General features: G+C 40.8%; 1 protein-coding gene, 1 long non-coding RNA gene and 1 pseudogene across 2 annotated transcripts; 2 read left to right on the top strand and 1 right to left on the bottom strand.

Annotated features, from left to right (window-relative positions):
• Positions 1-3,810: 3,810 nt before the first annotated feature.
• Positions 3,811-78,536, top strand: Barx2 (BARX homeobox 2). Its single transcript, XM_004665483.2, has 4 exons — positions 3,811-3,997; positions 61,965-62,265; positions 66,739-66,823; positions 77,816-78,536. Exons 1-4 carry the CDS (start codon positions 3,811-3,813, stop codon positions 78,080-78,082), a joined length of 840 nt encoding a protein of 279 aa, XP_004665540.2. The 3' UTR covers positions 78,083-78,536.
• Positions 20,335-35,033, top strand: LOC123459391. Its single transcript, XR_006636287.1, has 3 exons — positions 20,335-20,344; positions 26,052-26,054; positions 34,995-35,033. It is a non-coding gene; the product is annotated as an uncharacterized LOC123459391 (long non-coding RNA).
• On the bottom strand, positions 51,995-53,329 carry LOC105944560 (annotated as a pseudogene).
• Positions 78,537-121,896: the final 43,360 nt, after the last annotated feature.

The following is a 121,896-nucleotide window of genomic DNA, read 5'->3' as shown; positions in this document are numbered from 1 at the left end:
CTATCATGCCCAATTTTCACACTTAGCATTAAAATTTCCTTTTGATTCAACTTCAATATTTCTTGAGGAGTGGAGATGGAGGAGTGTATCTTGATGGACATAGTGAGTGTGAGACAAAAAGCAAAGAGATTCATTGAGTTTCAGTTGTCAGAGCTTCCAGCCCTAACTCCAAACGCATCCTTGTCACCTTCTCCAAGGCAGGGATCTGTCCTTAGGAGTCAGGTGCCAAACTGGGGGACGTGTGATTCCCCTGAAGCCCTCCCAAGTGAATGGTGAATGGGTTGTGCACTTCTTGCTTGCTCGCATGCACACTGCAAACTGTTTCCAGCGTGTGTTCTCCCAAGGCGCAAGGGCAGACACTGTCTGGGTACAGTCACACAGGAGGCTGGGGAGTGGAGAGTGTCTGCCCGTCTCCAGCAGCTGGAAAGGGTTTGAGCCCCTTTGGCAGATGTTTGCCATTCCAGCCACTTCATTAACATTGGAAACAAAAACCCTAACTATTCTGACCACAGACCCACTGTGTGATTGACAGCTGGGGGTGTGCTTTACAGCCTAAGAGTGGCAGACAGAGAGTGAAAAGAGGACGATGGGGGGAGGGCGGGTGGTAGGAGAGAGAATTGGCTACTTGCCATTGCTAAAAGCCCAAAATTATCAAGGAAAGAGGAGAGACTCATTTAAAGAAAAAGACAAATTTAGTACAACTAATTAAGATTTGATGTCCCATCAAACACATTATATAATTTAGTTTCCCCAGCTTCCATACATTCATTTATTCATGACACATTCGCCCAGAATGGACCATGTGCCAGGTGCTGTGTGGGTATTGGTTATTGGAAAGGAACGTGACGCACGGACCCTGGGCACCAGTTCTTGCACCCGTGCGCATTGTCCAGTTCGGGAAATAAACGTGAAAAGACAATGCGGAGTGGGAAATGCTAAGATGGAGGCAGGAACAGCAATGGACAGGGGTGGGAGAGGCTTCTTGGAGACGGGCAAAGGAGAGGAGGGATGGAATAGTAGCATATTCCAATGAAATGGAGCAGATAGTATGAAGGTGTGTGTGGATTGGGAAGTAAGAATTAATATAATCATTTACAAATTTTTAAAAAGCTGAGGCTAGGCTTTGGTTATGAGCAATACATAGCTCCAGACTCCAAAATCTGGCCACACTCACTCTGGCGGGGGGATTTCTTGCCCATAGACCCCTTCTGCAATTTCTTGCTTCTGCGGCAGAAAATAAAAATAATGAAAAAAAAAAATCCAAGGAGCTGGCCGGAAAGCTCTCCTCTTTGGTGATGAAAACTCCGCAAATTGCAAATCAAATCTGCAGGAAAATCCGGGCCAGTTTTGTGCGTTGGGCCAAGTGGAAGTGGAGTGAAGAGGCCTGGGGTTCGCTGCCCTGGAGTGGAGGCTGGTCAGAGGGCAAAGTCGGTGGGAGCCCCGTTCCTGAGGGCCTGGGGATGGGTCTTGGGCACTGTCTCTGGCCCTGATGGTGATCCGGTGATCTCCCCAAGCAGGCACAGGAGCACAGCTTCTGGAGTTTGTAGAGAGAGCGATGAAGACGAAGCAGAGAAAGGAGGAAAGAAAAGGAAACACGAGTGGGCTGTGGGGAAGGGTAGAGGAGAGAATGGAGAAGCGGAATATTCAGAGTGAGGGTAATGATGGGGAAAAGAAGTTGTGGGAGGAAAAAGAAGCAGTAGAGACAGTAGAAGGAATGAAAAGAGCCCAGAAGATGAAAAGGTGGGCAATACGAGACAGGGTCTGGGGAGAGTGACCCAGAGCGAAATCCTTCATGCGCCCACGCAGGCCTGATAGCCTGCAGCGGGAGCGGTGGCCTCTCCGGCGCGGGGCTCCCGGCGCTTTGAGCCGCTTCCTCACCGGCTCTGCTTCTTCCAGACCCAGCCGGACACTAGGTCTCTTCCCGGCTGCCTACAGGGCCGCACTGTCCGAGGGCCAGCCAACTAGGGCTCGCGTCCGAGCTGGCCCACCCAACGAAATTGGTGCTCCAGGATCGATCGGATCCGATCTTCGCTCTGCGGTTTCCTGCTCCATTCTTGGGCTCTGGCGGAGCCGCAGCGCCAGGACCGACCGACCGGGACCGGTCGACCCCGACAGCCAGTAGGCTTGGGGGGTGGTGGTGAGGGGCGTCCCGCTGCCCAGACACCCGGAGGCAGGTCCCGTGGGTCCTGGAGCTGCTTCTGCGAGAAGAAATAAAACCAATCGTAAATGAAGAGGGAAGAGGAATCAGGGGACATGGACACTTGGAAAATAAAAGTTCTCAAATGCAGGCTGCGGGGCATGACAAACGCTAGGTTATGAATCGAACACCGATTTCCTCTAAGGGCCTAACTCCTAGTTCAACAAGCGTGTCCCCTCTTCCGAGTTTAGCTTCTGGCTCAGGTGCTTAAACTTGCTTTTCAAGGTTAGGCAAGCTCGGAGTGAGCAGTTTTGAAGTACTCCCCTGAACCCCATGGTCACCCCTAGGGGCGAGGAAGCCAGGTCCATCGGCGCCCGTCATTCCGTACCCCTATTTTGCATTGTCTTTCCAGCCTCAGTACCAATTCGGAGACAAAGTCGTGGAGGCGGGAATGTTCCCAGCTGTCCTGGGAGCGCAGGCACAGCGAGGGTCCTTCGCGCCGCGCCTCAGGATGGGGATGGAAAACAAAAGCTTCCAAGATCCCGCTGAGGCCCCACTCGGCGAACATCAGGGAAGGAAGAAGGCAGACCACCCCAGGCTCCCCCCCACCCCACGAATCCTGGGACTTAGCCCGTCCGTCGCGTCGCTGGGAATTTGGAGCGCTAGGAAAGACAGAATTGGGGTGATTGCCTGAAGAACTGGGGACACGCTGCAAGCGCGTTGTTCCGGACTTTCCGAGTGAGGACAACCGTTTTGCAGATAGAATTGAAACATGAAAAACCATTATTTATTACTTTACTGCAGTTGATTACTGGGGTAACCGGCTGTGCCGCGGTCACTTGTGCGGTTGGTGGGGTGGTCATGTTCACAAGCAGAGCGCGCGAGCCCCGGGCGGGCTTCGAGGCCGCGGGCCTCAGCGACGGCCCACGCGGGAACAAGTCAACCACGGGGGTCCTCGCGAGGCGCGTGCGCTGCAGCCCGCAGCCCCGGGGGGTCTCCGCGATGACTTGACCGTTTGGTACCAAGGGACGGGAGGCGTGAGTCCGCAGGGTCCCGGAGCTGGAGGCTGCGCCTTGGGTTGGCAGCCCTGGCTCCGAGATGCCCGCGGGGGACACTGCTCTGCGGAGCTGCGGCCGGGGCCTGGGCCGTGGGAGGGAGCGGCGCGCTGGCCGAACTGTGCGCGCGCACACGGGCGTGCGCGAGCCTCGGCACACACACCTGGACCTGGTGGAGGGGGAGGAGAGCCACAGCAAGTGTCTTAAAATAGAGTCATAGTGAGAGCCCGAAGCACCCACGGGCGGGCCGGTGCGAGGGAGCTCGGCGGGGCACCGGGCCGCACGGGAGCGCAGGGGCGGGGGTGGGGGCCGACGCCCCTCGGCTGGCGCTCCGCACCTGGCCCTGCAGGAAGTGCTCGCTGATTGACAGCTGTGTCGTCCCAAAAAGGCTACAGCCAAAGATGCTGATCCGCGGGTGGGTGTAGACGCAGCAGGCGCACCCGAGCTGCTCCCGGCCCGCGCCGCCCGGGCCCCCGCCGCTCCGGCCCGCGCCGCCCCTCTGACTGCGGAGGAGCGGGGCTCAGGCCCCAGCGACCGCACCGCTACCCACAGCCCTCGGCTCCCGGCGGCCCGGCGCTCGCGGCAGCGCTGGGGGGCAGGAGCCCGTCCCGGCTCACCATGCACTGCCACGCGGAACTCAGGCTCAGCTCGCCGGGCCAGCTCAAAGCAGCCAGGCGGCGCTACAAGACTTTCATGATCGACGAGATCCTCTCCAAGGAGACCTGCGACTACTTTGAGAAACTTTCCCTCTACTCCGTGTGCCCATCGCTGATCGTGCGACCCAAGCCCCTGCATTCCTGTACGGGTAAGGCGTCCCGCTGGGAGACGAGTGGGCTGTGCTTACCCATGCTTTCCAGCTGGAGGGCGACGGGAAGGGACTCAGGGATTCTTTGCCAGCGCTCTTGCAAGGAGGGTAAAGTCAGCGGTGGACACTCAAAGGCGTCTGACAGCCAGCGGGGCCGGCGGGGTGTCTGTCGCTCAAGGGGTTGGAGTGTGGGCCGCACCTGCAACACCCGCTGCCCAGCTCCTGGGAGAAGGCTTCTCCTTAACTCTGGGGTTTCCAGAAAACTTAAACCCTTGACCTGATTCAGCACCTAAGTTGTTTCGGGAAGTGGGTTTGTTGGTTTCACCCTTGAACTTGGTGGTCTGCTTTTTTACCTTGAGTTAGCTTGTCCGCCCAGCTAGCTGCTTAAGTCACTTTTGTAATTTTAAAAGTACATCAGCTTCCTAGGGGTTCATAACAAATTTTGAATCTACTTTCACGTAAAATGATCTCCCTCTAGGGAAATAGTTTTGGAATATAGTGTGTTTTCTGGCACAAGCTGTGAAAAAAAAAAAGCAACTAAAGCCAACACTAGTAACAGGAACATCCCTCAAACCCGGTTTCCTCTCTCCACAAAATCTAAGTCCACTAGGAGTTTAGTAAGTATATTGAAAAAGTCAAATTATGTGGAAAACAAATCTAAAGGTGTTAAAAAAAAACTTCAAGTGTTGTCAGAGAATCTCTAAGTTAAAATGTGGTGTAATCAAAAAAAAAATGTTGAAGCAATTTTTTTTATCAAAGAATTGACTGATTTTGCTTTGCATTAAAGGTAAACATTTAGTGCTTCCAAAAAACAACAAAAAATCTTTGTAGTTGTGTTTGTTGTGTGGCTGGCATAAAAATTAATTAAATGATACATACATTGAAGAATGATGTGGTATGCCAGTGATTTTGAAAGACTTAAAAAAATTCCAGAGAAAAGCTGCTAGAACATATGCTGGGAGTTTTATATTCTAACTTGATTCTTTTGACAGTCCCACTAGGTCAGTCAGTAAATAAGTAAATATATAATAAATACATCCAGTGATTTTCTTTCAACATCAAGCTGTCTCTGTATGGACGTGGTTATAACATGGAAGCACACAATTTGTCCACAGCATAGAATTAGGCCTTATATCTGTAACAAGTCTGTGAAACTGAATTTTACAACATAAGCATAAGGTACAAAACAGGGATTTTAGAAACAATATACATATCCTGCATGCAGGTATTTTACCTTTTGGGTGTCTGCTCTGTGTGGCGCCTTAGACAGTTTGCAAATCCACTGGGCTAGGAGAAGTAGAGTAGGTCTTCTGTGCGCTGCCCTAACTCAGACCCTGTTGAGGACTTCTTTCCTCAGTGCGATGTCAGACACTGACCAAGAGAGAGGTTCCTGGGAGGAAGCATGATTCTGTGGACCTAGTGGGGTTAGCCTAGCGCTGTGGCCAGATTTCAGTGGCTTTGCTTTCATTTGGAGGCAGCTTTTTCTGGCTTATAGGGTCGTAGAAGAAAATACGCCAGAAAAAAGCACAAAATCTAGGCTCTGAGTTGTTACCTACCTAGTCAGTTCAGGCTGAGTAAGTTGATTTATGGAACTTTGTGTGAGAAATAAAACAGAGGAAAATACAGTGATTCATAAGGAGTTTTGTGAGTGTTAAAAGTGATTTGACATATATCACAGCCAGTCTTGTGTTTCCTGAAGTTCGTTGATGGCTTGTGTCAGAAGAGGTTGCTGCAATGGTTTTCTTATCCTGCTTTTCAGCACTTTCTTCCTTTAGATTGTTGCTTTCCAGAGTGTTTTGATTTTGCTGCAATAGAGACTTAAAATATAGAAAGTAGGATTTGCTAGTGGAATTAAGCTCATAAAAACTAGCTACAATAGTTCATACTTTCAGATCATAAGCTTTCAGTGGGTTTACAATTACAGTAAAAGCCTTACATGTATTATTAGATCATGAGAACCCCATTAGTGACTTCTCAGAGGTTCATACTTTGAAAATATTTGTGTCCTTAATAGTAAAATGCAGGGTCAAAAGTCTTAGGTTGGATGAGTATAGTCTTTTAAAAGTTATTATTAATAACAATAAGTTTATAATATCTATAATGAAACAGCAACTTATTTTTCTGAATAGAGACAAATGTTCAGCACTTTTGGTAGAATCAAATGCATCAGAAGTTCAAATCAAGTGAGTGAAAAGATTTTTTTGAATTAACATTACTAAATTTTCTCACCTTTTAGTTTGCTTACCTATGGCTTAAATAACTGCCACAGAAGTGAACTCTGCAGGGAAAATAAAGAAAACTAAGATTGAAAATTTTCTCAAATTGAATTACCAGCACATATAATAAGTACATATAACTGGGATGGAATCAAAGCCACAGCATTTAGAAAACTTGTACCTAATTAAGCAGCCCATACTCTCAGATTTAGTAATCAGAATGTCAGTTTACGATCCTGAACTCTCAAACAGAATAGTCTGTATGCAAGATGTCAGTTTATGATCCTGAACTCTCAAACAGAAGAGTCTGTATGCAAGTAAATGGAGAATAGGAAGCTTTTTCATTAGGCAGATAATCACCCAACAGTAATTTATTAGAAAACATTTTAACCTGGATGGGATACCACCTTCAAAAAGTATTGTTTATTTTAACAGGCCCTTATTACAAACACACTAATTTGGTCTTAGAAAGTGGTCTGTAAGTGTCTTTGTTTCCCAGTAGTTCACCTTAATCACTTAATGGACATTGAGACAGAGAATCCTTTTCTTATAAGCCAGACAGATGTAAACTGATCATTAAATTAAATAAAATAAACCTAAAGAAAGTGTATATTTTAGAGCTGATTATTCAGACCATTGGTGAGTAGAATTTTTAGAATTAATTTAGTATATGACACATTGGTCTTCACTTTAAATCTGATAACAGTAATCCCCATTCTAAGTAGAAATATATTGCCAGTTAGTAATTAGTAATCATTGAGACAGTGATTGAACAGTCCCCAAATAAGGTATACTTTATAACATAAATTCTATTCAATTTTGTGGTATGTTGTTGTCTTTTTCAGGTTGGAATGAATTTTTTTTTTTTTAATGTAGAAATTCACTTGAATAACGCTGGCTCCTCAGGCTGAAGCAGACTGCAGAGGCAGAGGCACGGTTGTGTTTGAAAGCTCTACTTTAAGTTTAAATCTTTAAGACTGGGCAAAGTTCTAAGTCTGAAGAGTGTTTGGGAAAAATAAGTAACTTTCTCCATAAACACAAGGATGCAACAATATGCCCCCAAACTTTGCTTATGAAGCCCCAGATAAATAGACCTATAGTGCTTCTTACTTACAATTTATCATTGCTGCACTTGCTTATGGGAGGAGGTGAGTATAGATATTTGGATAGTTTACAGCTTTTGACTTTTAATTATTCTACTAAAATATTGGCATAATTCATTTTCCCTTTCCTTTCTCTGGCAGAATGTTTCTATTGAATATGCCCATGACCTTCACTATCAGTTCTTTATGGCTGGCCATGGGCTTTAGAATCTCCCTAAGTAGATTGACTTCTATTACATACTAGAGCCGCATCAGTGTTTGGACAATTTCAGCCCACTTTTTACATTCTTATATCTGTCAAGATTCTCAGAGATCAGGAACATAGTTGTTTCTTGGTTACACACCCTGGATAACTTGTGCAGTCACACCCAGGGGACAGTCAACCAATTAAAAGGGGCATTTGGGGCAGGACAATTATTTCAGGAGGTGGCATTGAGAACATTTTATCCCCTGGTGGGTCCATGAGAAACAAGTTTTCTGGGGTGGTGTCTTGGTCCATTTATCACAAAGATTGTGTGTCATATGAGTGAAAAGTTAAATTAGGCGCAGACATGAGTAGTGACTTCATGGACAGTGTTAGAGAGCCAGCGAGTGTTTCATGAAGTTGTTTCCAGCAATTCCCAAAATTTCAGCGGTATGAGTTGGAGACAAAACCCCATGGGACATTGGGAACCCGAGAGTTGGGCCCTGGAATGTTAATGGAGAAACATAAACTGGGGTCTGGGAAAAAGGTTATTATCAATGCTGCCAGAGGCAAGCAGACTTTTACTAACAATTACTTATAACTGCCTTTTCTACCACCAGTCTAAGCGAGTGTCATCGAGGGCAAGTAGAATCCAGGCTTGTCCAGGGTCACAATATATTTGGAGCTGAGGAGTTGTCTCATCATCTGTTTGTTTTGTAACTTTTTTGTTTAATCGAGGCTCACAGGAGATCCTTAGGAATTGGCTTTGTCCCATGAATGGCTCTTGAGCAGAATCTTCCTGGTACTGATTTTTCTAATAGTAGATGGAAAATGATTGGAAATTTTGGTCAGAGTTGAAATGCCTCTCAAAATGTCTGCAATCCTTGACACTATTTAATCCAGTAATTTAAATCAACAAATTTTTATGTATGTTTAGTGAGGGTACTGAGTCCTTTATTATTTGTTTTATTTATTTACATATATGTATTTGTATATATATATATATAAATATATATACAAATACACACACACACACATTTTACATAGGTTTATAGTTTTGTATCCCTTCTTCCCTGTCCCCACTTCCCTGAGGGTCCTCCTGAGTAGGGTCCTTGATATTAACTGTTGGATAATTAAGGCCTCTTTCGTCTCCGGTGGGGGGAGCCATTTATTTTAAGCTTATGTTGCATCCTGTCTAGCATAGCAAAGTCCCCCTTTAAACAAAATATTGACAACAACCTCCATAGAGATACACAATATGCCCTAATCATAATCTCATTCCTCTTCTGTTCTTCTTGAGAGTTGTAGACAGTGTGGAATTGGAGAAGGAAAACATTATGACAGTCTAATCGTGTTGGTTTTCAAATGAATTTTTCTCTTTGAACTTTAACAGTGAACCTGTCATTTTGCCTTACTAAATGCAACTCAGATGGTACTGTGTATATAAAAAGAGTTCTATGAGGCCATCTTACACACAAGTTGGGTATTTTTTAGATGAAAGAATAAATTTGAATGCACTGTGGATAGTATAAAGTTGTTGGTTTTAATGTGCTCCAAGAATTGAAGTGAAATGACTGTAAAATTTATTCTAGCCATCTACATGAGAAGCAGTAAGGATTGAAAAACATTGCTTAAATACAAATAGAAATTAAAAGGAAACAAAGGACAGAATAGGGGAAATAAGAAAGAATGAGGTTCTTTAAAATTCTTAGAGACCATTCAGATTCAAATTTATAGCAGTGTCCCTCAGCGTGGCTGTATAGTCTGTCTGACAAAGGTGGCTACCAAAATTACTGTCCACAGACAATAAATAGTGAACATTTATTTTACTTAGACACATGTTGGGGTTCCTTAAGGGGAGACATCCAGAGCCATTTAGCATTGACTGGCAGAGGACTGATGAACTGTTATACCAAAACCATATTGAGGAGCTATTTTCCCCTTGCTTGGGGGCCAACAGGAGGAAGAAGAGAGATGAACAGTGAGGTAGATCAAATGGTCAAATCCTCCTTAATCTGTCTTCAGTTTGTGGCCTTGTATAGGTGTGGTGGAGCCTCATCTCCCATTTATACCACTCATCCTGTCCTGGAGTGAAATTGTGGACCTGTTGCTATGCCCACTGACTAACTCTTTACTGGAATATAGTTGGAGGGCTACAAGGTTTTATGGTGACATGTGTGGACGTGTGTCTTCTTTTGGAGAATTCTGCTGGGCAGTGCCTTGAAAGATGGATTCACAGTTGGAGAAGCCAGCTCCTTCTACCCATGAACTTGCTACATCCCTCAGGGATTCACAAAACTGTTATAGAGCACTCGGCTGAAGGGCCACATGTCTGTTGTGAGCAGAACCGCAGGAGAAAAAGCTGGCTGGGGGCTGAGGGAATTTCCATGGAAACAAACATAGGTACCTGCACTTGATTAACTGCCAGAAATTTGAAATGCTCTTTTCTCTCTCCCTGTTATGGGCAGCAGATCAGCATTAGAATTAATGTTAGTATTAATGATGAATTTCAGATTAGTACCTTCCACAGACTCGATGGCATTAGTAAAACAAATACCTTCAAGAAGAGAGGCAATGTTCATTTGTTGCCTTTTTTATTTTTATTTTTTTAACAAAAAAACCTTTGTAAACCCTCGGGATTTAATTTATTTTTATTGCAGTTTAATAACAGAAAAAAGTCTTGTTAAAATAAATGCTCTAAATAAAAACACAGTTAATTTTCCATTACAGTGTCTAATTACTCATCATTGCTAGGGCATTTTTATATGGCAGTTTAACTTCTTGAAAGTGGAAACTTGGCACACAGGCAAGGAAGCAAACCATGCACATAGATAGTTTCAGAAGACAGTCTAATTATGTTTGGGCTGCAGTTGAGTCTTTCATCCAATAGCTCTGGATAGAGAGGCTCTCTGTCTGTTGTTGCTGAGGAGCCTATGGTGTGTGAGTGCCAGTTGAAATCGGTCATAGAGAATGGTTGTTATGAACTTTAGGTGATTACAAGTACATCTGAGAGGGCTCCTGCTAGTCACCAGTCATGCTGATATCAGGACTACTTGATAGGCCTGGAGTGCTTCCTGACTCCACTGGCTGAGGCAGCAAAGGCGAGCACAGCCTTCTTCAATGGAAAGGTCAGATGTGAGGAAAGAGAGGCCGGGCTGGAGGATCTCAAAGAACATTAGTGTGTCGTGAGCCCAGCCAGAAGCATGTACTCTTTAACTTCTTTTTTGAGGCAGGGTTTCACTTTATATTCCACTCTGGCCTGGAATTCTCTATATGTCCTAGGCTGACTTCCAATTTTAGAACCTCCTTTCTCAGTCTTCTGAGTGGTGGGAACAGAGGTGTATACCACCACACCCACCCAATGTATGCTTGAGTATCATTTTTAGACACAACTTTGATAAATGCTGGCCTTTCACTTCTTATACTCAAGGATTACAGAGCCCAGGTATGCAGATGGAGTGGTCTTGGGCCTAGCAGAAGTTATGAGCAACTGCTTGGCTTTCCAACCCTGGAAAAACTTGGACATGGCTGGTCCATGCCAGCCTCTACCACCTTCCTTTTCTAAGTTTCTTGCACTGCTAAGAGTCACAGTAATGATTCTGTCACAAACAAGGTCACAGTCACATGTAGCAATCTACATGTTTGTTTTACATAATACCTTAGGTTACCGACTGTACTTTTCTGTAATAGAAACTTATAAACAGTAGTGTACTGGGAGTATATCTTTTTTGTCTTGGTAATTATCTTCAGCAGGAGGAATTACTGAGGGTCTTCTTTTTGAGGGCTATGGTATTTGCCCAAAACGAGGCTACAAAACCTAGGAAAAATGGCAGAAATACTTCAAATTCCAAAACTTCTTATTCATATGCATAACAATAATAGTACAACTAGTCTTTGATTGCCTAACATGTAATAGGTGCTGGACTAAGTGCTTTTAAATCAGTTCCGAAACATCCCTAAGAGAGAGCTGTTATTAACTTTTCTTTGCTAATGGGGATCCTGAGAAGTTAAGTAACTACCAAAGGAACAAAACATGTAAAAACCTCTTACAAAGGAATAAGAAAAATGCCAAAGGGAAAAATGGTCAAAGGGTACAATCAGTCCATTCATAGAAGTGAAGAACTGTAATAGGATATTCAGTCTCACTGTGACCAAGGAACATAAATGAAAATGAGAAACCACTTCATATCCATTAGGTAGGCAAAAATTAAGAAAATCCCAGTTGATGACCAAGATGAGAGCAATAGTCTTTATCAAACACTGGTAGTGAGAGTGTCATTTGATCTGATTACCTTGGGAGGTTGTGTGTGTGTGTGTGTGTGTGTGTTGGGATCAAACCTAGGGCTTTGTCCAGCATTCTACCATTAAGCTATACCCTAGTTTTGCTATTATTACTTTGGACAACAGTTGGCAATTCTTGGTAAAGCTGCATATGTGCCTACCCTATAGCTCAACAGTTCCACTTTTGTAGTTGTGCCTTGAGAAAACATGGTGGGCACAAAAGGATGCAGGTAAGAATGTTCACTTTTGTGTTATTTAGGGAAAATCAAAAACAACCTTACTGGCCTCTTGTTCAAGAGCTAAAATAAAATGCCTAATTGTGTAATCAATGTAATATAAATGAACTAAACCTATATGTGTTAATATTGACAGCTTTTAGAAATGCAAATGCTGGTGATTAAACAAGTTCATATTGGCATGTTCAGTAAGATGCCATTTATATAATGACTGAAAACATGCAGTCATATTGAATATGAGTGAGCAAGGCAGGGCATAGAAATGAGGAGTGCTTCATACAGCTTTTAACTTTCCTGAGCAATTATTTGGTAAGGAAAAAACAAGTGCAAATATGGTTAAGCTTTATCATGTGACAAAACTTGGTTATACAGATATTCATGGTATAATTCTTTGCACTGTTCTGTATAATCAAAACTTTTTATAACATAAACATTGAAAAGTGATAGGACAAGAAGTCACACACATCCATGAAACTCTTAATCTTGTGTAACTTTTGATGGCTTTCTTAATAGCTTTTTCACCCTGAAAAAGTATTCTTTTAAGTACAAAGCTGGCTGTCCACAGTTTCACAGTGATGACATAAGATCACTTTATAATTAAACACAGGTACAGCTCATATTAAATAAGCACTGTGGCTCCTGAAGTTGTTTGGGGGTCTAACTAATCTTCTCAGGCTGGTTAGTGGTATCATTTGTGTTAGGGATAAGTGCTATGGCCCTAGTATTGTTTTGGCACATGAGTAAACAAACTGTGAGCTCAAAAGCTTTATTTATTGTCAATTAAATTATTTATTTAGTGTTTGTAGGGATATGTGTGTATGCACATGTCATGGCATGTGTGTGGAGGTCAGAGGACAACTTTCTAGTTAATCTTCTCCTTCTACCTTTGAGGCAGAGTTTCCTGCCTCCTGTCAGTTCACCAGCTTCTAGCAAAATCTTCCAGTCTCTGCCTCCCTTCTCACAGTAGGCAAGCTGGGTTTACAACTTCTGAGTCTGGGGCTTCTGGAGAAAGTCAGAGTTGTGAAGCAAGAGCTTTATCTACTGAGCCATTTCCCCAACCAAACTCTGAGCTCTGAAGGAATCACTGTCCTCCCTCAATATGCAACAATTATCATATGAGAGTTATTGGGACTTTTTCCTTCTTACACATGCTTAACATCATAATAAGCTGCATTTCATTGCATTACCTATTTTTATAAGTAGTTGCTGGTATGTGCTTTTGGCCAGTGGTCCTGTGGTACTGACAATTTACTTTACAAAAATTGTCCGGGGATGGCTGTGCTTAAATGCTAAAGGATGTAATATTAAACTGTAGCTCCTTTGCAAGGAGAATAGTGTTATTATCTGTGAATTATCTTCCTGACTTCTCTTTGAGGTCTGTAACTATGTGATGATTTTAAAACTTTGTTCAGTGTGTGATGCCAGTGATTGTTGGAAGGGATGAGTGTTACCATGGTGATCCCCATGGACATGTCTATTACCAGTAATAAGTGGTCATCTTGTTTAGAGGGGATAATCTAGACCACATTATTCCATAATTAAAGTGTGCTGGCAGATGCTTTATTCAACTATCTTGACAGCTTAGACATTTTTATTATCTTAGCCAAATAGTATCAATTTGGAGATGTTACTTTTAGAATTTTGGAAATTCTGTTCTTTCCAAGGGTCACCATCTTCCTTCATGTGAAACAGTTGGTACAGTTGAGTTTGTCAAAGCAGCTTTCCTCACCAGTCTACTCCTGTCTGCCCAAATAAGCATGTATGTAGAGGGATACCTATTATTCCAAGTCATAGCAAGCAGAAGGATGAAGACAGTACAATAAGATATTGGGTGGGGGAAATCACATAACAGTTATAGTTTGTTGTTACAATTTTATTACAATATCTTATTATTACTTATTATTAACCACCTACTACAGGTAATTAATAAATTCATCCTTCTCCACACATGCATATGTGTGGAAAACAGCCAGAGTACCATAGAGGGTTTTGTAGTATCTGCAGTTGTCCACGAAGGGTCCAGGAACACATCGCCCCTGGATAAAGAGGACTACAGTATTCCAAAGAGCTGCTCATGAAGCATGCATGTATATGTGAGAGAAAGGCAGGGGATGTTGTCTTACAATTGATGGACATATGGAAAAGTCTTCTGGCTGGCAACAAAGCTAACATATCTGCATTTTAACCTTGTCTTTGAAATTCCCTGGGCATGGTGTGGTGTTGCAGGCCTTTAATCCCAGCACTCTGGAGGCTGAGGTAGGAGGTTCACCAATGAGTTTAAGGCCAACCTGGGACTACAGAGTGAGTTCCAGGTCATACAAGGCTAGAGTGAGACCCTACCTTGGAAAAACAAAACAGAAAAAGGAAGAATGAAATTACTTGGGACAAGATGAGTGATGATACAGGGTACTTGGGGTAATTTTAAGCACATTTCACTGATGGGGAAAGAAATCATTTAAAATGGTACCAATCTTAGCCTTTTCTTTTTCATGACTAAAATAATTACTGAAAGAACTGGAACTTTTGGGGGGGGATGATATTGTTAGTTTTGTTATCCCTGGCGATTATGGTAACTCATGGTTGCTCTTAGCACGTTCAGCTGCTATGCCTACTGGAAGTGTGTTTTCTGTCACCTATTCAGCATACAATATGAAGGGTCATCTGTTCGCGTGCTAGCTTGGTTTTTATTTTACTGGGATGGTCTGCCTTCAATGCTTAGAAAAATTAGCTGCCTAAACAGAATGTGTTTGCTGTTTAGAATGCTGTGAAGTAGAAATAATAATGATAATACTTGGCATCAGTGTATCCAGCCCCCTACAAGATATGTGAAAAATTGGTGCCTTTAAACTAAATGGAGACCCTGTATGAAACAGTTCCTATTACCACTGCTTTCCAGGAGAAGTGGCAGAGTTGGGACTGGAACTTAGGTCTGTCAATATAAATTTCCATAGTGCATGGGATTATCTAGTATGTAAATTAGAATGCAAATATGTCCCTTTATATATGAGTCCATGTGTGTGTATGTATGTGTTTGTTAAAATGCTCAATTGGCCTCATATTTCTGGAATAAGTCCATATTTTCTGAATGATTACCTAAAAATTCTGTGAAGCAATGGGATTTTGGGTAGAAATGAAGTAGTTCATAGTCAAGAGATTGTAGAGCTGTTCTTATCCCATTGTGAATCATATCTTTTTACTGGGGGACAATCTCTGAGACTTTTGGATATTGTGCTTTCATCGAATAAAGCTTTTAAAGGGGAAACAAGGGTGAAATTTCCATTATTAAATTTCTTCATTATTATGACCTGAGAAAAAAATGCTTAAAACTTGACACATATATGTGGGGCATGGCATAATGATTCAATGAGTCACACAATGTATAATGTTTAAATCATATAAATATCATGCTCTTGTCTCCATTTCAATTTGTTTCCAGCCTTTGAGCTCCTTTAAGTTATGACTAAAATGTGTACTATGTTGTAAGCAACTATATGCCCACATTGTGCTGTGAAATATATATTAGGTTGTTGTAAGCGGCTGTGTGCCCACTCTGCTGTGGAATACTAGTCTTTACTTCTTTCATCTCGGCATATTTGAATCCCACTGTCCAACCTCCTTGTGTCTTCTTTCCCATCTTAGTCTCTTAGAGATGAAGTTTTTAACTTTCTACTCATTATGCTAGATTTGTCTTTCTGTTCCTGGCCCATTTTCCTTAACATACTGTTATCCAGTTTTATCCAATATGCATCAAATTATAGGATTTATTTCTTCTTCTTTTTTTGGTAGGAATTTCTATTTTTAAAAAGTTTTCTCTGTGATTACAATAGAAACTCAAGTTTATAAACCACTATAGGGTGGATAATACCTTAATGATAAACCTTCTCTAATTTGTGTTCATAAAATGTATGAAACTATCTTGTGGAAGGATCCTATGTATGGGTTTTGAGTCACATTCCTGGGGTTGTCAATAATTTAGTCTATATGACCTTAGGAAAGGCACTTAGCCTCTCTGACACTCGGTTTCCTCATCTGTAAAATGAAGATAATAATGACTATAAGGCTAGTAGTGTGGATTAAGTGAGATAATGCATATTAAGCTCTTAGTGTAGTTCTTGGCAACAAAGTGTTCAGTAATTGATAGTTTCTATTAAAAATAATTATCTTAACAGTAACACCAACTTAGTGGATGAAGAACAGCCCTTTAGGGAAAGATTACTACTATTGGTGAGTTAAATTCCAGCAAAATTAAATATCTTTAAAAAAAAAAAAACACTTAACTGAGTCTGGAGCATCCTTCTGGATTATGTCAGTGTGCCAGCTGCCTTTTAAGGCAAGGTAGGTGGTCTGTGATGTGTTCAAGTCTTCCTGAGCTAGAATGCTTCATCCCTCCCACCTTTCTGTTTTACAGTGTGAACTCAGAGTTTTGTCAATCATAAGCAGGTGGCACAAACAGGTCAACACTGCAGCCTCACAGAATGTGCTTTGTTGCTTTCATTTTTTACAAGAGTTGCTCAGAATTAATTACGCATAGGAAATGTTTCATCATGCAGCTGTGTGGATCTCAAGAACGGTCTTATAAAATGCTAGAATTTCTCAGAAAGAAGAGTGGTTCTTTTTCTTTGAAGAGCAATGTTAGGCATAGCTGGTTCTTCTAGAGGAGAATAAAAATATTTGTATTTGCTGATTTCAGAGCACCAGGAGGTTCTTTTTGTAATGAGGTCTGATGGAAGAGGGCTAATCCCTTTCCTGGGGTGATCCTGGGCCTGTGACACAGAGAGCATTCTACATGAAGCACCCTGATTTAGACTTTTGAGTTGCTGGTGAGGGGCTTTGTGGACATTCTAAGTGGTAATGATAGATTGTTCAAATAAGAGTTCTACATAGATCTTTTTAGAATTGTGTTTTTCAGCTGATATGAAGTCCAGTATCTGCTGCTGAAATACTTTAACTGGTGATTCTCCCAAAGTATGAAAGAGTTTTCTGACAAGCAGCTCTTACATCTATGGTATAAAGTCAGTCTAAGCTAGGAGGGCAGTATCTCATCCCAAGTGCTTAGGAGGGTGATTTCTTCAAACAATCTCAAGTGACCTCATCCAGGTTTGTGGTGGAAGGCCCCAGGGGGGTGGCAGCAGGTGTGTAAGGTCCATGGGTATGTCAACTCAGCACATGGGAGAGCAAGATTTAGTTGTGAGAAGAAGACTGACCTATGCTCGTCAGGTCATTAGAATCATAGGACTTAGTTGAACAGATTGGACTTGGGCAGCTTGTTAGGACTCTTGTAGATTTATGGATTCAGATGAAATGTGTGTTTTTATGTCTCCATCACAGAGAAGAGGGAGGAATTGGGTAGACAGCAGAAAAGGAATGCTGGAAAGTAGGGAACTGAGAGTCAGGTGTGAGGAAATGTCAGTCACTTCAGCAGGATCATTAGATGCTTGCTGAGCACTTGCTGTTCCCAGGAGAAAAACAAATGCAGAAAATGAGAATGGAAGACTGCACTTGGAAGTGGCCCTGTGAATACGTGCTTCTTTCACAGGCGTTCCTGCTAACTCCCAGAAGCTAGTGATTTCAGATGAGGCAATACTGCCCAGCCACACATGTAGCCTAATCATCATATGCATTAATGATACATTAGAGTATGTCATCATCCTGGCTCACAAAAGATCATTATAATTGCATTTTAATACAGCCATGGTATTCATGTAGTTCCACACAGGAAATTATGTGTTCTTGATGTAAAGAGGCAGTGTGCACATAGAGATCAAGGTGGAAATCCCGTCAAAGAACCCTCTTCCTGAACTGGGGAATGTAAGTTCAATGTGAGAACTCTTGCCTAGCATAAGTGAGGCCCCAGGTTCCATCTGCAGGCCTGCAAACAAACTGAACTGAACTAAACCAATCCACAAAAGGTCTTCCTTTCTGAGGCCCTTCCAGGATTGGGGTGCTTGAGTGCCTTTGTTTCTTCTAGTGATAAAACAAGTCCTACCTCCAATTGTGTGAGAGGAGTGACTGATTAAGGAGTATTAAGTTATTGCTTTGAAAATATAAAAAATATGATAAGCACATAAAGAGTTTGTGTTTGGGAAGCTGAACAATCTCTAGGGTTATGTGTATTACTACTATGTTTTGTAGACAAATGGATGGAGGGGTTAGCCGAATTTGGCCTTCCTTTGATTTTTCTGCTGTTGTGAGCTAAGATTAGTTTCGCATTTGTAAAAAGCTGCAAAGATATCAGCAGACTACTATTTCATGACCTGTGACAATTGTGTGAAATTAAATTGGTATCCATCCTTGAGAGTTTTATTAGAACATGGCCATGCACACTCGCTCACGTCTTGTCTGTGGCGCATTTGTGTCATGTCAGCAATGGAAGTAGATGTGACAGAGACAGTACAGTAACAGTACCCAAAGTATTTCCTCTCCAGCCGTTTCCAGGAAAATTTTGCCAGTTCTTGAAATAGGCTGTTAGAAACAGGGTTCCTCAATTATGAAGTAAAGCTGTTACTGATCCTCCACATATGATGTCATTTCAAGCCACACAATTACTTCCTTTGATCTGTCACGACCATGGAGCTGCTGTTGTTCTTGATGCATAAAAGACCTGGAGGTGGGAGTTTAGTAGGGACAATTGCAAAAACTCTCTAAACTGAAATTAGGCATTTGGCTCTAAGGATGACTTACCAAGCTTTTCTAGAAATAACTCAATATTTCCCTGAACTGAGAGGGGTCAAAAATATTCACAATAAGGTAGTTGGGTTTCAACCACAATAATATGGTTGGAATTTAATAAGGTGGTTTTAGGACTTTCTCTCTTTTTTTGTTAACCCACACTGGCTTCCCAGAGAAGATCTGGTGGGAACAACTGAGGACACTGAGGAATATCAGCAGGAATGATGGATTCAGTTAGACACTTGGTGATATTTTATCATTTTATAAGGTTCTTCATTGACTCACTTGCCAATGAAGAATATTCCCTGGAAACAATATAAATAAAAGTTAGTAGTCATGTTACCACAGCCCTGGCTGGAAAGAATGTGTGGAGCAGGAGAAAGCAGCTGACTGACTATCCATCTTGCTGTGGAAACACGCATCCCCTCACGCCTGTGCATTCTCAGGAGCTCACATACCTATTCTCTAGTTCCTCCATGGTGCTCTTGCTTCCATTTAGGATGTTGGCTCACGTTGAGGCCACCTTTTAGGAAAGTCCTTTGAGCCATGGGGCATGTGGAATTAATCTTATTTTCTGTAACTTCCTCTGTTATGTTGGGTTAACTCAGTCAGTAGGCTAAGAAGCTTCTAAATTTAGTTCTTGGCACTAAAAGGGAGTTGGAGAGAGGTAAGAAAAATTAAAGGGCAATTAATTTCAGTGGAAGGAATTGATGTTAGTGGGTACACTTCAAAGAGAAGTAAACATTTTCTTACTCCAAATCTAAGGTGAAGTGTGTCATATAATAATAGCAATAATTACCAAATATCACAGAAAGAACTTGTATAAGGTTTACTCTGTGACAGGCATTTCCTGAATGCCTTACATGTATCAATATAACTCCTACAACAATTGTGGAGGATATTTGCTTTTTGGTTTTTTTGCTTTTGGGTTTTGCTTATGGCTTTTCTCTCTCTGCTTGGACCTGTGAAAGTGGGCCAGCTTCATCTGCCATTAACTGACTTCTCCTCTATCTTTAATAAATCCCTTCCTCCATAACTATGCCTGGTTTAGAATTCATCTCAGCAACCTGAAGCTGTCTACTACAGAATTGGTACCAGGAGTGTGGTGAGATGAATCTGACCATGTGGATTTTGATGTTTTGAAACTTTTGTTTTGGAGGAACAGGTATAGACTTGGTAATTGCAACTAAAGATGCCTTCTGGAGTGGTAAGCCAAGTATTGTGGACTATTCTGATGAGAGTTTAAAGATGCTAAGTACAGAAAAATATTGAATTTGGAGGCTTGGCTTAAAAACTTTCTAAGGGAAAGAAAAGATGACAGAAAACCTTGTTGCAACTGGACTACTGACATAAGGGCTGGCTGCCTTCTGCTGCCCAGGCCCAGAAATTTTAATTTTAATTGACTGATACACTTGGCTAAAAATATTGAACTGAGAGATTTAAGATTTTAAGTTAGAAAACATAAAATTACAAACACTAAGACTGGTTTTAGATTACTGAAACTGCTATTGTCAAATACATTAACAATCTTAAGGAAATGGCCCAACAGCTTTATATTAAAGGAATAGAGAGTATGCCTGAGGAAAGACTGATAGAAATACAAATTCTTTTTAAAAGAGTTGACTGAAAAAAAAAACCCAACAACTCTGTTCTTCAAGGTTATGATTTATTTCATCCCTAAATTAAGAATATGGATGTGGGGCCAGAGAGATGGGTTAGAGGCTAATTTGCTTGTCTGAAAAGCCCAAGGACCCAGGTTGAATTTCCCAGGACCCACATAAGCCAGATGCATAAGAGGGCACATGCATCTCGAGTTTGTTTGTAGTGGCTGGATACACTGGCATGCCTATTCTCTCTCTCTCTCTCTCTCTCTACCTGCCTCTCTCTCACATACTTTCTCTCTAAAAATGGACAAAAAAAAATATAGCTGTGTCCTACACACCTGATATTGGTTTCTAAAACATTAAAAACAAATGTAAATGTGGTCATAAAGCACACACAATCCCAGAAGCTGCTGCTGAGATGTAGCATACAGACAGGCTGTGATGACCCTGAGGTTGACAAAGCCATTAAAAGATGGACTGTGGTTTCCATGGAGACCAAAAGATGTTTTGGAAATACCAGATCTGTGCAAGGACTACCATAGAGGCTGTTGGCTAAGAACAGAAATTTTCCCTGGCTACTCAGCCCAGCTGGAGGGTCAACATTGGAAAATCTAGATACTGTCAGACTCTGGTTATATTGGACTTAAACTATAGAAGTTTGATGTATGCTTGATGGTTATTGAGTTTGTATTGTCCTAGCCTCTCCTTACTATGCCTTATAATGTTTACTCTGTGTTTTGTATGTTAAAAGTGTATAATTTGTTTTTACAGGACTCACAGCTAAGAGACCATCTTAAATCTCAGATAAGACTTAAGATTTTAGAATTATCTTAAGTTGGTAAAGATTGTGGAGACCTTTAAATTTGGACTAAACACAATATATGATGTGAAATGGTATTAAATCTTTTAGGGGCCTGGGGCAGAATGTGGTAGTTTAAATAAATGGCCCCCCAAATATTTAGGATTTTATTAAAGTTTGTAATTTCGATCTTCCACCTGGCGAGAGGAAGTGTCACTAGGTGGATCTTAGGGACTAGCCCTAAGGTGTGGCAGTGGATTTGGAATTCCAGTCTAAAGATATGTAAAGTGTTTCAGTTCTGCCTGAAGTTCTGTAGTGTGCTTATTTGCTTTTTGGTGTGGCTTTTGGGTTTTTGGCTGTGGCTTTTCTGTCTTTGCTTGGATCTGTGAAAGTGGGCCAGCTTCATTTGCCATTATGGAACTTCCCCTCCATCTTCAATAAATCTCTTCCTCCATAACTGTGGCTGGTTTAGAAGTTCATCTCAATACCCAAAGAGAAGGAAGCACATATGTATGTATACACACATTTCTGATCTGATTTGAATTTTATTATTTAATTTTTAATCTCTAAGATATATCAAACCATCCCTAAAATGATTAGGACATCTTTCTTTTTTACTTTAGAGCACTGAAATTCTCACATAGTTGAAGTCATAGGGTATGTGTTTCAGTCCACATTTTCAAATTGAATAAAAGATGGGACATTGTTCCATGTCCTCTCTGGTAGAACTTGGGCTTAGTGTACACACAACCCTGGATTCATCTGCACACACATAAATACTCAGTAGATAAAAATACTGATAAAATACAAGTAGAATGTGCAGAGTAACAGTCAACTAAACACAAATTGGCCCCTACCCAGCTTAGAAAAAAAGAATATTTCTTCTAAGGTTGCCTGATGCTGTCCCCATTAGAGGTCACCAGTGTCCCCTCTCTCTGTTCTGCCTTCCTCTGTCATCCTGATGCTTATCTCCCTTAGCCATGCATTGTTCTGCTCTCCTTTCAAACATCATAGCATTATGGTCATGCATCTTAGATACTTGCTTTCTCACACAGCATTGTGTTTCTACGGTTCTCATTGGCTGTGGTGTGTGGCTGTACCATTCACTTTTGCAACCACACAACACAGAGTGTAAATATACCAGTCTACTTCTCCAGCCTGTTGATGGGCTTTGAGATTGTTTCCAGTTTTTCTTATTATAGATATTGTTGATTTAAACCTTCTTGTTAAAAAAAATTCCAACTAATAATTGGAAGACATTTAAATGAAATAGCTTTTCCTATATTTTAGCTATTATGATTTCTGTTCTTTTTATGAATATATGCAGTTTTACTTTTGGACACAATTTTCCTGTAAAAAATTTAAAAGTTGTGTTATGGGTTAAATTTTTCCATAATTAAACAATTTTCTAAATTGAATCAAAGAAGTTATTGTAAAACATCACTGAAAAGTAAGTCTTTAATGATAAGGATGTTTATAAATCATTTCAAAAACAAATAAATTTAAAAATATTAAATAATTTTGGCAGAATATAAGGACCTTCTTCAAAAACCAAACAATAAATAAGTTTTATCATGCAGAAAATCTTTATTGCATTGATAAAAATCATTTCTGTCCCACTCATTTATTTATAAACTGGAAAAGAAATTTTCTTTTTTTCCATACATTTCAGTTTTAAAACTATGCTCTAAGAGCACTTAAAAATAATTTACAGTTAGGCAAAAGCACTGAGATATCCATTTTACTTTTTCTTTTTTTGTAGACTGTGAAGAAAAGCAAAACTCAGACTAATAAAAATCACTTAATCAACATCCCAGAGTCCTGCTATACCCTTTAAATAGAGAGCCTTTAAACTAGTACTATGAGTCTGCTATTACCCACAAGTTATTCTTTATTATAATTGTTTTTGCTTCATTACAATTTAATATCATTTGAAAAACAAAGTCATACTAGAGCAGTCTCTGACAGTTTAAGGTATGAAATTAAAATGGCTTTTCTCCACTGTTGTCTGTCAGGAGCCTGGTGTGGTCATGCTTAGCTCCCATGGTCAGCTTTCTGGTATTTATTGTATTCCCAGTGCCTTCAAACTTTCCTGTTACTGCTCAAGGCCAGTGCTGAGCTTGAAGGAGCCTGTTGTTATGTCAACAAATACTGGCACAGGTGTCTCTAGCCAGTTTGTCACCCACTGTCCTAGGCTTTTCCTCTTAAGGAAGTGGGTGGCTTTGCAAAAACGAACTTCATGAGGCCACTTGGATGAGACAGGGTTACTGTAAAGCGAGGGCTGCACGTTTAGGGCTGGGTGTGTGGCTTTTCATGTTCTGGCAGTCCCCTGCATCTCACTGTCACACCCCTTAGGGCCACATCGGTCCTCTGCCTATGCCCCATCCTGAAATAGCCCCATGGTTCAGCATGGAAGATATTCACTCCTCTAATCCCTGGGAGGTGGTGTGCTTTGCTCTTGCCAGGGAGTGGGCTTTTCCTTTCTTCTCTTAAGGAGGAATTTCCATGTGTCTCAACATCTGTTTAGATAAAAACATAATAAGAACACAGAGGATTGGAACCTGCCCTGCCAACTCAGTTTCCAGCTCCGCCACACACTTGGTAAACCAGGCAAGCTTCCCAAAGCTCTAGGCCAGTTCCTTTCCTTCCTCAGCTTGGACATAGGTGCATGTGAGGGCTTGCTGTTGACACAGCTAATCGCTGCTCTTCTATGGACAGAACATTACCGTTTTGGCATAAACTCTTTAAAATGCCATGCATCTTCTTTTCTTTTGGTTTTCATTTTCACATAGGAAAGCCAGAGAACATGTCCTACAAATCGCTAGATTCCTACACATTGAGGACACCCTCTGCGTCCTCAGTGCACCATATTAATGGCCTTGTTTGCCTCTACAGGACTCTGAGCTTCCTGCAAGCAAAGGCTGTGCCGTTTCCTTCAGCTGTATCTAGCACGTATTGTGTGTTTTGGCATGCAGATGTTAAAGCATTTTTTTAAATCTTAAAATATTTTTATTTATTTATTTATTTGAGGGAGAAGAGAGAGAGAGAGAGAGAGAGAGAGAGAGAGAGAGAGAAAATGGGCATGCCAGGGCCTGGTAGCCACTGCAAACACGAACTCCAGACACATGTGCATCTGACTTATGTGTTTTTGTTTTGTTTTGTTTTGTTTTTCAAGGGAGAATTTCACTCTAATCCAGGCGGACCTGGAATTTACTATGTAGTCTCAGGGTGGACTTGAACTCACTGCAATCCCCAATTCCCTTACCTCTGCCCCCTGAGTCCCAAGTGCTGGGATTAAAGGTGTGTGTGACTTTTTTTTTTTTTTTTTTTTTGATTTTTTGAGGTAAGGTCTTACTCTAGCTCACACTGACCTGGATGTCACTATGTAGTCGTAGGCTGGCCTCGAACTCATGGTGATCCTCCTACCTCTGCCTCCCAAGTGCTGGGATTAAAGGTGTGCACCACCATGACTGGCTTTTATGCAACTGTTTCTGAGGAGTCCAACCTGGGTCCTCAGGGTTCACAGGCAAGTGCTTTAACCACTAAGCCATCTCTCCAGCCTAAGGAAATTTTGTTGTTGTTGTTGACAGGCTCAGTCCCCAGTCCTGAAGGCGTGGTTTGAATCCTTACTAACCTGTTCGCAATTATCTCTGCCTGCCCATCTTTGACCTTACTTTTCTTACTGTACACAACTTGTTTTTACGATGCTTTAGCCTTCCCCTGCTTCTTCTGTACAAGTGACTTCTCTCCTGCCTCGGGGACCACCTGACTTACACATGCAGCTTTGATTTGCTGCTATTCTCAACTTTTTTTTTTTTGTCTAAATACTTATAATATGCAGCTAGTCAGAAATACATATTATCCAGAATGATCTGTGTCAGCTTGAAGACTCAGAATTTAAGGCCTTATTTTTAGATAGCAAACTGTTGGTTATGTTTAGAGAAGAATCTTATTTAAGTTCATTTTGATTATATTTCATTGTGAGGAATAATAGTTCATTTCAATTTAATCCACAAGACTAAAGTGTAACCTATTTGGCGGGGGCTGGGGCAAAACGGCAGCTGTTAACTAGCACATAGCAACTCTTCACAACAGCTTAAACATGACAAAGGCATTGGAGCAACGGGATATACTGGGATTTGATGAGGATACTGAGAGCTGTGGGACTTGGGATTTGAATTTACAGTTGTAGATGATGCCTATGCCTTCGAAGACTGAAACCCTTGAGCATTTACCTAGAGATTGCCTGGAAGAAAGGCCTGTGCACATGTGGGACTATGTTCTGTTCTTGTTCTTCATCTGTGCCTTTAAGTTATGCATCCATAAGGAGGGCCCAGGAGTTTCTAACACCTTAATGTCTCATAAACTTAATAAGAGACTTGCAAAGCCTTTTAAAACTTTCAGAGAGAAAATCCCAAGAAGCTGAAAATAGTCACCTAATATGCATAACTTCTATTAAGCACTTTTTTTTTTTCAAGATAGGGTCTCACTCCAGCCTATTCTGACCTGGAATTCACTAGGTAGTCTCAGGGTGGCCTCAAAATCATGGTGATCCTCCGACTTCTGCCTCCCAAGTGCTGGGATTAAAGGCATGTGCCACCATGCATGGCTTAAACACAGTTTTTTTTTTTTTTTTTTTAAAGAGAAAACCTGGTCTATGCTAACATAATGGAAAATTCCCTGAGTATGCTCTTCATATTATTTAAGAGTACTGACCCATTTGGACATAAAACTATTGGTGAACTCACTTGCCTCTTTTAGTGCATTGGAAATTGTATAAGTGTTGCAGGATTTCTAAAATGAAGTCATATTTTAAACAAGTTTATAATGCATGTTTTCAAACCTGTGTAAACTCAGCTTAGCAGTTGTAGAGATAGGCTCAGTTTACACTCTCTTAGTAAATGGTGTGTGTTTCTGTGACTTCATAAATTTATGTTTTTCTTTTTGACCTAGATGCTTCAGTGTGTCAGGATATTTTCTATATCTATTGATGAACTAAGAGCTTGCATTGTACCAGGAATAGACAGGATGACCACACTGAGCTTAATTCTACTTTGTAGTGAGCCCCGAGAGTGACATGGATAGATAGGTTGTTCCTCTTTTAATTTGTTTCTGTCTTGAATACACATAGCAGTCTGCTGGTTGACATGTTTGAGATTCTTTAGCATTAGATGAAAAACTCAGGAAAATGCAAAATATAATTCTGTACAAAATTTTATATGTCCTAAGCATGGTCGATAAACATTTGTGGATTTTGGGGGAGGGGGGTTAAATGCACCATCTATAGGAAAGTATTAGTATTCCAATTGTAGCAGAGGAATAAACAACACTGCATCATTGTTGTTCACATTGGAAATTTTAGAGCTTCCCAATTGGATATTTTTGACTCTGATTCATACATCAGTTGATTAGTCAAGTCCATCAGAATTCTGCATGGAGGACAGAAGATGTGTTAGTTCTCTTCCATAGAGCACAGCTTAACACAACTGGGCAAAGCTGAGTGTGTGTTTAGTTCCTGTGCCATCACTGCAGCATAATGACTTTTGTCACACAATGGTAGTCCCACAAGATTATATTTCCTAGTGGCACTGTAGCCATCTTAGTTTGCGTAAGTATACTGTATGCTGTTTGCATAGCAAGGAACCAACTGTTTGCAATGTAGTAATGAGAGAAAAGACCTGTTAAACTGTATACCTGCTTGTACTCAAAAGATTGGTGAAAACTTGTTCTTCTGTAATACTGTTGTGCAAAGAAAACTTTTCTGGGCTGATTTATCTCTTTAAGCTACCACTGTGGACTGCAGTTCTGCTGTAGAGATACTTCAAAGAGAGGAGAAGCATGACCATTCTTCTCAGTATTGCATCTGTATCTCACCTCAGCTCTGTAGGCTCTCCAGGGGTGTAGTTAGTAGCTCATTATTTGGACAACTGTCCTAATGTGAAGATTTTCGTGTTGACCAGAGGGCAAAGTGGGATGGCAAGTGGCTTGGAGAGCCAACAAGTTTGACTAAGCCAGCTGCTTTTCCTCCTGCACATAGAGAAGTATCTCTAATTAGAGCCATGTACTTTGAAAGCTGGAAGGTGCTTTGGACTTACCTTATAAGCATTTTCATTTGGTAGAAGAGAATAAGAAATTTAGGTAAGTTTCAAAAGCATGCATCCAAAGCTAGCACTCTGCAAGGTTTGGGAAGCAGCTAAAAGATAAATTTTGCATGCAGCATTTCCTGAATAGTAGAGGAATACAGGCACACTAGAATCAGTTCAAATGCTCTACAGAGCACTGTCAAAGCTCTGTGGGAGCCTAGAGGAAGGGATTCACCTATCTGTGCAGGAAGAGGCCACTAAATGTTTACTGGATGAGAAAACCTGAGCTTAATCTTAAAGGATGAATGAAAATTAGCCAAAGGAATGAGATTTCTAGGGTTAGGCTGGAGACATACCGAGGAGAGTTAAAAAAATGTGACCATTGGTGGAGTGGCTTGAAATAGCATATGCATTTGGGAACCATGGACAAGTCAATGCCAATAGAATGTAAAGTGTAATGAACAAGTGCCCAGGGTATGGTAAGGTTAGAAAGAAGGGGCCATTCTTCAGAGACTTTATTCTGTAAGCTCTGGGAAACCACAAAATGGGTTTAAAGAAGGGGAAAACAAAGCTAGATTTGCATTTGGGGAGAACCATTGTGGAAGATGACCTTGACAAGGACAAGTCAGATGGTGAGAGAACCCATTAGGGGGCACTTTTTTCATGCAGGCAAGAGATGAGGAGCTAGAGTAGTGGTAGAAGTGGGTCAAAGACAAAACCCTGAAGAATCCCAGCATTTATAGGCAGGGGAAAATTAGGAGCCTGAGCAAAACCCTAGCTAGAGAGGCAAGAGAGAAATCAGAAGTGTCAAGAAGACAATTTTAAAAGGAATGAAGTATTGATGGCATTAGATACACCTGAGGGATGTAGTGGGTAAAGACTGAAATGTCCAGAGAAGCAGTACTTAGAACTGTGGTCCATGCCACTGCACTAGCAGCTCTGGGAGCTTGGAAACAATGCAAACTCATACCCTGCACTTGAAGACATCAACTGGATCTAGAACTGGCTGTTGATGATCTTGACATATCATTTTCATTAGAATGGTTGGGGCAGAATCAGCATTATTGAAAATTTAGGAGTTGGTAGAAATTGAGAAGGTTGAAATAATATAGTCTTTAGAAACTAAGGCAGAGAAAAAAAATTGATAGAGATGGATATAAGTTAATAGCACCTGATATTTTAAAGGCTTTCTCCAGCCTTCTTTTTATATATTTATTTATTTATGAGAGGGAAAGATAGATAGAGAGAGAGAGAGAGAGAGAGAGGGAGAATGGGCACACCAGGGCCTCTGGCCACTGCAAACAAACTCTAGATGCCCCCTTGTATATCTGGCTTATGTGGGTCCTGGAGAATCGAACTAGGATCCTTTGGGTTTTCAGGCAAATGCCTTAACCACTAAGCTATCTCTCCAGCCCTGATTTTGGTTTTAAGGAAACTAGAGACATTGAAGTTCATGAAAAAGTTGAATATTGTATAGAAGTGTGCTCAGATGGGTTGAAATCAAGATTATAATAAGATGTCTTTATTTATTTAGATTTAAAAAATATTTCAGGCTTCAATGATTTGATCTTGTAGTTTCTATATTTAAGAAGAAGTTAGGGCTGGAGAGATGATTTAGTGGTTAAGACGCTTGTATGTGAAGTCTAAGGACCCAGGTTTGATTCCCCAGTACTCACATAAACCAGATGTACAAGGTGGAGCATGCTTCTGAAGTTCCTTTGCAGTGGCTGGAGGCTCTGGCATGCCCTTTCTCTCTCTCAAATAAATAAATATAATATGAGAAAGAAGAATTTTATTGGTTACAGATTGACATATGCTATGTAAAGACAACAAAAGAAAGAGAAACTAAGTCTAACCAGGAGTATATACACAGTAGTTAACCCAAGTTTAATCCATTTGACCAAAATTATCCAGGACCCTTTGTATGTCAAGGTTTGCTGTAAGTATAATGAGCCTTTAAAAAAAATAAAGGACCATTTCTGGCAGTATGGTTTTTTTTTTTTTTTTTTAAAGACAAGGCAGATAGGCAGAAGATGTAAATACCTTTACACAGAAGTGTAAGAACACAGGCTGGAGAGATGGCTTAGTGGTTCAGTTGCTTGCCTGCAAAGCCAGAGGACCTCAATTTGATTCCCCAGAATCCACATAAACTGGATTACAAGGTGGCACATGTATCTGGAGTTTGTTTGCATTGGCTGGAGGCACTGGTGCTCTTATTCTCTCTCTCTTTCTTTCTTTCTCTCTGCCTCTTTCCCCCTCTCAAATAAATAAATAAATAAAAAAGAAGCATAGGAACACATGTGAATCATTACAGTGGGGTCAGCATGAAGGGACTGCTGCTGTGCAGTGACAAAGCTCTTCTTGGAGGTCTGGCTCTGTCTGGAGGTTGCTTTGAGAGACATCGGTGTATGCTGGTTACAGCTCTAGCACAGACCTTGCTTGCAGTCTTAGTCTTAGTGTGCTGGCTTGGACAAATTGCTTAGACACTCTGAGTGTTTGCTTCTTCATTTCTAAAACAGGCATGTTAATGCCTATTGCTTAGGATTGCTATGGTGATAAATCAGCAAGTGTGTATAGAGACTGTCAAATGTGCCACACTAGTACCTAAACATGGTGGTGCCCAGCAGCTGTCTGAATGAGTGAAAGTAAGGATTAGTACATGACTAGGCAGTCATTTAATACTGGAATGTTACAACTTCCCCAGTTCTGAAGAAGGGCTAATAATAGTGTTATTTATAGCATTTTGAAAAGAGAAAAGTGAGTTATTTATAAAGAACTCTTCTTTTATGAAATGAAATGTTTTAGTAATTGAAGGGATAAGTTCACTGTGTTTAAAGGGCTGGTTGACTTCCTTTTCCTTTTCCCAGTTGGTTCCTACAGGAGAAAGTAGTCTTCAGTCAACATCTGCAGATTAAATGCCTAAAGTATGTAAATCACCATGGTATGAGTGTAGGGGACTCTAGACAGCCACCACAAGAGACCTATGTAGTCAAGTCCTTGTCCTCAAAGAGCTGAAGGTCTAGGAGAATGACATTCCAGGGAGAAGGGTTAGGCCAGGTGAGAGCCAGGCACTAGCAGTAAATGTCTTGCAGGGAATGCTGCACAGCCCCTCTCTAAGCAAATGCGTCTTTGGAAGGAGGTGCTCAGTCCTTCCTTGCTCACAGTTCAGTGCTGTGTAGAGATACCAGTGCAAATGGCTTACACAGTTTCTAGGTTTCCTGGTCAGAAGTTGTATTCATAGCAGTTATTTACTTAGAAGTGCTAGCTTCCTCTCTACTATCTCTTGCCTACAAAATAGATGGTGGATAAAGCGGAAGTGAGGACAATGTGGCAAGCTTTCTTTTTATCTTGGAAAATGGGGATCCTTATGTTGGATCACAGCAGAAAGTTGATGTGAAATGTGGAAGCTACTCTAGATGGACTCCCAGCTTATCCGTGGAGTTGCTCCAATTTCTTAGCCTCCGTTCTGGGACCATCATCTCAACATGTCCTACCCTCTTTACCACAGTCCTCACTCAGCACTCTGAGAGAGTTTCTATACCAGTAGAATGGCACCAGGCATGTTCTGCTTCCTCACCTCATGGTTGTTTTATGATTAGCATTTAACTGACTAGCATTTCCCATGGTAGATGGCAGGTGGAATTTCCAAAGAGTGGATGAGAATACAGTGACTTAGTTGTCACTTTGCTTTTTGCTGAAATAGCCCTTGGTCACTTCAGTGGCAATCAAGTTTGCATCAAATAGCAGTGCATCCTTCTCTGAGCCCCAGAAAGGCCAGCAGGTGTAAGGGCAGCACTAGAACAAAGTTCAGGGTCCTGAATCAGAAACCCACTCTCTGTCATGATTGGATTAAAGACTCTAGAGCTAATTCAGTATCCATTTCACCCTGAAATTTCCCTAAGGGAGAACTTTAGGACACAAAGTTACACAGGCTGCCACATAGCCTTTTGTTGTTACAACGTTGATTGCTATGGCAGTTGTTATAGTCTGAAACAAACCCCCGACAGCTTGGAAAGGGCAGTGAGGGCTGCCACAGACTGGCATGGTGAAAAAGACACCATTCATAGCTCATAAGGAAGGGCATGCCTGTGTCCTGTGCCAACCAAAATGGTGCTCAAAATAAATGTCAACCTAGAGTCTTGCTTCAGGTGATTAGAGTCAATTAAAAGGGTGACATGGTAGAGATGAGAAAGAAAACACAGAGGGTATCACTTTATTCCTCTTGGCCCAAGAGAAAAATAAAGCAAGTGTTTGCCATTTGTCTATTATCCAGGTCCACTTCCAAATGGCTGGATAACCTTTTGCTTGCCAATTGACCTTTCCAAGCCCTTTTACATGTTTCACCTCATTCCCTTTGGTTCATAAAGTAGTGTGTTGCTACATGCTCTGACATAGTCATATTATCTTAACAAGCCTGGTGAGAAATGCTTTTCCTCCTTTGAGTGCTTCGATGTTGTTCTGTGGCTCACTCCCAAGACGACACAAAGCCTGTCCATTTGGTATGAGCTGTGAAAGGAGGACCCCAACAGGTGCCATACAAACCTGCTGGGAGCTGAGCTGAGGGCCGCAGTGTCGTTTTGATCTTTGCTCACTTGGAAGGCTGGAGTAGAACACTCTCACAGGCTAGTTAGGGGACTCTTTGATCTCACAGTGCCTAATAGGCAGAACTCTCTCCTCTGTTTCTTCTAAGGACGAAAATAAACAGACAAGCTGAGTTTGTGAACAGCTGCATAAACAATGCAACCTGGAAGTATGCAAACAATATATGGGTTATATATACATTCACGCATGTATCCTCTTGATCTGTCTTTTGCATCCTTGGAACCCTTGCTTGATGTGAGAGAGATTTCCACCTAAAGCAGTGAAATCAGTCTCTTCATGATCTGAGGAGTTGAGGGCCTCACAGCATTTGGGCAGCACCATTTTTTTTTCCACCTGGGCATGGATATTTCTGAGACATTCTAGCTACAGAGGGCTGGTGACTTTCAGTGGTTTCACTTAAGATTTTTGTTTTTTGCCTTTATAGTAGAGCAGAAGTGTACCCGTAAAGTCAGTCTGTTCTTCACTTTTGATAATAGTATTCAATAAATAACAGATATTCAACACTTTATTACAAAATGGCTTTGTGACAGATGGTTTTGCTCAAGCATAAGCTTTGTGTATTAAATGCATCTTTGATTTGTAGTATTTTCAACTCCCAGTGATTTCATTGGGGCACAATCCCACTGTAAGTTAATGAACATCTTAGTCAGCTCTCCTTAAAGTGCCAAAAGCAGGCCACCCATACTCGAGGTAGCTCACTTGAGTTGCTTTTCTCCCATTCACATACTAACCAGGCCTGACTGAGAGGGGGAGAGATGAGATCAGGTGCATTCAGTCTCCTCAGCAGAAAGCCATAGACTTTTGTGTCGCTTTTGTGGCAGAGGTGAGGAAGTTATACTTGGATGATAGAAGCTTCAAGGCCAAACCTAAACATCTTTCACCTTCCATCCAAGGGACTCTTCTTTTTGACATCTTCATTTATTTGATGGTGCCACCATTTGCTTCCTCATACAGACAAGAGGCTGTGGAGTATTCTTTGTTTTCTCCTTCACTCCTCACTGCTCCTTAGTCTCCATAAGCCATGCAGGTTTTCTTTGTTATTTATCTCATCAGTGATACTTTTAGTTCAGGCCATTCTTTCCAGGGCTAGGATAACCATTTCCTAATGGATTATCTACCTTGACAATGAATGATGATAGATAAAATTTGATTGTTTGGAGGAACACATGATAGGATGGCTCAGGAATATCCTTTAGGTTCTCAGGAAAACATAGAAGAAACTGTGACTTTCAAAATGAGCTCAAACATTCATTTAGAAATTGGATGTCTGGATTTAAACACTGGTCTCCATGCAACTCCCACAATTCCCCCCCACAACCTATTTGGTATGTGTTTGTATTTGAACCTAAAATATGATGTCTCCTTTGCCTGGAATGCATGTATGCCTTGTTGGCCAGTCAAAATCATCTGTTTTTTCAGAGTCCAGTGCAGTTGGCATCTTCTTATCAGGACAGTGCAGGCAGAAGTTTTCATTTCCTTTACTGGACATCTCTGGAACATTTGCCATCCTTTATTTTGCATTTAACCAGCTGCCTTGCTTTATAAGTCCCTACATACATTGTGTTTCCATTTTCTTAATAGATTGTGAATTCCTAGACAAGAGCTATTTTGCTCAACACCATTTCTTACCTGAAGAGCATAGAATAGTGACTTTCATGTAAGAACTCTATAAATAAATATTTAATGAAAGCAAATGGGTGTGATGCCTGTAATTTTATCACTCAGGAGGCCGAGGCAGGAGGATTGCTGTGAGCTCAAAGCCAGTCTTCATTAATAAGGACTACATAAATCTCATTCTCATAATAATCCTATGGCATAGTGTTTAGTTTTGTCTTCATTTTAGTTTAGAAAAGCAGAGTATAAAGTGGTTAATTTCTTCAGGGCTACACAGAGAGTGGCAGAGAGTGAACTCAAATTCAGGTCTGCTTGACTTCAGAACTGTGTTTGTACAGGTGAGGTGCACTGTCCTCATGTGACCTATGTGATATCACACAGGTGATAAAGCACAGTTGCTGCTCTGGGAAGCCCTCAGGTTAGTGAGGGATTGGGACCTGCAAACACCAGCTTTCATTGAGCTGCAGGTTGTGTAGGAGAGGGACAGCTGTAAAGGACTTGAGGACGTTTGGGGGTAAGGACACTGCATGACACCCTGCCAGGATCAGTGAACTGATCTGAGAAGTGACCTTGAATAGTGGGCGCACAGCTTTTCTGTGTGCCGGGCTATCGAGGCTCAACACCAACCCATACGTAAACTTCCCTTCTTATGGTCTTAGCTTAGGGAAACCTGCTTTTCTTAGCGACAATGACCTTCAGTTTTGGTCACATAACATGCAGACCAGTAGTGGTGTTGATGATGATAGTCTGAAAGACCATAGGAGAGGTTAAAGAAGTAGAGTCTGCAGAATTTCTTTTTTTAAAATTTATTTTATTTTATTTTATTTTAATTTTTAATTAATTAATTAATTTTTAAAATTTTAAAATTTTTATTAACATTTTCCATGATTATAAAAATATCCCATGGTAATTCCCTCCCTCCCCACCCCCACACTTTCCCCTTTGAAATTCCATTCTCCATCATATTACCTCCCCATTACAATCATTGAGTATTGTATATATGTAAGTTCAGAATTTCTTTTAAAATCAGGTTTAGCAGGGCATGGTAGCTTACACCTTTAATCCCAGCATATGAGAGGTAAGAACATTATTGCAAGTTCAAGGCCAGTTTGAGACTATATAGTGAATTCCAGGTTAGCCTGGGCTGGAGCAAGATCTTACTTTGAACAAACAAACAAACAAACAAAACAATAATGATCATGATCAGGTTTAAAAGAATGCAATAATGAGTTTCCTATGTTTTTAAGTCATAGCCTGTGGACTAAAACCAAGGAAGTACTAAGTGGAAATCTCATGACAAAACCCAATTTTGGTCTACAAAAAGCATATTCTTGGCTTTTCTCTGTACAATCTGGGCTTTTCCCTATGTCCCAGTTGTAGACGCCCTGAGTCCTAGAGCTTATAGGTTGAGGCATGAGAAATCACTTAGTGCAACCATCCACATGCTGTATGAAGTCACTGCCTCTGCTTGTATACAGTTGGTGGGAAGGAGGACCCCAGCTTATCCTCCTGTGCAGTCATATTAAACAAAACTTCAGCTATCTTCACAGAACATATCTGATAAAGCTAATCCAAGTGTCTATTTTGTAGATAATCTATTTCTTAGGAGCGAAAGTTGTCTTTCTTTACTCTCAATAAAACTGAGCTATTGGTTCTCCGGAGAGAGTGGCATCTTGGGCTTTTTCTGTCTTTTGTAAAGTGATTTCTGCCTGGTTTATTATCCAGTTAACTTCAGTGAACTTTTTAGAGTTGCCATTATAAAGAAAACAACTTATGAGAGGGGTTTTGTAATAGAAAAACTAGGATCTTTATTCAAAACTTGGAAACTGGAAGCAGGCAACTTGAAGTTAATGCTCTGCCTGGAGTTGTTAGGATGTCTCCAGCCTCCTGAGCCAAGCAGCACACTGCTCTTGATTAGCTCATGTGTAGTTGGGTTCTCTTCATTGAACCTGAGGACTGGGGTTTGTTTTTTCTTTCCTTATTATTTTTTGGGGGTGGATTTTTTTAAATTTTTAGTCACAGCTTTGAATATGTTGCCTAGAGACTTAGTTATTACCCTGTCTGTGGCTTTGTGGGAAAATGTAACTAGACAATTTGTTAGGTTTCAATTAAAAAAAAAAAAAAAACACTTAGAAAAAAGAAAGAGTTGATGGAAATACTTTTTCTCTTTCTAGAAAAATTTTAGGTAAAAATATATTTTAAAAGGAATAATAAGACAAGGGTGAGGCCCATAATGTTCCCTGGAAGTTAATTCATCTAACTATGGGAGAGGGGTCACTGAGCACATTGTAGGTCTTATAATACTTGACTCAGCCTGTGTGACCTGACTCCTGCCTCTCTCAACTCCCGTGTGTTCATCCACTTTCTCTTTGCATGTGTGTATATATGTATGTGTATGCATGTTTGTGTATGAGGAGGAGCATGTGCATGCATATGTGCGTGTGTGTGTTTAAGCCAGAAGGACAACTTTGTTATTTCTTAGACACTTCCCACCTTTTCTGAGACAGGGTCTCTTTACTTCCTTGTTGATGTTCCTACTGTATACTATGCTAGTCTGTGCTTGAAATTCTTTACAAATACTGTTCCCCTATCTAGACAGTCTTTCTCTAGTTAGGTCTTTTAAATCATCAATTTTTATTTCTAAAAAATGTTATATTTTTTTCTCTTTAGAGACTCTATCTTAGCCTCTCCATCCACCTTACCTTATCATATAGTCTCTATTACTTAGCACTGATTATCTGTTAGTCAGCTTCTGTCACTATAACAAAACACAGAAATAATAATTAGCTTATAAAGAGAAACTGTTTATTTTGGCTCACAGTTTGGGAGGTTTCAAACCATGACTTTATTATTTTGGGCTGTGGTGGGGCAGCACATCATGGCAGGGGTACAGACTCAGTGAAACAAAGTACTTTATGTCCAGGAAGCAAAAGCTAGAGAGGACTGGGATCCTACAGTCCACTTTGAGGTCAAGCCTGACCACTTGAACACATCCTGCAAGGCCTTACCTCCTACAGACTCCACTTCTTCTGAACAGGGCCGCCCCGGAGAGCCAGCTTTGAACACATGGACCTGTGCATTCTCCGAGAGGAGGGACAGGTTTGGACCAATCTCTGCCTCTCTTTAATAATCAGCTTAAGCAATGTCCAGTAGAATACTGTCCTTGCTTCTGAAAGGAAAGCCTACAATGCATTTTAATGCTCTTTCTGGGGAGAAATTTATCTTTTTCCCTTTTGCCCATTTTTTTTCTGTGTTTTGCTGATGTGGGAGTCTATGTATTATATCAAGCAGCCTAGGCATGCCACTAAAGAGCATCGGAACTAAGCATGTGCTTTTGTGAATTCTTCAATTTACTAAAGGTTATTTTTGTATTTTAGGGTTCAGCATAAGTTTTTGGTAATTTGTTTCAAAATCCCACCAGTACTGTACTGCATACACATGTCAGGGACTTATTTTTCATATTTCAAAACAAGCAGGACTATCTCTGGATTTGGTAGCACAGGCCTGTAATTTCATCTCTTCAGGAGGATAAGGCAAGAGCATTACTAATTCAAGGCCTACCTGGGCTACAGAGTTCATTCAAGGCCAGCCTGAGTAGCTTAGCAAGACCCTGTCTCAAAATAAAAAACAAAAAAAGGTATCTGGTTCAGTGGTTGCATAGCATGTGCAGGGTCCTAAGTTCCCTCAATAACACACACAACAACAACATTCCAGGAACATCTTTTAGTTGTAATAACAAGTGAATAATGGGGCACTTTCTTTCCATTCACCAGTTTTCAGAAGTGATAACTTTGGAAGAGTTGTTTTAAGAGAAAGTTACTGGTTAACTGCATTTTTTGTGTCAAGTTGGTCAAATGCAGTGTACATGTACTGTGTTAGTCAGTGTCTGTCATTGTGACAAAGCACCTGGAATAAACAGCTTATAAGGAGGAAAGGTTTATTTTGGTTTACATCTTCTAGTCAGTGGTTGACTGGCCCATTGTTTCTGGGCATGTGACAGCATGGCACCTCATGGTGGGATGGCATGACAGAGACTATTCACTTCTTGGTAGCTGGGAAGGAATATGAGAAAGAGTAGAGTCCCGAGTCCTAATGTACCCCTCAAGGGCACAACGCCTCTGACATCATTTCCTTCTATTAGGTTCCCACTTCTCAATAGCACCTCAGACTAGTGACCAAACCTTGAACACATGGGCCTTTTGTGGAACATTTGGGTTTTCAAACCATAGCCAGTACATTTAAAAATAAGTGTAAATGTTTAAAATGATACCTGACACTGTGGTTAATATTTTCTACATATATGGGTTTTTTTTGTTTACTCTTATTAGCATAATATTTTCTATCCTTGTACTTTTAGGCTACTTTTTATTTATTTATTTATTTTTATTTATTTATTTATTTATTTATGTATGTATGTTTGAGGCAGGATCTTATTGTGTAGCCCAGACTGGTCTTGAACTGAGTACATAGCTCAGGCTGACCTTTATCTTGGGGTTATTCTGCCTCCTCCTGAGTGCTTGGGTTACAGGTATGCACCAGCATGCCCAGCTTACTTTATTTTGCCTTTTTTTTTTTTTGCCAACTCTATTTTCCAGTTCTTTTTCTCTGTTTTCAAAATTCAGCTATTAAAGTTTTATTCCCATAAGTTAATTCTTGTCTTCTAATTGTTCTTTCTGTAAAATTGCATCCTATTTCATGAATATAACATTTTTCTCATCTTTTGGAGGATGTTAATGGTAGTTTTTCAAATTTTTTTTCTTCTACTCCCTGAATTGCTCTGTAATTGCACCAATTTCCCATTTTATCCCTATTTTATTTTTGTCTGTCATATTCAAGACTTTCTTCAAAACAAGGTTTTTGCCCTCAAACATGGGCTGCATCATTACATGCCAGAATGGAACTCCAAGCCACTGAGTGGGAAGGATGTGTGAGAATGAATGTGTGCACACCAGTTCACAGGAACATCTCACTGTGAGGTGTCCAGCCTAGGAGAAGGCTATTCAGATGGAGGATGCAAAAATACCAGCACCAGTAGATCTTTTCTATGGTGATTTGTTTCTCTGGGAAAGAGTTTTTTGCATTTCTCCTAGGAGGTGGGGTTGAGAAGGCTGAGCTTCAGGTGCATCGTCCTCAAGGCTTTGCACACAGACATCCAGTGAACCTGTCCACTCTCTGCTCCACCTCCCTGTGCATGCTGTATAGTCCCTATGGATCCTGGCTGTTGAAATCGTGTTCTCTTCATAGTATAAGCTGTGCGGACACATTAAAGACCTGCCTGAATTATCACAAATTCTTTCCAGGTTCATTCTTGGACAGGCTTTAAATAGGTCTGTACTACACAGCTCCCATAGCTTCTCAGCCCTGCAGTGATATGCCAAATGGAACAGACTATCAAAGAATGTCAGAGTGGAAGCCGCAAGATAATATCCACGTGAAATTATGTCCAGCAGGGAGAATTTAAGTTTTGGGGGAACTGTGCTTACATAAAAATTCTATAATTGGGCTGGAGAGATGGCTTAGCAGTTAAGCGCTTGCCTGTGAAGCCTAAGGACCCCGGTTCAAGGCTTGATTCTCCAGGACCCACGTTAGCCAGATGCACAAGGGGGCGCACGCGTCTGGAGTTCGTTTGCAGCGGCTAGAAGCCCTGGCATGCCCACTCTCCTCTCTCTCTGCCTCTTTCTCTGTCACTGTCAAATAAATAAATAAATTAAATTAAATAAATAAAAATTCTATAATTGAGTTTTGGGCTCATGTTGGGCAGAATCAGGAAGAACACAGTAAGAGCTGGGATGAAGCCCACATATGGGAAAGGATGGAGAGCATGACATGCTAACACGGAGCTAGGAAGAGCAAGAGGCTTTGCTGTAGCTCAGAAACTTGCCATCGGACACAGTGAAGAATTAGTTGACCTACAATTTGTGTTTGACAGTGAGTTACTACTCAGCTCTGGTGATACAATAAAATTATCAGACCTACCACAGGCAAGCTAATCTGAACTTGGGTGTGGGGCCTGGGAGCTACTATGTCTTTTTTTCCTTCAAAACTTCCAAAGGCTGTTTTGATTTACAAATAGGATTGAGGCCCCTAGAAAGGCAGAGAAATTTTTTGGAAGTGAATCAGATCTGAAATAAGGCTCCTGCACTTTGAAAGTGCTCAATTGGCATCTATAATTCAAAACTCAAATTAAAAATTATAACATGAGGTTTTATAAACACAGTACATTACATTTAGAAAATGTAATGCAGAGAAGCTTGAAGGAGGGACACATACTTGGGGTAGTTAGGACCTCCTCACGGAGTACCAGTTTTGAGCTTGGTCCTGAAGTCTGTTCTAAAGGGGTACAAAGGAGAATCACACAGTTCTTAGTCACAAAAAACTTCTATTTTAGGCTGAGCAAAATAAGGATGGCAAGCTTGTAGAAGCAGAGTTACTTGATGCTAAATTACTTTTGGAAATTTAAATGTGGCATGAGATTAAAGAACAGTTTTGGGTATATTTGGAAAAGTTTCTAGTTACAGATATTATTTGAGTTTTAGTTTAAAGAACTATAGAGAACAGTTTACACGTGACCAGTGGACATTTGCACCTTCCTAGGCACCATGTTAAGCATTTACACTGGTCACCTATTCGAATTCATGAGGTATCCTTAGAAGATTTGTGCCATTATTATCTCTGCTTTGCAGGTGAAAAAGACCAAGGCTTATTGAGGTCAAAGCAATGTGTCAAAAGTCACATGAGTGATTAAGTGATGCAGCTAAACTCCAAAGCCAGGTCATGTCCTCTTGGACTTAGCTTATGACCACCACCAAGGTAAACAGAGGCCAGAGCTGACCATGTATGTTTCTTGGATGCCAAGTAAGTGGCCTGTTAGCTTGAGTAGACACTTCACTAGAAAGGTGGTTGTGGCCCAGTTCAAATTGTCAGGGGTTTTGACTGCCATTTCCTGGGATTTAACTTTATTATTTGTACACCGTGGCATAATTGAAGGTGTTTGAAGCAGAGGGCACAAAGATGGAAATTATTATTAGTTTTTTTCTGCTTGAAAGACAACAAGGTTAAACTGATTGGAGACATGGAGGCCAGTTAAGAAGACATACCATCTGTGGTTATCTGTACAAAACAGAGCACATTAGCATTCTGTCAAGGATGTAAAGGGCTCACAAGACCCTGCTCCTCCCTTTGGCAGTTAATGGTGGTGGTGGTGGGGGGTCATGTCCTTCAGAGATGTAGCCATTGGTAAATTGCCTATTTTCTTTTAAGTAATCCTTTACCCGTGCTCATGCAGGCAACCCTAATGTAACTCAGTGGGTCACAAAGAGAATAAGAAAAGAAAGAAATGCAAGTGGGAAGGGGATTAGAAGAGAAGGGGCTTAATGGGAAAAGAAAGGCAATGGGAGCTAATAGGGGTAAATATGATCAAAATACATTATTTGCATGAAATTATCAAAGTAAAATAAAGAATACTATTATGGACAAAATGTGTACAGTGTTTTGAATTGTATCTCACATATAATAAACACTAGATATTGGTTACAAGTAAAAACATGTCTCAGTAGTACAAGTATGAAAGTCCAGGGCCCTGAGCACGTAGCAGGGGTGCAATGGTGGGATGGGGAAGGACAGGAAGAGTGTCAGACAGTCTGGGAAAGAACTTCTGTAGGCACAGAGGCTGGGACATGACGTTGAGTGACAGGGTGCACTTCCTTACATTACAGTAAGGAAGGGGGCTTTTAGAGTTGAGAAGGTATTTTCTTCAGACACAGAGGACTTATTTAAAATGGTTTACATTGTATCTAGCTTAGTTCTAGGCTTATACAAATGATGTGACCTTTGATTCAGCTAGGTTCTGGATATAATTAATTTAGGCCTTGTGACTAAGCTATTTTATAGGGCCTACCTAAGAGCTTCTGAGATAAAGGGATTACATAAATTACATAAAATCTGATTCGAATATAGGACTTTGGTAATATTTCTCAGCATGCCAACACATCGCTTCCTTCTTCCCTATGTTGTTTTGTCATAATTACAGCTGCTAGGCTCAGGACAGAGCTTTCTTTAAGAACTCCATCTTCTCTGAGGCTTGAATGACACCTGTTCTTTCCTAGGCTTCTGTAATACTGTATTTATATACCTGACCTGTGCCTTTAAGTCATGTTAGCATGATGAGCAAATGACAGCAGTGAGGAGAAGCAGGGTGTGAATCAGAGTCTGTTTATAGCTCTGCTGTGATTGTAGTCATGTGTTGGCTTCAAAAAGACCCTGGGCCTTGATTACTCCTCTAGAAGGTGTGTGGAGATACTACCTGGGCTAGGTGTGAGAAATTCAGATACATTCTTACTAATGATTTTCATAAGGGCTAAAGAGTTTAGTCCAAAAGTAATTAAAGTGAACAATAGCGCTGTCAACAACACTCCCCAATAATGAGATAGCAATTAATGAATGAGTGAGCTCATGGTTCCTCTTGCCTCCTGGCATCAGGCATCTCATGATAAGCAATGTACTATTACTCATGATAAGCAGTGTACTATTACTCACTAAATCCTTTATTTTATACTGCTCTTTTAATTTATTTAACTTTCATTTGTTATTTAACAATTCAATCTTTCCATTTAAATGGGAGATGACATCTACTCTCCCCCCCCCCCAAATATAAGCATTATGAACAACTGTGGCTTAACTACTCTGGAACTTCCTTGGTTCACTCCCTGTGATAGGCCCCATAATTAGTCTCTTAATAGTGGCTTGATGGTGCTATTGATGATAATGAAGAACTTTAAGTATGCTCCTATTGCCTAATGAGACAGCCTCTTTGATGTGTTATCTGACGCCCTCATTGTGTGGCTCAGCCTGGCTGCTTCCTCCCCCAGAAGCATCAGGATGCCTTGGCACATGCTCCTTCTGAAATATCTCAGGCAGCTAGCTTGCTTTCTTCTACAGTTCTCCAGAGATTTCAGATAGGCAGCAGTGGCTGTTCTGATGGTCCACAGATGGTAATATTTACTAAATGTATTTCCCATTACCTTCAGTGACTTCATTTACTAAGATGTCTTCAAACCATTCCCAGATCACAGAACAGTGGGTTCTGAAAACATGTGGCTCCTTAGGCCTAAATTGTTCAGAGTTAGAGGCTGAGACATGAGTACACATCTTTCACTCTATATGGTATGTGTAGACATGACAGGCATCAAGAGTTGGTTTTTATTTTGTAGTGCAGAGGATCAAACCCAGGGCCTCAATCATGTTAGGCTGGCACTCCACCACTGAGATATATCCCTAGATCCTCTGATGTTTTTCAATAGCAGAATAGCCTTCTATTGTGCATGTACTATAGATTGTATATATATGTGTATATATAGATTATATAGAGAGAGTTGTGTATATATATATATATATAATTTATAGTACACGTACAATAGAATAATAAATGTGATATACATACATATCACATTTTCTTTATCCTATCATCAGCTGTTTTTCCACTTCTTGGCTGTTGTGAGTAGTGCTGCAATTGACATGAGAGTGCAGATGTCCCTAAGACATACTGACTTCAGTTCCTTTGGGATAAAAAAGTTAATCTGATAAAAGTTGGGAATAAATGGTGGTTAGCAGAGGCTAGGAAAAGTAGGAAAGAGAGGGATGGCACTAAGATATAGAGAGGAATAAATGGTGTGCAATTACACAGAAGGGTGATCATAGATAATGATAGTGAATATTTTTAAAAAGCTAAAAAAAGGATTTTGACTATTTTAACCATAACTAAATAATGAAAATTCTACAATGTATAGTGAATATTAGATGATATACCACAAATATATATAATGCTTATGCTTTTATGCATGAGTTTAATTAATCTTAAAAGAGACTTTGTTTTGTGAAGATCTCTCATCAGCCCTCATTTTTTCTTTGTGTCCCTATTATAAAGGGCATTAACATGCCATGTCTTCTCTGAAGCCATAGATGTCCCTTGATGTTTTTGAAGCAACCTGTAGCTTATATCCCAATAATGACAGTTTCCTGAGACTTTTTTTTTCTTGGGTCTAATATGACCTGGGCTTTCAGGGCCTTATGTAGGCTTCTGTGTTTAGTCCCATAAAGACTCACCCAGCTTCAGAGATGGAGATTTCTTTTGAAGTCTTCTGTCTATGTTTTGCTTCACCCTATCTTACAAAGAAAGGAATGATTGGATAAACTGACTGTTTTCTATGTGAGCACCAGAAATGCCAAGTCTGATCTTCAGGGAATAAAGCCAGTGCTAGAAAGTAGAGTATGCATGAATGCACTTTTTCAGTTTTCATACTCTGACCATGGAGATGTGACACAATCTTAAAGTGTTTGGGAACCATGCCTGAGTATGGGTCCTTTATTATTTACCCATGGAGATACTCTGTGGCTGCTGTGGAGAGGGAAGGGTAGAAGGGTGTGTTTATGGATGGAGGTGGGTAGGTTAAGAAAGACCTGTGGTGAAAGGTAGGAGGAACAAGTGTTTGTGTATGGAGAAGTTTGGGAAAGCAGCCCCTTTCCTACAGAAACTTCCTTAGAAGTTCTTCAGAAATGACTTACCTTTGTGTTTGGATTGCTTATCTTAAACTATGATTCCCAAGGAATTTCAAAACTAAGGCTAGTTCCTTACTAGTTCAGAATACTAAGATAGTTCATTTAACAGACTGCCTGCTCATATGCACAAATCCCTGGATTCATTTCCTAGCACCACATAAACTAGTCATGGGTGGTTCACATCTGCAGTCACAGCATTCTAGAGGTGAAGGCAGGAAGGTAACAATCTCAAGGTCATGCTTGGCTACACAGGGAGTTTGAAGCCAGCCTGGGATACATGAGACCCTGTCACAACCTCTTTTCCCCTTACAAAAAAAATAATTGTGGAGTCTGTCAAAAACACTTGAGTTGATATGTGCAAACCCCTCTTTCCCCCTTGAACTCTGACCAGCTAGAAACCCTGACCAGTAAGTGAGTGGGTGACAAGTTGACATTTCTAGTTTCTATTTAAAAACTACCTGGCTACTTGACAATCTGAACTTGACTGGAGTAACTTCATTATAGGCTGAAAAACATAAAAGACCATCTGCATCTGTGATGAATTTTGGTGAGAGCACCAGAAATCCTCTTTTCTGTACTGGAAGTGAATAGCAGAAATGAAACGCACTGCAGTTGTTGGATGGAAGTGGGTCTGGTGCTGCATCAGGGAGCCTGTGCTGTCATTAGTCCTGATGTGTGTGTGTGTGTGTGGGGGGGTTCTCAAATTTTGACAGGAAGAGAGAAGATGCTCTGCGAAGGGTATGCTCATGCACAGGTCTGCTGTCAGAGAATCCAAGCGTACGTTTGTGTTGCTCTTTTCCCTTTGTGTTTCCCCTGATCAATCAAATTTACTTCCTTAACTGTTGACATAGCTATGCCTATGAAGTAAATTTGCTGAATTGATATTTCCATAATTTTCCACTTTATAATAGAATTTCAAAACTTATTCTGATATCCATCTTACTTTAGTCATAAGAGGTCCTAAATTTGAAATACACACTTGCTGTGTACATTTCACAGAGTCTTGCTGTGTAGCCTAGGCTGGGTTTTAATTCATGATCCTCCTTGGTCTTGTTCCAGAGTACTAGAATTGTAATTGTGCACTGCCCATGCCTGGCTTAAACAGATGCTTTGAAATAGCCTGGGCAAAATTTTTAACTTCAGCTTATTGAAGTTATCTCTCTTCTTTTGGGAGAGAAAGTTTTGAACCTAGAATCCTGAGCTAATCTAGGGAGACTGCAGCACTTTCCTTAACTTTTGTATTTGTACTTGATTTTCTATACCAATTGTTAGATTGGTATCAGTTTAGGAAATAAATTTGGCAGCTTAAAGGAAACCCAAAGCTATCAGAGCATCTATCTATCTATCTATCTATCTATCTATCTATCTATCTATCTATCTATCTATCTATCATCTATCTATCAATCACCTAGCTATCCATCCATTCACCCATATATGTATGTATGTATGTATGTATGTATGTATGTATGTATGTATGTATCCATCCATCCATCCATCCATCCATCTATCTATCTATCTTATCTATCTATCTATGTAATCTACCTGTTCAAGAAATAATGGTTGCAATATTTATAAAGAAACCTTTCTGCCACACATTGAAATGGTTCATACAGGATAAAGAAATATCTGAATATGTGTATGTCTTGACTCAATTCTTTGGATTGGGTAATGGGGGTCATTATTTCTATGTTAGATGAATTTTAGAATGTCTTGTTATTCCAACCCAAGTTTTCCTGCCCAGGAAACACCATTATCTGCGTTATACTTAACCTGGACTGGAACCCCAGTGCCATCGTTCTCCTGGATAGGACAGAATCTCTCCAATTGTATTCTACTTTATCTTTCAGAAATCTATAGATTTAGGTAGTTTTTCTGTGTGTGGGAATATATATATTAGTTGAGTGGTTTATTGAGTCTTCTCCTGAAAAGACTGACCCTTCCTGCCCTTACCACAGAGTATACTATTACTGCCATTATTGCTTTTTAGTGAACAAGTCAATGCTAGTGCTGCAGGGCATCAAATTTTCATGTAATAAGTTTACCCTTTCTTTCCTTATTTCCTCCAAAATATGTTTAAGTTTTCTTAAGGATAATATTCCAAGCAGAACCTTATGCATTGGCTGGTAATATATGGGTTTATTAGCTGTGAATCTGTGACTTAACTAAGCTTCTCCCAGCTTCAATCAAATTAAGAAAAACATTGTCTACAGCCAAATAGCACTCAAGATTTGGTACCCTTGCTTACAAAGCCAATACAGTAGTGTGAACAGACATTCATCCTCTCATCTAGAGGACTAAGACTTAGCCTTATTCAGATATTGACTTTGATTAATGCTTTTTGCCTCATCCTTTCAAAAGCTAGGTTAGAAAAATGAAGCTTATGTTTTGTTTTCAATGTGTCATTTGCCATAAATGACAGAGCCTCAAAGCCTCAATTTTGTAAGGTGAAAATTATGCAGGTGGAATAATTTGCTTCCAGTAGACAATCTGGATCACTCATGGGTATATTAGGTAAGTATATCCCCACTTCTTGTGGACCAAGAAGAGTTAATCAAGCTGGAGTTTATATGCACGTATTGATATTCTTTCTCTTTTCACACTTGTTTAATTCAGCTAATGTTTATTCAGTTTCTAAGCACAAGAAGTATCAATAGGTAGATGCATAAGACAAAAACTTCAAATCAGATTCAGAACTATAAAGACATTTCATTTCTTAGTGTAATATCACTAATAAAATCCTTGAATTCCTGGCATCAAAAAAGATTTTAAAAACCATTAAATCTCTTCATTTATAGTTGAGGAAAAAGACCTCATTGTGGATTGAAGGCTGAGCAGTCTTAATGGAGTTGCTACAGATGGAGATGGGTATTGATAGACAGGATTTGGCTCAGGCAATGGTAAGCACCAAGGTTTGTAGCTGTAGGAAGCAGTTATATTTGCTCTGGCTGGCCAGTTGGGTACTATGGTGTACATAACTGCTGTTAATTGCTGTTATCTCTCAACATGATGAGCTCCTTTAAGAACAGGTACATGAGTGGGGCAGACTTGTTTGAGTAAGAGAGAAAGGAAGAGAAACTCATTCTGTCCATCAGGATCCTGCCATTTGGGCAGTGGAAATAGCTCAAATGGCAACTTACTTCTACTAGATTCTTGAATTCCTACGGCTCCTATGCCATTGAGCATTTGTCACACACTTCATGTTTTCCTACAGACCTTTTAGTATAACATCTAATTTCCCCAGTTAGATAGTTAGCTTACTGAAGGTAGAAAGTAGGAATGTCCTCTCTTCCTGTCTCTGCCTTAGCATGGAGCTTGGAAGCTGTTTGGTCAAGTTCTTTGATAGTGGTGACAGTGAGCCAGGCGATTCCTTCTGCTAACGTTGTGTAGACACTGCCACCAGGAAGACCAGCAAAACAGAAACCACTGAACAGGAAGCATGAGACAGTGGGAGGGCTAGTACAAGAAAGCAGGGATAGTTAAAAAAAATCAGGGTTAACAAGACAGCAGGGCTGGCACAGGAAAGAAAGCTGGGACAAGAAAGCAGGGTGGTAATTCCTTAGTGAATGGAGGCAATCCATGCCTGCTAAGTGGATATTTAGAAAAGTTTGAGCCTTTCTTGGAATAGTTCTTTACTGACTTTCCTATTTATTAATCAGTGTTGGCTACAATAAGCTTTCAGAGAAGTTTTGTTGTTTTTTTTTTTTGCCACTTTATAGAAGAGAAAATAGGAACTGTGAAGTGTGATTTGGCCATGGCCCCAGAGCCCAATGGGATCAGAACTATTTTCCTCAACCTTAATCTCTTGATTCCATAGAATCAGTTCAGTGGAGGGGTGGGCCCAAGGGATAGGGAGATAGGCCTTTTGATTTTGCTTTGTGCTGAAGAACAATACAATTTGGTGAGAAACAGATGAGTAAACAAATTATCTTGTAATTTAAGGTTAGAATTGAGTAAGTGTGAATCAGATCACAAACAAAATATGTGGGTTCACAAAGGTAGGAGTGATTAATTCTCTTTGTGTAATAAAAACAGCTGCTTCAGGCAGCTTTTCATTAGTGAGGGCTTGTGAGGAGTAGAGGGATGCAGGTGTGGGTGTGCCTCGACTACAGAATGACCCAGAGAGAAGGAAGACCATTTCCAGTTTGTCCTCAGCTAAGGGAGCTAAGGGCTGGTGGAGATTCAGGGACATGAAGATGTGAGGAGATATGGCACATTAGGAGCTTGGAAAAGTCCAGGAATTATCTGCCAGGCTAGCTTCATTGATCTTGGCTCCCAGCATGGCCCAGTATTTTTGTGGGCGCCCACAGCTCTGATAACATTGCAGGTGGAAAGTAATAAGACCGAGCTTGTCTCTCTACCATCTGACTCTACAAGGATGATGTAATCAGTGCACCAGGGTTGCTCTGAGTCCTCTGTCTCTGAGCCTTTCTTCACCCTACCCCCCCATCTCCCCATTGTTTCCTCTCCACTGCACTTGCTATCCTTTGTTTTTGACTTCGTGAATTTTCTTGGTTTTTTGTTGTTTGATTGTTTTTTTTTTTAATCTGAATAATAATTATTCTGGAGTCTGTATCATGACAATCTCATGTAGATTTTCAAAGAAATTTGTTCCATAGTTCTAATTCATTTACACTTACCTCATCAAATGCTATCACTCCCTTTTAATGGTGAAAGTACTTTGTCAGTCTTTGAGTTGGCTTCTCAAAACACTTTTCTTTAGCCACACAATGGCATAACCTGTAGTAGCACACCCACTGCACTCACTCTGCTGGGCTGGGAACTGAGGACATCAAAAGTTAATGGACTCCTCAGAGGTTCATTGTGTTTCCTTTCCTTGTGGTGTCTCTTCTTTCTCTGCTTGCAATCATGGAACTTCAAGGCATTTTACTACCTTTAGCTGACTCCAGACATAAGACAGGGCAAAGGCGTTAAGTACCCAGTAATTATTATCCTGGCACTTTTTAGTAATTTACTTTTGTGTTTTTTTTTTGGGGGGGGGGGTCTCTCAAGTATATCTTTCCTTGTCCATTACTCACCTTGACAAGGACCATGCCATAGAGGCTGTTCTGTGAATTGTGTGCTTGGTTGAAACAGTGCTTGGGTAAGGAGATGAAACCTAGTGCCCCTTACATGCTAATTAAGCTATATCCCCATCCCTTTTTGTTTATGTAGGTCTGTACAAAGAACTATTTCTGAAGTCTTTGGGGTTGGCAGTTTTAGGAGGGTGTTGAGTCAGCCTTGTCTTTGCACTCATTTTCATTGCTTCCTGGTTCCTGTTAATTCTAGTACATAGCTGCTAGAGTCTTTGAGGACTTCCACTAGGTAAAGAAAGCTGGCTTTTTATTTTTATTCACTTATTTTTTATTTTTTTGCTTTTTTTATTGGCAACTTCCATAATTGTAAACAATAGCCCATGGTAATTCCATTCCTCCCCCCACTTTCCCCTTTGAAACTCCACTCTCCATCATAACCCTTCCACCTCTTAATCAGTCTCCCTTTTATTTTGATGTCCTGATCTTTTCCTCTTAGTATGATGGTCTTATGTATGTAGTGTCAGGCACTGTGAAGTCATGGATATCTAGGCCATATTTTCTTATCTGGAGGAGCATGTTGTAAGGAGTCCTACCCTTCCTTTGGCTCTTATATTCCTTCTGCCACCTCTTCCACAATGGACCTTGAGCCATGGAAGGTGTGGTAGAGATATTTTAGGACTTCCACTGGGTAGAAAACTGTTTCTTTTTAATTTTTAAAAAGAGTATTACTAAATTATCCAGACTGTCCTTGAACTCACTCTAGCCCAATGCAGCCTTGAGCCTGCAATCCTCCTGGTCTAGGTTCCCAAGATGTAGCTGGGATTCCAGCAGCAGCACCACTAGGACCAGCTTAAGTCTGATTTCCTTTTTTTTGGGGGGGGGGTTTAACTCTAGGCCAGGCTGACCTGAAATTCACTATGTAGTCTCCAGGTTGTCTCAAACTCATGGCGATCTTCCTACCTCTGTTTCCCAAGTGCTGGGATTAAAGGCAAGCACCACCATGCCCAGCTCTTTTTTTTTTTATATAGTATGTAAAATTTAATTACAAAATTCATGGCTTACATAAGCACATACATCATGTTGACAGCTTAAGAATGTCATCAATCAAAAGACAGAAGAAACTTCAGCCAGTCTTGATTGGCAGGACCACAGACTGTCCACACAGAGCCACTGACACTTTCATTAAGGTGCATTTGAAGCAGCAGCTCTGATGCCCATGAGTCAGTATCTACTGTAGAACCAAGTCTGCTGGCTTTACAGTATGTCAGCAATCAGTTATCTCCCCAATAATTTAAAAGACAGAGACCAGTGGAAACACCACTGACATTGATATACCGCCGACATTGATACACCCCTCTAGGATCATTAGAGTAGCAAATGCTAGTAGCTTTCCTCTCCATTTTCATGGATTAAGATAAATCTGTACTGTACAGTTAAAATTTGTATAAAAGTTAAGACCTGAAGTGTTTTTCCCCAAGACAAAAGTTCTATGTTAAAACTATGTTAAAAAAAGAGGTAGTGTGTGAAAGTACTTTTACTTACTAACATACTGAGCTCCTGCACCATTTCTCATAGAAATGAATGAGACCTTCTACCCCTAGCATTATCTTGCCTTTCAAGAGTCAAATATTGAAGACTCTTCAGTGTTGAACATGGAATGCCATTACCAAGTATTGGTGGATGAGGAAGAATGTGGAGAATGCAACAGGAAGTACTGTGTCATGTGACATGCCCTCAGCTAATGGTTTCTGGATAGTGTGCTCAGTGACAAGGTGGACAACACAGCAGAGGGCTGAGTCCAGTGGTCTTCACTTAACTAACACTTCAATTCTGTGCCCTACCACGTACAGAGAACATCCTTCATAATGGATTCACTGGATTCTTCATAGTTTTAATAGCACACGATTGTTATAAAAGGTATCCATGCCAGCCCTACCATAAGATTAATAAATAACTCTCTGAAAGCTCCTGGAGCTCAGGTCTTGGGGCAAACTGCAGTTCTGTGCCCTCAGTATGACAGGGAAAGCACTGTCCTTCCCTGGCCCTCAGTGATGTGCTGGACAGTAGTAAACAGCCTCATAAAGTGGCCCTCCCAGCCAGAGGTAAGTAGCTAAGTGTCAGCTGCACTCTTAGAAATCATGAAGGAAAACCAAATTGTTTTAGTAAAAAGTGCACAAATATGTCCCATGTGTGCCTCTCTCATTCTAGGCATCTTTCTAGTCCCCACAGCCCACACAAGCAAGACAGGAATGATTTCCACTGCACTGGACAAGAGCAGATTACAGGATTCCGTGGGCTTATGGCAGCCTGCAGATGTGAAGCTACAGGGTAGGGACACCAATGGGAGCTACTGTCACCACTCAGGAATGGGCAACAGGAAGCACAGACAACAGGTTTGGTTCTAAGAATTGAGAAAGGAAAAAACACTAAACTAAAAACAGTGCGTTTGGCCAAACAGTCTATCCCCATTAACAACAGAGGCACATTTAAAAAAGTTAAAACAGCTATCTTGGGAAGGCAGAGCTGAGATCCCATATGCCAAAAGAATCAATTTCCTCCCATCAAAAATTAAAAATATAGGACTGGAGAGATTGGTCAGTAGTTAAGGTGCTTTCCTGGGAAGCCTAAGGACCCACGTTCTACTGTCCAGATCCCCCGTGAGCTGGATGCACAAGGTGACACAAGTCACGCATGTGCACAACGTGGCACACACATCTGGAGTTTGACTGCACTGGCTGGAGGCCCTGTTGTGCCAATCTCAATCTCTCTCTCTTTCTCTCATAATTTTTTAAAAAATATAGTGAAAAGCCAAGTGAACCAGGTTCTGCACAGCGGTGAATATGCAACCACTTCCAAAGAAATGACAATATGGGGCCTGACAGCCAGCTTTCCACAGAAAAAGTTGCACAGGCCCTTCTGCACACACACATGCACTCTGAGCTGCTCCATACTTTTTAGCAATGTGTCAGCACGAGGATCTGCCTGCTCCCAGCTTTGGTACAGAGGTATACAGCTTTCATTAAGAGCCCAACGTCCAGGTAGGTCTCCATGGCACCCTCATTCGGGAAACAGCCACACATGGTTCATAGAGTGATGATGGTCCAGCTTCCTCTAAGAGCTGTTGCTCTAGAGCATGCCTTTCAGACTCTGTACTGGCGCTGCTGCCGCCAGAGCACAGCTCACCACAGCCGAGGAGAGAAAACCGTTCTCCACACACTCGAAGCTGAGTGCCATCTGTGTCAGAGGCTCCAGGCTTTGGGCATTGGGCACAGCTCTGGGGATCTGCTGCAGTAGCCCACTGTCCTCAATAATGACGTCATCTTCATCACTGTCTTGGTCACCTGGCTCAGAGCTTGGTTCTGCCTGCTGCGGGTGGGTAGCTCACAAGGATGTTGTCAGTAGTCCGACTGTTTCTAACAACGTAGTTCTCTGGTTGGCTGGTCTCACTGCCATGATCAGCTCACGGCTACTGGAAGTCATCATGTCTGTCACTTAATCTAGACTCTTTCCAGAAACTTTGCCATTCACTTCTAAAACCTCATCATTAACAGGTAGCAGCTCTATGTCTTGAGCCAGACCTCCTGGGATGAGTTTGGATATAAAGATCCCTGGGATTTTCTTCCAGCTGTGTGGAGTCACCCTGACACTGGAGCCACCCAGGATATAGAACCCCAGAGGCTTCTCGGTGCCTTGCTTGTACAGACAGACTCTGCGGTGGGTTTCAGGCAGAGCATCCATGTCTTCAATGGGCCTGAAGTCTTGGGGCATGCTGATGACAATGTGAGGCTTCTTCCTATGGTTGGCTGTAACACATTGCCCAGTAGTTGTCTTCATTATGAGCATGTCTCTTCCAAAGGCACTTTAGTCTGCCTCTTCCTTCATTTGTCTAAAAATCCTAAGCAAGCCAGGCATGGTGGCACACCTTTTAATCCCAGCACTCAGGAGGCAGAGGTAGGAGGATCGCTGTGAGTTCAAGACCATCCTGAGACTACATAGTGAATTCCAGGTCAGCCTGGACCAGAGTGAGACCCTATCTTGAAAAACAAAAACAACAACAAAAAATCCTAAGCAGTGGTTGACCATGAAAACTGCCATGTAATAATAGTCATCATTGTTTATGGGCAGTAGGTCTCCGTGGGTGTCTGCATAGCCCACCAGAACCTCAACATTGAGACTCTTGTGGACATGCTGCAGTAAGCCATAAAAACTCAAATTTTCCAGGTTTTGATCTTTCCAGCGAAAACCAATGAAACTTAATTCCAAACTTGCTCCTCACCTCCATGGTGCCCAGGTAGCTGCGGCTTGCCTGGTGCCTATGATTGCTGAGTGGTGGTGGCCTCTTCCCTGCAGGCATCGAGGATGGGCTGGGGTCACAGGCACCTGCAGCAGTGCCAGGCGGGCGGGCAGGGACCTGGTTTCCTCCATGAGGCCTGGGGCAGCTGGCCAAGGCTTGACCTGTGCTCTAGGTCACTCTGACAGTAAGTGTTAGAGGTATTTTTCTTTCCATCTCCAAAAGTACCAGCCAGTTGGTTGACTGGGGAGCACGAGGAATTATTTGGGGTACAGATGATTGTTGATTTTATTTTATTTTTTTCTCATGGAACTCAGTACTGCTACTCAGTTGTTCCACCAAGTCTCTTTTAGGCTGTCTGAATACATCTGTCTCCAAATCCTTGTGTGTACTGCTCGCGTCTTTCTAAAGCTTTTTGCATGTATCTAGGTCATAAATTCCTGGAACATAAATCAATCAAGCAGGCATCTTAGAGATTTTTATCCACTCTGACCTCTGGCCCTTGCTTGTGTCAGTCAGAAATGTGGGTGTTGTTAAGTCATTTGAGAGACTGGTATGTTGAAGAAATGGAAGAGAAGCCTACAGGAGATTATAGGAGCAGATACTGTGACTTGAAGCTTCTGCTGTGGTTCATGTGCAGCCCAGGCAGAGGACTCCCGGTCAAGGAGATGTGCAAGAGTCAGCAGCTGTGGATGGCGTCCATGCCTGAGCCCAGCACCGTCATGCGCAAGAGCTTACACAGTGTACAATCTGGAAATACAGTCATTCATTAGTATCCATGGGAATTGATTCCAGGACATCCTGACCCTATGAATACTTAATTCATGACTGCTCAAATCCCTTATATGAACTGGTGCATTTCCTCCTAAATACTTACAATCATCTCTAGGTTATTTATAATATTCAATACAATGCAAGTGCTATGCAAATGTTGTTATACTTCATTGATCAGGAAAGAATGAAAAAGTGTACATGTTCAGTATAGACCCAACATAAGGTTGGTTATATTCATGGCTGCAGAATCCAGGGATCCACAGGAATGAGTCCTTTGTTAAGGGCAACAAATGTTCTGGTGTCTTTCCAGATTTCCTGGCATGGGTCAAACACCAATGTGTTCAGGCTTTAACATTCAAAAACAGCTGGGCGTGGTAGCATAGCCTTTTAATATAGTACTTGGGAGGCAGAGGTAGGAGAATCACTATGAGTTCAAGGCCACCCTCACACAACTTAGTGAATTCCAGGCCATCCTGGGCTAGAATGAAACTCTACCTTGAAAAACCAAAAAAAAAAAAAAAAAAAAAAAAAGAATACAACATATGTTTGGCAGGGATGTACTTATAGATACATAATACACACATAGATAATGTGATATTTGTCTTGTTGCAAAACATTGCTTAAAGTTGAAGAAAAACAACTATTAGAAAATGCATAGGTTGCAGCCATGTTTACACTCCACTGGTGCTTGTTTCAGCAGTGTGTCTGGATCGTTACAGTCATCACTCCCTCTCAGCAGCAGATAATGTGCTTGCATTTCACAAGGTTATGTAAGTGATCCAGGGTAGCCAGCAGCTGTCTTCTATCAACATTTTCACATAGTGATAATTTATAAGAATGATGCATTAATTTGCAAATTCTCCCCTACTTTTGGATTTGATTTTTAGGTAAACTATAGGCAATCACTGAGCTCTGCCAGTCTTTTTTGTGGGAATATGAAATATTGGTGTGCAAGGACATTGTGAAATTAAAACTCTGAGCCAAAGCTATTTTGATGAAAATCAGGTCATATAAGAAAAGACAGAAAACAGCTGCCCTAAGTATACTTTTTGTCTCACTTTTCTGTGCCCATGGATTTGCCCTCCATGAGATGCAGTGCTTTGGTACACACATTACCCACTGGCCCTTCGCCTGCTATGTTTGTTCATTTTTAACCTGAGACACACATCCAATGCCAAGACTTTTAAAAAAGAGACTGAGAAGTTGATTCTAAGGTCCAACAGGACAAATAAGAGTGACAACAGTCAAGGAAATTTTGTAAAAGGAATAAAGAGGCTGCTGGTGGTACTCTAGTGACCACACAGCTTGCTAATATACTCGATGAATCATTTAAATTTCTAAAAATGAGGGGCAGGAGAGATGGCTTCATGGTTAAGGTATATGCCTGTGAAGCCAAAGGATCCAGGTTCAATTCCCCAGGACCCATGTAAGCCAGATGCACAAGGTGGCACACACATCTGGAGTTCATTCACAGTGGCTCAAGGCCCTGGCACACACATATTCATATTCTCTCTTTCTCTCTCTCTCGATCTCTCTCTCTCTGCCTCTATCTGTCTCTCAAATAAATAAAATAAGCCAGGTGTGCTAGTGAACACCTTTAATCCCAGCACTCGGGAGGCAGAGGTAGGAGGATTGCCATGAGTTTGAGGTCACTCTGAGACTCCATAGTGAATTCCAGGTCAGCCTGGGCTAGAGAGAGACCCTATCTTGAAGAACCAAAATAAAAATAAAATAAAATAAAAAATTAAAAATATTTTAAAAAAGAAACAAAAAGGGGTCTTGTTCTACACGGGGCCAAAATTCCCTAAAGAATGTATGATAATTAAAGTAGAGTGGTATTATAATAGGGCCACGTATTCGATCAATAGAATAGAAAAGAGTTAAGGAGCATACCTGTGTACACAAAATATAAATATAGGGTCCCTAGGACTCTATATGGACCAGTGCATAACAGAATTATATTCAAAGACAATGGAAATTTACTTTTAAAAGCCTTTGACATAATTACTGTTCTTAGAGGGTTGAGATAGGAAGGTCATGAGTTTGAGGTCGGCCAGGACTATATAACCAGACACTATTTTGGAAGAAAATAAAAAGCCACAATTGGCTTCGAGGATCTTTATTCTATTTTTTTTTTCATGGATTTTACATTGTATATTTCCTAAAATGTTTTCCAGAGTTCTTTTCCTTTTTTTCTTTCTTTTTCTTTTCTTTCTTTCTTTCTTTCTTTCTTTCTTTCTTTCTTTCTTTCTTTCTTTCTTCTTGTTTTGTTTCTCAAGGTAGGGTCTCACTCTAGTCCAGGCTGACATGGAATTCACTATGTAGTCTCAGGCTGGCCTCAAATTCACAATGATCCTCCTACCTCTGCTTCTTGAGTAGATTAAAAGTGTGCATCACCATGGCCAGCTTCCAGAATTATTTTCTGAATAGCTTTCTCTTTCCTCAAAGTTACAGAATCCCAACAGTTTCTAAAGCATGCCTCTCCCCACTCACTTTCGTGCACCTTCTCGCCTGTCTCCTGCCTTGGGCTTCCTGTTGTAAGCCTTCCATAGGGCAACTCCTTCCCCAGACTGGCTACTTTTCTAGAAAGAAAGAGTCTCAGGATTATGTTGATGGGAATTCCCTGGAAGGCTTCTAGAAATTTGAAGAACAAAAGTTCTGAAATTCATTTCTTTGGGAATTTACTAAATCTTAATCTTGGCATAATAAGTCACTTGACTAGCCAATATTATTATGGTATTAGAGTTGTTGGCTATCCACTTAGAAAACATAGAGACCTTTTGTTGCTATACATTTCAGTAGGTTGATACACATACTGCTAGATTTGGTACATATATTTATTTGTACACAGGAATAATTCAAAATAGTGAAAAGATATCTCTTTCTACTTCTGAATTGTTTTGAATGTTATTTATTGCAAATGTGTTATTTGGATAATAAAACAATATCATTAAATGCTATTTAAAGGATAGGTATGGAGCTTAGTGACAGAATGCTTTTCTAGCATATGTGAGGCCCTGTGCTCTATTCCCCAGAAGAAAAACAAATCTACATACAAGATCATGGTATCTGAGAATAGAGATATTTAGGAATAGAAATTGTCTAACAGAACTATTTTTCATTTCTCTCTTTAAGATTTTCTATTAATTTATATTCAGAAAAATTGATTATTCTTAAGTACAGATCTGAGTTTTGATGACAGCAAATAGTTGTATGAGCACTGCTGGATTTAACATACAAAACAGCCTCAGAACCCTCCATCCTCTTGTGGTGTCCCTCATGGTGAAGACCTACACCTCCACCCACCCACCCTAGGGTCTGGCAAACCTGGCTACAGCCTTTGGTTTCTCCTTCACTTATAGCTTGAGATTTATCCATGATATATTCACCAACAATTTCATCTCTTCATTTTTTTTGTTCATTTTTATTTATTTATTTGAGAGCAACAGAGAGAAAGAGGGAGAGGGAGAGAGAGAGAGAGAGAGAGAGAGAGAGAATGGGTGTGCCAGGGCTTCCAGCCACTGCAAATGAACTCCAGACACATGTGCCCCCTTGTGCATCTGGCTGTCATGGGTCCTGGGGAACTGAGCCTTGAACTGGGGTCGTTAGGCTTCACAGGCAAGCGCTTAACCACTAAGCCTTCTCTCCAGCCCTCATCTCTTGATTTTCAAGTAGTAAGTAGTATTTAAATTGTTTCCCATTTGGGGTTGTTATTAAGTTGCACAGGTTTTTAATGTGCTGCTCTCACTTGAATCAATACAGGATCAGGTTTTGCTGGGCCATGCACTGTTTGTATGTCTATAGGAAACGGCCAGCTTTGTTTTCAAAGAGGCTGGACTGTTTGCAATGCCTAAGTTGCAGTTGCTCTCCATCCTCATCACTTCATATTGTCAGTTTATGGAACATTCTGCCAGAGCTGTGGTTTTATTTGACACTTCTATAATGACTAGTTATCTTAAGCACCTTTGGTGAAATATCTTTTCAAAACTTTCAAAACTTTTTTCTTTAAAAAATATAGATTGTTGTGACAAAGTATTAACAGATAGCCCAGGCTGGCCTCTAATTTGTAATCTTCTTGCCTCATCCTCAGAGGCGTTGGGACTATAGACATGCATCATCACACATGGTCTACTGTTGCTTGCTTTTTTCTTGGGTTCTTTTTACACTGAGAACTGTTATATATCCTGGATACAAATAATTCACCAATGTCAACTGTGAGATTCACAAATACATTTTCCCAAGTCTACAGCTGCCGGGCTCCTCCAGCGGGTAGTGCTGAGGAGGGACCAGGCCTGCTGGTTCCTCCCAAGGGGCTGAGGAAGAGGGTGAACGTCGGACAACTCAGAACCTCTCCTAGTCACCGGAGAAAAACCACACTGAGTCAGGAGACTTGTTGAAGCAGGAACTCGTTTTATTGTTACAGGCGGTTGCCTATATAATGTTGAGAACAAAGGTGGGCATTCTAGGATGGGGGGAGAGGTAAAGGCCAATAGTAAACTATGACTATTGAAATGATAATTCCGACTCCTGCCCGGAAGTAGCAGGCAAGAAGCCATTAGGCGTCTTGCTGAGTCCTAGCTGGCCAGAGACAGGTCGCCAAACTTTAGCTAGGCTCAGGAAGTTCCACTAGGCCTCGCGTCTAGGCCTCTTAAGGCCCAACATATGGCTTACCTGTTATTTTCTTAATAATATCCTTGTCACAGGCTGGCTTAGCAGTTAAGTGCTTGCCTATAAAGCCTAAGAATCCTAGTTCGAGGTTTGACTCTCCAGTACCCATGTAAACCAGATGCACAAAATGATGCTTGCATCTGGAGTTCATTTGCAGTGGCTGGAGCTCCTGATGCACCCATTTTCTATCTGCCTCTTTTTCTCTCTGTTGTCCTCAAATAAATAAAAATAAACAAACAAAAAAACCTATAAGCTAAAATAAACCCTCAAAAATCCTTGCTGGGAAAACACTAAATGTTTTAGGGTAACATACAAAGTAATGGTGTCATGATGGTATCTCATACATGGTTGTTCTTATCCTATCTGTTCTTATCCATTTCCCTCTTTCACTGTCCACTTGCATGGCCACCTCCTCTTGCTGGTCTCTTCCTCCTCCAAGGCCTCCCCTTGCTCTCATGTCACTAGATGCCATTACCTCTCTTAGTTCTCTTCCCTCCCTCTCATGGGCCCCTTTCTACTATTACTACTACTATCCCCCACACACCATAGATTCTGCATATGAGACAAAACACCTGCTATGTGAAATGCTATTCATTTTGATGAAAATCATTTTTTTCCATGCTTCAAATGCCTTTGTGCATTTGGCATTGTACCTGAGAATTCTCCACCCAACCCAAAGCCACAGGATCTCCTGGGTCTTATTCTAAAAGTCTATAAGCTTATGTTTGCATTCAGATCTAGGATCCATTGCAGTGAATTCTTTAATAATTTGTGTGGCATAGATCTTTCTTTGCATAAGGCTATCCAGTTGTTCTAGCTCACTTGTAGAAGGGACTATCACGTTTCCACATTTGATGGATGCTTATTCTAAAGGAAAGACTATGATTTGACCTAGAACATGAACTCTAACAACTTCCACCGTAAAAGGAAAAAGTCTGTAGACCCTTTGAGTGACCAAGAGAGTCCCTTTTGCTTTAGAGAACTCTCACAGTTTGTTACTCTAACAATGCCATTAAACAAAGGGTATTAATACTCCATTTCTGTGATTTCTACATTAGTTTTCCTTGCCCAGCTTTCTAGAAATTTCAGCCATGCACAAGTTGAAGGATCAATGAATGTGAATTCTTTTTTTGACAATTTAATAGATATTAAAACTTCAGGATAAAATTACAACTTAAAGCTCATTTAGCCAAATTATTTCTTTAATTTTTTTAATGGGCTGTAGAGATGGCACAGTGGTTAAAAGTGCTTGCTTGCAAAGCTTGATAGCCTAGGTGTGATCCCCCAGGACCCACATAAAGCCAGATGTACAAAGTGGTACATGTGTTGTTTGTGGCAAGAGGCCCTGGTGTACCCATTCTCCCTCTTTTTTCTCTCTCTCTCTCCCCTCCTTCCCTCCCTCCCTCTTACATAAATAAATTAAAATATTCACGTTTTTTTCATATGCAAAAATATAGGTTTACATGTATGAGTGCCAATTACCCCATATCACTGCCAACAATAAATATTACTTGACTTTCAAAATATTACTCCATGCTAAGAGGAAAGAAGGAAAGAAGGTAGGTTAACTTTTGTGTAAGAGAAAAGTAATAAGGAGCCTAAATTGCAAATAGTCCTATGTTTATTTCCTAGACTGTGGAGCTCCTGAGTTTCACAGTCCAAATCTAGCCTCACCAGGAAAGATAATCTGAAAGAAAAGTGATGTAAGATGAGAAACATTTGCCTGTGTAAGAAACTTCTAGAGACCTTTCTATGCAGTTCCATCTCACAATGTATACTGAGAGATTTAAAGCCACAAGCCCAGAATCCAAATTTTCTTGCTATAAAGTATTATTACCAGATAATTTTTTCTCTTGAAAAGAATCACAACACAAGTGTCAGAGGTGGGTGGAGAGTTAATGGGATTCATGGTACTTGGTGATTTCTTGTTATTTAACAACTTTGTGGTTTCCCTTGGGCCTTGCTGGTGTAGACACAAAGAACAAGAGAAGTTGTCTGTTTTAATGACTAGGCCAGATATTCCAGAACAGAGGCCTACGGGTGAATGGGAAGAGCAAGGCCCAGCCAGAGAGGAGAGCAAGTTCACAAGGAGCACCTGGGGGCTTCTGTGACTTCAGCTGGTTTCAGCTTGGCGTGAGTTACTGGCTGGCTCTGGCTGGCTCTGCGTTGTAGCTGCTGGCCCGGTGGCCTGAGCCTCAAAGGGCAGCACTGGCACTTCTGTTCTACCAGCTTTCACGTGCAGGTAGAGAGGTACTTCTTCTATGGCATATTAGCAATTGAAGAGTTCTATAAGTTAGCTATTCTTACTACCTGGGTGAACCCCAGAAAGATAAAATAAAGCACATAGATCATGACTCTGACATCTTAAACATGATGCTACCAAATAAGAAAAGAAAAGGGCTCTTTTATGTGAATAGACTTGGATGGTTAGGTGGAAAAATGCTCTTGCTTTGAAATTCTTAAGGCAGAACTAGCCTGTATGTCACCCATGTGACCTCCTGACCTGCCCACAGAGACATTGTTAATTAACTTCAGCTGGCTCTTACCTAGCTTGTGAATCCTGCAAAACACAATGCTGCTCAAAGCCATGCTCAGCTTTCATGTGAATTAAAATCCTTTGTCCTCCTCTTATAAAAGATGTGTCCATGTGATTTGTGGTGAAGTGCTAGGAGCCCTGGTCTTCAAGCCAGATGATTGTGGTTTGGCCCCTCAATCTGGCTGTATTGTCTTGGGCAAGTCACTTCACTTTTCTGGACCTACTTGTCTATCTCTGGAACTCACTGTGATTCAAGGCACCAACATCTCTCTCTATCTGTGAATTCATAGAAGCAAGTATTTTGATAAAGACCATAGGTGGTTCTCAGAATGTTTGCATGTTACAAATCTGTTTTTGAAATTAAGATGTGCCTGTTTCTAGCTTTTCCTGACTATGTCTTTTCATCTGCTTGGTCCCTGAAAACCATAATTTAAAGGAAAAGGGAAGGTGTTACTTAAAACTAGAGGACTTGCAGGAACTTCCTCGTGGCTAAAGGGTGTGAATGTCCTCATATTCCAAGCCTAGCCAGGCCTCGTGTGGTCTGCCCACGCTGTAATTGAGTCTCAAGTTGCTTTTTCTTCATCCTGTTCCTCCATTTGAACCTTCTGATGAGCAGGTGGCCTTGTCATCAGACTGGGCTTAGCAAGGGTCCTCATTGGGCTTCTGAATTCCCTCTGCCCCCTGTTCCTTATGGTAATGTGCCTCCTCTTTGTCTTCCAGGCTCCCCTTCCCTGCGGGCATATCCTCTCCTCTCCGTGATCACCCGACAACCCACAGTCATCTCCCACCTGGTCCCTACTGGCCCAGGAATCACCCCAGCATTGTCCCGCCATGCTGCCACTGAGGCCGCCTCTGCTGAAACCCCCAGTGGTGAGGTTTTAGCCAGCAGCGAGTCAGAGACAGAGCAGCCCACACCCCGGCAGAAGAAGCCTCGCCGGAGTCGCACCATCTTCACTGAGTTGCAGCTTCTGGGCCTGGAGAAGAAGTTCCAGAAGCAGAAGTACCTGTCCACCCCAGACAGGTGAGGGTGCGGCGAGGAGGGGCCACTCTCTGTGGGTTTTACTCCGGGGTTGGGAGACTTGCTCACAGGGGTCTGGAAGCCACAGAGGACAGCTTCAGTGTTGTGCGACATTCTAGCAAGAACCCTCTTCTTTGGCTCAAGTCTGGTCTTCCTGGGGTGAGCAGAAACAGCCCTCATGGCTCTGATACATCAGCACTTGGGGCCTGCACGTGTTGAACATATGCTCATCACCCCATGTCCTTCATGTTCTTCCCAAATCACTTCAGGATAACAAGCAAGGGGAAGTTGTGTCGGTGGCTGGCAAGGCTCTCACTGGGAAGCAGGCTTGGTTTCTGAAGCCTCAGATGTAATGATTCCACTTGAGGTCTGGAATTGGGATCTGTAGGTCCAGTCTTCACTGTGTTCTCCTGATATTCAGCAGATTCAGTTTGCTTCTTGTTTCTTGCTAGGTAAGGTCTGAATAGACTCAGTTGAGGTTTCTGGTGTCTTAGTGAATTTGATGGCTATTAAAGCAGAACCATTTTCCAGAAGTCATAAAGAAGATGGAAGAGAATCTTCTCATTAAACCCTTCTCAGATTCATGTGGGAATGACTAAGCCTTACTCTGCTTGGAGCCCTCAATACCTCACCCCTCCTCCTTTACTTATTATATTGACTGCATATTAAGCAAGTGTGTCTTAACTTACTCTCTCAGCTTGCAAGCTCTGAGATTGCTGAGCTCATGTGTCATCCTGTTTATGGGAGGATTTTTCAGTTCATTTTTTTCTTCCTTTATTCATCACTTTGCCCATGTCAGGCTAGCTCCAGGACTGGAAAAGAGAATAGGAATAAAATGCAAATGAATGTCTGAAGCTATTTAGTAGGTATATGATAGAAAATAGAAGTGAAGGGGATATGATGGAGAATGGAATTTCAAAGGGGAAAGTGGGGGGGGGGGAGGGAGGGTATTACCATGGGATATTTTTTATAATCATGGAGGATGTTAACAAAAATTGAGAAAAAAGGAAAATAGAAGTGAAAGAAGACCCTCCAACGACCCTCTCGAAGGAAATTTATTAGAGTCCCCCAGCCAGGCACCATCAGCTGTTTTCTGGGCATCTCCTAGGTGCTGTCATGGTGGGATGGGAAGGGTCTAGTAAGCAGTAGCCAGAGCCCTGCTTTGAAGGACTTCATGGGGAAGGAATGACTGCAATTACTGAAACACAGTGAGCCAGTGCTGGCACCATGTGGTGCCAGTGACCACAAGAACTCAGAGCTATTGTTGAATGTGGCAAAAACGTTATGGAAGATTTCTCTGGAAAGGAGACATGTAAGAAGACCTCAGCTGCATTCCACACAGAGGGGATAGCTCACAAAAGGCATAAAAACCTCTCACTGGGCATATTGAAGTAATTTCAAGTGATTGGGACATTCCCACCTAAGGTGTGAATAAAGACAGCATAGAAGTGGCTGGCAATATGGAAAGAACCTGTGTGCCAGGCTGAGGAATGTGGGCCTTGCAGTTGAGGCAGTTGGTAGCCTTGTAGCCTTTAAAAGTCAGAGGTGACAGACCCAGATTTATACTTTAGGATCATTGTTTTGGTGGAATTAGAGAGACAAGCCATAGAGCAGGGAAACCACTTAGCATGGTGTCACCCTGAGGACAGAGAGGAGAGACTACAGGGACAAATGTTTGAAGGTGGGATGGGCAGAAGTAACACTGAACAAGGGAGAAGAATGATAGCTGAGCATTCTGTAGGTACTGGATGGGGTTTGCTAGGGGGAAAGTGAGTTTTGTTTTGGATATTTGCATTTGGGGTCATATTTTGGCAGTCAATACAGGCTTGTTAATTAACACATGAAGTTTCCAGGCATTACATGGCTGTTTTGATGCCCCTGGCACGTAGCCAAGAGCCTGATGGACATGTGCAGCCAGGTGAAATTGGCACTGTGAGTGGCATGGTGGTGTGCCTAAAGGGCTTCATCAAATATAGCTAAAAGTTTAGGTTTATTTCTTAGAAGCTGGAGAGTTAAAAAAAATTTAGAAATATTAGTTCCTAAGTTTGCTGGGGCTTCCAGATACCTGCCCAGGCATCTCTCAGGTGACCCACACAGGACTGATTCACTTGCCTAGGGTGGAGGCCACCACCTGGATGGCATCGAAGGTGCTGCTTCAACCCGCCCTCTCCAACGTTTCCTACCTCCCTACGTGACCAGGGCCATGAGCACTTCCTCCTCCCACAGCTCTTGCCCTCTTCCTCTGTGTTTGTTTCTCCAGTTTCCTAGGTGATTCCATTTAAGTGAATATGCAGGGAAGTGAGAATTTGTAACGGTGGCAGGTAATGAGAGAAAGCTGATGACAGTGAAGTGTTTCTGCAGCCAGCATGAGTCAAGGATGCATTTTTCCCAAGTGAGCTAACACCATTTGCTAATGTGGTGGCAGAGCTGTGAACCTTCCACTGACTAATGCACCTGATGGCCTCAGGTGAACTAGGCTCTGAAGGCCCCACGGGAGCCCAGGTAGGACCTGTGGGACCACTGGAGGCAGCCTGGGGTTGAGTTTGTGGGATGTCCCCTCCCCATGTTAGTGGTTCATTGTGAATAATTGATTGGGATGTAGCACTTCCTTAATGGGAAGAGCTAAGTGCTATTAGCACTGAGAGTTTATTGCCTTTGGTTGGCTAATCACTTTCCATAAAACTCTTTGCTGGCAATAGCCATTCTACAGGGATGACCAGGTATATGTGTATGTAGTTTCAAGACATGTTTAGCAGTCTCTTGATGGCAAACTCTACTTTTTATTACTAGAGACTTAATTTGTGCTCTCTGATTGGAGCAGGAGGCCTGGGCAGTTGTGTCTGTGAGCAATAGGAGTTGGCTGATACTAAGGCCAGTAGCAAGTGGTTCTGGCAATGGCTAGATCTTCTCAGCAGAGAAAGCTACAGCTAGGAACTTATACCTGAGACTCCTCATGACTCGGGCTTGAGCCTATGCAGGCTTGTGTGAAGTAGTGGGTCTTAGGTCTACAAGTGGCAACTCTCCAAATTCTGAAGATCTTCATATAGTGGTTGTCACTGCCCAAGCTGCTCTACAGATCCATACTGCTTCACCCAGTGGGGTTGGAGCTGCAGGGAGGTTGATGAGAGGCAGTTCAGGTTGACTCAGGAACCTTCCAGATGGTGCCCAGGGAACCACATAGGACCATGCTCCAGCTTCAAGGACATCTGTGGGTAGGGGTCTGTCTCCTGTTTCTACACTATGTCTTTGTTTCTGTTTGAAAGATTTGCCTTGTTGGGTTGGACCGTATGCAGCAGGAGGCATATAAAAGACATAGGCGGACTTCCCTCCTGCCTGTAAGAGGAGCTCTTACTCTGGAATCCAGGGGACAGCAAAATTTTTCTGTATGGGGCCAGAGAGTAAGTATTTTGGGCTTTATGGACATAGTCTGCCACAGATATTCAAATCTGATGTTGTAGTCATGGACAATACGAAAATGAGGAGCATGTGTTCCAATAAACTTAGCAGCTGCCAGAATTTGGTCATATTATTGAGAGATTCTGAGCTCTCTTCAAGCCTCAAATCTTTCATCTGTAAAATGGGAATAATTACGGTGACTTCACAGTGTGGTGAAAAGGAAACATAGTAGAGCAAGTACTTGGCAGAAGTTTAGAGTGTCATCTGGAGGCTGTCATATTCCACAAATGGTTGGTGTACTGTTGGAACTAGCTCCCACTGACCATTTGCTGGGAATAGCTTTGATTCTAGAGATTTACAGAAAGCAAAAGAAAAATGCAGAAGCATGGTGAGCAGTAGCATGGGAGAAGGAGGGATGGCTGCAGATTAAATGCCTTCACTGTGTTTTTTTAAGTAGAGTTCATTTTCAACATGTTAATAATCATCATAATTTAGAACAGCTACAGTAAATTATTGAATTAATAAGAATTTTTGAGCCCTGCTTCTAGATTTAGCAAAAAGGTAAGCCCTTCTGTGGATACAAATGAAGTAGAAAATTTGCTGCTGAGTTAGGGAGGCCAAATAAGACATGTGATGCAATCAGAAGATAGCTGAGAATGTGGTCCATCAGGGTGGCTGCTGGCCTGTTTGGAGCTGGCAGTGAGGGAGAGTCATGGGAGCTAGAAAGCTTATCTGCCAGAGGTGCATCTGGAGTAATGGGTTAGTTTCCCACTTACCTTTCATTCCCATTTTGGGGGAGACATCATACCCATTTTGCAGAGGATCATAGTGAAGACTGGAGGTGCAGACATCTTTTTTTTAGCTTCATTGCAGAGGACAAGGGTTGCATCTGGTGTCCTAGTGCATGGCCATCTGCTTCTTGGCTAGTTTCCTCCATAGGGCAGAATTAAAGGGAGGCGTTCTTTTCTATAGGAGAGATCCGAGTTTGGGTAGCAAGCTTCTGGCTCTAGCCAGCAGGATGTCATCCCTCTTTTTCTCTCCTCTCTTCCTCATTCTTCCTTTGTGTTTGGTGCCTTGTAGGTTGGACTTGGCCCAGTCCCTGGGACTCACTCAGCTACAGGTGAAGACTTGGTATCAGAATCGCAGAATGAAATGGAAGAAAATGGTAAGAAAGGACAATGGTGGAAACTTGAGTCCATGCTGATGGGAAGAATTCCTGCCAAGGGGCTATTGAGTGGCAAGAAGAATCATTTGGCAGTTTGGACTGTGAAATGGGAAGACTTTTCAAGATGCTGGCTGGAAAGGAGGCTGTTTGAACTTGACCTGATTGTTTTTAACTAGAGAAATATTCCTTTAGAAATTAATGACAAATACCTACAAACTTCTCAACTCCGAGCTTGAGTCCCATTTTTAGCCTTTCCAAAGAACTCTCTTCCCCTACCATCAATTGTAAGAATAAAGACCAGTACCCTTTGGTAATAGTCACAGAGGAGGCATATCTTTCTGCTGCTGTGTTTTCAAGCAAGCTCCTATTGTGTTTTCAAAAGCAGGGATCCAAAAACTTGGTAGGCATCACAGTTACCTGAGTAGCAGGTTCATAGAGGTTTCTAATTTGGTAGAATATTGGGAAGTTATGGGCAATCCAGGAGGTGGAAACTAGCTGAAGGGAAGTGTGCCTTGGGTGCTGGATACTTCCCTTCCTCTTTGCTCTCCCTCTACTTTTCTCCTTTCCTGGTGGCTATGAGGTAAGCAGCCTTCTCAGCTACAGTCTCCCACCACCCAGAATTCTGATTTCCAAGACCTGTGACAGTGCTAGAAGAGGCCAGGTCATTCTAAAGTACATAGTATAATGGCCACAGTTTCTGTAATACACCTCCTGTTAGTAAGAAATTAATATTTACATCTTCAACTTTTATTTTTTTGGTTTTTCGAGGTAGGGTCTCACTCTAGCCCAGGCTGACCTGGAATTCACTATGTAGTCTCAGGGTGGCCTCAAACTCACGGCAATCCTCCTACCTCTGCATCCCAAGTGCTGGGATTAAAGGCATGCGCCACCACACCCGGAAACATCTTCAACTTTTAACTGTACTGAGACTAAATATCTGTGTTTTGAAGAACTAAGTTCCAAATTCTTTCTTTTCCCTCCCTCCTTCTTTCTCTCCCTCCCTGAAGGCACTGTTAAACCAAACTTTCCATAATAGTTCAATCTTTTATTTTCCAGTTTTTCATACATCATGAAGGACAAGGCCCATAGAAGAAAAGAGGAGGGGGGAGTGAAGGAGGAATTCCTGTTCTGATAGGTAGCAGATACCCCATGCCACCTAATGTGAGACTTCCTTTCAACTGCACAGGCTTCTACTGGCTCTCTCTTCTTGGTATGGGCCAGGATCACCATACTTTCCTCACACATGTTAGTCTGTCTAGATACAAGCTAATAGACCTCATGTTTCAAGAACTAGAAAATTAAATAACTGAGATGCCCCTCCTCCTCAGTTGTCAGAAAAAATGTCAGTGGAGAGATATTTTCTCAAATTTGTCTATTTTTTCTTAACCCTGTAGTTCCTTCTTCTGTTAGTCATATTTTCATTACTGTGATAAAAAATCTGACAACCTATGGAAGATAAGATTTACTTGGGATCATGGTTTTAGGTTGGCTGGCACCATTGGACCGCAGGCAAGAATATCACTGTGGTGGCAGCAGCCTATACCTGAGAAGGTTACTTCCCTCATAGCCACCAGGGAAGAAGGGAAGGATACAGCCCCTTAGCCATACCTGCCTTCAGTGAGTTCCCATCTCTTGGATTTTCCATCACCTCTCAATAGCTCATCAAAATGTGAACCTATCGGCTGGAGTGATTGCTTAATGGTTAAGGAGCTTGCCTGTAAAGCTTAAACACCCCATTCAATTCCCCAGTACCCATGTAAAGCTAGATGCACAAAGTAGTGCACGCCTCTGGAGTCCATTTGCAGTGGCTGGAGGCCCTGGGGTGCCCATTCTCTTTCCCCCTTTCTGTCTCTCTTTGCTTGCAAATAAATAAATAAAAATATTTTTAAAAATTATGAACCTATCAATTTGAGGACAGTGCTCACTTGCCCAAGGCCCACTTCTGAACATCGCTGCTCTGGGGACCATTTCCCTTCTAAACCATAGCATTACTGACTGTTTCTTGTTAGCAGGTTTTGTCCTGGGCACTATTGGAAGTAACAAAATAAAATCCATCCTTTGTTTTCAATGGAGTTTGCAATGTAGATGGAGAGGACAGGCCCAGGGAGCAGTGAGTGAGCGAGGTATGGTCCAGTGCTGTTGTTAGCGTGGATTGCCAAACCCTTGAGAGTTGGAGGTGAGGTAGTGAGGACGGCTGCAGATGGTGGTTGACAGTCAAGGACGAATGAGTTTCAGTTAGTAATGCCAACAACTTTACAATGCTACATCCAGGACACTTATGGTGGTAACTTTTGAGGGGTAGGGGGTGTGTTCAGAAGGAACCAGGTTTGGAAGTGAGCGGCTGTGGGCCCAGTGAGTTCCCAAATGTGCCCCTCCCTGTCTGACTTTGGGCAAGTCCCTTGTGCTTTCCTTGCAAGTTCCACCACCTACCTCTTTCCTCATCAATCATTGTCATCAGAATCAATGTCTCCTGAGTAGCAGAGGCATTGTTTAAATTGGTTATCAGCAATCTTCTCATGAGTCAGATGATTAACAAATTGACAGCCAGCCCTCTCGGCCAGCACCGCCCAATCCCTGTGCAAGTACGCGTGCGCCTTTGCCTCTGATGTCACTTGTTTTTCACCGGCTGCTGTGCTGCTGGCATAGTTGTGGGTTGGTTGTTAATGGCTATTAATGCCATATCATCAAAATGGAAGTAACTCAGCAGATTTAAGCTTCAGAAAACGTTCTAGGCCAACTGAACTTGTCCCTTTAGACAAGAGGAAGGCCCAGCTTTTAGCTCGCCCCAATAATAATGTTACTTTCATCAGATAGTGGAGGTGTACAGACAAGCTATGAGCCTGTCCATTAGGAAACAAAAAGGTTCTCAGTCTAGTTGGGGAGACAGTCCTCAAAACTATGTCACACAGAGCAATCCAGGCAACTGAAGAGGGGCCCACGTGCAGGTGTATCCACCCTCTTAAAATGAAAGGGGACTCTCATCTACAAAGCGTACAGTCAAGAACCACGCAATTGAGTTACAAAAAAGAAAACACACAACTCTCAAAATGTTTTCAGTAAGTTGACCATTTTGGGTTGGCTGTATTCTTAGTTTACTGGCTGCCTGTGGCTGCAGGTTGCATGTGCCTGCAGGATGCTATATCAGATCAGAGGCACCATCTAAGCCAGTGTCAGGGATGAAGAGAACATGCCCACTGATGGTGGGAAGGGAACTGCAGGCAGACAGAAGGGACAGAAGGCCTGGGGTTTCTTAAGAGTTTCAAAATGGTGGGAGTCAAGCGTGAGGTGCCGCATTTAGTAATGAGTCTGAATTCTGACTCCCCCAGAACAGCAAGGTATTGTTGCCATCCAAATTGCTTCATCTGTTTTCCTGGTAAAACTCTTTCAATGCTATCTCTTCAGGTACTGAGAGGAAAAGAAAAAGATAATTGGGTAATAAAGATGTCTCAAGGCTAGTAACCTAATTGGAACTGGAAAAAGATTAGCACTTGACTCTCAGACTTACTTACATGGCTGCCAAGGCCAACACTGCCAAAACCAAGATAACATCTCCAACGAGTTTTGACTGGTCAGCAGCTGTAACCTATAGCGGGTTGGGCAAATTTAATCTTGTGCATTAGATGGGACACTCACCCTTTATTCCATTTTTGTGGGCATTAGTTGCAGCGGGATCTACAGCATTTTGTACCAGGATGGAAGTGCCTCATTGTTCAGACATCTGCAGCTTATAAGATAATGACTTTTCTGTGAGATGATCCAAATGGTACCTTCCTTTGCCACTCCAGAATTTGGTGGGCCATGCACCATGCTCATCATCAACTTTGTCTCTGGGTAATCAGCAGTTTTGTGAAACTGTTAGGAGTTGCTCTTTATGTAATCCTGTACAAGGTACTGTGTGCATCCTTAGTAAAGTGCCTTTCCTGTACCTTATGAAGTTGCAGTATTAACTAAGCTAATGTCTATAAAACATCTAGGACAGCACATTCCATACAGGATGCAGACAAGGGATGTTATCAGCCACTATTGTTGTTGTTATTGTTTAGCCACAGAGCCATGTCCCTAGTGACTCTGGAACCCTGAGAGTCTCTTTTGGTTGAGCAGAGTCCTGAGTGTTTGTACCCAGTCATTGCCTTGACATTTGGTCTGAAATTGAGCCACAATGGATCATTCCATCTTCAGGCTGGGACAGACAGCTAATGTGAGCAGTACTGTAGAAGGAAATTCTTGCTGGGGATTCCAAACTTGTTTCTTAGCTTCATGGAAACTGTCATCAGTTCTGTGATCCTCACTGCGTGGGGGAAATAAAGAGGACAGAAACAAATATTGTGTGAGTTTACAAGTTTCTCCCTGGAGTCTGTTGGATGTGTGCAGATAACTGGCAGACAGAAAAAGCAGTGGCATGTTTTCCATGCCATGAAATGCTGGGGGCAATGTTAGATTTGGGTATTTAGGGATTTTGTGTTCAAATCCAGTTGGACCTTTGGCTTATTCTAATCACAACAAGCCCTTTCCACCAACTATTGCCTATCTGTAAAGGGGAGAGAAAAAATAATCCTCACTGAACTGGTATCCCATTATTTCCAAGACTACTGCCTGTCCCTCACCTAATACTCAGGAAGGAAGCAAAAGCCCATCTCTGCATCCTCAGAACAGAACAGTCAAATGCCTGGTTGAGAGTCCAGAGGAGGGTTGTCAACAGACAGAGGCAAAAAGTAGATGACATGTGAGGTGTTTGTTTTTTTTTTTTTTTTTTTTTGAGGGGCTGAGAGAAGTATGCGACCTCATGTGCATGGGTTGTCTGGCCTCTCTGGACTAAGAAACAAATTGGCCGTAGCTATAATTGGGAGGCTAGCCCCCAAGAGGAGAACTGCAGAGTGTACATGAGCGTGCAGCCACTGGTGTGGGGCAGGTTTCGGATAATTGCATGTCTCAGGTGTGCTGGGAGGCCGGGGGCCAGAGGTCGATGCGGAAAGCAGCCAGGAGGGTAGTTATCTCCTAATTATTGCTTGCACTGGAATGTTTTATTCCATTTAGAAAATGGTCTGATTGTTTTGATTTTTTTTTTCTTCATGCTGTAGGAAAGCAGCCAGGTGGGGTTGATCCAAGCTGTGTGGGTGGTGTTCCCTAATTGCTGGGCTGGACTTTCTTTTGCCAATTAGGTGGCTTCCTTGGACCTGCCCTTTTCTAACTTGATTACTACATGGGGCAACTTACTTTTGTATAACCTCTTTCATACCTGATGTAGCTGCTTTCAACATGTAGATTCTGTCTTGGCACATTCAGGTACTTTCAAAAGCCTGTGCTCACACTGACATCAAAATCAGATACTGACTTACCTGAAAAGAAATACAGGGCATCTTCTCCCCAGAGGTAATTTCTGTCAGCACCTATTGCTGAAGTTCTCTTCACATCTCTATGTGAGCTGTCTAGATGGGTTCAAATAAGTTGAGAAGAATCACAGCTGAAAGATGTTTAGTGAAAATTATTGTCTTCCTCATACTCATACACAAAAACAACTCAAAATGAATCATACATCTAAATGTATACATCTAAAAGAGCTAAAACTGTAAAAGTCTTACATTGGGATTAAATAAGACCCTCTTAGATATGACATTAGAAGCACAAACAACAACAACAAACCCTTGAATTGGATTTCATGAAAATTAAAAACTTTTGTGCTGTAAATAATAACACAGAAGGGCTGGAGAGGTGGCTCAGCAGTTGAAACACTTGCCTAAAAGCCTAACAACTGGAGTTAGATTCCCTAGTATCCATGTAAAGCCAGATGCACAAAGTGGCACATGCATTTGGAATTCATTTACAGCAGCTAGAGGCTCTGGTGTGCCCATTCTTCCTGTCTTTCTTCTGTCTATGTCTCTGCTTGCAAATAAACGATTTTAAAAAGCTTGACATTAAAAAGAAGAATATCACAGAAAACTGAAAAGATGGACTAGAGAGAAGGCTCAGTGGTTAAAAGCACTTGTTCACAAAGCCTAGTGGCCTGGGTTCAGATCCCCAGTGTCCACATAAAACCAGATACACAAAGAGGACCATACATCTGGAATTCATTTGCAGTGGAAGGAAGCTCTGGCATGCCCATTCTTCCTTACTTTCTTTCTCTTGTTCTCTCTCTGCTTTCAAATAAATAAATAAAATACCTTCTAGAAGAAAGAAAACTGAAAAGACAGCCCACAAAATGGAAGCAAATATTTGTCAATGTTCTATGTGATAAGGAACATGTAGGTAGACTATTTAAAGAACCCTTACAGAACAGCTATAAAAAGACAATTTCAATACACCTTTCCCCCTAAAAGATTTATAACAACTGGGCAATAAGCACACAAAAGGATGCTACCCATCAGCTATGAGGAAAATACAAATCAAAACCACAATGAAATCACATTTTGCACTTGATAGGATGGCTATCATCATGAAGGCATAATAACAAGTGTTGGTGAGGAAGTGGAGAACTGGAATCCACATCTGTCCTTGGTTGGAATGTACAATGGTACAGCTGCCCTGGAAAAACAGTCCTCAGAATGCTAATCATAGAGCTGCCTGCCGTACAATGAAGCCATTCCATTTCTGGATATATACCCCAAAGAGGTGAATGTGAGGGCTTGAAGAGATATTCAAATACCTCATTCATAACAGCAAAATCACCATAGCCAAAGGTAGAAGAAACTTGTGTCCAGCCACTGATGAACAAGTAACCAAAATGTGGTGTATACATAAATTGGAATGTTATTTTCTGGTACATGTTACAAGATAGATGAATCTTTTTTTTTTTTTTACAAAGTGTTTGTAAAACATTTTATTTATTTATTTAACACGGTGGGTGGGGGGCAGGTAGACAGAGAGAATGGGCATGCCAGGGCCTCTAGCCACTGTAATCAAACTCCAGATGCATGCGACCCCTTGTGCATCTGACTTCTAAGCCATTTCCCCAGCCCAAGGTAGGTGAATCTTAAGATTACTATTACATGTGAAAGAAGACAGTCACAAAATTCCACCTGTCATGATTCCTTTTACATGAAATGTCTAAAATAGGCACATCTACAAAGAAGAAAAAGATTAGTGGTTGTCTAAGACTGAATGCAAGGAAGTCATTGAGGGAAAATGAGGAATGTCTTATGGGAATGGAGTTTCCATAGGGATGATGTGAACATGCATTGTAATAATAGTTGCCTAACTTGGAAACTGTACTAAAAACCATTAAATTTTGCACTTTAAATGTAGGAAACATCAAGCATGTGAAGTATATCTTAGTACTGTTTTTAAAGAAAGTATTTGGGGGGGGGCTGAAGAAATGGCTTAGTGGTTAAGGAACTTGCTTACAAAGCCTAAAGACCCAGGTTCAATTCCCCAGATCCTATGCATCTGGAGTTTGTTTGCAGTGGCTAGTTGCCCTGGGATGCCTGTTATCTGGAATCCACCCCCTCTGTCGAATGAATAAATAAATAAATAAGATATATTTAAAGTATTTTGGTTTGATGAATTGCTGTACTCATTCTTGAAGTTCAGCACCTGAAGTTAATGTGCTACTCTTGAAGGAAGAGGTAGGCAGTAGATTCGTAGTGTCTGTATAGAAAACTCATGACAGTTCGATATTCACAGGAGAGAGGCAATATTTGCCTTCAAGAAGCTTCCATGCAAATGTGGGTGATAACATTAAGCTAGGTATTTCTATAGTTTGGATCTAGAATGGCCTCCACTAGGTCCATCTCCAACCTGTAGTGTTGTTGGGAGATGTTTCAGAGGCAGTAGGGCCAATGGGAAGAAGTTAGGCTGTTAAGAAGTGCCCTTGACAAGCCTGACAACCTGTGCCAGGATGGGACAGATGCTGAAGATAATACATACCAAAGCAGAAATCCAGAAGCTCTTGAGAGTTTAACAGTGAAGTAGACTTAAAATATACCCACCACAGCTCAGGTAATTTTGCAGAAGAGGCAATGCAAAGATTGAAAGAGCCACAGGCTTGGAGGGCATACCCAGAGGTATTGCCCACCCCCCAAATGACTGATTGCTGCTCTCACAATGCATAACCCACAACCTTATGGGGAATACCATCAACCCCACTGAGGAGGGCCCTCAACAGAATGGGGGCAGGGAGGAGGGACACATGATGTGTCCATACAAAGTATAATTCTTAATTTAAACAAAAAGGTGTGCCCTTGAAGGGGTACTGGGACCCTTTCCCTTTCTGTTTCTCTTTACTTCCTGACCACCATGAGGCCAGCAGTTTCTTCTACTACATTCTCCCACTATGATGTTCTGTCTTTACCTAAATAAAGTCCAAAAGCAGTGGTCCAATTAAATTCTGAAACTTCTAAATGTATGACCCCAAATCATCCTTTTTTGTATTTTTAAAAATTTATTTGAAAGAGAAAGAGTAAATGGGCATGCCAGGGCCACTTGCCACTGTAGACAAATTCAAGATGCATGTGCCACTTTATGTATCTGGTTTTACTTGGGTATTGGAGAATCTAACCAGGGCCAGCATGCTTTGCAAGCAAATGCATTTAACCACTTAGCAATCTCTCCAGCCCTTCTTTCCATTTTATAAGATTATTATTTATTAATTGTGTCCCAGACATATAAAGCTGATTGCACAATAGGTAGCAAAAATATGTGTCTCCCACCCCTAGTTTTCAGTTTAATCCAAGTTCTCCTAAAAGCCCTTCTCACTAGCAGCCCAGAAGTCAACTATACCAGGCCAGGGTCTGAAGACCATGGAGGAAGGGCTGTGTGTTTCATTCCAAGATCAACTATAAATATATATGTTTTGTTTTTCAAGGTAGGGTCTCACTCTAGCTCAGGCTGACCTGGAATTCATTCTGCATTCTCAGGGTGGCCTCAAACTCACAGCAATCCTCCTACCTCTGCCTCCCCAGTGCTGGGATTAAAGTCATGTGCCACCACACCCGGCTCTATAAATATATATATTTAAAATTATCTCTGCCTGCCTCATGGAGTTCTTGTGTAGATTATAAATTTGGATAATAAGTGTATAAGCCTTTGGCATCAACAAAGGTTATTTTTAGGGAATGATTTTGTTTTTTATCTTTCTTCAGCTCTATGGAGGTGTTTGTGGAGAAGGGTTAGTTCATTCCATAACAGCTGTCAAATGCCTGCATGTGTGCAGGGAGCAAGTGAGGGGTTAGGTGAGTAATTTAGTGACAGAATTTCATGAAAGCTCTCATAGCATACATGGGAGAAAGAGTGACTTGGAAGAGCAAGGCAGGCTTCTGAGAGAAGCTGGGAGAGTCTTTCTGAGCAGACAATAGTTCTAGCTTCTCATGAGCAAGACAACTTGGTCTTGCTCACCTTTGACTCCACTTTACAGACTAGAAAACTGAGGGTCAGCTATTCAAAAGACTTTCCCAGAGATAAAATGGTAAGTGGTAGAGTTAAAATTTAACCTAAACTAGCTGAATTGTCATGTTCGGTATTCAAGTGAGAGACCCCATCACAATAAGTAAAATGGAGCGTGATCAAGGAAGACACCTGATTTTAATCTTTGGCCTCCATATACAAACACATGCACACACACACACACACACACACACACACACACACGAATGCATACCACACACATGCATAAGATGTGCATTTTAAGGCTCTTTATTCAATTTCTCAGATTGTCTGTAAAAGTTGGTACCAGTTGTATGTTCACAGTACTATGTTGATTCTCTTGCTTGCTACAAATATTACTTTTAATTTGCCAAATGACTGCATTCGCATTTTATTTTTTAAAATATTAAAATTATTTTATTATTGAGAGAGAAGCAGATAGAGAACTTGGACACATGATGGCCTCTAGCTATGACAAATGAACTCCAGACACATTGCCACCTTATGCATCTATCTGGCTTATGTGGGTCCTGAAGAATCAAACCTGGGTCCTTGTGCTTGCATGCACAAGGTCCTTGCTTGCACAAGGACCCAGGTTCAATTCTTCAGGACCCACATAAGCCAGATGCACAAGGGGGCACATGCATTTGGAATTCATTTGCAGTGGCTAGAGGTCCTGGTATGCCCATTCTCTCTCTCTCTCTCTCTCTCTAAATAAATAAATAAATAAATAAGGCCGGGCATGGTGGCACACGCCTTTAATCCCAGCACTCGGGAGGCAGAGGTAGGAGGATCACCGTGAGTTCAAGGCCACCCTGAGACTACAGAGTTAATTCCAGGTCAGCCTGGACCCGAGTGAGACCCTACCTTGAAAAACCAAAAAAAAATAAATAAATAAAAATAAATAAATAAATAAACAAATACCCAGCTGAAACCACAGAGAATTGGGGAAATAAGCAAGAGTGCTGCTTTCTTAGTGAATCTGATATCAGCACAAGGGTGAAGGAGATAGACACTAAGGACACTCAACACCTACCAAACCAGAGATCCAAAGACTCCTAAGAGTCCATCACTGAAGTAGACTTAAAATGCTCCCGGCATGGCTTCGGGAATTTTGTGGAAGAAGGGATAGAAAGATAGTTAGAGCCATAAGTTGAGACATTCTGTACAGAGACATTGTGTCCCCCCTGCCCAGCATCATTTATGACCCACCATCCCCATGGCTTGGCCTGTATCCCCAATATGGAAGGCCTCTTCAGAAAAGGGGCAGGGAAGAAGGGAAAGATGGTACCAACATGTGTTGTTTATGTACTAAATGTCCATATCTAATAAAAAATGGCCATCCTACTGAAATCAAAAATAAACAAATTAGTAAATAAATAAATATTTTAAAAACTCTCATGATTCTGAGTGAAAAAAATATATCAAAATCAAACAAGGATGAAGACATATGTGCAGACCAGAGGGCAAGGTTAGAAATATATTTGGTCAAACCCTGCAACTGCAATGCTGGGCAGTAAGACTTAAATTGCTGTGTGAAGTTTTACTAGGAAACAAAAGATGTAGGAAGCAGGAATTTCTTGTATTCAATTGTATCTTTCTTTTTCTTTTTTCTTTTTCTTTTTTTTTTTTACATAGGTCCTTAAAGGTGGACAAGAAGCACCCACAAAGCCTAAGGGCCGTCCCAAGAAGAACTCCATCCCCACGTCTGAGGAGATTGAAGCTGAAGAGAAGTTGAACAGCCAGACCCAGAGCCAGGAGTCCCTGGAGCCCTTGCAGGAACAGGAGGAGCCCTATACTGGCCAGGAACCCAAAGCCTGTGATGTCCCCTTGGAAGTGGCAAACCCGCCAGGCCAACCCCAGCAGTTGCCAGAAGCTTGTTCTGAACCCCCACCATTAAGCTAAAATAAAGTCCATTGGGGGAATGGGGAGACTGGGAAGAAGCTAAAAGAAGGAAGGCAGGGAGACTCGAGAGAAAACCTCTAACAGTCTGGTAAAGTGGGGTAAAGGAGATCCACCCATCTCCCTCCTCCCCAGTGGCGTTTTCATTTGATGAGGACTTGCTTGCCTTCTTAGAAGGCTGTGTTAGCCACAGATGCCCTTGAGTAGGTGTGACAGCACCTTGAAGCTGCATGTCCCAGCTGGCGTGATGGCTGTGGGGCTGGATACAGCAGTCTGCCCACGTGGCAAGCTGAACCGCCCAGCAGTGGTGGGCAGCTCTCCTCCCTCCCTGACACCCTTTGGGCAGTCAGTCAGAAAAAAAAATAATAAAGCAGAGGAAGGTGGAGGCACTTGGGTGGTCTGCCCAGGCTCCTTGCTGACTCAGCACTTAATTCTGTAGTTTTAAAAGAGAATTTAATGTTTTCAGGGTTTTGCGGGGGTGGGGTGGGGGACTGTTAAAGGCAGGCAAAAAAGGAGTTGTGAGTTTCTAGAAATTTCTCCAAGTCCCATTCGTTTTCTGGAGACACGTGTGCCTTTGTACCTATTATAAGATGGTCAGATGACCAGGAACTGGTAAGCTTTGTTTTTCTTGCTTCATTAAAAGTTGTCTTCCTGAGGCTGCAGATGCAGATATCCTAAGATAATGTTTATTTTTTAATTAAAAATAAATCTTTCAAAAGGATGGTTTGGTTTCTTTGGAGGAGGCATCCTATGGAGAGATATCCAGGCTCTCTGGGCCATTCTTTGCCAATCTGCAAAAAAATTGGTCCAGGCCGCCATATCCAAGTGCTGGAGCCAGTGAGGCAGCTCTGAGACCCTGGGGAGAGGAAGGAGTGAGAGACTGGATGCCCCACCCAAGCGGCTCTACTGCCAGCTTCCATGTTGGGCTTCCAACTCTAGAGGGTGGTTTACTTCTTTGAAGAGATAATACCTTGACCTGCTTTGAGAGGTCAAAGCCATATAAAATAAATCTAGCTAATCATTTTCATTGGCTTTTTGTTTATCCTTCTAGTTATTCTTTATTGAGTATCCAACTTGTAGCAAAAGAAGGCTTAAGAACAGCATCACTCCTTGGGCTCGGCTACTTCAAATATAAAAACAATGTTCCAGACTGGGAAGTGGCACCCTGTGGTAAAGCACTTGTACAAGGCCTTGAGTGCCACCCTTCACATCATGAGGGGGGCATAAATAAAAAATAGTGAAGCTCAGCCAGGTGTCGTGGTGGATGCCTTTAATCCCAGCACTTGGGAAGCGGAGATAGGAGGATTGCCATGAGTTTGAGGCCACCCTGAGACTCCATAGTGAGTTCCAGGTCAGCCTGGGCCAGAGTGAGACCCTACCTCGAAAACAAAACAAAACAAAACAAACAAAAAAAGCTATCTTTTAAATGAGACCAGGAAAGAGGTAGGAACCAAATTTTTCCTAAAGAGAGGAGTCTACCTCCCTTTTCATCTTATTCTCATGCACAGTGACTCCAATGCTTGGTTCCCAAGACCCTTTAGGACTATTTGGCTGCGAAACCCTGCAGGATGCAGCACTCTATACCCACCATCTATTACAGAGCCATTCTGCCAAATTGTATGCTTGGAGAATCAGAGCCAGCTATAACAGAGGCAGGAGACAGGACCTGTGAACAAAATCATATCAATCAGTTCAGAGCCGAGCAGGAAAGATCTGCCTGCGTTCAGTGACCTGGCTGCCTGCTTTTCTCCAGGACCATAGCCTGTCAGAAAGTGACTATGGCTTTGACATTGTCAAGGCAGTGCCTTGCCTGCCTTTGCTTTTCAGATCAGCAGAGAAAGCAGTTTCTCTCCTACCACTTGTGAATAGACAAAGGAGTTAAACATTTGGCCTCTAAGAACCAGTTTTACAGACCACACCCAGCTGCCTGTGCTAGGCTGCTTGTACCAAGCATGCAGAAAGCCGTCTCCCTCACCTCCTGCCCACCTCACAGCACAATTTTATGATCTGCCTACCAGGTGGTGTCACAATGAGCCAAAGAACGTACACAATGGCCAGAGTAAGCACATGGATCAGAGCCAGGTTAGCCTCACTGCTCAGGAGCTGTTCTTTCCTGTTCAGCTCACCCACAGAGGCCTCTCATTTAGATGCTGGTTACCTATGAGGGCTTTTGGTCTCTTGTCCTGAGCGCTCATGACGCCCTTTCCATGGAGTCTGGCCATGACGATCACGCATGCGTCGTTTTGTGCATCCATAAATGCTGGGCTCCCCAAGAGTTGGGTCCCAGGTGTTTCTGACTTCTAGCTCTCACTCTTTGGCTCATCCTCTTTGGTTTGTTTTTTGCCTTTAGGGGTTGAAGACATTTTACTGGTGAATTTAAGACCCAGGATTATCTTTCCTTGTGTTTGGTAAGGCCCTGCCCAAGGTTACCTCCACTTATAAGCTCTGGGCTTATCCTGCAGCCTCAGCTGTGCATGGCTTTTCCTGATGACTCAAAGATGGGCCAGGCTGAGCCTTTGATTTTTTTGTTGACAAATACAAATTATACACACCTTTGGCATACATGATACAATATGTTTACATGATGGGATGGCTACATAGGATAGGTTTATGTATTATCTCATTTCCGTGTGGTAGAATGTATGAAATCTCTTAACGGTTTTTAGTTACGCAATACTTTAAAATCTTCAATCCCTTGTTCAACACATTCCTCCTAACTGACATTTTGTTATTCTTTAATCAACATCTTCCCAGTCCCTGTCCCCAACATTGGGTAACTACGGTTTTACTCTGGCTTTTATGACATCAATGTTTTTAGCTTCTACATATAATGAGAGCATGTGTTTGTCTTCTGTGCCTACTTTTCCTTTTTCTTTTTCTTCTTAACATAATGTCCTTCGGGTTCATCTGTTTTGTCCTGAATGGCAGGATGTCCTTCTGTTTTGTGGCTGACTACTGCTCTACTGTGTGCATATACCTGAGCTTCTTTATTCACTCAGCAGTTGGTGGGTACTTCAGTTGACTTTCTCCTGGGTGTTGTGAATAGTACTGAGATGAACATGGAAGTGCAGATGTCTCTACGACATACTGATTTTATTTACTAGTGGTAGGATTATAATATGATGACATAATAGTCCAATTTTTGTTTGGAATAACGGACTGGGACTTTTGCTGCTACCTTTGATACCTTATTTGGGAACCACACCTTGCTCCTTCTCCATTCCATCTTTCCTTGTCTCAGTTCCAAGTATTTGTAACTAGCATCCAGAAATCAGCCTCATCAACTTCCTCTGGGATGTGCACAGGAAGGTTGCTCATTGTGGTCTGGAACAAAGAGTTGAGTAACCTCCAGCCTGCCTTTCTCTCACCATCTCTCTTGGGTGCCCCTCGATTTCTGTTCTCCTTTTGCAGGCCTTGCTGAATGAAAGCATTCTCTCCCTTCACTGGTATGCAGGATGGTGCCCCCCTAGAGTTCAGACTTTTATTTGATAGCACAGTCACTGGCCAAGTTTTGAAGTTTTCCAGAGTTAAAGAGAAGCCCAAGGCAAATTGAGATTCTGTGTTTGAAGTAGAAGACCCAGAGAGACTTTAATTTCATCTTTAGGAAGTTTCTGCTCTAGGAGGCTTAGAGAGAGAAAGAAAGGCACACACACACACACACACACACACACATAGGCTTTGATCGGCTGCTGCCCACTTGGGCTGTAAAGTGGGCTGTTTCTTTCAGTTTTACACAAGCCCACTCATGAGAGAGGTTAATGCCATTCACTGGGTCTTGCCATGGCTCAGAAGCCATGCTGAGAACCAATTCCAGGGGCCAAGCCTTCCTCATTAGCATGCCCTGTCTCCTCCCGACAAGTGCCTATGGCAGAAACATTGTCAGTGTCTGCTCTCGCTGTGTGCATCTTCTGTGCTGGAGAACAGGTTTCTGGCAGGGGCCCCATGCAAGCATCCACATTCACCCATCTAACCATGAGTGTGTGCTTTCAGCCACTGCGTACTCCTCTTCCTCACACCTCAGTATGGCAGTCAGAAATAGCAACTACTTGCAAGTGCTTCTTAATTAACCTCTCCTCCTGTCCAATCTGTTCATTCTTCTCCCACCCGTTCCTCTGAATACACTCATGTAAGTACCACTGCCGTCCTGCCATTTCCAGAGGAGTCAGATTCCTTTTTGTTACCCCAAGCATACATTTCTTGAGACTATCTTTCTGTTCATGTGTTTCCACTTCCCTTCTCTCTGCTGGAGTCTCCAAAGGTCTACAGATATTCCATTAGATTGCTCATATTCTTTTGATTTTCTGCTGACTGACTTCTTTTTTGGCACTATGGGAAATTTGCATTCTCAGCAGAGTAAAGGCCCAGATCACTGTCTGGAAGCTTAAGGTCTGTAAACATAAAACATGTTGTCAGGTCCCTGGTCATCATCACAGCTGTCCACGGGCTCTGGGATGCCTGCCCTTTTCAGAGACAAGAAGGAAAAAAAAAGGCAGAGCAAAAGAGCTTTTCTATCTGCTGAAACCCTCCTAGAACCCAAAGGAAATAATGCTGGGCCACTGTTCCCAGTGGAAGCTCCAGAGCAGGAAGGTGATGGGGAATCCACACTTAAAGGTTCTCCTGGGCAAGGGACAGTAGGCCATTGATTGTACCAATTCCTTCTGGAAAAAGTCCAAACAGGGCCCTGAAGATGCCCTCATAGGATCTTCCTCAAGAGGAAGACCCTGTGCAGTGTTGGCCTGGAGGAAGACAACGCCTGCCTTGGTAGCTTTCAATATCAAAATCTTACCTAGACCACAATAGTATTGAATAGCTGCTAGTGAGTGGGGAGGCTAGTTTGGCCTAGGAGGTGGGTTGGGAGACAAGTCCCTTTTTGACCTCCTAGAGTGGAATGGCTGGAAGGGTGAGGGCAGGGAGCTCAGCATTGTACCTGGGAGCTCAGAATTGAGGATGGAGCCAATCTAAAAGCTTGAGGTGTACAGTAGTCAGAGACATACTTTCTATTTTGCAGAGGGTGAGCTGGGAGAGATGACTGTGATTTAAGAGAGGTTCCCAACGTTGCCACGGTTAGAATCTAGTGCAGCTCTGCCCATACTAAGCAGAGTGGCTGGGGCTCCTGATGACTATAAGCTGCCTTAACCACAACTCAGCAAGCATTCCCTCAATACCTATCTTGTGCCCAGTTTTGGGCTAGTATAAGCGTGGGTAAGTAAGGGAAAAGAAAGGAAGGGTAGAATTGCATGTCACTGCTCTTAAATGAGCTCAAATATTAGAGGTTACATAATCTGTGAGTTTGGGGACACGTCTAGGGATTTCAGCCTGTTTTTTGTGACTTATACATCTTTACTTTCCTTCTGTGATGGTGTTCTCTTTGGGCAAGGAAAGCAATTCAGGACAGACAGGTCCCTAAGCATGCCCTTTGCATGCTAGGCCAGCTAAGTGGGAGTTAATATCTTAGGTTGGCTGCTTATGCACCTGGAAGGGTGATTAGCACTAGAACAACAGGTGTTGTTAAGTTCTCTTGAATATGCCTCTAATCCCAGTTTGTCTCCCAAATCCTGGGTGGAGGGTGATTTGGGGTGGGAAGAAATTGCCTGGTAATGCCATTTATAATCTGGGCGTGGATCCCAAGGAAAGGTAACTCAGCACCTGTCTGGTGTTGCCTCTTGTGTTCTGCCCTGGCCTCTCCAATGGGCAGTGGATGGAGTAGCTTTCCTGCTTCCTTTCTTGCCCACCACTTGTGCCCCACCAGGCGCGCTCTGGAGTTGGCCTCCACCTGGCTGTCCTGGGCTGTGCTGCCAGCTTCTTCCCATCTTCAGGTTAGCTGTAGCCAGGAGGGGCTGAGCACCTGCCTGCCAAAGGGGGCTGTGTAAGTCAGCATGACAGACTCCTTTCTTTCCCAAACTCTCTTCCCTTCTGTTTATTTTTGTTGCGGATTTATTAGACACACAGTTAAGTGCCTATTTAGCTCTGAGAACTGTCATCATGTGCCTGCTTCATGAATAAGATCATTCACTGACAAAAACCCTTTAAACATTTTTTTCAAAGAAGATTGGAGAGGCACAGGAGAGAGGAGAGGTGAGGAGGAGGAAATAATGCCCCGGGTCAGTGAGGAGGCCAAGAACAACCGAAACCCAAGCTCAGGCCTCTCCTGCAGCTCAAGAATGTAACAAGGGCTCTTAGAAGTGCCTTGAATTTACCCTGTTCCACAGGCGTCATTCCTCTCGCTGGATGCTGGGGTCTAGAGTTCATTCCTTTGTCTTGGCTGCTGGATAGCACACTGTTTGAGGCAGAGTGTCGGCTGTGCACCTGCTCAAAGCACTTGCCAAGAACCTTAAGGCATGTCAGGCTGTCTTTGCCCCTTTGGGATCTGAAATCAACTTCCTTGATCCAAACCCTCTTTGTTCTCTCAGGTTTTCCATCTTCAGGTGGCCCTTCTTCCCAAACACTCATACACATTGCTTGACTGAGGGAGCAACTTCCAGATCTGATGTATTTTTAATGCATCCCAATGATACACCAGGCACTGTAATGAAAACTGTTTACCTCATCAGATTAATGCCCTTAGCACATCAATGACATTGGCACTATTGCCATACCATTTCAGAGATGGGGAAACTGAGACTTGACATGGTTGAGTTCCTTGCACAGCTACCTAGCACAGCTGGAAGTCTGCCTTTTCCCCACACTAGGCCTGGGCTTATTATATGGAGGCTGAGTTGGCCAAGAACTCAAGGCAAAGTGGGGAGGCAGCAAGCCCTGTGCCCCATGGCCTGCCCTCAGGCATCTTTTATCTCTGCTCCCACACAACTGAAACAGAAGCATCACTCTTGGTTCATCCTCATAGCTGGGAGTGCAATCTGTTCCTTGAATGCAAATGCCAGTACCAGGTTCCTTCCCACCTTTCCTATTATGTAGTCAGAAGCTGAAGAATATCCCCAGTGACCTTGCAAGAAGGTGTTAGCATTCAGAGGAACTGGAGGGAGGGGTGATGTCAAAAGTATAGTGACAGGACAGTATCCTCCTTCAATATTAGGAACATGGCCATCCACACCATGGTGGGAGGGACATGACTGGCCATTGTGGGACAATAAACATGGATATATATTTTATACTGACTGATTCCTTTGGGTATATACCAAACCGTAGTATAGCTGGATAACATATAGTTCTATTTTAACAATTTTGAGGAACCTCCATTCTGATTTTCATAGTGGCTATACTGGTTCACATTTCTTTTTTTTTTTTTTTAATATTGAGAACTTTAATATTCAACATATTATAAATTGGTCCTATTTTAATTTGGTTATATTCTTATTTCCCCTTCCCCCATTCCCATTCCCCTGAGAGTCCTCCTGAATGGGGTTATTGGTAATCATTTTGCAGTCATGAATGCACAGTCAGTCACTGGGGCGGGGGGACGTGTGTGGAGACACTGCCTGAGAGTACTGTTTTGCCTGGTGGCTCTTAAATTCTTTCTACCCTCTCTTCCTCAAAGATCTCTAAGTCTTAGAGGGCTGTCATAAGTCTACTTTAGTGTTGATCTCTCAGCAGCCTCTGATTTTCTGCTTTGATGAGTTTTGAGTCTCCTCAATGTGTTTCTGCTGTCTCCCTTTAGGGAGTTCCCTGGCTAGCCATGAGAGCAACAGTCTTATTTAATCTGCTACTTCCTCTGTAATATTTCCTGGGCCCTAGCAAGTATGAGAGAGATGACTCATTTCATGCTAGGCACTTGGCTTTCTTTTCTTGACATTCTGATAGGTCTTGGGTATTCCCAACATTCATTGCCACCTGAAAAAGCAGATTCTACAACCGGGGATGAGAGCAACATGCATCAAAGGGGATAAACACAGACTATAAGACCTTTTGATAGGCATGACCTCCTTTTAGCCAAAGAACAGTGGAAGCTTCCATTTATGGTCTATGACCTTCTAAGCCATAGGCTTCTGACTTGGTTCTCATTACCAAACATGAATTCTCTTCCACTGAGTGGGACTCATATGCATTCAGAAAGCAGTTGATTACCCCTTTAACTTATGTTCCACTATTGTACCATTGGGTTCATATTTCCTGGCTGGTTGATTTTGTAGCTTACAGGATCTAATGTTTGCACACAGTTAGTGACTTTAAGCCTCAATAGCTTACACAGTACTTTCCAGCATTAAGAGTTAACCGTCAGAGAGCTGCTTTCTTCTCAGCATCTGAGGTCTAGTTTGAACTCTCAATGTCCTAGGACCACAGCATGTAGTGTCTTCAGCAATAGGGTTTTACCATTTAGTCTGAGTGGGTAACAATGTGATTTGGCGATGGCCTGCATTATTTTTGGAGGGCTCAAGAAACACTCTTACCAACACCTCATTATGGGAGTAACCCAGTTCTGGCACTCATATGTACCAGCAACAGCATGTGATTTTAGGATAAAGCTTTCTCTTCCCCTACAGGGTACTTCTTCCCAAACTATCCACCCCCCACTCTCTTTTTTATTTTTTTCATTTTAGTTTATTTATTTTCTTTTTAAAATATTTTTCTTTTTAATTTAATTTAACTTTTTATTAACAACTCCCATAATTGTAAACAATATCCCATGGTGATTCTCTCCCTTCCCCCACTTTCCCCTTTGAAACTGCACTCTCCATCATATTTCCTCCCTGTCTCAGTAAGTCTGTCTTTTATTTTGATGTCAGCATGTTTTCATATTCTGATGGTCTTGTGTAGGTAGTGTCAGACACTGTGAGGTCATGGATATCCAGGCCATTTTGTGTCTGGAGGAGCACATGGTAAGGAGTCCTATCCTTTCTTTGGGTCTTACATTTTTTCTGCCACCTCTTACACAATGGACCCTGAGCCATGAAAGGTGTGATTTCAGATATTTCAATGCTGAGTACTTCTTTGTTACTTCTTCTCAGCACCATGGTGCCTTCTGAGTCATCCCAAGGTCACTGTCATCTGAAAAGAGAAGGTTCTCTAACCAAAAGTGAGGGTAGCATTAATATATGGGTATGAACATTAAGAGAAGTGCTTACTGGGCAGTTTGGTGAGCATAGTACATACATTTAGATAGACAACAGCAGACATTTCACCCCTAGGGCTTATGACTATACCTGTTGTAGGTTTTCAGTATCAGGGATGTATTCCCTCCCATGGAGTGAGCCTCCAGACCAATTAGAGGGCAGTTATTTTCCTCCATAACAGATGGGCCACTATTGCACATGTTGGCTCATTTGGCCTGGCTGGCCAAATGTAAGGCTTGCAACATCCACTGTTGGGTATTTTCACTGGTGGTTTCTCTCTCTCCCATTGAACTGCATGCAGAATGGCTTCTTCCAGCTTTCTGTCAGCTAGTCTATGTGGAGGGGGTTATCAGCTCAGTTCCAGCAGGATTTCTCAGTGGCCTTGCAGCCCAAGTATGTGGAGTCTTCAGCAATAGGATCTTACCATCAATTCCTTGTGGGAAACCAAGGGCCTTGGCAATGGCCTGTAATGTTTTGGGAGTATCAGGGACCTCCCTGGCCAACAACTCACTGAAAGATATCCCATTCCTAGCACGGAAAATTTTCTAGTAACAATCTATGGCTCCTTAGTGTTCCATTGTCCAAAAAAGTAGTTTTCCATATGACTTATTTATATCCTTTTAGATTGTGATCTTTTATTTAGCTAATGGAGATGTAGGTTTCTATAGTACTGATTCATGCCATCTTTGTGTATGTCCCCCTCCCCTCCCTGTCCTCTGTCCCCCCAGGTCTCTCCACCCCTGTATTCTGTACCCTGACTTGCCTAATAAACCTCCCCACTGTTCCTCTCTCTAAGCCTCATTCTAGCTTCCTGACCAGTACTACTGAGGCTTACTGCAACTTATAAACAAATCAAACTTTGCCATGTTAGGATCCACAAATGAGGGAAATGTGCTGCATTTGTCTTTCTGAGCCTGAGTAACCTCACTTAGTACAATTCTTTCCAGGTCTATCTACTTTCCTACAAATTTCATTTTGCTCTTACTGCTGAATAGAACTCCATTTTATTTAGAATTCCATTTTATATATGTACCATATCTTCATTATCCATTCATCAGTTGATGGACATCTGGGCTGATTCCACTTCCTAGCTTTCATGAATAGAGCAGTGACAAACATGGCTGAGCAAGAATCTCTATAGTAAAGAGTACTATCCTTAGGGTATATGCCCAAGAGGGGTATAGCTAGGTCAAATGGTAGATCTATTTGCAGATTTTTGAAAAACATCTATGCTGCTATTAATAGTGGCTGTTCAAATTTTCACTCCCACTAACAGTGGATGAGTGGTCCTCTTTCCTTACCCCATTGCCAGCATTTGTTGTTATTTGTTCTTTTGATAGTAGCCATTCTGACAAGAGTGAGACAGATCTCAAAGTAGCTTTAATTTGAATTTTACTGATGGCTAAAGATGTGGAACATCTTTTTAGATGTTTATCAGCCATTTATAGTTCTTTATTTGTGTACTCTCTGTTCAGTTCTTTGTCCCTTTTTTGAGTGGGTTGATTGACTTTTGCTTAGCTTTTTTGAGTCCTTTGTATATTCTAGATGTTAAACTTTGGTCACTTATATAACTGGTGAGTATTTTCTCCCATTCTGTGTTTTCTATTGATTTAGTTGATGGTTAGCTTAGCTATACTATAGCTTTGTGTTTTCATGAGATTCCAATGGCTGAGTTCTCACAGTAGCTGTGATAACCTGTACATTCCTGGGCGTGTCAATAGTCTGCCATTCATGGAAGAGGAGATTATATGTCCTCTCTGATTACCTATTGGCAGCAGATGATTGTTGGGAGGGAAGGAAATGTTTTCTTCTGTGGTGTATCCACAGATAAGTTGTTCATACTCCAGTAAATAACTTCCAATTCATGCTCATACAAGCAACCTTAATTAAACTGACTGGGTCAAAAAAATCACATGAAGGCAGAGAATTAGTTGGGAAGATGAAGGGATTCAGCTGAAATGGGTGAGGGTCAAGTAGGGTTAATGGGGGTGAATATGATCAAAATATATTATATGGATATGTGAAATTATCAAATAAATTCATTTTTTGTCATCCAAGTATTGACCAGGCAGCTTCCAAGATCAGATGAGATCAAGCACAATAGTATTATTTTATTTTATTTATTTATTTGAGAGAGATAAAGAAGCAGATAGAGTGAGTGAGAGAGATAGAATGGCTGTGCCAGAGCCTTTAGCCCTGCAAACGAACTTCAGATACATGTCCCATCTTGTGTACTTGGCTTACGTGGGTCCTGAGGAATTGAACCTGGGCCCTTTGGCTTTGCAGGCAAGAGCCTCAAGCACTAAGCCATCTATCCAGCACAATAAATTTCTTTTTAAAAGATTTATTTATTTGAGAACAGACATTTTTTAGTGCTAGCACTCATTGCTGTTAACTTCACTCTTTGCTGCACTGTAAAGATTCTGGTAAACTGTGTTTTCATTTACATTTGATTCGAGAAAGTTTGTAAGTCCTCTCCCTGTTTTCCTCAATATTTATCCAAATGTGCATATGTATCTATACAGTTTCTTATGCTATTGATTTCTAGTTTTAGTCCATTATGATCTGATAAGAAATTATCTCACTGGGTTTTTTTGTTGTTGTTGTTAAGACTTTCTGCATGGCATAAAACACAACCTAATTTTTTTATTTTTTATTTTTTCTTGGCTTTTCAAGGTAGGATCTCACTCTCGCTCAGGCTGACCTGGAATTCACTATGTTGTATCAGGGTGGCCTTAAACTCATGTTGTTCCTCCTACCTCTGCCTCCCGAGTGCTGGGATTAAAGGCGTGATCTACCACGCCCAGCTTTAATTTTTTTATTTTTTAAATGTCTTTTTTATTGACAACTTCCATAATTATAGACAATAAACAACAGTAATTCCCTCCCCTCCCCACTTTCCCCTTCACATATCCACTCTCCATCAATCCCTTCCCCCTCACAATTAGTCTCTTATTTTGATGTCATCATCTTTTCTACTATTATGAGTGTATTGGGTAGGTAGTACCAGGTATTGTGAGGTCATGGATATCCAGGCCATTTTGTATCTAGGAGATCACATTGCAAGAAGTCCACCTCTTCTGCAATGGACCCTGAACCTTGGAAGATGTGATAGAGATGTTTCAGTGCTGAACACTCCACTGTTACTTCCTCTCAGCACTATAGTGCCTTTTGAGTCATCCCAGAGGTCACCACCATTTGAAAACAGAAGCTTCTCTAACAAAAGTGAGAATAGCTTTAATATATAGGTATACACGTTAAGAGAAGTGCTTACTGGGTAGTTTGGTGAGCATAGTATATGCAATTAGCTAGATACCAGCAGATGTTACACCACTAGGGCTCATGACCTCTGCACCATAGGTTTTTCAGTACCAGGCATGTATTACCTCCCCTGGAGAAGGTCTCTAGTCCAATTAGATAGCAGTTGGATTCCCCCATAACAGACATGCTACTATTGTACCCTTTGGCACATTTGTCCTGGCTGGCCATATTTAAGGCTTACAGTGTCCACTGTTGTTTATCTCCACTGATGACTTCTGTCTCCCATTGGGCTGCATGCAGTATAGCTTTATCCACCTTACTGTCAGCTGGTCTACAGGTAGGAGGTTTTCAGCTCAGCTCCAGCTTGATTTCCCAGTGACCTTGCAGCCCAAGCATGTGGAGTCTTCAGCAATAGGATCATATCATCTATTCCTGGTGAGAAACCAAGTATCTTGGAAATGGTCTGTAATATTTTGGGGCATCACAGACCTCCCTGAAAAAATATTCACTGGAAGGTATCCCATTCTCAGCACTAAATTTTTTCTAGTAACAATCTATGGCTTCTAGGTGTGCCATTGTTCAAAATAGTAGGTTTCCATATATATATATATGTCCTTAAGTTCTCACCTCTCATCCTTCCCTTATAGCCCCTTTCTAGTTTACTGGCCTCTGCTACTGATTTTTATTCCAACTCACATACAAGTCTAAACATTTGTAGCTAGGATCCACATATGAGAATGAACATGAAGTGTTTGGCTTTCTAGCTCTGGTTTAACTCACTTTGTATAATCCATCCATTTCCCTGCAAATTTCATAATGTCTTTTTTTCGGTGGGGGGGATTTTCAAGGTAGGGTTTCACTCTAGCTCAGGCTGACCTGGAAATTCACTATGTAGTCTCAGGGTGGCCTTGAACTCGTGGTGATCCTCCTACCTCTGCCTCTCAAGTGCTGGGATTAAAGGCATGTGCTACCATGGCCTGCTGATAATGTCATTTTTTAACCACTGAATAGAACTCCATTGTATAAATGTACCACCTCTTCATTATCCATTCATCAGTTGAAGGACACCTCAGCTGGTTCCATTTCCTAGCCTTTGTGAATAGAATAGCTGTAAACATGGATGTGCAAGTATCTCTAAGGTAATAAGATGAGTCCTTAGGATATATGCCTAGGAGAAGTATAGCAGGGTCATATGGTAAATATATTTTGAGCTCTCTCAGGAACCTACACAGATTTCCACAATGGCTGTACAAGTTTACATATCCACCAACAGTGTAGAAGGGTTGTCTTTTTCCATAACCTTTCCAGCATTGATATAATTTGTTTATTATTATTATTATTATTATCATATTTTATATGGATACATCATATGTTGGTACCCTCTTTCCACTCATCCCTACCCACATTCTTATGGGGACCCTCCTCATTGGGGTTGCAGGTATTCCTTATGTGGTTGTGGGTTATGCATTGTGGGAGCAGGAGTCAGTTATTTTTTTCAAGAGGAGGAAAGAAATGCCTCTGGACATTATGTCTCAACTGGTGGCTCTTACCATCTTTCTGCCCCCTCTACCACAAAATCCCCTTAGCTATGGTGGGTGAGTGTAAGGTCTACTTCAGTGATAAGTGCTAAGGAGCCTCTGGATGTCTGCTTTGGTAAGTGTTGAGTATCCTCAGGGTCTGTCATCTTCACCCTGGTGCTGATTATTAGGTTCATCATGGAAGCAACATTCATGCTCATCTCTCCAATTTCTCTGTAGTGTCAGCTGTGGCTTGGCTGTAGTGCAAGGATTAGTTTATATCTCCTTGAGCCTTACTACCTTCTGGAAAAGAAGAACAGATTCTCCAATGGAGGGTGAAGTCAGTATAGTGTACATGAGATAAGTATTATTAATTTAGGGAGGATTTGATGCATGTAAGCCCCCTTTTATTAGCCAAAGACTAGCGATAGCTTCACACTGGAGAGCACAGTCATTTGTCTTCATAGGATTCTGACCTGGTTCACACTTCCAGATATGGGTTGCTTTACACTGAGAAGATCTCTTAGCCAATCAGAAAGCTATTGGTTACCCACCAAGGCTGCATTCTAGCATGTATAATTTGCCAGGGTTTTCACTTCTAAACCAGTAGTAGCTCATGAAGCACTTTCCAGCACTAGCTATGTTGTCTGGGGACTGGCTCTCTTCTATATTCCAGCCAGGTATCTCCCTACTCTATGGTGGCAGCATATGGTGTCTTCAGCAATAGAGTCTTACTTTTTGCCTCAGGTGGGTTATCAAGTGCTTTGACAGAAACCTGTCTTGATTTGGGGATATTAGGCTTCTGTCAGTGGTGTAGCTGGTGAAGAGTTTCTCCCATTCAGTGGGCAACATGTTGGTTCTACGTATGGTATATTTGTGCAAAAGCTTTTTAGCTTCATGAGATTTCATTGGATGAGTGCTTGTTTAATTTCCTTGACTGCTAGGGTTTTGTTCAGGAAGCCTTTCCCCACTCCTATACTGTGAAGAGTGCCTCCTGTTTTTTTTTTTTTTTTTCTTTGAGTAGAAGAATTTCAGGACTTACATTGAAATCTTTAATCCATTTGGACTTGATTTTTGTGTATGGAGAGATGAGTGGGTCTGGTTCCATTTTTATACTTATGGTTATCCAATTTGTCTAGCACAATTCATAGAAGAAGTTGTCTTTCCTTCAATCTACTTTATTGGCACCTTTGTCAAAGATCAAGTAGCTGTAATTACTTGACCTAAGGTTCAGGCCCTCATTCTATTCCACTGGTCTGTGTTTCTGTTTTATGCCAGTACCAGGCTGTTTTTGTGACTATGGCTTTGTAATACAGTTTAGATTGGGCATGATAATACCTCCAGAGGTGTTTCTTTTTCTGAGGATATATTTGGATATCTGAGGACTCCTGCCATTTCATAAGAATATTGAGATCAGTTTTTCTATATCTGTGATGAATGATGCTGGAATTTTTATTGGTATTGCATTAAATCTGTATGTTGCTTTTGGTAGAATTGCCATTCCACAATAGTAATTCTAGCTACCCAGGAGTATGGGAGGTCTTTCCATCAATTCATCCTCACTTGTTCTTTAGTTTTTTTTTAATGTTTTCATTGTACAGCTCTTTCACATCCTTGTTAGTATTATTCCAAAGTATTTGATTATTTTGTTGTTGGTCTTAAAAATAGGACAATCTCACTGATTACTTTCTCTGTATATTTGTTCTTTGCCTAGATAAAAGCTACTGACCTTTGTGTGTTGATTTTGTATCCTGCCACTTTATGAAGTAATTAATCAACTTTAGAAATTTTGAGATGGAGACTTTTGGGGCACTTATGTATAGGATTATGTCATCTGCAAATAGGATAACTTGAGTGCTTCCTTTCCAATTGGTATCACTTTCATGTCTTTCTCCTGTCTTATTGCTTGGGCTAGAGTTTCCAGTACCATGTTTGGCTGAGAAACCATTTGGTCTTGGATTTCTCTCTCTCTCTCTCTCTCTTTTTTTAACATTTCTGTTTGTTTTTATTTATTTGAGAGTAACAGACAGAGAGAGAAAGAGAGAATGGGTGCACCAGGGCCTCCAGCCCCTGCAAACGAACTCCAGATGTGTGTGCCCCCTTGTGCATCTGGCTAATGTGGGTCCTGGGGAATCAAGCCTCAAACCGGGGTCCTTAGGCTTCATAGGCAAGCGCTTAACCGCTAAGCCATCTCTCCAGCCTGGATTTCTCTTTGGGGGGAGTTTTTAAATTAATTTTTCTATGTTGATGAATGTAGTAGGTTTGTTAGGTGATTAATCTGCTCTGAGTTTAGTTTTGGTAGGTGATATGTGTCCATGAATTCACCTTTTCTGCCAGATTATCCAGTTTTGTGGAGTAGATGTTTTGGAGGTATGTTCTGATTATTCTTCCAATTCCTTTGATTTCTATTGTGACCTCTCCTTTTTCATTTCTAATTTTGTTAATTTGAGACTTCTCTTTGTTTCAACCAAATTGGTCAAAGGTTTATCAATCTTGTTTATTTTTTTCAAAGAACCAGCTCTTCATTTATAATTGTTCTCTTAGTTCCCAATTCATTAATTTCTGCTCTAATCTTGGTTATTTCTTTCCATCTAGAGCTCTTATGGTTGGTTTCTTCTTGTTTTTCCACACCTTTAGGTGGACAGTAAGGCTATTAATTTCAGTTTGCTTCTTGTTTCTAAGACATTTAGTACCATGAATTTTGCCCTTAGGACTACATTCAATGTACCCTCTAACTTTGGTAAGTTGTGTTTTTATTATCATTCAATTCTAGGAATTTTAAAATTTCTTTTTTTGATTTCTTCAACAACCCATTCATTGTTTAAAAGTGTGTTGCTCAGTCTCCAGGAGCTGGTTGAGTTCCTGACGTGTCTTTTGTTAATTTCTAGATTTTAAGCATTGTGATCTGATATGATACAGGAAGTCACTTCAGTTCTCCTGAATTTATGGAGGCATACTTTATGGCCTAATATGTGATCTATTTTCAAGAAGGTTCCATGGGCTGATGAGAAGAATGTATATTCTGTAGAATTGGGGTGGAAAATTCTGTAGATGTCCATTAGGTCTAGTTGATGTATGGTGGTGTTGAGCTTTATTCTTGCCCTGTTGATTTTCTGCTTATCTGGTCTGTCCTCTGATAGTAGAGCATTGATGTCCCCAATTATGATGGAGTTGTTTTTTTTTTCTGTTTTGTTTCAAGTAGTTTTTTTAAATTTTGTTTTTATTTTTATTTATTTGAGAGTGACCCGGAGAGAGAGAAGGAGGAAGATATATAGAGAGAATGGGCATGCCAAGGCCTCTAGCCACTGCAAACAAACTCCAGATGCATGCGCCCCCTTGTGCATCTGGTCTATGTAGGTCCTGGGGAATCGAGCCTTGAACCAGGGTCCTTAGGCTTCACAGGCAAGTGCTTAGTTGCTAAGCCACCTCTCTAGCCCCAAGTAGTTTTTTTTAAATAAACTGTGGTGTACCTGTGTTTGGCAAATACGGATTTATGATTGTGATGTCCTCATGTTGGATCATTCCCTTGCTGAGTAATAAAGTGGCCTTCTTTTCCTTTTTGGTTACTTTTGGTTTGAAGCCTATTTTATCAGATATTAATATAGCAGCACCTGCTGCTTTTTATTGCCATTTGCTTTGAATATCATTTCCCTTCCTTTCACCCTGAGAAGATGTCTGTCTTTAATGATAAGGTGGGTTTCTTGAAGACCATGGAAAGAAGGGTCCATTGTTTTGATCCACCCTGCTAACTTATGTTTTTCGATGGGTGAGTTAAGATGGGTGTTTAAGGTTATAAGTGTGAGGTCTAATTTAATCCCTGCCATGATGTGGTGCTTCATGGGGTTTGGTGCTTTCTTATGTTTTTTTTTTACTTTTTTTGAGCCTGGTATATTTTTGGTTATTGTGATCTTCTTGTAGGTTCTTGAAATTGGTTGTTTGACTCTTCTGCACAGAGTATTACCTGAAGTATTCTCTGTAGGTTTGGTCTTGTGTTCCTATAATCATAGAGTTGACTTTTTTCACAGATGGTGAAGGTCAGAAATTGAATCCCCTATATTCTGTTCACATGACTTTTTGAAATGAGCAGTTTTTGGCCTCCTGATAAATTTCTTTGGTTTTATCTTCCAGTTCGGAGGTTCTGTCTTCCACATGAGTGACTCTGGTAGTGAGGATACTAAAGAGGTTTGTAAAAGCTCTATTTGATTTTTATCTTCTGTTGTGTTATCTTTTATCATGTCCATTTCTTTTTTGGGACATGATTTCATTTCAAGGTCTGATTTTCTTGATGCTTCCTGTAATTCATTCTTGCATTTGATATAATCTTCATTATGCTTAATCAACTGGTTATTGAGATCTTCCATTTGATGACTTACCTCCAATTCATTTATATCTCCTTTGAGGATTCTAAGGTTTTCTTCAATTAAGTTAAGCCTAGTGTCAAAAGCTGAGTGCTTGAAGAAATGATTCTGCTCAATTCCATTTATGCAATTGCTGGTTTTTTGATGGCTTGTTTACAGTTCAGCAATTCTTTTGATCAGGGTCACATTGGATGTTGTGTTTTCATTTTGGGATTCAAGTTCTGTTGATTTCTCTGTTATTTCATTGCAGGTTTCCATTATGGGTTAGGCATCCTTAGTGGAGTTCCTAAGCAGGGGATCCAGGAATTGAGGACCCAGGAGCCATTTAATCAGGATGGTGGAGCAAGAGACCTGCTTCTACAGCAAGCTTGCAGGGTCCAGCAGCCCCAAGCCAGCAGCAAGGGAACCTGGCCCAGAGAAATGGGAGGTGGGGAAGGAAGAAGGAATTCTGGCCAACTCACTCTGCACACATACCCTCTGGAGCAGAGAATCCAGGGGACCCAGGGCCCTCCAATCAGAAAGATGGTGCAAGGGCTGTTTTCTTGATAATAACCATTCTGACAGGAGTTAGATGGAATCTCAAAGTAGTTTAATTTGCATTTCCTCAGTGGCTAAGGATCTAGAACATTTTTTAGATGTTTATAGGCCATTTGTATTTTATCTTCTTGTAACTCTCTATTTAGTTCCACAGCCATTTTTAATTGGGTTGTTTGATTTCTTATTATTTAGGTTTTTTGTTGTTGTTGTTTAGTTCTTTGTATATCCTAGCTATTAACCCTCTGTCAGATGCATAGCTGGCAAAGATTTTCTTCCATTCTCTAGGTTGCCTCTTTGCTCTATTCACAGTGTCCTTTCCTATACAAGGCCTTTTAATTTCATTCAGTTCCAATGGTTGATTCGTGGTGTCATTTATTGAGCAACTGGGGTTATATTCAGAAAATTATTGCCTATTCTAATATGTTAAAAGTTTCCCCCTACTTTTTCCTCTATCACTTTCAGAGTTTCAGGTCCGACATTAAGATCTTTGATCTATTTTGACTTGGTACTTGTGCATGGAGTGAGGTAAGGATCTATTTTCATCCTTCTACATATAGATGTCCAGTTTTCCCAGCACCATTTGCTTAAGAGGTTGTGTTTTCTCCAATGAATATTTTTGACATTTTTTTGTTAAAAATCAGATGGATTTAGCTACCCAGATTTCATCTGGGTCCTCTATTCTGATCCTTTGATATACATGTCTGTTTTTGTGCCAACACCATGCTGTTTTTGTTACTACGGCTCTGTAATATAACATAAAATCAGGTGTGGTGATACTACCAGTCTTACTTTGGTTGCTCAAAATTGCTTTGGTTATTCGATGGTTTTTGTGTTTCCAAATGAATTTTAGTATTTTTTTTCTATTTCTATGAAGAATGCCATTGTAATTTTGATAGGGAATGCATTAAATGTGTATATTGCTTTTGGTAAGATTGATATTTCACAATATTGATTCTTCCAATCCAAGAACATAGAATGTCTTTTCCATTTCCTAGTGTCTTCTGAAATTTCTGTCTTGAATATCTTAAAGTTTTCTTTGTAGAGATCCTTCACTTCCTTGGTTAGGTTTATTTTAAGGTACTTTATTATTTTTTTATGCAGTTGTGAATTGGAGTGATTCCCTGATTTCATCCTCTGCCTGTTTATTGTTAGTATATAGGAAGGTTACTGACTTAGGTGTATTTATTTTATATCCTTGTACATTGCTAAAAGTGTTTATAAGCTCTAACAGTTTGCTGGTAGAGTCTTCAGGGTCCTTTATATATAAAATCATATCATCTGCAAAAAATGATAATTTGATCTCTTCCTTTCCAATTTGTATCACTTTTATATGTGCCACTTGCCTTATTGATATAGCTAAGATTTCTAGTACTATATTAAAGTGGGGATGTGGGGGATGCCAGAATAGGCAGTTAGATTAATTAGGCAAGACAAGAATGGCCCTTAATGAGAGGGGCCTTAGGACATCACACCCTCACCTCATCTTTCTGAGCTTGCGCCATGGGTACTATTCTTGGGATTTAGTGTTTTCCCATTCCAACCAATTATATTTCTCTCAAGTGTGCACCCTGCCCAGGTATAGGTGGATTTCTCTTCTTCACCCAGGCTGATTGGCTGGGACACCTGGTGTAGGTGTCTCCAGGTAGGATGGCACAAATTGTATATCCCCCTGGATTCAGGGAAAGTGGAGCCAATTTTCCTGTCTCTACAGAGCTGGCAGCAACATTTTTCAGGTCTTTGGATGGATAAGAGCTCTTTTCCACCTCAGCAGCCATGCCAGGGTGGGAAGAGGCACATTTTTACTTTTATTACTGTCTTCACTTTTGATCCTTCTTGGAAGCACACATTATTTTTAAAAATTCCCTCTCATAGGTATTATGATGGAGAATGGAATTTCAAAGGGGACTATGGGGGGAGGAGGGAGGGAATTAACATGGGATATTTTATTATAATCATGGAAAATGCTAATAAAAATAAATAAATAAATAAATAATTTAAAATGTTAAAATTCAAAAACAATAGAAAAAAAATTCCCTCTCATATTTTTCCCTAAGGTCCATATCTGATTACATTGGCTCCTGGGCTACACATGTCTTACATGGGCTTTTGGACTCCATATGATGTACTTCTCTTCTCCCCACTTTATCTTCCCTTATCTCCCATATTTCAACCTTCCCCACTCCTTTGTAAAATCTGAGTAAAAATCATTTTCTTAAATCTGGAATTGCCAATTCTTTGGTTAACTTACAGATATGAACTCAGGGCTTAGGATTCCAGAAAACACACCAGAACCTTAATTGCCCCATTACAGGGACAATGGATACCCTTATCTTATTCCTGATTTTAGTGGAAAAGCTTCAAGTTTTTCACCATTTAGTATTATGTTGGCTGTAGGTTTGTGATAATAGCCTTTATTTTGTTTAGATAAGTGTTTCCATTGCCAGTTTCTTTGGGACTTTTACCATGAAGGGATGTTGGATTTTGTCAAATGCCTTTTCTGCATCTATTGAGATGATCATGTGATTTTTGTCTTTCAGTCCATTTATATGGTGTACTACATTTATCAATTTGCATATGTTGAGTAATCTCTAGATCTCTGGGGTAAAGCCTATTTGGTTGGAGTGAATGATCTTTTTGATATATCCTTATATTCTGTTTCTCAATATTTTGGAGATAATTTTTGTATGTATGTTCATGAGGAAGATTGGTCTGTAATTTTCTTTTTCTGTTCTATTGTCTGGTTTTTGTATCAGGGTGAGACTGACTTCATAGAAGGATTTTGGTAGTATTTTTTTCTTTTCTCTTTTATGGAAAAGCTAGAGAAGTATTGGTGTTAGTTCCTCTGTGAAGGTATAGTAAAATTAACAAATAAATCCATCTTGACCTGGACTTTTTTTACTTGGATAATTTTTATAACTGTTTTGATATCTGTGTTTGTTATAGATCTGTTTAAGTAGTTTATCTCACTTTACTTAATTTTGGTAGGTCATATAAATCAAGGAAATCATTAATTTTTTTCAGATTTTCAAACAGTGGAGTATATATTCTCAACATATGTTCTCATGATTTTCTGAATTTCATCTATAATCTTATTAATGTGTCTCTCCTCTCTTTCTTCTGGCCAGATTTGCTAAGGGCTTATCAATAGTATTTATCCTTTCAAAGAACCAACTCTGTGTTTCATTGATTCTTTTTATTGCTTTTTTTTGGTTTCTATTTCATTAATTTCTACCCTAATCTTTATTATTTCCTCCTGTCCACTGATTTTGGGTTTGCCCTTTTCTTCTTTTCCAAGGCCTTAAGGTGAAGCCTTAAGTTATTTACTTGAAACCTTTCTAATTTCTTAACATAGGCATTTAAAACTATAAATTTCCCTCTTAGGGCTGCCTTCATTATGTCCCAAAAGATTTGGTATGCTGTGTTCTCATTGTCATTTGATTTTGTGAATTTTTTTGTTTCTGTCTTGATTTCTTCACTGACCCATTCATAGTTTAGTAGTTTACTGTTTAGTTTCCATGATTTCATGATGTTCCATAACTTTTTTTTTTTAATTTTTATTAACATTTTCCATGATTATAAAATATATCCCATGGTAATTCCCTCCCTCCCCACCCCCACACTTTCCCATTTGAAATTCCATTCTCCATCATATTACCTCCCCGTTACAATCATTGTAATTACATATATACAATATCAACCTATTAAGTATCCTCCTCCCTTCCTTTCTCCACCCTTTATGTATCCTTTTCAACTTACTGGCCTCTGCTACTAAGTATTTTCATTCTCACACAGAAGCCCAGTCATCTGTAGCTAGGATCCACATATGAGAGAGAACATGTGGTGCTTGGCTTTCTGGGCCTGGGTTACCTGACTTAGTATAATACTTTCCAGGTCCATCCATTTTTCTGCAAATTTCATAACTTCATTTTTCTTTACCGCTGAGTAGAACTCCATTGTATAAATGTGCCACATCTTCATTATCCACTCATCAGTTGAGGGACATCTAGGCTGGTTCCATTTCCCAGCTATTATAAATTGAGCAGCAATAAACATGGTTGAGCATGTACTTCTAAGGAAATGAGATGAGTCCTTTGGATATATGCCTAGGAGTACTATAGCTGGGTCATATGGTAGATCAATCTCTAGCTGTTTTAGGAACCTCCACACTGTTTTCCACAATGGCTGGACCAGATTACATTCCCACCAGCAGTGCAGAAGGGTTCCTTTTTTTCCACATCCCCGCCAACATTTATGATCATTTGTTTTCATGATGGTGGCCAATCTGACAGGAGTGAGATGGAATCTCAGTGTAGTTTTAATCTGCATTTCCCTGATGACTAGTGACGTAGAACATTTTTTTAGATGCTTATATGCCATGCGTATTTCTTCCTTTGAGAACTCTCTATTTAGCTCCATAGCCCATTTTTTGATTGGCTTGTTTGATTCCTTATTATTTAACTTTTTGAGTTCTTTGTATATCCTAGATATTAATCCTCTATCAGATATATAGCTGGCGAAGATTTTTTCCCATTCTGTAGGTTGCCTCTTTGCTTTTTTCACTGTGTCCTTTGCGATGCAAAATCTTTGTAATTTCATTAGGTCCCAGTGGTTAATCTGTGGTTTTATTGCCTGAGCAGTTGGGGTTGTATTCAGAAAGTCTTTGCCAAGACCAATATGTTGAAGTGTTTCCCCTACTTTTTCCTCTAGCTGTTTCAAAGTTTCCAGTCTGATGTTAAGGTCTTTAATCCATTTGGACTTAATTCTTGTGCATGGCGAGAGAGAAGAATCTATTTTCATCCTTCTGCAGATATTTATCCAGTTTCCAAAACACCATTTGCTGAAGAGGCTGTCTCTTCTCCAATGAGTATTTTTGGCATTTTTATCGAATATCAGGTGGCTATAGCTACTTGGGCTTACATCTGGGTCCTCTATTCTGTTCCACTGATCTACATGTCTGTTTTTGTGCCAGTACCATGCTGTTTTTGTTACTATGGCTCTGTAGTATAGGTTAAAATCAGGTATGGTGATACCACCAGCCTCTTTTTTGTTGCTCAGTATTATTTTAGATATTCGAGGTTTTTTGTGATTCCAAATGAATTTTTGGATTGTTTTTTCTATTTCCATGAAGAAAGCCTTTGGAATTTTGATAGGGATTGCATTAAATGTGTAGATTGCTTTAGGTAAGATTGCCATTTTCACGATATTGATTCTTCCAATCCAGGAACAAGGGATGTTTCTCCACTTTCTAGTGTCTTCTGCAATTTCTCGCTTGAGTGTTTTAAACTTCTCATTGTATAGATTCTTTACTTCCTTGGTTAGGTTTATTCCAAGGTATTTTATTTTTTTTGATGCAATTGTGAATGGGAGTGATTCTCTTATTTCATCCTCTGTGTGTTTGTAGGTAGCATATATGAAGGCTACTGATTTCTGTGTATTTATTTTGTATCTTGCTACATTGCTGTAGGTTTTGATCAGCTCTAACAGCTTGCTAGTAGAGTCTTTAGGGTCCTTTATGTATAGAATCATGTCATCTGCAAATAATGATAACTTGATTTCTTCCTTTCCAATTTGTATCCCTTTGTGTGTGTCTCTTGCCTTATTGCTATGACTAAGACTTCCAAAACTATATTAAATAGAAGTGGGGACAGTGGACACCCTTGTCTTGTTCCTGATTTTAGTGGAAAAGCTTCCAGTTTTTCCCCATTTAGTAATATGTTGGCTGTAGGCTTGTCATAAATAGCCTTTATTATATTGAGATATGTTCCTTCTATTCCCAGTCTCTGTAGGACTTTTATCATGAAGGGATGTTGGATTTTGTCAAATGCTTTCTCTGCATCTAATGAGATGATCATGTGATTTTTGTCCTTCAACCCGTTTATGTAATGTATTACATTTATAGATTTGCGTATGTTGAACCATCCCTGCATCTCTGGGATAAAGCCTACTTGGTCAGGGTGAATGATCTTTTTGATATACTCTTGTATTCTGTTTGCCAATATTTTGTTGAGAATTTTTGCATCTATGTTCATGAGGGAGATTGGTCTGTAATTTTCTTTTTTTGTTCTATCTTTGCCTGGTTTTGGTATCAGGGTGATGCTGGCCTCATAGAAGGAGTTTGGTAGAATTCCTTCTTTTTCTATTTCCTGGAAAAGCTTAAGAAGCAATGGTGTTAGCTCTTCCTTAAAAGTCTGGTAAAATTCAGCAGTGAATCCATCCGGGCCTGGGCTTTTTTTAGTTGGGAGATTATTGATAACTGTTCGGATCTCCATGTTTGTTATAGGTCTATTTAAGTGATTAATCTCATTTTGATTTAATTTAGGTAGGTCATATAGATCAAGGAAATCATCCATTTCTTTCAGATTTTCATACTTTGTGGAGTATATGCTTTTATAGTATGTCCCTATGATTTTTTGAATTTCTCTGGAATCTGTTGTGATGTTACCTTGTTCATCTCTGATTTTATTAATTTGTGTCTCTTCTCTCTTTCTTTTGGTCAGATTTGCTAAGGGTTTATCAATCTTGTTTATCCTTTCAAAGAACCAACTCTTTGTTTCATTAATTCTTTGGATTGTTCTTTTTGTTTCTATTTCATTAATTTCTGCCCTAATCTTTATTATTTCTTCCCGTTTACTGATTTTTGGTTTGCCTTGTTCTTCTTTTTCCAAGGCTTTAAGGCGAAGCATTAGGTCGTTTACTTGTGACCTTTCTAATTTCTTAATATAGGCGCTTAAGGCTATAAATTTACCTCTTAGAACTGCCTTCATTGTGTCCCAGAGATTTTGGTATGTTGTGTTCTCATTATCATTTGACTCTATATATTTTTTGATTTCCTTTTTGATTTCTTCATTGACCCACTCATCATTTAGTAGTGTATTGTTTAGTTTCCATGATTTTGTGTATGCTCTATAGCCTTTCTTGCTACTGATTTGTGGATTAATTCCATTGTGGTCAGATAGAATGCAAGGAATTATTTCAATTTTCCTGAATTTGTTAAGATTTGCTTTGTGTCCTAATATATGGTCTATCTTAGAGAATGTTCCATGTGCTGCTGAAAAGAATGTATAATCTGCAGCCTTTGGATGAAATGTCCTGTATATATCTGTTAGGTCCATTCCTTCTATGACCTCATTTAGTCCAGATGCCTCTCTGTTTATTCTTTCCCTGGATGACCTGTCAATTGATGAGAGTGGGGTGGTAAAGTCACCCACCACCACTGTGTTTGGTGTTATCTGTGACCTTAGTTCTAATAGTGTTTGTTTGACGAATTTGGGAGCCCCCATGTTAGGTGCATATATGTTTAGGATTGTAATGTCCCCCTGTTGGAGTGTGCCCTTAATCAATATAAAGTGACCTTCCTTATCTTTCTTGACTAACGTCGGACTAAAGTCTACCCTGTCTGATATTAGGATAGCAACCCCTGCTTGTTTTCTAGGCCCATTTGCTTGAAACACCGTTTTCCAACCTTTCACCCTAAGATAATGTCTATCCTTTGTAGAAAGGTGAGTTTCTTGGAGACAACAAATTGGAGGATCCTGCTTTATAACCCAGTCTGCAAATCTATGTCTTTTCGTTGGGGCATTGAGACCGTTGATATTAAGAGATATTATTGAAAGGTGTGTATTTATGTTTGCCATTTTTTTTTGTGTGTGTGTTTCTGGTTCTACCTGTGCTCTCTTCTGTTAACTGGTATTTGAGTATAGCTTGTTTTTTCTAGGTTCCTTATATGTGTGCTTTTCCTTTTCTTCAGCATGGAGGATTCTATCAAGTATTTTCTGTAGAGGTGGTTTTGTCTTCAAATACTCCTTTAACCTGCTTTTGTCATGGAATGTCTTTATTTCTCCATCTATTTGAATGGATAACTTTGCAGGATAAAGTAACCTTGTTTGACAGTTGTTATCTTTCAGAACTTGGAATATATCACTCCAAGCCCTTCTGGCTTTAAAAGTTTGTGTTGAATAATCTGCTGTAATCCTGATGGGCTTGCTTTTGTAGGTAACTTGATTTTTCTCTCTAACTGCTTTCAATATTTTTTCTTTGGTGTGTGTTTGGAAGTTTGATTATAATATGGCGAGGAGAGGTTCTTTCTGGGTTTTGTCTGGCTGGGGTTCTAAAGGCTTCCTGTATCTGTATTGGCACCTCTTTCCCATTTTGGGGGAAATTTTCCTCTATGATTTTGTTGAAGATGCCTACTATGCCTCTGGAGTGGAGTTCTTCTCCTTCTACTATGCCCTGAATTCTTATATTGGATCTTTCCATAGTGTCCCAAATATCTTGAAATTCCCACTCATATTTTTCTATAAGTTTGTCTTTCTCTTTGTTGGACTGCATTAGGTCTGCCACCTGGTCTTCTAGCTTAGATATTCTGTCCTCTCCCTCATCCATCCTAATGGTGAGATTTTCTACAGAGTTTTTTATTTCATTAACTGTGTTCTTCATTGCTAGTAATTCTGATTGGTTTTTCTTTATTATTTCTATTTCCCTATTTATGTCTTGTATTGCCTTCTTTATTTCATTAAATTGGTGCCCTGCCTCTTCTTTGATTCCTTTGATTTCCTCTTTGATTTCCTCTTTGATTTCCTCTTTGATTGTTTTCATGTGTTCTTTGACCTCTTTGAACATATTTATAATTATTCTTTTGAACTCTTTCTCAGGCATTTCCTCTAACTCTTTCTCACTGGAGGACATTTTTGATGCATTAATACTTTTAGGTGGATTTATATCGTCTTGCTTTTTAGTGTTTCTTGTGTTATAATATATATATTTTTGCATCTTGGGTTAAGTTAATGCTTGGATTTTCTAACTAGCTGTGTATTCTTAGCTGTATCAATTGATTTGATGTAATATATTTTCAGGGTAGGACCTTAAGGTATTAGGTGTGGCTCTTAAGACTCTCAGAGTATCTACAAAGATGTTCTTAGGGGTTGAGTTTCCCTGCTATAGGAGTATTCAAGCAGGCTGAGTGGAATAAAATACAGGTAGATTCTAAAATTTAACTAAACACTGTGCACATTCAATCAAAAACAGCCCCGAGTATGTCTGCAAGAGTAGTTATTATAATGACCAGATCCTCTATCAACAAAGAGGTTTAGATTTCTGGTCTGTTGAGGGATCCAAGTCAGCTTGTGACCAAGTGAGACCCTTCCCTGGTGTAATCCCAGTTACCTTGGGTGATTTTGGTCTCAGTCAAGTTGCTGCCTGGGTCGTCGGGCTGCTGTTCTGATTTCTGGAGCTGGGTACTTGCTTTTCCTACGGGGCAAACCGAGCCGCTGCTGCTGCCTCTTCTGCTGCCGTAGCTGCCACTGCTGGAGCCACCACCGCTGCTGAAGCTGCCGCTGCCGTGTTCACCACTGCTGCTCCCCCTGAAGCCGCTGCTGCGGGATCTGCCGCCGCTGCTGCTCCTGGGTCCGCTGCTGCTGGGGCCGCTGGTTCCGGTGCTGGAGCCGCTGAAGTTGCTGCCAAACTCTGCTCCTGCTTGGGTCCCACTGTCAGCCCAAGTTGGCGTGGCCGGGTCCTGGGCCGCTGCTGTGTTGGCTGGAGCTGGGCTCAGGCGGTGGGGGAGGGGAGGGAGCCGCGGCTGCTCTGGTTGTCTCGCTGCTCCGTGTGTTCTTCTACCTCGCGGTCTGCTCCGCCGCTGCTCGCTGCCGCTCTCCCCTCACGTTTCTCGCATTGCGGAGAGCGCGGTGTGAGGGGAAAATCCCGCACCTGGCTTTTCCTGCGGCTCGAGCCGAGTCTGGCGGTTTTCTGCTGCGCTGCGGCCGTGGCGGTTGGCCGAGCTGCCGGAGCCACTTTTCCCGCCTGTGCGGGCTCTGGATGCTCTATAACTGTTCTACTTCTCCACTGCCGCTTCAATTTCCTATACACCTCACTTTTTAGTAAAAGTGTGTATTTTGCTGAGTTTTTTGGGTCATTTTCCCCCCTAGGCTGCTTTGGTGTGGTACCTACGCCACCATCTTCGATGTTCCATAACTTTTATTGCTGTATATTTGTAGTTTTATCCCCTTTTGATAAGATAGAGTGCAAGGAATTATTTCAGTTATTATTATGTATTTGTTAAGATTTGCTTTGTATCCTAACATATGGTCTATTTAAGAGAATTTTCCATGTGCTGCTGAAAAGAATGTGTATTCTATAGCATTGGAATGGAATGACCTGTAGATATGTTAGGTCCATTTGTTGTATGAGCTAATTTAATCCAGATGTCTCTCTGTTTATTTTTTGCCAGGATGACCTGTCATTTGATGACAGTAAGGTATTAAAATCACCCACTACAGTTGTGTTTGATGTTGTTTGTGACCTTAAGTCAGTCTAATTGTGTTTGTTTGAAAAAATTGAGATTCCCCATGTTTGGTGCATATATGTTTAGAATTGTAATGCCATTCTGTTGGATTGTTCCTTTAATCAATATAAAGTGACCTTTTCAAAAAAAATCTTTCCTAACTAATGTTGGTTTTAACTCTATCCTGTCGGATTTTTTTTTATTTAATAAAAGCAAGCTACTGAGCAGAATTTATTTTTTTAATTTCGTTGTTCAAACTCACATCATATGCATTAAGTAACCCTGTCCATTCTTTTGAGGACCCCTCCCACTCTTGGAAGTCTTCCTTGATTTCTTTAATCTACTTTTGCCCTGCTTAATAAGATTTCCACATTGCCATCAGAATTTGGAAAATTACCACTTAGCTAATTTTCCTTGTCAGCAAAAAAAAAAATACAGGTATCAAATTAGTAGCACGAACAGCTATTAGTATTTTTACCCTTTGGGTTGAGATTACACCTTTTGCCTTAGTCTCCCTAAATTGCACTTAATTACCAATAGCATCAGAGCCACTGGAACTAAGCACTGTCTCATCAGAATTGGTGAAAGCAAAAATGAATCTTTGAGTTTAAAGACTGGGGAATTGGGCTGGAGAGATGGCTTAGTGGTTAAGCGCTTGCCTGTGAAGCCTAAGGACCCCGGTTCGAGGCTCGGTTCCCCAGGTCCCACGTTAGCCAGATGCACAAGGGGGCGCACGCGTCTGGAGTTCGTTTGCAGAGGCTGGAAGCCCTGGCGCGCCCATTCTCTCTCTCTCCCTCTACCTGTCTTTCTCTCTGTATCTGTCGCTCTCAAATAAATAAATAAATAAATAAATAAATAAATAAATAAATAAAAATAAATAAAGACTGGGGAATAGAGTGGAGATCCTGTACTGCATTTTAAGTCTCAAAAATAGGAAATGTCTTAGCAGCTTAAATCTTTTAATCTAAGCTTAATATTAGGTTTTACTCTGATATGTAACTTAAAACCAAATCAATTGTACATACACTGGCACTTTCGCATGAGGGCAAGCTTCTTTAAAATAATTGGGGCCCTTTAAAATTAGGCCCTAGTAGAAAAAGAAATGTCCATGGTCATACATCCAGCAAATTCATACTAAAATAGTCTTTGTAGGATGAAAGAAAACTTTACATATGTTACAAGCTTATTACATATATTTACATGGCTCTTTCTTCTCTAAGTACTTAAAACAGTTTAAAAAAAATTAGTCCATTTGCAGGCAGATGCATATCCACTATACTTAAGAAACAGACAAAGCCAGGCATGGTGGCACATATGTTTAATACCAGTGCACTTGAGAGGCTGAGGTACAATCACTGAGTTCAGGGCCAGCCTGGGCTAGAGTGAGATCCAAAAACAAAAACAAAAAACAAAAAAAAAAAAAAAAAAAAAACAACAGTAGGATAGCAACACCTACTTGTTTTCTAGGCCCATTTGTTTGAAATACCATTTTCCATCCTTTCACCCTAAGATAGTGTCAGTCTGGTATGGAAAGGTGAGTTTCTTGGAGGCACCAAATAGAAGAATCCTGCTTTTTAACCCAGCCTGCAAGTCTGTGTCTTTTGGTTGGGGCACTGAGGCCAATGATATTAAAAGTTATTATTGAAAGGCATACATTTATTCCTGCCATAATTCTTGTTTTATAATTCTTCCTGTTTTTCCTTTACTCTCTTGTATTAACTATTATTTGAGTATGGTTTATTTTTCCTATTTCCTCATGTGTATACTTTCTTCCTCTTCACGATGAAGGATCCCTTTAAGTATTTCCTATGCAGCTAGTTTAGTGGTTATATATTCCTTTATCCTGTATTTGTTGTTGGGCGTCCTTATTTCTCCATAAATTTGGATGGATAGTTTTTTTTCATTTTTTTTAATTAACAACTTCCATGATTATAAGAAATATCCCATGGTATCCCTACCCAACTTTCCCCTTTGAAACTCTATTCTCCATCATATCTCCCCCACCAATCAGTCTCTCTTTTATTTTGATGTCATGATCTTTTCCTCCTATTATGATGGTCTTATGTAGGTAGTGTCAGGCACTGTGAGGTCATGGATATCCAGGAAATTTTGTGTCTGGGGGGATCACATTGTAAGGAGTCTTACCCTTCCTTTGGCTCTTACATTCTTTCTTCCACCTCTTCCACAATGGACCCTGAGCCTTGGAAGGTGTGATAGAGATATTCCAGTACTGAGCACTCCACTTCTTTCTAGCGCCATGATGCCTTATGATGCCTTCTGAGTCATCTCAAGGTCACTGCCATCTGAAAAGAGAAGATTCTCTACCAAAAGTGAGAGTAGCATTAATACTTGGGTATGAACATTAAGAGAAGTGCTTACTGGGCAGTTTGGTAAGCATAGCATATATATTTAGCCAGATAGCAGCAGATGTTACACCCCTAGGGCTCATGACTACACCTGTTTTCATTTTTCAGTATCAGGGATGTATTCCCTCCCATGGTGCAGCCCTCCAATCCAATTAGAGCGCAGTTGGTTTCCACCATGACAGACATGCCACTATTGCACCTGTTGGCTCATTTGGCCTGGCTGGCCAAATATAAAGCTTGCAACATTCACTGTTGAGTATTTTCACTGGTGGTTTCTCTTTCTCCCATGAAGCTGCATGCAGAATGGCTTCTTCCAGCTTTCTGTCAGCTGGTCTACATGGAGGAGGTTATCAGCTCAGTTCCAGCAGGATTTCTCAGTGGCTTTGCAGCCCAAATATGTGGAGTATTTAGCAATAGGGTCTTACCATCTAATCCTTGTGGGAAACCAAGGGCCTCAGCAATGGCCTATGAAGTTTTGGGGCAATAGGGACCTCCCTAGCCAACAACTCTCTGGAAGGTATCCCATACCTGGCACTGAAAATTTTTAGCAACAATCCATGGCTCCTGAGTGTTCCATTGTCCAGAAAAGTAGGTTTCCATATTGATTTATTTATATCATCTTAGATTTTGATTAGCCCTCACTCCACCTTTCCTTTATTCAGTCTTTCCCTCTGACCTCACTTTGGGCCTTTTCACCCCCATTAATCTATTTTCTACTTACATATATACAATACCATCCTATTAAGTACTCCCATCCCTTCCTTTATCTGCCTTTTATTTTATTTTTATTTAAAAAATTTTTTTTGTTTATTTATTTGAGAGCTTTTAAAAATTTTTTTGTTTATTTATTTATTTGAGAGCTTTTTAAAAAATTATTTATTTATTTATTTATTTGAGAGCTTGTTTTTAAAATTTTTTTGTTTATTTATTTATTTGAGAGCTTTTTATTTTAATTTTTTTGTTTAGTTATTTATTTCAGAGCTTTTTAGAATTTTTTGTTTATTTATTTGAGAGCTTTAAAAAAAATTTTTTTGTTTATTTATTATCTTCCTTTTATATCTCTTTTCTAGCTTACTGGCCTTTGCTACTGAGTTTTCTTCTAACTCACACAGAAGTCCAATCATCCATATCTAGGATCCACATATGACAGAGATGGATGGATAGTTTTTTCTGAATAAAATAATCTTGATTGACAGTTGTTATCTTTCAGAACTTGGAATACACCATTCCATGCCCTTCTGCCTTTTCAAGTTTGTGTTGAATTATCTCCTACCATCCTGATAGGCTAGCATTTATATGTGACTTGATTTTTCTCTCTACTTTCCATATATTTTCTTTGGTTTATGTGTTTAGTAGTTTAATTAGAATATGGCATAAAGAGCTTCTTTCCTGATTTTGTCTGTTTGGTGCTCTACAGGCTTTCTGTGTCTATTTTGGAATCTCTCTATTTTGGGGACATTTTCTTCTTTTGAAAATGTTTTATATTTATTTGTTTATTTGAAAGAGAGAGAGAGAGAATAGGTGCACCAGGGCATCCAGCCACTGCAAATGAACCTACTATGCCTCTGGAGTGAAATTCTTTTCTTTCTACTATACTCTGAATTCTTTTGTTTGATCTCTTCATAGTGTCCCAAATGTTTTTGAACTTCCCATTCATGCTTTCCTATTAGTTTGTCTTTCTCTTTGTTGGACTGTATTAGGTCTACCACTGTGTCTTCTCATTTATTTATTCTGTCTTCTCCTTGATCCCTCATTCTACTGGTAGGACTTTTACAGAGTTTTCTATTTGATTTACTCTGTTATACATTTCTAGTATTTCTTATTGGTGTTTTTTCATTATTTTTATTTACTTACTCATGTCTTTTGTTGACATCCTTATTTCATTAAGTTGGTTTCCTACGTTCTCTTGGGATACCTTCAGGACTTTGTTTTCTTCTTTGATTCCTTTCATTTCTTTGAAATGTAGATATAGGTATAGATATAGATATATAATCATTTTATTAAATTATTTGTCAGGCATTTCAACTAAATCATTCTCATAGAACATCATTTATAATGGATGTATAATTTTTCGTGGAATTGTATTGTCTTGATTTTTTTGTGTTTCTTGCATTATAATGTAGAGGTTTTCGCATCTTGAGTAAATGTGATGCTTGGGTTTTCTAATTATCTGCAGTATTCTTAGATGTGGAAATCTGACTTTATATAGCTTCAGTATATGATTTTTAAGGTGCCAAGTGTGGCTCTTATATTATGCCCAGAATAACAACTGAAGTGACCCCAGGTATTGAGTTTGCCTACTATGCAAGTATTCTAGTAGTCTGGGTGGAGTAAATTTTTGGAAAATTCTAAAATTCAACTGAGTAATATACACATTCAATCAAAACCAGCACAGAACATTTATACAAGAGTGGGGATTAAAATAAACAGGTAATCTAATAATGTCAGAGTCCCTAAGGATATGTGTTGCCCTACACCCTTAATCCTGTCAATGGGGAAGCTGAGATTTCTTGTCTGAAATGGGTTTCAGGTCAGTGTGGGGCTGATTGAGACCTTGTCTCCATTAATGACAGAAGAAAAAGACAAAGGCCATATAAATCAGGAAATGTCAAACGCAACAATAGTCAGCACCAAAATACAGCTTATTTGAGAGTGATAAAGCTGACCAAGAATACATCAATCGAACCTATCACATTATCATGACCTGACTTGGAAGGTGAGATTAGCACTTGTAGTGCAGGCCTATGTACCTGGATTTGTATAAATAAGCCCTGTTACCTTTTGTGATGGCTTCCAATCTCACCTATGCTGAGTACCCCCTTGAATCCTCCCCCCACCCGCCCCATTGTGTTGTGGATTTAGTTCACCTGCTTGGGTCACTGGATATGGTGTTTTGATCAGCTGTGCTGGATACTGTGTGGCTGGGGCATGGATTCTCTGGTGGTTTGTGGCACTGAAAGTTGGGGGAAGAAAGGCTGTGCAGGGTGCCTGGAGTTGTACAGGAACTGCTCAACTTGTCCTATTTGTGTTCTTCTTCAACAGCTGCTCAGCTGGTCCCTGCTGTCTTCCACTTTGGGTTTCTTATCTTTGCAAGGAGGCTATTGTGAGTGGAAAATCCTTTCACCTGGATTCTGCTCCTGCAGCTCTGCACTAGGCTGGGTGGTTGTGTCGACTGGGGCCAGCTGACATTGTGGTAGGAGCTAATTCTGTTTTCCTGCTGCTAGAAGCTCTTGGTAGAAGAGTGTATTTTGCTGTTTTTATGTTTATTTCCCCTCCTAGGCTGCTTTGGCATGGCTACTATGCCACAATTTTACCTGGAAGTTGCTTATAGGGCCACAATCTATTTTTGAGGATGTGCTGAGAATAATCTTATTATTGGATGTAGTATTCTTTAGAGATCTGGCAACTCCATTTGATCTATGGTCAAGTTTAACTTTGAAGTTCCTTTGTTGATTTTTTATTCATTTGGATGATTTATTTATTGATGAAGTTACCCCTGTTTTTGCACCTGGATCTATCTGTCCAGTTATGTCTAGTAGTGTTTGTTTTATGAACATAGAAGCACTGATATTTATTGAACATGTATTTATAATAATTAGGTCTTTTTGATGGATTGTTCTTTGTTTATAACAGTGACATTGTTTATATCTTGTGACTAATTTAGCTTGATGTCTTATTTGACAGATATAACTACATGTACTCTTGTTTGCTTTTGAAATCCATTAGCTTAGATTATAACTTTCTGGGCTGGAGAGATGGCTTAGCAGCTAAAGCATTTGCCTAAACAGCCAAAGGACCACAGTTCAATTCCCCAGGACCCACGTAAGCAGATGCAAAAGGGGGTGCATACATCTGGAGTTCATTTTCAGTGGCTGGAGACCCTGGTATGTCTATTCTCTCTCTCTTTCTCCCTGTCTCTGCTTCTTTCTCTCTCTCTCAAATCAATCAATCAATCAATCAATAAATCAATAAATAAATAATTTAAAAAACAAAAAAAAGAATATAAATTTCTTTTTTTTTTTAAGGAATATAACTTTCCATTCTTTCACTTTTAATTCATGTCCTTCTTTATCAGTGAGGTGAGTTTCTTACAGGCACTAGACATTTGAATCTTTGTTTTCAATATGTGCAGCCAGACAGACCACATCTTCCTTGGATAGATAAGACCATTCATATTCAGAGTTATCATCTAAAAGGGCATATACTAAGTTATCCCTTATTTATTGCAGCGGTTTGCTAGTTTATGGAATTAACAGTGTTTGATTCTTTCCTGGTTCTTGCTTGTTCATCTGTTCCTCTAGTGAGACATTCTTTTTCATTAAATTTTATTTATTTATTTATTTGAGATAGGGAAAGAGGCAGACAGAGAGAGAGAGTGAGAGAGAGAGAGAGAGAGAGAGAGAGAGAGAGAGAGAGAGAGAGAGAGAGAGAGAGAATGGGTAGATGGGTGGACCAGGGGCCTCCAGCCACTGGAAACAAACTCCAGATGCATGCACCACCTTGGGCATCTGGTTTACGTGGGTCTTGGGGAATCAAACCGAGGTGCTTTGGCTTTATAGGACAATGCTTTAGCTGTCAAGACATCTATCTCTCTAGCCCAAGACTTATCCTTTTATGAGCTTTCTTTTGCTTGTGTGTAATATTTTTCCTTTTATGTGTAGTATTTCCTAAGTATCAGATGCAATTCTCAGTTAGTGAACATGTATTGTTTTAGCTTATGATTATCATGGAAGGTCTTTTCTCCTTTTATTTAAAAAATATATTTTATTTATTTATGAAAGAGAAATAGGCAGAGAGAGAGCGAGAGCATGGGCACACTAGGGCCTGTAACTCCAAACATGTGCATCACCTTGTACTTCTGGCTTTACATGTGTACTGGAGAAGTAAACCTGGGTCCTAGGCTTTCCATGCAAGCACCTTAACTACCAAGCAATGTCTCCAGCCCTCTCTTTTGATTTTGAAGAGAATTTTGCTAGATGTAGTAATCTTGGTTGGCAAGGGCTTGAAATACATCATTCTGAGGCTATGAGGTACATCATTCCTTGATCTCTTAACATCGTGGATTTCTGCTGAGGGCTCTGCTGTTTTGGTCGAAGTTGGGAAGGCTAAGATGCAAGGAGAAATGTAGCAATCAAGGTTCAGAGCACAAAGTTTCAGAGGGGAAAAAGGACTCTATTGGGAACTGGGAAAGAGGCCGTTTTTGTGATATTTTGCCTATGTCCTGAAAAACTGAGCGAAGCTTAATTTAAAATTAGTGAACTTATGTGTTTGGTGGAAGAAATTTCAAAGCCGAATAGCATTGAGTTTATGGCATGACTTCGCTTAGCTGCTCTTATTCATATCTGCAGTGAAAGATAACAAAATGCAGAGCATAAAGCTATAAAATGTGAAGTTTGACAAGAAAAGATATGTGAACAAGTTTGAAGTTTGGGACAAGGAATTATTTGCAGTGTGGGTATAATTGTTAGACACTAATATCATTGAAAAGAAGCGTGCTGCTCTGCACTCAAACAAGAAAGATGTCAAATTCCACTCACTGAAGGCTCTAGCTATTATGAATGGTAATTCTAAGGGATAATACTAAAGGACTTCACTTTTCCTCAAGAATAGCTACAATGGAGAGGATATAAAAGGATGGGGAACATGGACAAATGTGCTCCAGGGACACAGTAGTGAATGTTCACACAATCTTTCCCACAGCACATTCCATGCGGGCTTTCTTAAGTTTATTTCCTCAGAGCAGGTTACCCTTGATGTCTGTACTAGTCATTTTCTGTAAGCATCACAAAATATGTGAGGTGGCCTTCTTATGAAGAAAAGAAGTTTGTTTATAACTTTGGAAGGCAAACTTCAAATATCAGACCCATTCAAGGGTTTCTTCTGATGGTGTCAACTCATGAAAGGTGAAAAAGTTAGGAATGAAAGAGCACATCTCCAAATAGGAAACCAGAGAGTAAAAAGGGTCCTAAATCCATTCCACAGGCATGATAATATTTGTCACAACCAAACTTGGGACCAAACTTCCAACATGTGAATCTTTATGAATACACTTATGCCATATCAAAACATTAGTAACGTACAATTTTTATAGTCACACTGTGAAATCTGTCAGTATCTAAAATCTACTACATTGGAAATGACTTACTTCAACATTTTCTTTTTATTTTATTGTATTTTGTTTTTATTAAGAACATAGTTTGTATGGCTACATGTGTTGGTACCATCTTTTCCCTCCTACCTGCCTCCACTCTGCAGGGGTCCCTCCTCAGTGCAGTTGCCTGTATTCCCCATGGGATTGTGAGTTATGTATTGTGGAAACAGCAGTCAGTTATTGGGGAGAAACAATGCCTCTGGGTATGACACGTGAATCTTTGGCTCTTACAATCTTTCTGCCCTTCTTCCACAAAATCCACTAAGTCTTGGGGAGTATATTTTAAGTCTACTTCCAGTGATGATCTCTTAGGAGCCTCTGGATTTTTGCTTTTCTATGTGCTGAATATCCTTAGTATCTGTCTCATTCACCCTAGTGTTGATTTTCAAGCTCATCTTGAAAGCAGCACTCTTGCTCAAATACCCAGTTGGTTTCACCTAGGCCCTGACTGAATTGCTGTTTTCACAATATTAATTTTGCCTATCTAGGAGCATGGGAGGTCTTTCCATCTTCTTACTTCCTCCTCAATTTCTTTCTTGAAGATTTTATTATATAGGTCTTTCTTTTGATTTTTTGTGTGGTATCTAAAATGGCACAGGCTTGCTGATTTCTTTCTCTGTATATTTGTCCTTTGCATATAGGAAGGTTACTGATTTTTGTGTGTTGATTTTGTATCCTGCCACTGTGCTGAAGGAATTAATCACCTTTAGAAATTTTGAGATGGAGATTTTCAGGTCACTTATATGTAGGATCATGTCATCTGCAAATAGGGCTAATTTGACTTCTTCCTGTCCAATTTGTATCCCTTTTATTTCTTTCTCCTGTCTTATTGCTTGGGCTTGGACTTTTAGTACTATGTTGAAGAGCAGTGGGGAGAGTGGGCACCTCTGTCTTGTACTTGATCTCAGTGGGAACTACTTGAGTCTTTTCTCCATTAAGTATTATTTGGGCTTTAGGAACGTTATATGTAGCCTTTATTGTGTTGAGATATAAACCCTATTCTTCCCAGTGTTTTGATCATAAAGTAGTGTCATATTTTGCCAAAGGCCTTCTCTGCATTAATTGAGATGACGAAATGGTTCTTATGGTTTATTTTAATTATTTGGTGTATTACATTGACTGATTTCCATATGTTAAACCATCCTTGCATCCCTGGGATAAAGCCTACTTCATCAAGGTGGATAATGGTTTTGATGTGTTGTTGAATTCAGTGTGCAAGGATTTTGTTTAGGATCTTTGTATCTAAGTTCATTAGGGATATAGGCCTATAATTTTGTTGTATCCCTGTCTGGTTTTGGTATTAAGTCAATGCTAGTTTCATAAAACGAGTTGGGGAGGATTCCCTGTTCTCTGATTATGTGAAGCAGTTTGAGAAAAGTTAATTTCAGCTCTTCAGTGAAGGTTTGATAGAATTTGGTTGAGAAGCCCTCTGGTCCTTGACTTTTCAGTTTGGAGGAGGTTTTTGATTACCTTTTCAGTCTCAAATGTGATAGGTTTGTTTAGGAGATTAATCTGCTCTGAGTTTAGTTGAGGTAGGTGGTATGTGTCTAGAAATTCATCCATTTCTTCCAGATTATTCAGTTTTGTGGAGTAGAGGTTTTGGAAATATGTCCAGATGAATCTTCCAATTTCATTGATGTCTCTTGTGACCTCTTCCTTTTTAGTCCTGATTTGGTTAATTTGAGACATCTTTCTTTTTTTTGACCATATTAGTCAAGGCTTTATCAATCTTGTTTATTTCTTTTCAAAGAACCAGCTCTTCATTTCATCAACTTTCTTAATAGTTTTCTTAGTTTCCCATTCAATTCTTCCCATTTTAATTCAACAGCTTATCTTACAAATATTCTCAAGTATCACCTGAGCCTCTACCCCATATGTCTGTATTCTCACAAAAATTATCCTTTTCCTATCTACATTTCATTTCTTACTCACTGAATATTCCACACTCCACTGATACCTGAAACTTCATTCCTTTATATCTTTTGCCATCATTGTCCAGTAAAACCTGTAGCATTGAGTGAACTGAACTATCTCTTTTTATACTGCCCACAAAGAGGATCTAATTGGAAATCACATGGCAACACAAGAGGTGGCTACCCTTTCATGCAGAGCCACATCTAGGGCAGCCTTGGCACTTCAGAACATTTCCCTCATTATGGACACACCGCAGTTCTATCTGAAGTGATTGTTCATACCTCCACAATAAAGACTAATTTTGCTTACAATTTTTTATATTATAATAAAGGACTCCCTCAATTCCCTGATACCAAACCTACAAGCTATTAACCCTGTCTGCATCCTCTTAGTCTATTCTGTTCCTGAAAAAAATATTCCTGCATGCAAAACTACTTCTTCAACCTGTGTTTTGGATACTCCTTCTCAAAGTTTAAAAAAAATTTTTGTTTTTGTTAGTTTTGTACTCAGTGAATACAGTCAAGTTGGTGCCATTGTTAACCTCTTCCTTGTACTACCTCCTCCCTCTGATACCTCCTTTTTGAGGTATATGGGTCATGAATTGTGGAATTTGCCCTCAGTTATGGGTAGGAGGCAATGTCTCTGTGTGTCATGACCCAACATGTGGCTCTGACGTTCTTTCTGCTCCCTTTTCCACAAATTTCCCTGAGCCATGTTGGGTTCATTTTAGGTCTGCTTCAGTGATGAGGTCTTGGGAGCCTCTGTGTCTCTGGATATCTGATTAGGTAGGAGTTGATTGTTCTCTGTGTCAATCTCCTTCACCCTTGTGCTGGTAACAGGTTCACCAAGAAAACAGCACCCTTTCTTTTTTTGCCAATTATTCTTAGTTTCAGATGGGGCCCTTTTGAGGTATGATGAGCTGGTTCTCTCCTTAAGATTCAAATCTATCTGAAAAAGAGAAGCAGATTCTCCAATGGAGAGTAAAGTTAGCACCAGATAAATGGGATAACAATTATTTTTTTAAAAAGAGAATTTAATGTGTAGGCTCTCTTGTAGCCCACAATTGGTTGTAGCTTGATAATGGAGAGCAGGCTCATTTTTGCATATGGTTCTGACTTGTTTCCCGGCTCCAGCTATGGGTTCCATTCCACTGAGCTGACCAGTTAGCCAAATCAAGAGCAGTTGGTTTCCCACCATGGCTATGTGCCACTATTGCACTTGTGTGAGCATCACATTATTTGCTGCTAAGTAGGTTAGACCATGAGTTGCTTGGACAGATATTGGTCATTTTCCTCCAGTCACCCATGTAGCACCTTCTGGCACTAGATGCGCTGACTATCTGGGGACTGTCTGTCTTCCAGCTTTCAGCATGCCATTCCATTTTATTTGTCAACTGCATATGGTGTCTTCAGCAGTAGAGTCTTATAAAGGATAATTGACATATAATCGGCATTAAATATTTCAGGTGTATAGTTAGACAAGTTTTGGCATATGTATATACATGCAAACACCATCAAGATAGTGAATATACGGGCTGGAGAGATGGCGTAGCGGTTAAGCACTTGCCTGTGAAGCCTAAGGACCCCGGTTTGAGGCTCCGTTCCCCAGTTCCCACGTTAGCCAGATGCACAAGGGGGCGCATGTGTCTGGAGTTCGTTTGCAGAGGCTGGAAGCCCTGGCGCGCCCATTCTCTCTCTCTCCCTCTACCTGTCTTTCTCTCTGTGTCTGTCGCTCTCAAATAAATAAATAAATAATTAAAAAAAAAAGATAGTGAATATATCCAACACCCTGAAAGGTTTCTTCGTGTCTCTTTCTAATCCTTTCTTCTAGTTCCTCCCTGCCTCTCATCCCCAAGGAGTGCTGATTTGCCTTTGTCATTATAGATTAGTTTATTTCTAAAGTTTTGTAGAAATAAATCATACATAGTATACTCTTTTTCTGGTTTCTTTTAGTCAGTGAAATTATTTTGAAATTCATATTATGTATATAAATCATTCAGTTTTATTTATAAGTAGCATATGAAAATATATTAACAAAATTAATTTATCTCTTTACCAGTTGGGGTTGTTTCCACTTTTATGTTGTTACAAAGGAAGCTGACATGAATTTTAATGCATATTCCTGCATTCTTTCTTGATGGATAAGTACCTATAAATGATTATGTATTGGGTAACCTCATGTTTAACTTATTAAGAAACGGCCAAACTGTTTTTTCCAACATAGTTGTACTATTTCTTATTTCTATCACCAGTGTGTAAGACTTTCAGCCCCTCCATGTCCTCACCAGCACAGGATGGTCACTCTTTTCACTTGTAATTTTAGGTCTGCAGTGGTTTCTCACTGTACTTTTTGGTTTCCTTGTATATTTTATTTATTAGTTAGCACACAAAGTGTTAGATACCATCACAACATTTTCAAACACAATCTTCGTTAGTTAATTGTCCTCCACCACTGATTCCTCCACTCCCCTTTCCTCCCTTATATTCTTCTCTGATTTCTGTTTACATGCCTCATGTGTCCTTTTGCTCCCCACTCCATTTCTTTTCTTATCATCTCTTATTTCCCTCTCCTATTTTTCTAGTTTTTTCTCTGTCCCCCCTTTCCCATCTAAATATTACAAGTTAGGATCTGTGTATGAGAGAAAACATACAATTTTCAGCTTTCTGAGTTTGGTTCACGTATTGTTTGTTAACTTGATCAGATTAGGAATCAAGAAATACTCCTCTTGGGTGTGTCTGTGAGGTTGTTTCCAAGGAGGATTAACTGAAGGAGGAAGTCCATACTCCATAGTGAGTGGCCCATCTGGTGGTAGACTGTATATTAAGAAACAGAACACAGGTGATTTTCCCTGTTTCGTCTGCTACCCACTAGTGAGTATTTTTTACCTGGCTGCCCTCACTATTCACTTGTATGTGCGTCCACCTTGTTTGGATTATCCTCTCATAGCACTGAAACCAAGCTTCATCAGCCTTCCAATATGGAGATCAATGGATCTCCAGGAATCATTCCAGCCCTCACTGCCAGTTTGGGACCACTGAGGCATTCAGCTTTGTGAAATTAGCAGCTACTGAGTTCCTTGATGTCTGTACACAGCTATTGTTGGACTCTTGTAAACTGAGCCAATAAGTTCCCTTTATAATAAAAATTCATTCTATCAGTTATATTCGTTTAGAGAACCTTGACTAATACAGGTCCACTATACTACATATAATTCTTTCCAGATCCATCCAGCTTTCTGCAACTTTCATTTTTCTTTAGTTCTGTGCAAAATTTCTTTGTGGATATGCATCATATTTTAATTATCCATTAAATGGCTAATGGGCATCTAGACTGGTTTCATTTCCTTGATATCATGAATAGAGTAGCAAATAAACATGGATGTGCAAGTATCTCTGTAGAAGAGGACAGAGTCCTTTGGATATATGCCCAGAAATAGATACTATAGCTAGATCATATTGCAGTTCTATTTCTAATTATTTGAAAAACCTCCGTACTCATTACCTTAACAGTGTACTAGTTTGCATTCCCACTGACAGAAAACAAGAGTTCCTATTTCACCACACTCTTGACAGCATTTGTTATCAGTTTTCTTGATGTTAGACACTCTGACTGTGGTGAAGTGGTATGTGAAAGTGATTTTAATTTTAATTTCTATAGTGACTAGGGATGTTGAACACTTTAAAATAATTTATTGGTGATTTGTGTTTCTTCTTTTGTGAGCTGTTCATTCATTTTTTAGCCCATTTGGTGATTGGCTTTTTTGGTGGGGAAGTGGGGCTTAATTTTTGAAGTTCTTTAAAAATTTAGGTTTTTAGCCACCTGCCTGAAGTGTATCTACCAAAGATTTTATCACATTATATAGACTTTGTCTTTTCTTTGCTGCTGGTTTATTTTCTATGCAGAAATTTTTAAATTTCATGTAGTCCACCTAGTTAAATCTTAAGGCTATTACCTATGCTATTGTTCAGAAATTTCTTACCTGTGCCTATAGCATGATATAGATTTCCTATGTATTCCTCTAACAGTTTCAACTTTTCAGATTTTAAATTAATGTCTTTGACCCACTTTGACTTGACATTTGTACAGGGTGAAAGATACAGATATACTTTCATTTTCTGCAAGTAGATATTCATTTTTTTCCAGCAGTATTTATTGACTAAGCTATATTTTTTTCACTGATTGTTTTTGGCTTATTTGTGGAAAATTAAGTGGCCCAAGCTGTGTGGGTTTAATTCTGGGTATTATGTTTTGTTTCCTTCATCTATATGTAGGTTTTAGTTCCAATATCATGCTGTCTTTGTCACTATCAGTCTGTAGTATTGTGATACCTCCAGTTGCAACTTTTCATCTTAGGATTGCTTCTACTCCATATACCATAGACGTGGTCTATTGTGTTTTCATATGAATCCCTGTGTGGTGATTTGAATGT

The sequence above is a fragment of the Jaculus jaculus genome, chromosome 3 (genome assembly GCF_020740685.1).
Source record: "Jaculus jaculus isolate mJacJac1 chromosome 3, mJacJac1.mat.Y.cur, whole genome shotgun sequence".
Lineage (NCBI taxonomy): Eukaryota > Metazoa > Chordata > Mammalia > Rodentia > Dipodidae > Jaculus > Jaculus jaculus.
This window is presented reverse-complemented; position numbering and strand designations above follow the sequence as displayed.

Bases quoted from the DNA above. Each gene is read 5' to 3' on its own strand.
- Barx2 (XM_004665483.2), top strand. From the start codon at position 3,811: ATGCACTGCCACGCGGAACTCAGGCTCAGCTCGCCGGGCCAGCTCAAA. The intron at 3,998-61,964 runs GTAAGGCGTCCC...TTTGTCTTCCAG, and splicing joins GCCCCTGCATTCCTGTACGG to GCTCCCCTTCCCTGCGGGCA. The intron at 62,266-66,738 runs GTGAGGGTGCGG...GGTGCCTTGTAG, and splicing joins TACCTGTCCACCCCAGACAG to GTTGGACTTGGCCCAGTCCC.